Genomic DNA, 121,815 nt, shown 5'->3' with positions numbered 1-121,815 from the left:
CCCTCGATTACTGCTTGAGAGGTGTCTACATGGAGGTCCAAGTCAAAGAGATCATCAGATGTGTCAGAGCAGAGAAAACACCAGCAGTGCAGCTCTAGACCAGGACAGGAGCTGAAAAACCCTGATGTTGCAGTGGAATAAAACCTCTGATGGAGCTACATGAATATGTCACTATAAATCACTATGATACCATGAAGATTAAAGTGACATGATAGCTTGTGTTGTTAGCAGGATAATGTGGTGATTAAACATACCTGTAAATTTCAGCTGTATTCCAGGAATACCCACCCATTTCTCTGTGCGTGTTTGGATTCTGTAGCAGTACTGGTGTTCATCCTCCTTCAACACATTAGTCAATCAGAGGGAGAAGTGTTACTAGACCCTTCCTGAATACTCAGGAAGATCAAGCAGAGAAACTGGTTCTACATACTTAACTGGGTCTATATACCAAAAGGCTTCTGTCACTGTAAGATGGTCTGGGTGTGTATAAGAGCCATTCCTAAACACAGTGGACCCTTTTAAAGCACATATTGTCTCTTTGCTGTATTTCATAGTCCATTTGTTTCCAGAAGCCCCTGTAAAATATGATCCATATAAGAGATCACAGGTTAACTTAACTTACTAACTTACTGCTTCTCTGTCCTTGCAGCCCTCTACTCCTAAAAGAACACTGACCTATGTGAGGAAAAACCACGAACCACAAAGCACTCAGTGAGCACTGCAGTGGTGGAGAGGGGCATGTGGGGGGATTTGGCAACCAATGGAAATGGACTTCATTGAATGTGAACAATGCATTCAGTTATGAAAAGATGATGCATTAATGTAATCATGTTGAGGCATCATTGAGCAGTTTCTTTTTAAAAGGTGTGATTGGGTCCAGACTTACCCAGAGTGATGAACAGAGTGATGAGAGTAAGAGTTAGAGGAGTTCTGTGTGACATCATTAAAAAAACCTGCGCAGACACACAATAGCACACAACACAGCTGAGTTCACCACATTTCTGCTTCTGTTTAACTAACTGGTGAACATTATTGTTACTAAAATATAAAACAATCTTGTCAGTCATGGATACAAAAATAGTATTTCATTTACCTGTTATCACATGTTTTAGCTCGGTGTAATTTTATTTTAGTTGTAGAGAAATATTTTTTAAACAATGTTGTTACAAATGTTTTTCAGACATGCATGTACAAATACTAAATGAAAAAGATGCAGCTGTAAGGCCCGATTGTAAAAAAAATATATAAATTATTTTTAAAAGTGATTCTTTAACATTTATAAAAACTTATAAATAGCTTTGATGACATTTATTTGATATATATATCTAAATAAAATGATCAATATATTGGGTTGTATTACCATTTACTGTAAGTGTTATGCGCGAGTTCCATCTGTGTCATATGTGTTTAATGTTAATAAACATCCTGCCCTGCGCCCTGTGGCACTCGGGCCAGCTACGTTACAGCATGTGTATGTATGCCACGCAGAGGATTGTACTGTACATGGACATCACTGGACCCAATTCTTATTTTTGTCCTTATTTTTCACTTCTCTAGTAACACGTTTAACAGCTTTGGATGTTTCTACAGTTCATGTATGAACTGTCTACAAGATTCCAAGAGCAAGCCTGTCACGTAATGAATAAACCGGCAATATTACTGCAAAACTGAGTTGAGTCTGACTCGCGTCTCCTCCACATGCGTCACAGGCTTCTCGCTACCAGTTCCAAAACTTCCCGCTAATCGGGGTTGGAGTGTAACTTAAATAGGACTAACTCTAAATCATTACACCACACACATCAGATCATGCTTCAAAGCCTGTAAAAGCATCAAAACATGCTTAAAGGATTGTAGCCACTATGATGTTACAATTATGAACTGGATTACAAAAACAACTTTGAGGTATATTGAATGTATATTTTCAGTAAAGATCAAGTTATTTCCTTTGTCTGTAAAGGTAATTTGATTTATTGTGTGTACCTCACTGGTAGCGTGTTGTACTCAGGAGAGCTGGAATAAGAATCCAAAGCTGTGTACATGTCATCAGGAAGACACAATTTTGAGGCAAGACAGACCATGTTAGTATCAGTACCTTGGACAGCAGCCTCACTCCTGCGCTAAGCTTTTCTGCATCACACATACAATTTAATACACTGCCATCTAGAGGAAGAGATTTGTAATTACAGGCACACGATCAGGATCAACAGACTCTTTCCTGGTTTGTAAGATTCACATGGTTCATCTAAAAGAAACAGATACAATTTATACAGCAAATTATAAAGTATTCTGGACATTGGTAACAATGCATGAATAGTTTCTTTCACGTAAATTATAATTAATGTAGCTTCTTCACTGGTATATTAGATTGAAGACAAGGTAGAAGTACATCAGTTATAAACGAAAGCAAACAATCAGCACTTGCACAGGTGAATTTTTAAAGCAACATAAGGCAGCTCTTAATTTTAGTTAAGACAAACGGTATAAATTATATGTGCATGTATAACAAGTACTGGAAAAAAATGTTTAAGAATGCCAGAATTCCCGCTGGGGTCACGATCTCCCTGCTTACCGATCTCATGTCTTTGTTTTTGTAGCTTCAGAGATGCTTCGAGTTTTATACAGACTGTGTTACTGACGATTCATGTTCAGTAATACCCCTGTGGGGTGGAGAAGCGCTGTAAAAAGATTTGGAGAAGTAAAAGCTGAGTTCGTTGTATTCACTTCTTTCTACTGTGTCCATTTCTTTTTTCATTAAATATCAAGTTTATTAGGCGAACCCTGGTGAAGCTCAGTTGGTGACAGCGGTGTTTATTCACTTTCTTTGGGACAAATGAACGAAAGTGTGCGGGTTGAGAGTAGTTTAGCTTACTCGGTATAGTTAACTTGGCTCCAATGGGAAAGGAAACCAATGCGCCATCACATGTGGAAAAGAAGAGATCAGATTGTTCTCTGTAGTCCAACTTTAGTGGCAGGTACAGCGAGTGCGACCTCATGGACTCTGCTTTATATTTCTGGAAGGCGATAAAAACGCAGCATTTTATTATTCACCAAGTTTCATTATAGTAAAAACGTAATTCAGTGTGAGCGTGGTGATTAATAAATTTATGAACAAGATCAATGTGATTGTCACGGTTGGCCGGTCATACGCCAGAGAGAACTCACCTATTTTAGATAGGGGCCGTCCTACACCCCTACCTCGTTCTCATCAATTACACAAACTGTCTTCGCTATTAAATCTACAGCTCTACGGCTACCTGCTGACGTTGGGTACTGCAAGTAAAATACGGTTTGGCGGCTCTCTGCTCCGCTCTGGACTGCAGCCGACTACTCTGGTTGGCCACCAAGTCGAGACGCATGTTACCTCTAACAAGAATGTTGAATTGCGTGGAGTCCCAAGGATGTTCGGACCGGCTCCAATAACTGAACTCATGTTACGCTTCCAACAGGAACAAGGCAAAAGGTAGAATGCAAAATGCAGGAGGCTGTTTATTTCATGAGGAAACACGAAAGGTAAAACAAACAGAGAAAAAGGGGTGCTAAGGGTAATCTAACACAGCTGAAGTACACAAAAAAAAGAAGGGAAAAAAAAAGCAATGACGACGACAGTAAAACAAGAATAAGGCAAACCTGACAGAAAGACGTCCCTTACCACAATTACCAACACTTAGAAGGCAAACCTAACAGAAAGACGTCCCTTACCACAATTACCAACACGTAGAAGGCAAACCTGACAGAAAGACGTCCCTTACCACAATTACCAACACGTAGAAGGCAAACCTGACAGAAAGACGTCCCTTACCACAATTACCAACACGTAGAAGGCAAACCTAACAGAAAGACGTCCCTTACCACAATTACCAACGCGTAGAAGACAAACCCACAGGGCTTAAATATCCAAGACAATCAGACACTAAACAGATAGAGGTGAACATGGGAACAGCGGAAACTAAAACAAGGAGTGGAATAGGGGAACAGACGGGGGCGGAGAAAACGAAACTAAGGCATGGATCCAGGCAGCGCAGGAAGACCGGGAAACGGTGACATCAGGGACGTGAGGAGGGTGGCCATTCGTGACAAACAAACGCTGCATAACCGCTGATGTATATTGTCACAGGACGTTTGAATCGTGATTATGATTTGTTCTTCCAAGCTCCCGAAAAACTGGATATTTGGATATAGTTCTTCATCTATACTTTCATGCTATACTTTCTCTTTCTCATCAGAAAACGTTTCAGTTTTATTTTATTTAAAAGCGTATTTCTGTGAGGGTAGCGACGTCACAGAGGAAGCGGGAGGCAAGGTCGAGCTAAAGAGCTCTTTATTCTCCATGGTCACATGAAAACACTCACAAAATGGACAAAAAACAAGTATACTTCATATAAGGACCTTGGAGAAGCGATGCACGGGATGAGTCTCCCGTCTAGTGCAGCGCCTTCTCCAAGAAAAATATGAAATGCGAATTAAAATCTCCAAGTGGTCCATTGTCGTCTCTGCTGTTGTATTATGGCTATTGTATTGTGTAACATTTAATTTTGCTTTTAGTGTTAATTCCGTCAAATATATTATATAAACCCATCTAAGTGTTATTGTTTTCCTCAGTGTTCAGAAATTGTGCAAGGCGAATCCAAATCGTCAAAAGTGCTCTCATAGCACGTCTAGCCGACGTCGGCACGATGTGTACGGTTTGCTTCTGGGAAACGTAATACAGAGTTCGTTTGCTAATTGGGAAGACCTCTTATCAACGTCGTTTTTGGATCAAGTGACATGTCCAGCCAACCTTATACCAATACTCTTCCCACACTCTGAGCACTGATACGGCTTCTCTCTGTACGAATGCGATGGTGTCGCTGGAGATCATCCCGTCTACTAAAACTCTTTCCACACTCTTCTTTTCCGAGACTTTCTGCGATTGTCCGTGAGGTGTGTTGGTGTGGACAGTAACAGCGAACATTTGTGGCGTATTGAAGATTTTTTTAGGAGCCAAATTCTCATGTTTAATTTCTCCTGATTTCAGCAATCTGACATAGTCCTCATGATGGCACTCACGCACGCGCACACACACACACACACACACACACACACACAGACACACACAGACAGTGCAGTGATCAATAAACAGAAAGGTTTTCTCCATGAATGTGCAGCCATGGCACTTGCTGCATGTGAAGATTGAGGCTCTCAGTGGCTTGAACTACAGGAATAACACTGTACTGTTTCATGACATGTCATGTGTGTGTGTGTGTGTGTGTGTGTGTGTGTGTGTGTGTGTGCGCGCATTTGTGGAAAAAGGAGAGAACAGTGCAGTAAAACAGAATGCACTAAAATTAATACACTAAAAATAACATCATTAAATACACCACAGACAGTTCCCAAGTTTAAAACCTCAAAGCTGTTTCTTCTGAGTTTATTTTTCTCTGTTAGATAAAGATAAAGAAACCAGGAACAAGAAAATAATGTGATGACAAAGAAAGACTTACAAAGGACTAACAAGAAATTGGTGTGGAACATCACTGCTCCCTCTGTACAGAACACTCAACCAATGATGAACACCCTGTGTTAGCCACAGACTATGCTTTGAAACACCAGTCACTCTTACTCCAGCTACTATATATTTACACACACACACACACACACACACACACACACACACACACACACACACACACACACACACAGAGATAGATAGATAGATAGATAGATAGATAGATAGATAGATAGATAGATAGATAGATAGATAGATAGATAGATAGATAGAGAAAGCGAAAGAGAGAGAGAGAGAGAGAGAGAGAGAGAGGCCTCTGATAGAATATTTTCACTGATTCTAGCCTTGAGCGCTTCTGAAATGAGATTGATGGTTTTATTCCAGTTGGAGCCACACCTCCCAGCATTTGTGTCTCTGCCACAAGTGCCCCAGTCACCACTGGGACAACCTTTTTGATAACACACACAGATTTGAAGTTGTTCAGATTATATTTCTTGCATATGTTTCTATACATGGTCTCTGCCACTTGGTCAGGTCTCTTAATATTTGCTTTCAGTGCAGGCATCTTGTGTTAGTGTTACTCTCAGAGACTCCTTTGTACAGTCTGCATCTTGTGTGGTGTAAGGCACCCCTGTTACAATTAACATAATGCTTAGTTCTTGTATTTTTACTACCATGATCAGTGACACAGTACTGTCTTTCAGTCCTACCTTTTCCAGACATTGGTCAGATTGTCTTGTCAGCCACTTCTGCTACCTGTCAGTGTTGAATTCCATGTAGGTAATCCTGCCATGACACCTCCACTATTTTCACGGTAACTATGTCCCCCTTCTGACTGGGACATGCCCTCATCAGCCCATCCTTGGGGTCCTGTGTTTGGATGTAGTCTTTGATATTTCGTGTCACATTCTGAACAGTGGTGTTGAGCCTTCTGTCTGGTGTACAGTCTTTGGTTGTTAGCTCTTGGGTGATGATGAAGAAGATTTTGGTGAGTGGTTTGGTAGACTACAGAGTCTACTCCCCCTTCACTTTCAAGTTCCTTGTCTAGTTAGATTGCCCTACAGTGATATGACCACTGGTGCTAAGAGGCCTGGGTCAAGTCAACTATTCCATTACAGTGCTGCAACATTTCATGGAAAATAATCTGTAATAATTATATTACACTGAGTGTGGTTTGCCATTTACTATCAATGTGTTTCATCACCTTTAAGTTTTGAGATTTAGAATTTATATTAGAAATGAAGAGTTCTACTGGAATTCAACACAGTGCTTGTATGATCCAACATTATTTTCCAAACCCTTTGTGAACTTTTGAGCAAAATAGTGAGGCATGAGTGAAAGGTAACTAATAGACAAAACAGGAGTTAACTGAGGGGAACATGTTACATAAAGCAAAAAGATTTCAAAAGGGAAAAAGGATTAAGTAGTCCTTGTGACTTGCTAGATTTTTAATTAGAATAGAGAATAGTCAGTGTGAAACATTGGAGATGCCTGTGGGCACACGCATTTTAAAGCTCATTTTTGAACGATTTGTACTTGTTCATTTTAACACTATGCATCTTAAATTGTACACATAGCACAATGATCATTCAGGATTCAAAGTGAAGTAGACAATTGGGAAAAGACATCCATTCACATCTATGCTTATTTGTCCATCATTTAGTTACATTTGAGCTCATCTAATACAGAAGAACATGTTAAAAAAACATAAAACGCCATTGATTTTTTTGGTGTATAATGTGTCTATTGATGCTGGAGATTCAGTTTCACTCACTCTACATTTCCTGATTCACCAGGGTCTTGCGTAATAAACTGAAGTTTTGAGCACATACATGAAATGACTAAACAGCTACATAATGTTTTACAGTAGGTGTCCTAGACTTCTCCTTAGTGTCCCAAAACCTCTCTAAATGCACTCAAAGTCATCAATCACTATACATCAAGTCTGCATGTTTCTTTTTTTGCTAAAACATCACAGTAAGTTACTTTAGTAAGTTCCACAACAATATGAGCTACATAGCATCATTGTTGGCATCATTGCTAATACTGTAAATGCTGTAATACTGTAAAGGAATAGTATACTTTCTCATTTATACTCACAATTTGTAGCAGGATTACGATTTTTTCAAGCAGTGAATGGTAACATCCAGTGATTTGCTATGAAAACATCGAAGCTACTTCATGCTAGCAGCACGCAAGCAACTCCACATAAACTTCAGCTAAAATAAGCATCTTCCTTTCCATGATGTCCAAAACTATTGGCGATCAAATCATTCTTACGGTTGTACGAGTTTCGCCAAACAGCCTCAAACCCATGCGCTATGCTATCTGCTAACAACACTGAAGCACTGACAGTAGAAAGTGCGCGGACCTTTAAACATTAAACGGATGACTAAATAAGGCAAGCGAGGGGTCTACGTTTTCGCCTGAGCGTCCTCTATTTGATAAAACAAATGCCAATCACACCGCTTGCCCTGGAAACATTTGGTGAGAATTGCTGTCACTCCAAGACAATGGCGCTGCAATGGCCAATAGAAATCAATATAAAATGGAAAAAAAGGGGGGGGGGGTCTAATGCTCTATCCATTAATACTTTTACGTCAGTAACGTGCAGTTAGAGTTAAACAAAGGCTGCGTAGTTTGGGTTTGCTTACGAAGGAACTGAACGCGTGTTTTTACGCAAAGAAGTGAGCACGGAATTAAAGAACTTTATTAACACTCTGTATACCATTTAACCATCTAAACATCTCACACAGTTGTTTTGATGGTAATTTAACTTTCTATGACAAAAGAACTTATCTTAAAGCGGAAGAATGTTTTAAAAGGCCACATTGTGGAAATTTACCCGAGCGTGGGATTTGTGGCGATCTGATGCATGTAGACGGCTGCAAATCGGTAAGCAGGTACTTGTATTAGTCCTAAGAAATGTTATGTTGATCAATGTACTGTACTTTAAGAATATTCGATGTTATCAATCATTTATTTGAGTATGCCAGTTTGGGCTTGCTAGGGAGCGTTAGCGCATAAGGGGCTTAAATAAAGAGAGTGAAACAATATATGTAATATGTGTGATGATCAGTAAGTGGGTGATTGGAAACGTGATTGGGTGCTACGATTGGTTGAAGAACAGGTGAGTGACGGACTGGAGGTGTCTGATTGGCTGGGTGACAAAGAGTGTGTGTGTGTGTGTGTGTGTGTGTGTGTGTGTGTGTGTGTGTGTGTGTGTGTGTGTGTGTGTGTGTGTGTGTGTGTGTGTGTGTGTGTGTGTGTTTGGCTGGCTTGGTATCAACATTCTTCATCTTTTGGGTGGGATGAGAATAGAGCTCCTAGAACAGACCTGAACAACAAGCTCTCACTACATACAGTTTGGCCACTTCAGTCTTCTACACTGCTTAGGACATAACAAAACTGTTATTAATACAATGTGTACTTGATTTATGACAGTGTAAATACATGTGTATGTAATACTGAGATGAGGTGTTAAAATAGTTGAAGTTGTTTTTATTTTGTTAAAGTTGGTAGAATTATTTTGTGTTTTTATTCTTATCTCATCTGCTTTCACCTTTTTCATTTACAGTCTGGACAAGGATTCCTCTAAATCCTTTTGTGATTCGATCCAGAATAAATAGCCCTCAAGGAATAAAACTGAATTGAAATGAGATGACAAGAGCCAAACCTCCTCAGTAATACAGTTGTGTCATCAGATCAGTCTGACTGATATTTGAAACAATGTAAACAGAAGCAGAAATGTGATGCACTCAGCTGTGTTGTGTGCTGTTGTGTGTCTGTGCAGGTTTGTTTAATGATGACACTCAGAACTCCTCTTCTAACTCTCACTCTCATCACTCTGTTCATGTCTCTGGGTAAGACTGCAGTCTTCATCAAAATTGTATTTTTCTTTGTAAAATTTCCAAAACTGTTGAAACCCGCACAAATTCTGATAACAGAAAATTCTGATATCTAGTATAACGATTTTCTGACACAGTGTTCCCATTTAATGAAGTTAATTTACATTGGTTACCAAAGCCCCCACATCCCCCTCACCACTGCTACAGAGCTTGCTGAGTGCTTTGCGGTTTTTCTCAAGTTTAGGGCAGTCTTAGATTAAGAGCACACTGTGGTAAGATTAAAATTCACAACCCCACTATAACTACAAAGTGGAGATATATTTTTGTTTGTTTTCTCTTTACTCAACCTCATATATTATGTGACTGAGCGTTAAGTTGTTCAGAGTCACTAGTGTCCACTTCTCCCCAAGCTCCTCCCCCACCCTGCTACAAGCTCTTCTCACTTTGTGGTTTAGATCAGAATCAGCTCAGAGTTCTACAGTAGCTGCTGGAGTTAGAGAGGAGAGAAGTGAAGCTGTAAGAGAACTCCCACTCTCTTATGGGGCCCAGACTCCTCTAATGACCTCTTTCATGCATCATATGTTTCAGGGATTTTTGGAACAGAATGGAGTGTGAAGTACAAACAAACTGAAATATGTGCTTTAAAGGGGTCCACAGTGTTTATCAATGGCACTTACACAAAGCCAGCAAAGTTTAATGTGAAAGAGGAATTTTGGGTCACAGAGAATTTCAATGGACATGAGGACAAGCCTGTATATTGCAGACCCACTAATGCCTCAGGCAGAGTCCAGTGTTATGTAGATAAACAGCAACACTTCTCCCTCAAACTGATTAATATAACGAAGGAGGATGAACATGACTATCGCTTCAGAATCAAAACAAATGTAGCCAATGAAAAATGGCTGGGAGATCCTGTTAAGATCAGTGTCACAGGTGGGTTAAATCTTTAAGTCCCAGTTTTCTAACTGTGATGTCCCTTTACCCAGAGAAATTTGAGTCTTGAAGTTCATTAATGCCTATTTTTAACTATGATGCACATTCTCACTTCATGCAAAGGCATTTGAGTTTAATTAAGCTGATTATTGAGAGTTGTGAAACTGATTAAGGGTTACTCTGATATATTAGTTGTACTATGCAATTTGTTTCTCTCTTATTTTTTAACAAATTCAAGACAGTTTCATGACAGCAGAATTATTTTCTTAATTGCTTGAAGTTTTTCTGGATGATTTAAAGGCTGTCTAATTGTGATGGACTTCCATTCGTTTGGTTTGATGATTTTCTCATTGTCTTAGAGCTCCTTGTGAACACTCTTCTTGAAGCAATAGAGAGAGAAGCAGCAGTTCTGACGTGTACAACCACCTGCAGTCTGACTGACAGTCCAACATTCATCTGGTACAAAAATGGACGTCGTTTATCCTCCAATACAAACCCACTCCACCTGCGGCCAGTCAGCAGTGAGGATGCAGGCAGTTATAGGTGTGCTGTAAGAGGATATGAACATCTCCCCTCTCCTGCTCAAACTCTCACAGTCAGAGGTGAGTTTACAATGTTGGTTTCATTATATGATTATCTGATTATTGCTAAGTTCATTTCATTGCCAATTTCAGCTCATTTCTCAGTTAAAATGTAAAAAATACAATGAGGTAGTAGTCTTATTAGAATTATATATATATATATATTATTTACTTTGAGTACATGAGGCATTTCATTACTATAAAATGCATTATCCTCATGGTGTTATTGTCTGATTTAAGGTGAAGACATTAGTAATGGTGGGACAACTATACAACATCTCCAAAATCAGCTCTTAGAACAGTAGAGGATACAAGTCCATTAATGAACCTGGATATAAACACTACGCAGCTGTAACCCTACATGTCTTTGCACCACTAGTTGATGCAGATCATGCCTGTAGTCTGTAGTCTGTAGCCTGTAGTTGGTGTCCATCAGTCCCTCTGGTGAAATAGTGGAGGACAGTTCAGTGACTCTGACCTGCAGCAGTGATGCCAACCCACCTGTGCAGAACTATAACTGGTTTAAAGAAGGAGGAACCTCACCTGTAGGATCTGGACAGACTTACAACATCACCATCAGCTCTAATAGCAGCGGCTGGTACTACCGTGTAGCTCAGAATGAACATGGGATGCTGAAATCAGCTTCAATAGATGTCACATTAAAGGGTGAGACAGATGGACAGTTATGTTTCATTTTTCATTCATCAGTTCATTTACTTATTCCTTTGCTAATCAAATTACAAAAGCCCTATATTGTGTTTATGAACAATAGTGTGTGTATGTCTGTTTCTCTCAGCAGGTCACTTCTACATTTTGCCTGTAACTGTTGGAGTCAGCCTCTGTGGGATTGTACTTCCTCTCTCAATAGTTTTATTTGTGAAGAGAAAAAGATTAAGAAGGTAAAGTGAAAGATGTTAATATAAATTACATGAATAAACGATAACTTTATAGTACCTTATTTCAGTTCCTTTCCAAAAGCACTTTATTAATATGGAAAATCTTTAAAATATGACTAATATCATAAATACAATTATATGAATAATAATGTTTATTCTCTGTTTTCTGTTTGGATGAACACTGACATTTGGGGATTTTTGAGCTCAGAGGCAAGAGGCAAAAGAGAAATACAGATGAATCTGATTATGGGGTGAGCTATCACAGAAATCCAGATATATTTGTCAATAAGGAGTCTTAACCCTGCTAAAGAGTTCATAGAATTCATGTCATGACAAATCAGAGGCTTGTAATGACAGTGTCAGTCTTAGTTCTGTATCTTTAGCATTTGAACTATAGAATCTTGATAGCACTCTAGAATCTTTTTTGAGATGGGATGTGTAAAGCTCTTGTCATTTTTACTGAATTCTGGATGAATACTACGAGACACAGCTTTCTTACATTACCATGACTATGTAGAATCCAGAGGAATATATTATTAAGTTTAGATATGGCAAAATATACAGGGTTTTTTTTGCTTTTCTTTCAGTTTGTTAAGCAATATGAAGATGTGTGTGTGTGTGTTTGTGTGTGTGTGTGTGTGTATTTTGTTATTCCAAATGTCCTTGTGATCTGATATTCTTTCCTCTGTTTCCTTTTATAGGCCTTAAGGATACATCACTAAGAGAATCATCACTGAGAAATCAAACTTGCAGCTGTATCCCAATGCAGTCAGAAGAGTGAGAGATATAGAGGGGAAGAGAGATGCATGATCACATGTAGAGTACACAAGTATTGTTTCCTTTAAAAGAAAAGCTTTTCAGTGTTTTACATTAATAATTAATGCAAAAAAATGTTGCAGCCTTGAATTTTTTTTGGAATGTTGGAAAATAACCTTGTTCCTATTTTGACAATCTAAATAATTAATACATCTAAATAAAAATATAAATAATTTATTTGTTCATTCAATTTTTACCTAGTCCATTAATTTTAATCTAGTTAAAATACTTGAATGCAGTTTCCTCAAAAGCATCATGATGTTTATATTTTGTTCAAGACGTGTACTCAGGGATTCTCACTCTAGCAATCTGGACTACAATGAAAATAGAACAAAATAATGTAAGGTGATCTTGAATTCAGGTGATGATGCATGCCAACGGCCTGCTGGGTGAGCAACCATACTCTCATGATGGGCCCGTGTGCAGAACAGTTAGCTCGTGGAACAGGTAAACAAGAAAAGTAAATAACCAAAAGGCAGGGAGTCGAACCCCAGCCATTTTGTTGCGAGGTGAACGAGCTCCTGTTAGACTGCAGCGGCCATAAAACAACCTGTGCGTATATCGCTCTTCACAGGAATGGAGGACTAGAGGGAAAGAAAAACTAAACACCACACCGAGCTTTGGAAAATGGAGAACCAAGCACACCATGGGAAGGATGGCAGCCCCAATGCCCTGGGGAAAACCAAACTAAAACTTCCTAAACAAAACCAGAGAACAAGGAGTTGTAATGGCTAAGGGGAGCTTTGGAAGAGAGACAGATTTGAGAAGGAAAACTGGAGAAGGGACAGAACATGTAAAAACACAAACACCCTCACAACAGAAGGGCTTACAGACCTCAATACTTAAAGTTACCAGCTAGGCACTTGGCTCAGAACTTTGGCAAAGACCCAGAACTGAGTGACTGGCTCACTGGGCTTATATAGACCTAGCCCAGCTGTTGGGCGTTAAGCCTGATTAGTGGTGTGCCTGACTGGAGATCTCCCACTGGTGGTCAGAGGGGACCTCGGCCTGGCACCGATCCTTACAAATAAGGTTACGAAACAACAAAAACTCCATCATGTAGGGATTAGATCCACACTACCAGCACCTAAAAGACTGACAAAAAATAATTCCTTTAATTAAACTCTTTATCATGAACTTCTTAGCTAATAGCTGTTGTTAAACATCATGGCACCAAAATATATGACAGCTTAATGAAAGCGTTACATTGTTTGATTATATAATATAAACTATTACTAAATGAATTTCACAGTTAAAATGTAAAACACACAATGAAACACGAAAGAGTCACTAAATCTTCAACATGTATAGATGTCAGACCCTCGCTGGTACACAGGCAGCCCTTACAGACCACATCCACCAATCACTGCACACATTCACTTCCCCAATCCAAATCACCTGTTTACTTGAATAATCACCTAGACCTAGACCTCATTTATCTCCAGCCTATTTAAACCCCACAGGTGCCTGAGTTCAGTGCTTTGTACTTATGGTCCCTTGTCACAAGTTAAAGGCTCTGCTTAGTAAGTTACTTTGAAAATGTATTTTCTGTCTTTGGTTGCATTTGGGAATTAAACAATTATGCTCCTCACTTGCACCTTGCTCTTGTTTCATGATGTCACAATAGAATATCTTTAATTTGAGACATTTTATTATCAAATTCGTTCTTTACATGGTATTATTTATGCCTGATTTAAGGTGAAAACATTAGTAATGGTAGCACAACCATACATCATCTCCATCTCCAAAATCAGCTCTTAGAAATGTGGATGATGCAAGTTCAAATACAAGTCAGTTAATGAACGTTTATATAGACACTACACAGCTGTAACTACATGGTTTTGTATCACTGGTTGATGATTACCATAACTGTAGTCTCCCTGTTCCTCCTTTCAGGCAGAATATGTTATATTCATTTCTTCACATTCCCTCCTTTTGTGGGTATTAGATCCTCCAAATAATGTCTTTTTATACATCTGTGAAATAGTGAAGTGACTCTGACTTGCAACAATGCCACCCCACCTGTGCAGAACTACACCAGATATAAAGAAGGAGGAACCTCACCTGTAGGATCTGGACAGAGTTACATCATCAACAGCTCCAGGATCTGGTTCTGCTGTGTGGCTCAGTATGAACATAGGATACTGAAATCAGCTTCAGCACATGCCACTTTAAAGGGTGACACACACAGGCAGTTATGTTTTAATTGTTGACATTCATTCATCAGTCGACATTCATTTACTCACATTCATTCATATTTACAAACTATAATTGCTATACTGTATATGTGTCTGTGTTTCTCACCAGGCCACTTCAACATATTGCCTATAGTTGTTGGAGTCGGCCTCTGTGGGATTGTAGTTCCTCTCAATAGTTTTATTGAAGAAGCGGGAAAGTTTAAGAAGGTAAAATTAAGTGAAATGTATTATGTTAAATTACACTTTGTTACGATCTCGTCGAGGCTCCAGGCCATAATGGGAAGTGTGACCCAAAAAAAAAAAAAAGTCTAAACAAGTCTGTAGTGGAAATGAAATCAGATTCCAACAGACCAAAGTAGTTCAATGACAGCCAGTGTAGTGTACAGGAGACAGTGTGACACTACTATAACATCAGGAGTGACCCAGGCCAAAGTAAGAAATAAATCCACACTAGAAAAAAAAAAGCCACTCACTAAATCTACACAAAAGAAAATACACACAAAACTACATTTACTCCCTAAGTGGAAAACCGATCAAACCACACCCCAAAACAAAATGGCAGTCACTCCCTACTTACCAGTGACCACTCAACAAAAGGAAAAAGTTGAATATATACAAATGTACAACTGCAGACTAACTATTAGAGCAGACAAGAGTAAAGTGAAAACTGGAAACAAAGTCATACACCAGGTCAACTATCATGAACTCTCTCACACACACACACACACACACACACTGTTTCTGTTTTGTATGTTAATTCTCTGCTTCACAGAATGTAAAAAGTGAATTTTTGAATTTATTAGATTATTATAAATAATGCTGCACCTAATCTATCAATAGGATCATTGAAGTAATAAGCACACTTTTCTACTCAAACAAAGTCTACCCACGAGCATCTTTCTGCTGAACCATCAGTGTGGACATGTGGGTTTCTTCAATCAGTTTTGTGTTCCACATTTGTAGTTCTCAGAAAACCTTGCGGTTTAATGAATACTGGAAATATACAGTACACAGCTTTCTTAGTATTAGGCTACTTTACATTGTCATAACTATATAGAATCTGCAGGAATAGATTATTATTAATTTTAGATAACACAAAAATGTGATTTTATTTTCATTTTGTTATGACATTTGAATGAGCGTGCATGTGTGTGTGTCCATTGTTATTCCAAATATCCTTGTATTCTGATATTTTTTCCTGTGTGTCCTTTTATAGGCCTTGAGGAAACACCACTAAGAGAATCATCCCTGAGAAATATCAAACTTGCAGCTATGGCCCAATTGTAACGTTTACTGCAGTAACGTTTACTAGGCGAGAAGCAAAATGCCAACGCAGGAGGCTTTTAATGAAAAAAGGAAACAAAACATGAGAGGCTAACAAACAGAGACACGGGAAAACACTGAGACAAATTAACACACGAACTAAGCAAACAGCAAAACAATGACAAGGTCAGTGACAGTGACAACAACTAGAAACTTAACCGAACATGCCAAAATAACTGACAAACTGGAAGACAAAACAAAGCCAGGGCTTAAATAACCAAGACTTATAAACTAACCAGACACAGGCGAACATCATTACAGGTGGAGATACAGACCAGAGAGCGGAACAGATTAAAACAAAACAAGCACTGGGAAAGAGGAACAGGTAAAAGGAATGACAGGCATGGAGAAAACGAAACTAAGGAACGGAACACTCAGGAAGTAAAGGAAAACAAAGACACGACAGGGAAATCATGTAAACAGGGATGCCAGAAGGGGGCCCATACGTGACACCAGTGCAGTCAAAAGAGTGAGAAATAGAGAGGGGAAGAATACATTTAACATGTAGTTTCCTTCAGCAGAAAAGCTTTTCAGTGTTTTACATTAATGATTAATACTCAGAAAATGTTAAAATAAAAGCGTCCTTTGCATTTTTATTGCAAGGATGAAAATTAACCTTCTTATTACTTTGCTAATCTAAATAATTAAATGAACCTCATGCGAATAAAAAATAGTCACTACTATTTTAATACTATATTCATTCATTCATTCATTCATTCATTCATTCACTCATCCCTTCATTCATTCATTCATTTAGTCCATTTATTTTAATGCAGTTTCCTCAAAAGCATCGTAATGAAATCTAAGGGCATTTTCTCAGTTTTTGAATATTTTATTAAAAAGCTGCAAACGAGTAGCTCTGCACACTCCTCTTTCTGTCATACACTAACATCCTTGTTTATGTGTGTAAGTCCATTCAGATTGGTTGGTCAGTCCTGATGTAACATGACGCTATCAAAATTTTATTTAGTTCTAGAGTGGGAATCTCTGAGAACACGTCCTTTTGGGGGGAACTACATCTGAGTGTTTTAACTGGCACAGTGTATATATGATGTTAAGTATTTGGTTGGTCAGTTCTTAGTGAGGAATCTGGTTGCATCCAGATTGTGAACCTCAGGCACCTGAAGAGAGCATCTGAGCAGCAGTGAGACACAGAGTCAGTTTGTAGTTAGATAGCATGTGTAATTTATAGACTACCTGTGTTTGACAAGAGGAGCAAGCATAGGGAAAAAAGAGGAAGAACAATAACAAAGGCAAATGTGGTCTTTGGCAAGCAAAGCAGGCATCAAATGAAGAAGTTACATGGTAGCAGAATATGTGGACTTAGGTCAGCATTATTTCTTATACTTGCAAGCATGCATAGAGAGAAAACAGATATATTTTATTCTTACTTTGCTTTATTCTTACTCTTTTATTCTTATTCTTAATATTCTTTTATTCTTTATTCTTTATTTTTATTCTTACTTTGCTTTACATTTTACTCTTACTTTTAGAGAGAAAACAGATACATTTTATTCTTACTTTGCTGCCTTTTACTGTAGCAGAATAACAACAGAGAATAAAAAGGCAAAAAATTCCAGTCAAGGCCAGTTTATCTGGAGAAATTTCCTGGTCTGACCACACCTTTTACATGTGGCAAATATTCATTTCTCCTGGAAGTGATATGCAGATTATTTACAAAAATATGAAATCACCTTTGCCATTGGTTAAATCAGTTACATTTAGCTGACACTTTTATACAAAGTGACTTACAATTATGACTGAGTACAACTTGCGGGTTAAGGGATTTACTCAGGAGCCCCAGCAGTGTCAACCTGGCAGCGGTGGGGCTTAAACCAGCAACCTTCTGTTTACAAATGAAGTACCTGAACCACTGAGCTACCACTGTCCAATCATCCTTTGTTAGTAGTAATAACAAGCCAAGTTAATTAGAAACATGAGGTATTGAGTACACAGCTATCTAACAGGAGCCAGGAGCCAGTCCAAACAGGAGCCAGTCCAAATGCCCGTAGTTTACATCGAACAACTCTGACATCCTCGTGTTGTTAAGTGAAATGACACTGATGGTGTGGTGACAGTGTGACTTTCCCAGGAACAGCAGAATGGGGGATGGAGTTCTAGCAGAAGGGTGACTCCATATGCGGATATGAACCATTTAACAACAGGTACATTGGGGTGTTTTTCCATCTGCTGGACAGGGAGAGGCACACCACACAGTACTGGTGCTGTGTCACATTTACAGCTATTTCCAGGGACAATGCACACACGATGTTTCCTTTGCACCATAGGAGGCCCTTCAGTCTGAACATCAGCATAATAAGATTCACCATGGATTACCTGCATACAGACATACAACAAAACACACATAGAGACAATAGTACACCATAACTGGGGGCCTCTTTAATCTACTAGCATATATCAACTGAGGCTGAGCATCAGTTAGTACAGCTGTTTGGATTATCACAATAACAGTAGCGGATTGTGTGTAGTGAGCCTCAACAAATCTCCTAGGAAGCAAACATTCGATTAGCACTTTGCCATCTGGTGAGAATTTCAAGGAGTGCTACAATCAGAGATAATTGTGTGTAAATTACCAGCTAGCATGGGGCTTGGTTGGCCCTTTACCCACAACATGGGAAATGGTCTTCCCATCAAAACTTTGAAAGGAGACATTTTCATGACTGAGGCCAGTAGAGGATGTGAAACAACCAGTCGATCATAGATATATACGCACAGATATTTGCAGAGCTGCTGAGTGACTCTTGATGTGAATGCTGGGCCCTTATCACTGTTATTAGAAGGCAGTATTCCATACATAGGTATTATATCTCTTGCCACAACTCTTACTATTGTTCTCACATTTTCCTTTGCACTCAGGAATACCTCAGGCCATTTAGAAAATTGATCAATCATCCTAAGAGTATTTTTCTGCTGTATTAGCTAGTAAAGCTCTGCTTTGTTGCTTATGGTTGGGGTGTCATATCCTGTTACTTTGATAACTGCTAAATGACTGGGAAGCTTGCAGTCAGGCTGCAATGAGAGTGGAATGTGATATGATCTTTCCCTCTACTGCCCTAAACCAGTTCTGTGGCCAAATCCATCAGAAATCATGGGAGACACCACATGCATGTCGACTGTGTGTGTGTACATAGTGAGGGGCTTATCCTTGAACAGATGAATAACATGCATGAATAAGAGCAAACCACTGTGTTCCTCCAGTGTCCAAGCTGAATTTAGGAGAGACAGCGTTTGATGCAGCATGAAGGCTGAAGAGCCCTGCAGAGAAGAGTGTTTAACAGTCAAACTACGAGTTCATGTCAAAATGTTTCATAGCCACTACACCTCTGAGCTGTCATGTTGTGTGGCTGCTGTGTTTAACACCTTGGTGATCTGATGACTAGTATTTTCTGAGCAGCAGCAGCAGCAACCACAGAGTGTGAGCACACAGGAAGACAATTGTTTTATTCCTAAATGTAAGTGCAAAAATGGGCTGTGTCTACATGCACAGGGATGCTAGTGAAATCAGAACAAACATCAACCATGATGGTTGGTGTGTGTGTGTGTGTGTGTGTGTGTGTGTGTGTGTGTGTAATTATATTTATTATAGAAGAGACGTCCAGTACAAGCGAGGGATGACAAGATCATTGACCTTTCTAAAATCTTGTGTGAAATGCCACCTCCTCTAATCTGGTTGCAAACTGGATTGATTAGAGTATTATAAAGGGGCACAATCGGTGTCAGAACTCCTCTGACAGCAGAAAGTCCATGATGTTGACACTGTCCTCCTTTTCAGGCAAGAGCAGGTATTGCCTACATGACATGGGGGGTGTAGGTGCAAGCTAGACCCTGTACCCACTTGATCTTGGTATTCAACTCACAGAGAAGGCAGAACTGACTGCAGGTGTAAGTAGAATCACAAATAGAAAGATCATTAACCAGAAAGGTCATTATATTATGACCCATGATTATCATGCTTAATTTAGACATTATGTCACAACCCAGAAGATTAAAATGTAAATTGGAAATGAACACAAATGGATGGTGAAAGCGTATTCCACAGTCACTGACACATGTAACACACTGAGGGAAGGTTTTGTGGGCAGGAGATGGGCAGCCCATTAACTCCAACAGAACTAATGGATGCTCCACACAAGACCCTTGTATTTTGTTCTATTGTTGCACGACCTGAGCCAATGGAACCCTGTTTTTTTTTTTGCATGTTTGTGTTTTTTACAAGGGTAAATATGCAAGCCAGACTCTTTATCCATTGCTGGAAATGCTCCTGTTTTTAATGTAACTAGCAGGTCAGAGTGTCTTTCAATAAGCCATCAGCTATATGCTAATAAGTCCATGATAAGGAGATTAGAGTAATTGGTTTTTGTACCTGATTTAGAGGTGTCAGTCTTATAGGTGCTGGTGGTGTGGATCTAATCCCTACATGATGGAGTTTTTGTTGTTTCGTAACCTTATTTGTAAGGATCGGTGCCAGGCCGAGGTCCCCTCTGACCACCAGTGGGAGGTCTCGAGTCAGGCACACCACTAATCAGGCTAAACGCCCAACAGCTGGGCTAGGTCTATATAAGGCCAGTGAGCCAGTCACTCAGTGCTGGGTCTTTGCCAAAGTTCTGAGCCAAGTGCCTAGCTAGTAACTTTGGGTATTGAGGTCTGTAAGCGCTTCTGTTGTGAGGGTGTTTGTGTTTTTACATGTTCTGTCCCTTCTCCAGTTTTCCTTCTCAAATCTGTCTCTCTTCCAAAGCTCCCCTTAGCCATTACAACTCCTTGTTCTCTGGTTTTGTTTAGGAAGTTTTAGTTTGGTTTTCCCCAGGGCATTGGGGCTGCCATGCTTCCCATGGTGTGCTTGGTTCTCCATTTTCTAAAGCTCGGTGTGGTGTTTAGTTTTTCTTTCCCTCTAGTCCTGCATTCCTGTGAAGAGCGATATACGCACAGGTTGTTTTATGCCTGCTGCAGTCTAGCAGGAGCTCGTTCACCTCGCAACAAAATGGCTGGGGTTCGACTCCCTGCCTTTTGGTTATTTACTTTTCTTGTTTACCTGTTCCACGAGCTAACTGTTCTGCACACGGGCCCATCATGAGAGTGTGGTTGCTCACCCAGCAGGCCGTTGGCATCATCACCTGAATTCAAGATCACCTTACATTATTTTGTTCTATTTTCATTGTAGTCCAGATTGCTAGAGTGAGAATCCCTGAGTACACTTCTTGAACAAAATATAAACATCATGATGCTTTTGAGGAAACTGCATTCAAGTATTTTAACTAGATTAAAATTAATGGACTAGATAAAAATTGAATGAACAAAAATTATTTAGATTTTTATTTAGATGTATTAATTATTTAGATTGTCAAAATAGGAACAAGGTTATTTTCCAACATTCCAAAAAAAATGAAAGGCTGCAACATTTTTTGCATTAATTATTAATGTAAAACACTGAAAAGCTTTTCTTTTAAAGGAAACAATACTTGTGTACTTTACATGTGATCATGCATCTCTCTTCCCCTCTATAGCTCTCACTCTTCTGACTGCACTGGGATACAGCTGCAAGTTTGATTTCTCAGTGATGATTCTCTTAATGTTGTTTTCTTAAGGCCTATAAAAGGAAACACAGGAAAGAATATCAGATCACAAGGACATTTGGAATAACAAAATACACACACATCTTCATATTGCTTAACAAACTGAAAGAAAAGCAAAAAAAAACCTGTATATTTTGCCATATCTAAACTTAATAATATATTCCTCTGGATTCTACATAGTCATGGTAATGTAAGAAAGCTGTGTCTCGTAGTATTCATCCAGAATTCAGTAAAAATGACAAGAGCTTTACACATCCCATCTCAAAAAAGATTCTAGAGTGCTATCAAGATTCTATAGTTCAAATGCTAAAGATACAGAACTAAGACTGACACTGTCATTACAAGCCTCTGATTTGTCATGACATGAATTCTATGAACTCTTTAGCAGGGTTAAGACTCTTATTGACAAATATATCTGGATTTCTGTGATAGCTCACCCCATAATCAGATTCATCTTGCCTCTGAGCTCAAAAATCCCCAAATGTCAGTGTTCATCCAAACAGAAAACAGAGAATAAACATTATTATTCATATAATTGTATTTATGATATTAGTCATATTTTAAAGATTTTCCATATTAATAAAGTGCTTTTGGAAAGGAACTGAAATAAGGTACTATAAAGTTATCGTTTATTCATGTAATTTATATTAACATCTTTCACTTTACCTTCTTAAACTTTTTCTCTTCACAAATAAAACTATTGACAGAGGAAGTACAATCCCACAGAGGCTGACTCCAACAGTTACAGGCAAAATGTAGGTGACCTGCTGAGAGAAACAGACATACACACACTATTGTTCATAAACACAATATAGGGCTTTTGTAATTTGATTAGCAAAGGAATAAGTAAATGAACTGATGAATGAAAAATGAAACATAACTGTCTGTCTGTCTCACCCTTTAAAGTGACATCTATTGAAGCTGATTTCAGCATCCCATGATCATTCTGAGCTACACGGTAGTACCAGCCGCTGCTATTAGAGCTGATGGTGATGTTGTAAGTGTCCAGATCCTACAGGTGAGGTTCCTCCTTCTTTAAACCAGTTATAGTTCTGCACAGGTGGGTTGGCATCACTGCTGCAGGTCAGAGTCACTGAACTGTCCTCCACTATTTCACCAGAGGGACTGATGGACACCAACTACAGGCTACAGACTACAGACTACAGGCATGATCTGCATCAACTAGTGGTGCAAAGACATGTAGGGTTACAGCTGCGTAGTGTTTATATCCAGGTTCATTAATGGACTTGTATCCTCTACTGTTCTAAGAGCTGATTTTGGAGATGTTGTATAGTTGTCCCACCATTACTAATGTCTTCACCTTAAATCAGACAATAACACCATGAGGATAATGCATTTTATAGTAATGAAATGCCTCATGTACTCAAAGTAAATAATATATATATATATAATTCTAATAAGACTACTACCTCATTGTATTTTTTACATTTTAACTGAGAAATGAGCTGAAATTGGCAATGAAATGAACTTAGCAATAATCAGATAATCATATAATGAAACCAACATTGTAAACTCACCTCTGACTGTGAGAGTTTGAGCAGGAGAGGGGAGATGTTCATATCCTCTTACAGCACACCTATAACTGCCTGCATCCTTACTGCTGACTGGCCGCAGGTGGAGTGGGTTTGTATTGGAGGATAAACGACGTCCATTTTTGTACCAGATGAATGTTGGACTGTCAGTCAGACTGCAGGTGGTTGTACACGTCAGAACTGCTGCTTCTCTCTCTATTGCTTCAAGAAGAGTGTTCACAAGGAGCTCTAAGACAATGAGAAAATCATCAAACCAAACGAATGGAAGTCCATCACAATTAGACAGCCTTTAAATCATCCAGAAAAACTTCAAGCAATTAAGAAAATAATTCTGCTGTCATGAAACTGTCTTGAATTTGTTAAAAAATAAGAGAGAAACAAATTGCATAGTACAACTAATATATCAGAGTAAGCCTTAATCAGTTTAACAACTCTCAATAATCAGCTTAATTAAACTCAAATGCCTTTGCATGAAGTGAGAATGTGCATCATAGTTAAAAATAGGCATTAATGAACTTCAAGACTCAAATTTCTCTGGGTAAAGGACACTATGCCTCATAGTTAGAAAATGGGGAATTAAAGATTTAACCCACCTGTGACACTGATCTTAACAGGATCTCCCAGCCATTTTTGTTTGGCTACATTTGTTATGATTCTGAAGCAATAGTCATGTTCATCATCCTTCGTTACATTAATCAGTTTGAGGGAGAACTTTTGCTGTTTATCTACATAACACTGCACCCCTCCTGAGTCATTAGTTGGTCTGCAATATACAGGCTTGTTCTCATTTGCGTTGAAATCCTCTGTGACCCAAAATTCCTTTCACTCCCAGCTCTGCTGGCTTTGTGTAAGTGCCATTGATAAACACTGTGGACCCCTTTAAAGCACATATTTCAGTTTATTTGTACTTCACACTCCATTCTGTTCCATCAACCCCTGAAACATATGATGCATGCAAGAGGTCATTAGAGGAGTCTGGGACCCATAAGAGAGTGGGAGTTCTCTTACAGCTTCACTTCTCTTCTCTCTAACTCCAGCAGGTACTGCAGAACACTGAGCTGATTCTGAGCTAAACCACAAAGTGAGAAGAGCTTGTAGCAGGGTGGGGGAGGAGCTTGGGAGAAGTGGACACTAGTGACTCTGAACAACTTAACGCTCAGTCACATAATATTTGAGGTTGAGTCAAGAGAAAAACAAACAAAAATATATCTGCACTTTGTAGTTATAGTGGGGTTGTGAATTTTAATCTTACCACAGTGTGTTCTTAATCTAAGACTGCCCTAAACTTGAGAAAAACCGCAAAGCACTCAGCAAGCTCTGTAGCAGTGGTGAGGGGGATGTGGGGGCTTTGGTAACCAATGTAAATTAACTTCATTAAATGGGAACACTGTGTCAGAAAATCTTTATACTAGATATCAGAATTTTCTGTTATCAGAATCTGTGCGGGTTTCAACAGTTTTGGAAATTTTACAAAGAAAAATACAATTTTGATGAAGACTGCAGTCTTACCCAGAGACATGAACAGAGTGATGAGAGTGAGAGTTAGAAGAGGAGTTCTGAGTGACATCATTAAACAAACCTGCACAGACACACAACAGCACACAACACAGCTGAGTTCATCACATTTCTGCTTCTGTTTACACTGTTTCAAATATCAGTCAGACTGATCTGATGACACAACTGTATTACTGAGGAGGTTTGGCTCTTGTCATCTCATTTCAATTCAGTTTTATTCCTTGAGGGCTATTTATTCTGGATCGAATCACAAAAGGATTTAGAGGAATCCTTGTCCAGACTGCAAATGAAAAAGGTGAAAGCAGATGAGATAAGAATAAAAACACAAAATAATTCTACCACCTTTAACAAAATAAAAACAACTTCAACTATTTTAACACCTCATCTCAGTATTACATACAAATGTATTTACACTGTCATAAATCAAGTACACATTGTATTAATAACAGTTTTGTTATGTCCTAAGCAGTGTAGAAGACTGAAGTGGCCAAACTGTATGTAGTGAGAGCTTGTTGTTCAGGTCTGTTCTAGGAGGTCTATTCTCATCCCACACAAAAGATGAAGAATGTTGACACCCAGCCAGCCAAACACACACACGCACGCACGCGCACACACACACACACACACACACACACACACACACACACACACACGCGCGCATACGCACGCGCGCACGCGCACACTCTTTGTCACCCAGCCAATCAGACACCTCCAGTCCGTCACTCACCTGTTCTTCAACCAATCGTAGCACCCAATCACGTTTCCAATCACCCACTTACTGATCATCACACATATTACATATATTGTTTCACTCTCTTTATTTAAGCCCCTTATGCGCTAACGCTCCCTAGCAAGCCCAAACTAGCATACTCAAATAAATGATTGATAACATCGAATATTCTTAAAGTACAGTACATTGATCAACATAACATTTCTTAGGACTAATACAAGTACCTGCTTACCGATTTGCAGCCGTCTACATGCATCGCCACAAATCCCACGCTCGGGTAAATTTCCACAATGTGGCCTTTTAAAACATTCTTCCGCTTTAAGATAAGTTCTTTTGTCATAGAAAGTTAAATTACCATCAAAACAACTGTGTGAGGTGTTTAGATGGTTAAATGGTATACAGAGTGTTAGTAAAGTTCTTTAATTCCGTGCTCACTTCTTTGCGTAAAAACACACGTTCAGTTCCTTCGTAAGCAAACCCAAACTACGCAGCCTTTGTTTAACTCTAACTGCACGTTACTGACGTAAAAGTATTAATGGATAGAGCATTAGACCCCCCCCCTTTTTTTTTTCCATTTTATATTGATTTCTATTGGCCATTGCAGCGCCATTGTCTTGGAGTGACAGCAATTCTCACCAAATGTTTCCAGGGCAAGCGGTGTGATTGGCAGTTGTTTTATCAAATAGAGGACGCTTAGACGAAAACGTAGACCCCTCGCTTGCCTTATTTAGTCATCCGTTTAATGTTTAAAGGTCTGCGCACTGTGTACTGTCAATGCTTCAGTGTTGTTAGCAGATAGCATAGCGCATGGGTTTGAGGCTGTTTGGCGAAACTCGTACAACCATAAGAATGATTTGATCGCCAATACGTTTGGACATCATGGAAAGGAAGATGTTTATTTTAGCTGAAGTTTATGTGGAGTTGTTTGCGTGCTGCTAGCATGAACTAGCTTCGATGTTTTCATAGCAAATCACTGGATGTTACCATTCACTGCTTGAAAAAATCGTAATCCTGCTACAAATTGTAAGTATAAATGAGAAAGTATACTGTTGCTTTACAGTATTACAGTATTTACAGTATTAGCAATGATGCCAACAATGATGCTATGTAGCTCATATTGTTGTGGAACTTACTAAAGTAACTTACTGTGATGTTTTAGCAAAAAAAGAAACATGCAGACTTGATGTATAGTGATTGATGACTTTGAGTGCATTTAGAGAGGTTTTGGGACACTAAGGAGAAGTCTAGGACACCTACTGTAAAACATTATGTAGCTATTTAGTCATTTCATGTATGTGCTCAAAACTTCAGTTTATTACGCAAGACCCTGGTGAATCAGGAAATGTAGAGTTTGAGTGAAACTGGATCTCCAGCATCAATAGACACATTATACACCCAAAAAAATCAAAGGCATGTTATGTTTTTTTAACATGTTCTTCTGTATTAGATGAGCTCAAATGTAACTAAATGATGGACAAATACGCCTGCATGTGAATGGATGTCTTCTCCCAATTGTCTACTTCACTTTGAATCCTGAATGATCATTGTGCTATGTGTACAATTTCAGACGCATAGTGTTAAAATGAACAAGTACAAATCGTTCAAAAATGAGCTTTAAAATGCTTGTGCGCACAGGCAGCTCCAGTCAATGTTTCACACTGACTATTCTCTATTCTAATTAAAAATCTAGCAAGCCACAAGGACTACTTAATCCTTTTTCCCTTTTGAAATCTTTTTGCTTTATGTAACATGTTCCCCTCAGTTAACTCCTGTTTTGTCTATTAGTTACCTTTCACTCATGCCTCACTATTTTGCTCAAAAGTTCACAAAGGGTTTGGAAAATAATGTTGGATCATACAAGCACTGTGTTGAATTCCAGTAGAACTCTTCATTCCTAATATAAATTCTAAATCTCAAAACCTAAAGGTGATGAAACACCTTGATAGTAAATAGCTAAACCACACTCAGTGTAATAGAATTATTACAGATTATTTTCCATGAAGTGTTGCAGCACTATAATGGAGGAGTTGGCTTGACCCAGGACTCTAAGCACCAGAGGTCATATCACTGTAGGACAATCTGACTAGACAGGGAACTTGAAAGAGAAGGAAGAGAAAACTCTATAGTCTACCAAACCACTCACCAAAATCTTCTTCATCATCACCCAAGAGCTAACAACCAAAGACTGTACACCAGACAGATGGCTCAACACCACTGTTCAGGATGTGACATGAAATATCCATGATTACATCCTAACACTGGCCCCGATTGATGGGTTGATGAGGGCATGTCCCAGTCAGAAGCGGGACATAGTTACTGTGAAAACAGTGGCGCTGTCATGGCAGGATTACCTACATGGAATTCAACACTGACAGGTAGAAGAAGTGGCTGACAAGACAATCTGACCAATGTCTGGAAAAGGTAGGACTGAAGGACAGTACTGTGTCACTGATCATGGCAGTAAAAATACAAGAACTAAGCACTAGGTTAATTGTAATAGGGGTGCATTACACCACACAAGATGCAGACTGTACAAAGGAGCCTCTGAAAGTAACACTAATACAAGATTCCTGCAGGGAAAGCAAGTATTAAGAGACCTGACCAAGTGGCAGAGACCATGTATAGAAACATATGCAAGACATATAATCTGAACAACTTCAAATCTGTGTGTGTTAACAAAAAGGTTGTCCCAGTGGTGATTGGGGCTCTTGTGGAAGAGACACCAATGCTGGAAGGTGTGGCTCCAACTGGAATAAAACCATCAATCTCATTTCAGAAGCGCTCAAGGCTAGAATCAGTGAAAATACTCTGTCAGAGGCCTCTCTCTCTCACTTTCTCTATCTATCTATCTATCTATCTATCTATCTATCTATCTATCTATCTATCTATCTATCTATCTATCTATCTATCTATCTGTGTGTGTGTGTGTGTGTAGTAGCTGGAGTAAGAGTGGCTGGTGTTTCAAAGCATAGTCTGTGGCTAACGCAGGGTGTTCATCATTGGTTAAGTGTTCTGTACAGAGGGAGCAGTGATGTTCCACACCAATTTCTTGTTAGCCCTTTGTAAGTCTTTCTTTGTCATCACATTATTTTCTTGTTCCTGGTTTCTTTTTCTTTGTTCCTAATGTAAATTTTTCATTACTAATTCACAGATGGGTCTGACTGCTGGTTCCCTGAAATTGGTCTATCATAATAACTCCTGGACTGTCCTAATTAAGACTCCTCTCTGTCACTCACTCACACACTCTTCTCACATTCATTTTTCCCTGACACAGTCTTGACACATTTTTTGCTTGTGTTTTCATTCCTTTCACTCACACACTCTCTCCATCAGGAACACAAACACACCACACAAACATAACACCAGTGAAATCCAAAACCAACTCTAAGTCCTTTACAACTACATGTGGATGAGAGTTCATGAAGAGTGGTAATGTTTTCTTGACTTTTCACTATGTACTAAAAGCACAGACTACAGGGAAATTTAACAAACAAATGTCAGTTAATAAAGAGCTCTTCTTACCTCACTGTACCAAGTCTCATCAGCACTGTGGGAACAGAGGAAAATAAACTTAGAAGAAACAGCTTTGAGGTTTTAAACTTGTGAACTGTCTGTGGTGTATTTAATGATGTTAATTTTAGTGTATTAAAATTCTCTTCCTGTTTTACTGCACTGTTCTCTCCTTTTTCAACAAATGTGCGCGCACACACACACACGACATGTCATGAAACAGTACAGTGTTATTCCTGTAGTTCAGGCCACTGAGAGCCTCAATCTTCACATGCAGCAAGTGAAGATCTGGAAATCATCCCATCTACTAAAACTCTTTCCACACTCTTCTTTTCCGAGACTTTCTGCGATTGTCTGTGAGGTGTGTTGGTGTGGACAGTAACAGTGGACGTTTGTGGAGTATTGAAGCTTTTTTAGGTGCCAGATTCTCATATTTAATTTCTCCTGATTTCAGCAATCTGACATAGTCCTCATGATGGCATCTCCTGATGTGTTTGTGGAGTTAAATTTGAACTGTATGGGAAAGTGGACACACACAGCAGAAGACTTGCAAATGGATATCATTCATTCCTAGAGAGAAAAAAGGCATTATAATTTCGGTGTGAGATGCAACATAATTATGGTAAACAACTGTCGGGTGGCTGTTGTGGTGGAACTTTGAATAAAGAGCAAGTCAGACGTGATTAAAAGAGTAATTTAATAAAGAAAATAAGACATACAAAAACACAGCTGTGTGAGAGCAAATGCTCTAAAGCGAAAGCTCTAAAGGGGTAGACTGATTCTGTTCCTTAAATCTAAACTTCAATTCCCGGAAGGGCTGTCCTGTCATCCTGTTTACCCGTTTCCTGCTCCTTATCGCGCTAAACACTTTTGCACATACCAGGATGCTCTGTTCCACCAGGACAAACACAGTTTGCTAGTTCCTCTTTATCAGCATTAGTCGCACGACACATGCAAGATCACGAAGCAACTGATTCAGCAGTCATTTTGTTTACACAATATACAAAGAGAGAATGTGCAGACTAAACTATTCATATAGGATTACATAGAGAAAGGATTAACATGATTATATATGAATCACATGATAATACATGATCGAATAATAATTTCCATCACACTGTACATCATGTAAACAATATTAATACTTAAAGCAAAATATCATCACAAAATAAATACTTAAACAAAATTTGACTTATATTGTAATTCAGTATATTTTCAATGCACTTTATCTGGGAGACCCATGAACTACACAGCTTTTCTGGATCAAAAACCGCAAACTTTCATCGTGCGTTTGTTATTTTAACAAGGAGGAATGTTGAGCTAAATCAGGTGTATCATTGTAGGGCAAACACTGACCTGGTACATTTTAGTTTAAAAACTCAAGTAAGATTCAAGATTAACTCAGTGAAATTAAAAAAGGTGTTTGGACTTAACCTTGTGCAGAGCACTTTTTGAGCCTTATGTAGCCAAACATGACGCCGACATCTTTGGCGTACTCATCTCCGTACCACATCAGGAGCTCCTGTCCTGCTTTGATGGGTAGACAGCCATGGTAGAGAACCCCCCATGATACTAGAAGGTCAACAAATTCTGCTCTTCATCATTACGAGCACAGTTTATATACCTAAAAACAGAGACAGACAGGCACACACACACACACACACACACACACACACACACACACACACACACACACAGAGGGAGAGAGAGAGAGGATGAATAACTGGCAGTTTTTTAATCAAATAATAGACTATAAAATTCATTATTCATCACATATGGCCAACAACCCACGAGCTGCAGATTCAGTGCTGCATTCTCCACCTCATCCAATTAGAGTGAGTCGCTCTCTTAGCATCTATGTACTTAATACACTGATTGCAAAAACCAAATTACATTTAAAGGGGCTATATAAGAAATCATACTGTGTTCAGTGTGAATACTGTTCTACAGTAGGACTCAACATTTAAAGCAAACTAGGTCTGTTGCCCCAGAGAACAGTACTGAAATACAGTTAATAAAATGTGTTTGTAAAAATATAATAGAGCACTTGTGGCACTTGAAGGAAGCTGAGAAACAGGAGCTTTGTTGACAAATGATATGTATTGCATGGGACCAAAGAACTGAAAACAAACAATAAAAATGCTCATTTTTGTTTCTGTAAAATATATTGATTTTGATGTATGATATTTTTCAAATGAGCTTCTGAATGACTTGAATGTTCCAACTGGAACAGTTTGACATTTTTTAAACTCTCCCAAGCCAGCATCAGGAATACTGGTCTTCTGAATCTTCAGACCGGATGGAAGTGTTTGTCTGGTTTGATCTTTGACCCCCAGAGAAACAGGGGTATCTGGGATAATGAGAGGGGAATGTAAACCTCACACTGCACTCATCAGTGTCTGGAAGGACAGGAGACAAGAAAGGAAAGAAATGATAACCAGTATGATACTGAGTGTGAGTGCCTGGATGGTGGTAGCTCAATGGTTAATGTACTTGACTAATAATCAGACGTTTGCCAGTTCAATCTTGTACTGTTAGGCCCCTGAGCAAGACCCTCAGTTGTATTGTCATAATTGTATGTTGTTTTGGATAAAAGCATCAGCTAAATGCTTACCGATTTTCAGTCATCTACGTGCAACCGTTCAACAGAAATCCCACGCTGAGTACGCGGTGTTGTGGGGGGTTTGGTAAAACAGCATTTGTCCTTTTTTAAATGGCCTTTTAAAACATGCTTCTGGTATAAGATCATTTCAAATTGTGTCTTAGAAAATACAATTAGCATCCGCATGACATGTCTAAACAGCAATGAATCTCTTCTTAAGCAATTCATTAATTATCCCGCTAGAGGGTGATAGAGTGTTTTCTTGAACGGGAATATTTCATTGCCATGGCCCTGACTACGCATGCTGCCCAACTGCACCCTGCTCATATTAAGTCTTAAAACCGGACCAGTCAGATGAAGAGTAGGGATAACGGTAGATTTATTTTAATTTTTTAAGTGAAAAATAATTTGTATTTATTTGCGATTGTCAAGTGTGTTATACTGCTTATCTACCAGTATGGCTCAATGCTCAGTGTAACTAGACGAACAGAAGGGGGCGCTGATTCCAAAATCCTAAAATCATGCATTGAATCTTGAAAACTAAGTTCAGTCTTCACAGTGTAAAATGTTGAAATAAAATCGAATATAAAAAAAAAAATGTTGTAGTGGTCAGAGCTAAGTTATGTGTACAGTTATGTCTGTAGAGGTTAATTCTCTTTCATCGCCTTCTTGCTGATGTGGTAAATACATATTTCTAAAGATATTTGTCTTTAGTTTAAAGTAAGTTTTAGCCAGAAAGGGCATGCATACCCTCTCAACGGCGGGATCTTGCAGATAAATGTGTTAACCACATCTAGCTTTTCACTTCTGTGCTGCGTCTGTTCTCATCATTTGATATTTGAACATGGTGATCAGTCTCATTATAGAACAGTAAGACTCTTTCTTTAGTTCAGATACGTTTTAATGCAGCATGATTAGAGATTAACAGAATAGAAATGAACAGAACAGAGATTAACAGAAGAGAGATTAAAAGAATAGAGATTTACAGGTGATTTCTTAGAATTTGATTATGCCTAATCATGAACTAATTTGGAGTATAAAATTTTATGTAAAAGTGCACGTAGACCAAGGTCAATTCCAGTATTCCAGTGCTATTGTAAGGAAAAATTCCATATTTTCCTTAACTTGTCCTGCTGATCTCACCGTCTGCCTCGCCTGGTCTGGTTGTCCTTCCTCATGGCCCTGGGGCATGTTTCTCAGAATGAGTGACACTGGACGAGTAAAAGCAAATAAATTAATCTGTTAAACCTTTATAGCTGGATTTGGTCTGATCAGAAAATAATAAAGGACAAATAATTTGTGAATGTTACAACAGAATTACAAATAATATCATTCACAGTCTACTATGCATTGTCTACCTTTATTCTACTAGAAAGCAAAGGCTTCCAAACAACTGGTTAATTACTGATCACATGACTTCCTCTGTTCACACATAAGTATGATGACTTTAAAATTAGACCAGCTCATGTCACACATGTCAGCAGCTGCCAAACACTTTGCAAAGTCTGCGTGTCACTGTGCAACATAATCAGAGATACAAGATACATTTAATTAGACACAAACATATTTAAGGATGTTTTCTTAAATGTTATTACCTTCATATTTTACTCTTGTGTGGCTGAGCAGTAAAAATCTTTAAAGAGGTGGTTTGTGCTTTAACCCTTGTGTTGTCTTAAGGGTCAAAAATGACCCACTACCACATTTAACTGTAGAGAAAACCCCCTTAATGATCTTTTTTCAACATGAAATTTAAATTTCCATGAAAGCTGTACACCTCCAGGATACAAAGATTGTCTTAGGGTCATTTTTGACCCATCAGTTATAAAATCATTTAAATTCCACAAAAACAACAAAATCACACACACACACACACACACACACACACACACACACACACACACACACACACACACACACACACACAATGAGAAATTGAAATTATCTGCTACTGATAGAACTCTAAAAACTACAACTTTCTTGTGCATGTGCATGTCCCCTCTATGACCCCACAAATCTCTCAAGTTCAAAGACTAAATAAAATCAAATTCAGATTAAATAAATTGAATTTCAGACCAAATAAACATTTCTTGAAAGCATTGTTTACTAAAGGGGAATGCAGTGAAAGGCTATAAAAGGTGCGGCAGGTAACAGTACTCCCAGTTCTCTCTTTGCTGAAGACATGAGTGCACGCTTCAGTGCCCAACAGGTCATAGATCTGATTTTTTCAGACGTCCAGGAATAACAAGAGATCAATGATTTAGAAGAGGTATCTGAAGAAGAAGATGGATGGGGAGGAATACAACCCGGAGCACGATGAATCATCTTCAGATGAAGAAGAAATCCCCCAAGCTAACAGAGAGACATTTTTGTTAAAAAATGGCAAAATAACATGGTCCCTGTTACCATATGACATACATGGCAGGGAGGCAACTCAAAATGTCATAAGGATGACCCCAGGGTCCACAAGATAGGCAGTTGGCCATGACATCACTTCAGCATTCTCTGCATGTATATCACACCAGTCATCGAAAAAAATCCGCCTGGAAATGACAAATTTGGAAGGTTTCTCTATATATGGGGACATCTGGAAAATAATGTATGTTATTGACCTGCGAGCTTACATAGGGCTGCTAATTTTAGCAGGTGGTTTTTAGCTCACGAGGTGAGGCTACATCTAGTCTCTGGGATGCAGAGAGTAGAAGGGTGATTTTCAGTGCCACAATGCCACTGAAAGTGTTTCACACTTTTTCACGAATGCTAGGAGAAAAATGGGAGATTGATATGTTGTAGTTGAATTTCTCACTGTAGGGTGCATAAGAAAATATCACTATGTTGCCAAAAAATGTTGATGACTGTAATTGTTTCCTTTCAATACAAGACATTAAAAACTACTTTCTGCACATTTCCGCTACTTTCTGAAGCTATAGAATTGCCATCTCTTACTAAAATGTTAATGTTAACACCTATGCAGAACCTTAAGCAAAAATGATGATAATACATCTCTACTTTAGTGTACGAAAAATAATATAACAGGTGTGCTGTAATAAAAACGAGTGGTGGCCATTGATTAAATGCAGTCTTTCTGCAATATGAAAAGAGAAAACTCAAATATTCATAGACAGACTTGCATGAAGGTTGTTTCTTCAAGCAAAGTAGACTGGGGGTTTAAAACTCAATTCAGCTATTTTATTTTAGGGGTTTAGTAAAGGCGGGTCATTTTTGACCCTTAGGACACGGGGTGTATACATAATATTAAGACAACACGAGGGTTAAATGAACTGAGGCAGCAGATGTTCTGCTGCTTCTGTGTCTCCTAAGTGGACGCTAAAAGCCACAGAAGAGTCAAATACACTTTACAGAAGGAGCAGTAAACATTTAGTGAGAGCTCAGTGACCCTGGGGCTGAACCTTTACTGTTCCTTAATCAACATTGTACTTCATTTGACCTTTACTGTTCCTTAAACAAAGTGTACTACATTTCAAGAGAGCCCTGATAATCCTCACTCAAACTATCATTACCTACCACCTCTGTACTTTAACAATCCACTTCAGGCAGTTAAAAACAGACATATGTGTTCAACCCAGCAATGCAGTTCAGGGAATCCTTAATTCATGTATATATCATATATACATGTCCATGTCCAGTGTGAGGTTAGTTAATGTGAAAATGTCACTTTCCGGTGCAAGAAAAAATGAAATTAACTATCTGGATAGTTTTGTATTTTGGATATTGTCTCTTGGATGTATATTTGCTTTTGGTCTGCTTCTCCAGTGTTGACCATTGCCTGAACTGCTTTCTCTGTGAAATCATCTGTATAGTAATTTTTGCTCTGTACTAGTTTTTAATTTTTGTCTGTTTTTTCATTTATGCAGTGGATTTCCCATATTGTCAGTAAACCTATTTTTGTTAAACTCATCTGCACACATCTGATTAGTCATGTTGCCTTACATTGATCTTTATCCTAGCAATGGTTTCTACAATGTGATTTTAAACCACGGTGCTTTATATCTGGGCTGTTGAGTGCATTCTTTTAAAGTAAGACCAATGATCAACCTACTGGTCTACAACTGCTGTTACCTGATACATGTACACAAGATGTATAGAGAAACAGCTCTAAATCTACTTTTATTCCACTATTCAGTTGTCTGCCACACTGTTCTCATAATGAAAGTCTTCATTTTATGGTTGTGGACATCACCTTATTGAAAAGCAAATATAAATATCTTTATGTGCATTGAAATAATATGAACTGCAAAAAATATTGCCAACTAAAGGCAAATTATGACTATTATGTTCTTCTGTAAAAACACAGGCTCCTCTAATGATGTCACTAATAATTAATTTTCTGTCTCTGATCTTTCTGCACATGATTCCAGCACATACAGTTACATCACCGCAACTACACAACTTCATATGTATTCTTGAACAAACTCATTTAATCAGTGGTGGTGTAATATACTTTAGCACAAATGTGAACTTCGTTCTAACGAAAAGGCCCCATGTTTCCTGTGCACAGTCACTCATTTCTGCTAACCCCTCCCCCACACTGCTACAAGTCTAACAGAGCTCTTCTCACTTTGTGGTTTAGCGCAGTATAAAGATTTTCTGACACACTGTTCCCATTTAATGAAGTTAATTTACATTGGTTACCAAAGCCCCCACATCCCCCACACCACTGCTACAGAGCTTGCTGAGTGTTTTGTGGTTTTTCTCAAGTTTAGGGCAGTCTTAGATTAAGAGCACACTGTAGTAAGATTAAAATTCACAACCCCACTATAACTACAAAGTGCAGATATATTTTTGTTTGTTTTTCTCTTTACTCAACCTCATATATTATGTGACTGAGCGTTAAGTTGTTCAGAGTCACTAGTGTCCACTTCTCCCAAGCTCGTCCCCCACCCTGCTACAAGCTTTTCTCACTTTGTGGTTTAGCTCAGAATCAGCTCAGAGTTCTGCAGTAGCTGCTGGAGTTAGAGAGGAGAGAAGTGAAGCTGTAAGAGAACTCCCACTCTCTTATGGGGCCCAAACTCTGCTAATGACCTCTTTCATGCATCATATGTTTCAGAATCTTTTGTGAGTGATTTGAATGTGAATTATAACCAGCAGATAACATGTTCCTTAAAGGAATCCATGGAATTTATGAGCGGCACGTACACATAGCCAACATGTCTTTGACTGAAAGAGGAATTCTACATCACACAGTTAAGATTGTGGAGAAGCCTGAACTATGTAAAGGCACTAATGACTGAGACAGGGACCAGTGTTATGTAGATAAACAGTTTAAAACTAAAAGAGCAAAGAAAAGTTTGTAATTCTTGCCATACTGTTATTTTCATCCTCGGTTTATTGGTTTGGTTTGATCACATACATACACACACACACACACACACACACACACACACACACACACACACACACACACACACACACACACACACACACACACACACAGAGTGCAGTGATAGTAATCAATAAACAGAAATGTTTTCTCCATGAATGTGCAGCCATGGCAGTAGCTGCATGTGAAGATTGAGGCCCTGAATCACAGGAATGACACCCACAGAGTACTGTGTGTGTGTGTGTGTTTTTTTCACCTCAGTTTAGACAGAGCACTCTCAAACCATTTCACTGCGAGTTATAATGTGTATGACTATCTATGTGACAAATATACTCTGACGATCCAACATCGACCCTGTCCCGAAGAAACCTCGACCCTCCGACCCCAATGACTACCGCCCTGTTGCCCTCACATCAGTCGTGATGAAGTGCTTTGAAAAGCTAGTCAGAGACTTCATCACATCTTCACTGCCAGCCTCCATGGACCCACTGCAGTTTGCATACCGCCACAACCGCTACACTGATGATGCAATTGCACATCTGCTCCACACCACACTAACCCACCTGGACGAAGGGAGAGGAAATTATGTTAAAATGCTGTTTGTCGACTACAGTTCAGCATTTAACACTATCATCCCCTCCCTACTCACTACTAAGTTGGAGGATCTAGGACTGCATACATCCCTGTGCGACTAGATGTCCAACTTCCTAACAGACAGACCACAATCGGTACGGGTGGGCAACTGTGCCTCATCCACCCTCACACTCAGCACTGGAGCTCCTCAGGGTTGTGTCCTAAGCCCCCTGCTCTACTCACTGCACACTTACGACTGCACAGCCACTTCCAGCTCCACCATCATTGTCAAGTTTGCTGATGACACCGTTGTCATGGGCCTGATCTCGGACAACGATGAGAGGGCCTACCTGGAGGAGATTAAACACCTGGAAAATTGGTGCCAGGAAAATAATCTCCTCCTAAACGTCAATAAGACAAAGGAGCTGATCGTGGATTGCAGCAAGAAGCAGGAGCGGCATTACCAACCTGTGAGGATCAGTGGAACCATGGTGGAGAGAGTAGATAGTTTCAGGTACCTTGGTGTTCACATCTCACAGGACCTGTCCTGGTCCTGCCATACCAACTCCCTGGCAAAGAAGGCTCGTCAGCGTCTTTACCACCTCAGACGCCTAAGAGACTTCAGACTGCCCTCCAAGGTACTGCGAACTTGTACACCTGCACTATCGAGAGCAGCCTCACGGGGAACATCACAGTCTAGTTTGAGAATAGCACCAAGCAGGACAGACAAGCACTCCAAAGGGTAGTGCGTTCCGCAGAGCACATCACTCACACAGAACTTCCTGACCTGCAGACCATCTACTACAAGCGGTGCCAGACCAAGGCCAGGAGGATTGTGAAGGACCCCACCCATCCCAACAATAGACTGTTCTCTCTGTTGAGGTCAGGGAGGTGCTTTCGCTCCCTGAAGACCAAGACAGAGAGACTGAAGAGGAGCTTCTTCCCACAGGCCATTCGGGCCCTGAATCAGGGAAAGTGATAAACTGTGGGGACCACCACCACCATGTATCATAACTGTATATATATATATATATATATATATATATATATATATATTATATTACCACCATGTAACATAAAAACTGTAAATATGCCATTTTACAAAATGGATCTGTACATTCTGTACATTGTGTACATATATATATACACACAACCATATACATTGTACATTGCGTATATAATCATAATATACATATATTGTACATACATTGTTAATATATTTTTGTACATATATAGAATATATATTTCTCTATGCACCCGTTTTCTTTTTCCTCAGTTTGGACAGAGCACCCTCAACCATTTCACTGTGAGTTATACTGTGTATGTATGTGACAAATAAACCAAACTTGAACTCGAACTTGAACTTTTGTGCATGTGTGTGTGTTTCTTTGTGCATGCGTGTGTGTGTCTGAGTCTGTACCAAGGAAATAACAATCACAGAGCAATCTATGGTCTGTGTGTGTTTGTGTGGGTGTATATACATTTGTTTGTGTGTGTGTGTGGTTGTGTGTGTGTGTGTGTGTGTGGGTGGGTGTGCGCATGCATTTGTTGAAAAAGGAGAGAACAGTGCAGTAAAAGAGGAAGAGAATTTTAATATACTAAAAATAACATCATTAAATACATCACAGACAGTTCACATGGTTAAAACCTCAAAGCTGTTTCTTCTGAGTTTATTTTCCTCTGTTGCCACAGTGCTGATGAGACTTTGCACAGTGAGGTAAGAAGAGCTCTTTATTAACTTACATTTGTTTGTTAAATTTCCCCGTAGTCTGTGCTTTTAGTAAATAGCATAAAGGTCAAGAGAACATTACCACTCTTCATGAACTCTCATCCACATATAGTTGTAGAGGACGTGGAGTTGGTTTTGGATTTCAGTGGTGTTATGTTTATGTGGTGTGTTTGTGTTCCTGATGGAGAGACTGTGTAAATCAAAGGAATAAAAAAGCAAGCAAAAAATGAGTGTGAATGTGAGAAGTGCGTGTGAGCGAGTGACAGAGAGGAGTCTTAATTAGGACAGTCCAGGAGTTATTATGATAGTCCATTTTCAGGAAACCAGCAGTCAGACCCATCTGTGAATTAGAAATGAAAAATTTACATTAGGAACAAAGATAAAAAAACCAGGAACAAGAAAATAATGTGGTGACAAAAAAAGACTTACAAAGGGCTAACAAGAAATTGGTGTGGAACATCACTGCTCCCTCTGTACAGAACACTCAACCAATGATGATTTATATATATATATATATATATATATATATATATATATATATATATATATATATATATATAGAGAGAGAGAGAGAGAGAGAGAGAGAGAGTGGCCTGGGAGTGTGACAGAGTATTTTTACTGATTCTAGCCTTGAGCTCTTCTGAAATTAGATTGGTGCTTTTATTCCTGTTGGAGCTACAACTCCCAGCATTGGTGTCTCTGCCACAAGTGCCCCAGTCACCACTGGGAAAACCTTTTTGATAACACACACAGATTTGAAGTTGTTCAGATTATCTGTCTTGCATATGTTTCTATACATGGTCTCTGCCACTTGGTCAGGTCTCTTAATATTTGCGTTCCCTGCAAGTGTCTTGTGTTCCTGTTAGTCTCAGATGCTCCTTTGTATAGTCTGCATCTTGTGTGGTGTAATGCACCCCTGTTACAATTAACATAATGCTTAGTTCTTGTATTTTTACTACCATGATCAGTGACTCTGTACTGTCCTTCAGTCATGCCTTTTCCAGACATTGGTAAGATTGTCTTGTCAGCCACTTCTGATACCTGTCAGTGTTAAATTCCATGTAGGTAATCCTGCCATGACACCTCCACTGTTTTCACGGTAACTATGTCCCCCTTCTGACTGGGACATGCCCTCATCAGCCCATCCTTGGGATCCCGTGTTTGGATGTAGTCATGGATATCTCATGTCACATCCTGAACAGTGGTGTTGAGCCTTCTGTCTGGTGTGCAGTCTTTGTTTGATATATCTTGGGTGATAATGAAGAAGATTTTGGTGAATGGTTTGGTAGGCTATAGAGTTTACTCCCCCTACTCTTTCAAGTTCCTTGTCTAGTCAGATTGCTCTACAGTGATATGACCTCTGGTGCTAAGATTCCTGGGTCAAGTCAACTCCTCCATTAAAGTGCTGCAACATTTCATGGGAAAAAATATGCAATAATTCTATTTCACTGAGTGTGATTTAGCTATTTACGATCAATTTGTTTGATCACCTTCAAGTTTTGAGATTTAGAATCTATATTATGAATTAAGATTTCTACTGGAATTCAACACATAGTGCCTGTAAGTTCCAACATTATTTTTCAAACCCTTTGTGACCTTCTGAGGAAAGTAGTGAGGCATGAGTGAAAGGTAACAAAATGTACATTTAATGAAGTAACTAATAGACAAAGCAGGAGTTAACTGAGGGGAACATGAAACAAATATCTAAAAGATTTCAAAAGGGCAAAAGGATTAAGTATTTGTTGTGGCTGGCTAGATTTTTATTTGGAATAGAGGAGGTCAGTGTGAAACATTGACTGGAGATGCCTTAAATGAAGAGAATGAAACAAGGTTCATATATGTGTGATGACCAGTCAGTGAGTGATTGGATTGGAATAGAGGAGGTCAGTGTGAAACATTGACTGGTGATGCCTTAAATGAAGAGAATGTAACAAGGTTCATATATGTGTGATGACCAGTCAGTGAGTGATTGGAAACGTGGAAGTGATTTGGTGGTCCAGTTGGTTGAAGGACAGGTGATTGACAGATTGGAGGTGTCTGATTGGCTGGGTGTCAAAGAGTGGTTATGAGTGGGTGATTGTGTGTGTGTGTGTGTGTGTGTGTGTGTGTGTGTGTGTGTGTGTGTGTGTGTGTGTGTGTGTGTGTGTGTGTGTGTGTGTGTGTGTTTGGCTGGCTGGGTGTCAACATTCTTCATCTTTTGGGTGGGATGAGAATAGACCTCCTAGAACAGACCTGAACAACAAGCTCTCACTACATACATATTGGCCACTTCAGTCTTCTACACTGCTTAGGACATAACAAAATTGTTATTAATACAATATGTATCTGATTTATGACTGTTTAAATACATTTGTATGTAATGCTGAGATGAGGTGTTTAAATAGTTGAAGTGGTTTTTATTTTGTTAAAGTTGGTAGAATGGTTGTGTTTTTATTCTTATCACAATGGCTTTCAAATTGTACATTTAGAGTCTGGACAAGGATTCCTATAAATCCTTTTTGTGAATCAAAACTGAACTGAAATGAGAGGACAAGAGCCAAACCTCCTCAGTAATACAGATGTGTCATCAGATCATTCTGACTGATATTTGAAACAGTGTAAACAGAAGCAGAAATGTGATGAACTCAGCTGTGTTGTGTGCTGTTGTGTGTCTGTGCAGGTTTGTTTAATGATGTCACTCAGAACTCCTCTTCTAACTCTCACTCTCATCACTCTGTTCATGTCTCTGGGTAAGACTGCAATCTTCATCAAAAGTTTATTATATAAAGATTAATAAGTTAAAATATAAAGATTTTCTGACACAGTGTTCCCATTTAATGAAGTTAATTTACATTGGTTACCAAAGCCCCCACATCTCCCACACCACTGCTACAGAGCTTGCTGAGTGCTTTGTGGTTTTTCTCAAGTTTAGGGCAGTCTTAGATTAAGAGCACACTGTGGTAAGATTAAAATTCACAACCCCACTATAACTACAAAGTGCAGATATATTTTTGTTTGTTTTTCTTTTTATTCAACCTCATATATTATGTGACTGAGCGTTAAGTTGTTCAGAGTCACTAGTGTCCACTTCTCCCCAAGCTCCTCCCCCACCCTGCTACAAGCTCTTCTCACTTTGTGGTTTAGCTCAGAATCAGCTCAGAGTTCTGCAGTACCTGCTGGAGTTAGAGAGGAGAGAAGTGAAGCTGTAAGATAACTCCCACTCTCTTATGGGCCCAGACTCCTCTAATGACCTCTTTCATGCATCATATGTTTCAGGGGTTGATGGAACAGAATGGAGTGTGAAGTACAACCCAACTGAAATATGTGTTTTAAAAGGGTCCACAGTGTTTATTAATGGCACTTTTACATACCCAAAAGATCATGAAGTGACAGATACATTTTGGGTCATAGACCCAGTTAAGGATGTGGAATCAGTTGATCTTTATAAAAGAACAGAGTTTTCAGGCAGAATTCATTATCTGGGTGATAAACAGCAAAACTTCTCCTTCAGACTGAGTAATGTGACAAACGATGATCAACACATGTACTGCTTCAGAGTTTCAGTAAACACACCAGTCAAAACAGACAAATATCTCTACTATCCTGGAGTTCAACTTCACATTACAGGTGAGAGAAATCAATGCTACTGTTCTCTGATAAAAACTACATCTCAGTTTAGACAGTCTGGATCAGTAGGCAAAATTCAGAGAAGTTCAAACTACAAATTTGTTCATTAACTTCTTGCATGCTAAAGAACTGCAAGTGTTTCAGCAAATGACTGAAATTGGTCTTTTCAAGAGCCTATTTTCAATTAAAAGCTGCAATGTATATATTGAGCATCTTGGGAAAGAACAATGAACTACAAACATCCAGCCAATAGCATCTCAAACCCAAAGTTTCATGTACCTTTATTACAACACAAGAATAGAAGGTTTAAACTGTAGCTAGTAGTTACTTACCATCGAAAACAAGGCAAGGGAAAGAAAGAAATTCCACACGCTGCTCCTCCTGAGTCTTTATGTCTGTAATTGGTGTAATGTTGTCCTTCTCTAGCAATCTGGGAGACTGTAGTGAGACAGTAAAAGAGAGATCAATAAACATTAATCAGTTCATTTATATGATATTACTCCTCTTGTTTATTTATTTAATCATTTATTTATTTATTTTGATTGTATAAGAGCTCCATGTGAACACTCCTCCTGAAGTGACAGAGAGAGAAGCAGCAGTTCTGAACTGTACAACCACCTGCAGTCTGACCGACAGTCCAACATTCATCTGGTACAAAAATGGACGTCCTTTATCCTCCAGTACAAACCCACTCCACCTGCGGCCAGTCAGCAGTGAGGATGCAGGCAGTTATATGTGTGCTGTAAGAGGATCTGAACATCTCCCCTCTCCTGCTCAATCTCTCATGGTCAGATGTGAGTTTACAATGTTGGTTTCATTATATGATTATCTGATTATTGCTAAGTTTATTTCATTGCCAAGTTCAGTTCATTTCTCAGTTAAAATGCAAAAAATACAATGAATTAGTAAAGTCTTATTAGAATTATATATATATATATATATATATATATATATATATATATATATATATATATATATATATATATATATATATATATATATATATATATATTCTTTACTTTGAGTACATGAGACATTTCATTACTATAAAATGCATTCTCCACATGGTGTTATTGCCTGATTTAAGGTGAAGACATTAGTAATGGTGGGACAACTATACAACATCTCCAGAATCAGCTCTTAGAACAGTAGAGGATACAAGTCCATTAATGAACCTGGATATATGCCTGGTTGATGCAGATCATGCCTGTAGTCTCCTTGCTCCTCCTTTCAGACAGAAGACGTCATATTCATTTCTTCACATTCTCTCATTTTGTGGGTGTTAGATCCTCCAAAGAATGTCTTGGTGTCCATCAGGCCCTCTAGTGAAATAGTGGGGCACAGTTCAGTGACTCTGACCTGCAGCAGTGATGCCAACCCACCTGTGCAGAACTACGCCTGGTTTAAAGAAGGAGGAACCTCATCTGTAGGATCTGGACAGACATACAACATCACCATCAGCTCTAATAGCAGCGGCTGGTATTACTGTGTAGCTCAGAATGAACACGGGATGCTGAAATCAGCTTCCATAGATGCCACTTTAAAGGGTGAGACAGACGGACAGTTATGTTTCATTTTTCATTCATCAGTTCATTAACTTATGCATTTGCTATTCACATTATGAAAGCCCTATATTATGTGTATGAACAAAAGTGTGCATGTCTGTTTCTCTCAGCAGGTCACTTCTACATTTTGCCTATAGCTGTTGGAGTCGGCCTCTTTGGGATTGTATTTCCTCTCTCAATAGTTTTATTTATGAAGAGAGAAAGTTTAAGAAGGTAAAGTGAAAGATGTTAATATAAGTTACATGTATAAATGATAACTTTATAGTACCTCATTTCTGTTCCTTTCCAAAAGCACTTTATTAATATGGGAAATCTTGAAAATATGACTAATATCATAAATGCAATATTATGAATACTAATGTGTATTCTCTGTTTTCTGTTTGGATGAACACTGACATTTGGGTTTTTTTGAGCTCAGAGGCAAGAGGCAAAAGAGAAATACAGATGAATCTGATTATGGGGTGAGCTATCACAGAAATCCAGATATATTTGTCAATAAGGAGTCTTAACCCTGCTAAAGAGTTCATAGAATTCATGTCATGACAAATCAGAGCCTTTTAATGACAGCGTCAGTCTTAGTTCTGTATCTTTAGCATTTGTTTATGTCAGAGTGAGAGCTCCATCTGAGATGCAGACTGTCAACAACAAAATAACATTAGTGGAAAAACTCCAATGGAACCTTAACCATAAAGCTATTCAGTGTTTATCATTAAACTGCACATCATTAACTCTGTGCTTCACAGAACGCCGGCCTCAACCCCTGTCATACCTGCGACACTTCCACATCCAGCTCTCCTGTGTATGAGAATACTGCAGTGAGTTCATCATATCAGTTACATCACAGTTATAGAACTCTAGTTATAAAACTCAGTTAGAACTCTAGAATCTTGATAGCACTCTAGAATCTTTTTTGAGATGGGATGTGTAAAGCTCTTGTCATTTTTACTGAATACTGGAGGAATACTACGATACACAGCTTTCTTACAATCCCATAATTATATAGAATCCACAGGAATAGATTATTAAATTTAGATATGCCAAAACATGCATTGTTTTGTTGTGTTTTTTCAATTTGTTAAGCCATATGAAGATGTTTGTGTGTGTGTGTGCGTGTGTGTTTGTGTATGTGTGTCTGTGTGTGTCTGTGTGTATTTTGTTATTCCAAATGTCCTTGTGATCTGATATTCTTTCCTGTGTTTCCTTTTATAGGACTTAAGGAAACATTACTAAGAGAATCATCACTGAGAAATTAAACTTGCAGCTGTATCCCAATGCAGTCAAAAGAGTGAGAGATAGAGGGGAAGAGAGATGGATGATTACATGTAGACAAGAGTGTTCAGTTAATCAACAGTAAAAAATGTAATCAACTGCAAAAAATGTTGCAGCCTTTCTTTTTTTTTTTTGTACTGATGGAAAATAACCTTGTTCTTATTCTGAAAATCGAATTAATTAATAAATCTAAATTAAAATCTAAATGTTTTATTATTTGTTAATTACATTTTTATCTAGTCCATTAATTTTAATCCAGTTAAAATATTTGAATGTGGTTTCCTCAAAAGCATCATGATGTTTATATCTTGTTCAGTACATGTACTCAGGGATTCTCACTCTAGCAATCTGAACTACAATGAAAATAGAACAAAATAATGTAAAGTGAGCTCGAACCCACGTCAGCTAGATGATGACACCGACAGCCTACTGGGTGAGCATCCACACTTTAATGGTTGGCCCTTGTGCAGAACAGTTAGATCGTGGAACAAGTAAACAAGAAAAGTAAATAACCAAAAGGTGAGGAGTGAACCTCAGCCATTTTGTTACGATGTGAACGAGCTCCTGCTAGACAGTTGTGGCCATAAAACAATCTGCGCATATATCGCTCTTCAAAGGAATGGAGGACAACAACACTAGAGGGAAAGAAAAACTAAACACCATGCCGAGTGTGGGAAAAGGGAGAACCAAGGATGGCAGCCCCGATGCCCTGGGGAAAATCAAACTAAAACTTCCCAAACGAAACCAGAAAACAGGAGCTGTAATAGCTAAGGGGAGGCTTAGGAGAGAGACAGATTTGAGGGGGAAAACTGCAGAAGGCAGGAGACGTGTAAAAACACAGACACCCTCGCAGCGCAGAAGTGAGGTGTCACACAAGGGCTCACAGAACTCAATACCCAGAACTTGGCTCAGAACTTTGGCAAAGACCCAGCACTGAGTGACTGGCTCACTGGGCTTATATAGACTTAGCCCAGCTCTTGGCCGTTAAGCCTGATTAGTGTTGTGCCTGACTCGAGACCTCCCTCTGGTGGTTGGAAGGAGCCTCGGCCTGGCACCGAACCTTACAAATAAGGTTACAAAACAACAAAAACTCCATCATGTAGGGATTAGATCCACACTACCAGCACCTATAAGACTGACAAAAAATAATTCCTTTAAACTCTTTATCATGGACTTATTAGCTAATAGCTGTTGTTAAACATCATGGCACCAAAATATATGACAGCTTAATGAAAGCTTTACATTGTTTGATTATATAATATAAACTATTACTAAATGAATTTCACAGTTAAAATGTAAAACACACAATGAAACACGAAAGAGTCACTAAATCTTCAACATGTATAGATGTCAGACCCTCGCTGGTACACAGGCAGCCCTTACAGACCACATCCACCAATCACTGCACACATTCACTTCCCCAATCCAAATCACCTGTTTACTTGAATAATCACCTAGACCTAGACTTCATTTATCTGCACCCTATTTAAACCCCACAGGTGCCTGAGTTCAGTGCTTTGTACTTATGGTCCCTTGTCACAAGTTAAAGGCTCTGCTTAGTAATTTACTTTGAAAATGTATTTTCTGTCTTTGGTTGCATTTGGGAATTAAACAATTATGCTCCTCACTTGCACCTTGCTCTTGTTTCATGATGTCACAATAGAATATCTTTAATTTGAGACATTTTATTATCAAATTCGTTCTTTACATGGTGTTATTTATGCCTGATTTAAGGTGAAAACATTAGTAATGGAAGCACAACCATACATCATCTCCATCTCCAAAATCAGTTCTTAGAAATGTGGATGATGCAAGTTCAAATACAAGTCAGCTAATGAATGTTTATATAGACACTACACAGCTGTAACTACATGGTTTTGTATCACTGGTTGATGTTTACCATAACTGTAGTCTGCCTGTTCCTCCTTTCAGGCAGAATATGCTATATTCATTTCTTCACATTCTCTCCTTTTCTGGGTATTAGATCCTCCAAATAATGTCTTTTTATCCATCTGTGAAATAGTGAAGTGACTCTGACTTGCAACAATGCCACCCCACCTGTGCAGAACTACACCAGATATAAAGAAGGAGGAACCTCACCTGTAGGATCTGGACAGAATTACATCATCAACAGCTCCAGGATCTGGTTCTGCTGTGTGGTTCAGTATGAACATAGGATACTGAAATCAGCTTCAGCACATGCCACTTTAAAGGGTGACACACACAGGCAGTTATGTTTTAATTGTTGACATTCATTCATCAGTCGACATTCATTTACTCACATTCATTCATATTTACAAACTATAATTGCTATACTGTATATGTGTCTGTGTTTCTCACCAGGCCACTTCAACATATTGCCTATAATTGTTGGAGTCGGCCTCTGTGGGATTGTAGTTCCTCTCAATAGTTTTATTGAAGAAGCGGGAAAGTTTAAGAAGGTAAAATTAAGTGAAATGTATTATGTTAAATTACACTTTGTTACGATCTCGTCGAGGCTCCAGGCCATAATGGGAAGTGTGACCCAAATAAAAAAAAAAAGTCTAAACAAGTCTGTAGTGGAAATTAAATCAGATTCCAACAGACCAAAGTAGTTCAATGACAGCTAGTGTAGTGTACAGGAGACAGTGTGACACTACTATAACATCAGGAGTGACCCAGGCCAAAGTAAGAAATAAATCCACACTGGAAAAAAAAAAGCCACTCACTAAATCTACACAAAAGAAAATACACACAAAACTACATTTACTCCCTAAGTGGAAAACTGATCAAACCACACCCCAAAACAAAATGGCAGTCACTCCCTACTTACCAGTGACCACTCAACAAAGGGAAAAAGTTGAATATATACAAATGTACAACTGCAGACTAACTATTAGAGCAGACAAGAGTAAAGTGAAAACTGGAAACAAAGTCATACACCAGGTCAACTATCATGAACTCTCTCCCACACACACACACACACACACACACACACACACACACACACATACATACACACACACTGTTTCTGATTTGTATGTTAATTCTCTGCTTCACAGAATGTAAAAAGTGAATTTTTGAATTTATTAGATTATTATAAATAATGCTGCACCTAATCTATCAATAGGATCACTGAAGTAATAAGCACACTTTTCTACTCAAACAAAGTCTACCCACGAGCATCTTTCTGCTGAACCATCAGTGTGGACATGTGGGTTTCTTCAATCAGTTTTGTGTTCCACATTTGTAGTTCTCAGAAAACCTTTTAATGAATACTGGAAATATACAGTACACAGCTTTCTTAGTATTAGGCTACTTTACATTGTCATAACTATACAGAATCTGCAGGAATAGATTATTATTAATTTTAGATAACACAAAAATGTGATTTTATTTTCATTTTGTTATGACATTTGAATGAGCGTGCATGTGTGTGTGTGTCCATTGTTATTCCAAATATCCTTGTATTCTGATATTTTTTCCTGTGTGTCCTTTTATAGGCCATGAGGAAACAACACTAAGAGAATCATCCCTGAGAAATATCAAACTTGCAGCTATGGCCCAATTGTAACGTTTACTGCAGTAACGTTTACTAGGCCAGAAGCAAAATGCCAACGCAGGAGGCTTTTAATGAACAAAGGAAACAAAACATGAGAGGCTAACAAACAGAGACACGGGAAAACACTGAGACAAATTAACACACGAACTAAGCAAACAGCAAAACAATGACAAGGTCAGTGACAGTGACAACAACTAGAAACTTAACCGAACATGCCAAAATAACCGACAAACTGGAAGACAAAACAAAGCCAGGGCTTAAATAACCAAGACTTATAAACTAACCAGACACAGGCGAACATCATTACAGGTGGAGATACAGACCAGAGAGCGGAACAGATTAAACCAAAACAAGCACTGGGAAAGAGGAACAGGTAAAAGGAATGACAGGCATGGAGAAAACGAAATTAAGGAACGGAACAACCAGGAAGTAAAGGAAAACAAAGACATGACAGGGAAATCATGTAAACAAGGATGCCAGAAGGGGGCCCATACGTGACACCAGTGCAGTCAAAAGAGTGAGAAATAGAGAGGGGAAGAATAAATTTAACATGTAGTTTCCTTCAGCAGAAAAGCTTTTCAGTGTTTTACATTAATGATTAATACTCAGAAAATGTTAAAATAAAAGCGTCCTTTGCATTTTTATTGCAAGGATGAAAAATAACCTTCTTATTATTTTGCTAATCTAAATAATTAAATGAACCTCATGCGAATAAAAAATAGTCACTACTATTTTAATACTATATTCATTCATTCATTCATTCACTCATCCCTTCATTCATTCATTCATTTAGTCCATTTATTTTAATGCAGTTTCCTCCAAAGCATCGTAATGAAATCTAAGGGCATTTTCTCAGTTTTTGAATATTTTAATAAAAAGCTGCAAACGAGTAGCTCTGCACACTCCTCTTTCTGTCATACTCTAACATCCCTGTTTATGTGTGTAAGTCCATTCAGATTGGTTGGTCAGTCCTGACGTAACATGACGCTGTCAAAATTTAATTTAGTTCTAGAGTGGGGTATATATGATGTTAAGTATTTGGTTGGTCAGTTCTTAGTGAGGAATCTGGTTGCATCCAGATTGTGAACCTCAGGCACCTGAAGAGAGCGTCTGAGCAGCAGTGAGACACAGAGTCAGTTTGTAGTTAGATAGCATGTGTAATTTATAGACTACCTGTGTTTGACAAGAAGAGCAAGCACAGGGAAAAAAGAGGAAGAACAATAACAAAGGCAAATGTGGTTTTTGGCAAGCAAAGCAGGCATCAAATGAAGAAGTTACATGGTAGCAGAATATGTGGACTTAGCTCAGCATTATTTCTTATCCTTGCAAGCATGCATAGAGAGGAAACAGATGCATTTTATTCTTACTTTGCTGTCTTTTACTGTAGCAGAATAACAACAGAGAATAAAAAGGCAAAAAATTCCAGTCAAGGCCAGTTTATCTGGAGAAATTTCCTGGTCTGACCACACCTTTTACATGTGGCAAATATTCATTTCTCCTGGAAGTGATATGCAGATTATTTACAAAAATATGAAATCACCTTTGCCATTGGTTAAATCAGTTACATTTAGCTGACACTTTTATACAAAGTGACTTACAATTATGACTGAGTACAACTTGAGGGTTAAGGGATTTACTCAGGAGCCCCAGCAGTGTCAACTTGGCAGCGGTGGGGCTTAAACCAGCAACCTTCTGTTTACAAAGGAAGTACCTGAACCACTGAGCTACCACTGCCCAATCATCCTTTGTTAGTAGTAATAACAAGCCAAGTTAATTAGAAACATGAGGTATTGAGTACACAGCTATCTAACAGGAGCCAGGAGCCAGTCCAAACAGGAGCCAGTCCAAACGCCCGTAGTTTAATTCGAACAACTCTGACATCCTCATGTTGTTAAGTGAAATGACACTGATGGTGTGGTGACAGTGTGACTTTCCCAGGAACAGCAGAATGGGGGATGGAGTTCTAGCAGAAGGGTGACTCCATATGCGCATATGACCCATTTAACAACAGGTACATTGGGGTGTTTTTCCATCTGCTGGACAGGGAGAGGCACACCACATAGTACTGGTGCTGTGTCACATTTACAGCTATTTCCAGGGACAAGGCACACACGATGTTCCCTTTGCACCATAGGAGGCCCTTCACTCTGAACTTCAGCATAATAAGATTCACCATGGATTACCTGCATACAGACATACAACAAAACACACATAGGGACAATAGTACACCCTAACTGGGGGCCTCTTTAATCTACTAGCATATATCAACTGAGGCTGAGTATCAGTCAGTACAGCTGTTTGGATTATCACAATAGCAGTAGTGGATTGTGTGTAGTGAGCCTCAACAAATCTCCTAGGAAGCAAACATTCGATTATGAAACTGTCATGAAACTGTCTTGAATTTGTTAAAAAATAAGAGAGAAACAAATTGTGTAGTACAATTAATATATCAGAGTAACCCTTAATCAATTTAACAACTCTCAGTAATCATCTTAATTAAACTCAAATGCATTTACATGAAGTGAGAATGTGAATCATAGATAAAAATAGGCATTAATGAACTTTAATGAATGAACATTAATAAATAACAGTAGCGGATTGTGTGTAGTGAGCCTCAACAAATCTCCTAGGAAGCAAACATTCGATTAGCACTTTGCCATCTGGTGAGAATTTCAAGGAGTGCTACAGTACAATCAGAGATAATTGTGTGTAAATTACCAGCTAGCATGGGGCCTGGTTGGCCCTTTACCCACAACATGGGAAATGGTCTTCCCATCAAAACTTTGAAAGGAGACATTTTCATGACAGCGGGCAGTAGAGGATGTGAAACCTCCAATCGATCATAGATATATACGCACAGATATTTGCAGAGCTGCTGAGTGACTCTTGATGTGAATGCTGGGCTCTTATCACTGTTGTTAGAATGCAGTATTCCATACATAGGTATTATATCTCTTGCCACAACTCTTACTATTGTTCTCACATTTTCCTTTGCACTCAGGAATACCTCAGGCCATTTAGAAAATTGATCAATCATCCTAAGAGTATTTTTCTGCTGTATCAGCTAGTAAGGCTCTGCTTTGTTGCTTATGGTTGGGGTGTCATATCCTGTTACTTTGATAACTGCTAAATGACTGGGAAGCTTGCAGTCAGGCTGCAATGAGAGTGGAATGTGATATGATCTTTCCCTCTACTGCCCAAAACCGGTTCTTTGGCCAAATCCATCAGAAATCATGGGAGACACCACATGCATGTCGACTGTGTGTGTACATAGTGAGGGGCTTATCCTTGAACAGATGAATAACATGCATGAATAAGAGCAAACCACTGTGTTCCTCCAGTGTCCAAGCTGAATTCAGGAGAGAAAGCGTTTGATGCAGCATGAAGGCTGAAGAGCCCTGCAGAGAAGAGTGTTTAACAGTCAAACTACGAGTTCATGTCAAAATGTTTCATAGCCACTACACCTCTGAGCTGTCATGTTGTGTGGCTGCTGTGTTTAACTCCTTGGTGATCTGATGACTAGTATTTTCTGAGCAGCAGCAGCAGCAACCACAGAGTGTGAGCACACAGGAAGACCTGGTACTATAAGTTCCAATAGGAATCCCCCAGGTCTGTAAGCCCCATCAACATAGTCCGAGTCCATGCTAGTGCAAGACAGTTTTTTTATTCCTAAATGTAAGTGCAAAAATGGGCTGTGTCTACATGCACAGGGATGCTAGTGAAAGCAGAACAAACATCAACCATGATGGTTGGTGTGTGTGTGTGTGTGTGTGTGTGTGTGTGTGTGTGTGTGTGTGTAATTATATTTATTATACAAGAGACGTCCAGTACAAGCGAGGGATGACAAGATCATTGACCTTTCTCAAATCTTGTGTGAAATGCCACCTCCTCCAATCTGGTTTGCAAACTGGATTGATTAGAGTATTATAAGAGGGCACAATAGGTGTCAGAACTCCTCTGACAGCAGAAAGTCCATGATGTTGACACTGTCCTCCTTTTCAGGCAAGAGCAGGTATTGCCTACATGACATGGGGGGTGTAGGTGCCAGCTAGACCCTGTACCCACTTGATCTTGGTATTCAACTCACAGAGAAGGCAGAACTGACTGCAGGTGTAAGTAGAATCACAAATAGAAAGATCATTAACCAGAGAGGTCATTATATTATGACCCATGATTATCATGTTTAATTTAGACATTATGTCACAACCCAGAAGATTAAAATGTAAATTGGAAATGATCACAAATGGATGGTGAAAGCGTATTCCACAGTCGCTGACACATGTAACACACTGAGGGAAGGTTTTGTGGGCAGGAGATGGGCAGCCCATTAACTCCAACAGAACTAATGGATGTTCCACACAAGACCCTTGTATTTTGTTCTATTGTTGCAAGACCTGAGCCAATGGAACCCTGTTTTTTTTTTTTGCATGTTTGTGTTTTTTACAAGGGTAAATATGCAAGCCAGACTCTTTCTCCATTGCTGGAAATGCTCCTTTTTTTAATGTAAGTAGCAGGTCAGAGTGTCTTTCAATAAGCCATCAGCTATTAACTAATAACTCCATGATAAGGAGATTAGAGTAATTGGTTTTTGTACCTGACATAGAGGTGTCAGTCTTATAGGTGCTGGTGGTGTGGATCTAATCCCTACATGATGGAGTTTTTGTTGTTTCGTAACCTTATTTGTAAGGATCGGTGCCAGGCCGAGGTCCCCTCCGACCACCAGTGGGAGGTCTCGAGTCAGGCACACCACTAATCAGGCTAAACGCCCAACAGCTGGGCTAGGTCTATATAAGGCCAGTGAGCCAGTCACTCAGTGCTGGGTCTTTGCCAAAGTTCTGAGCCAAGTGCCTAGCTGGTACCTTTGAGTATTGAGGTCTGTAAGCCCTTCTGTTGTGAGGGTGTTTGTGTTTTTACATGTTCTGTCCCTTCTCCAGTTTTCCTTCTCAAATCTGTCTCTCTTCCAAAGCTCCCCTTAGCCATTACAACTCCTTGTTCTCTGGTTTTGTTTAGGAAGTTTTAGTTTGGTTTTCCCCAGGGCATTGGGGCTGCCATCCTTCCCATGGTGTGCTTGGTTCTCCATTTTCCAAAGCTCGGTGTGGTGTTTAGTTTTTCATTCCCTCTAGTCCTCCATTCCTGTGAAGAGCGATATACGCACAGGTTGTTTTATGGCCGCTGCAGTCTAGCAGGAGCTCGTTCACCTCGCAACAAAATGGCTGGGGTTCGACTCCCTGCCTTTTGGTTATTTACTTTTCTTGTTTACCTGTTCCACGAGCTAACTGTTCTGCACACGGGCCCATCATGAGAGTGTGGTTGCTCACCCAGCAGGCCGTTGGCATCATCACCTGAGTTCAAGATCACCTTACATTATTTTGTTCTATTTTCATTGTAGTCCAGATTGCTAGAGTGAGAATCCCTTAGTACACATCGTGAACAAGATATAAACATCATGATGCTTTTGAGGAAACTGCATTCAAGTATTTTAACTAGATTAAAATTAATGGACTAGATAAAAATTGAATGAACAAAAATTATTTAGATTTTTATTTAGATGTATTAATTATTTAGATTGTCAAAATACGAACAAGGTTATTTTCCAACATTCCAAAAAAAATGAAAGGCTGCAATATTTTTTGCATTAATTATTAATGTAAAACACTGAAAAGCTTTTCTTTTGAAGGAAACAATACTTGTGTACTCTACATGTGGTCATGCATCTCTCTTCCCCTCTATATCTCTCACTCTTTTGACTGCATTGGGATACAGCTGCAAGTTTGATTTCTCAGTGATGAATCTCTTAGTGATGTTTCCTTAAGGCCTATAAAAGGAAACACAGGAAAGAATATCAGATCACAAGGACATTTGGAATAACAAAATACACACAGACACACACACACACACACACACACACACACACACACACACAAACATCTTCATATGGCTTAACAAATTGAAAGAAAAGGAAAAAAAACCCTGCTTGCTTTGGCATATCTAAATTTAATAATATATTCCTCTGGATTCTACATAGTCATGGTAATGTAAGAAAGCTGTGTCTCGTAGTATTCATCCAGAATTCAGTAAAAATGACAAGAGCTTTACACATCCCATCTCAAAAAAGATTCTAGAGTGCTATCAAGATTCTTGAGTTCTAACTGAGTTCTATAACTGTGATGTAACTGATATGATGAACTCACTGCAGTATCTCATACACAGGAGAGCTGGATGTGGAGGTGTCACAGGTAGGACAGGGCTTGAGGCTGGCGTTTTATGAAGCACAGAGTTAATGATGTGCAGTTTAATGAGAAACACTGATTAGCTTAATAGTTAAGGTTCCACTGGAGTTTTTCCACTAATGTTATTTTGTTGTTGACAGTTTGCATCTCAGATGGAGCTCTCACTCTGACATAAAGAAATGCTAAATATACAGAACTAAGACTGACACTGTCATTTCAAGGTTCTGATTTGTCATGACATGAATTCTATGAACTCTTTAGCAGGGTTAAGACTCCTTATTGACAAATATATCTGGATTTCTGTGATAGCTCACCCCATAATCAGATTCATCTCTATTTCTCTTTTGCCTCTTGCCTCTGAGCTCAAAAATCCCCAAATGTCAGTGTTCATCCAAACAGAAAACAGAGAATAAACATTATTATTCATATAATTGTATTTATGATATTAGTCATATTTTAAAGAAAGGAACTGAAATAAGGTACTATAAAGTTATCGTTTATTCATGTAATTTATATTAACATCTTTCACTTTACCTTCTTAAACTTTCTCTCTTCACAAATAAAACTATTGAGAGAGGAAGTACAATCCCACAGAGGCCCACTCCAACAGTTACAGGCAAAATGTAGAAGTGACCTGCTGAGAGAAACAGACATACACACACTATTGTTCATAAACACAATATAGGGCTTTTGTAATTTGATTAGCAAAGGAATAAGTAAATGAACTGATGAATGAAAAATGAAACATAACTGTCTGTCTGTCTCACCCTTTAAAGTGACATCTATTGAAGCTGATTTCAGCATCCCATGTTCATTCTGAGCTACACGGTAGTACCAGCCGCTGCTATTAGAGCTGATGGTGATGTTGTAAGTCTGTCCAGATCCTACAGGTGAGGTTCCTCCTTCTTTAAACCAGTTATAGTTCTGCACAGGTGGGTTGGCATCACTGCTGCAGGTCAGAGTCACTGAACTGTCCTCCACTATTTCACCAGAGGGACTGATGGACACCAACTACAGGCTACAGACTACAGACTACAGGCATGATCTGCATCAATCAGTGGTGCAAAGACATGTAGGGTTACAGCTGCGTAGTGTTTATATCCAGGTTCATTAATGGACTTGTATTCTCTACTGTTCTAAGAGCTGATTTTGGAGATGTTGTATAGTTGTCCCACCATTACTAATGTCTTCATCTTAAATCAGACAATAACACCATGAGGCTAATGCATTTTATAGTAATGAAATGCCTCATGTACTCAAAGTAAAGAATATATATATAATTCTAATAAGACTACTACCTCATTGTATTTACATTTTAATTGAGAAATGAGCTGAAATTGGCAATGAAATGAACTTAGCAATAATCAGATAATCATATAATGAAACCAACATTGTAAACTTACCTCTGACTGTGAGAGTTTGAGCAGGAGAGGGGAGATGTTCATATCCTCTTACAGTGGGTTTGCATTGGAGGATAAAGGACGTCCATTTTTGTACCAGATGAATGTTGGACTGTCAGTCAGACTGCAGGTGGTTGTACATGTCAGAACTGCTGCTTCTCTCTCTATTACTTCAAGAAAAGTGTTCACAAGGAGCTCTAAGACAATGAGGGAATCATCAAACCAAACGAATGGAAGTACATCACAATTAGACAGCCTTTAAATCATCCAGAAAAACTTCAAGCGATTAAGAAAATTATTCTGCTGTCATGAAATTGTCTTGAATTTGTTAAAAAATAAAAGCAAAACAAATTGTATAGTACAACTAATATATCAAAGTAACCCTTAATCAGTTTAACCACTCTCAGTAATCAGCTTAATTAAACTCAAACTCCTTTACATGAAGTGAGAATGTGCATCATAGTTAAAAATAGGCATTAATGAACTTCAAGACTCAAATTTCTCTGGGTAAAGGGACATTATGCATCACAGTTAGAAAACTGGGACTTAAAGATTTAACCCACCTGTGACACTGATCTTAACAGGATCTCCCAGCCATTTTTGATCACTTACATTTGTTTTGATTCTGAAGTGATAGGCATGTTCATCCTCCTTCGTTACATTGATCAGTTTGAGGGAGAAGTGTTGCTGTTTATCTACATAACACTGGACCCTTCCTGAGTCAGTAGTCGGTCTGCAATATACAGGCTTGTCTTCTTGTGGATTGAAATCCACTTTGACCCAAAATTCCTCGTTCACATCAAGCCCTGCTGGGTATGTGTAACTGCCATTGATGAACACCATGGACCCCTTTAAAACACATATTTTAGTTGGGTTGTACGTCACACTCCATTCTGTTCCAAAAGCCCCTGAAACATATGATGCATGAAAGAGGTCATTAGAAGAGTCTGGGCCCCATAAGAGAGTGGGAGTTATCTTACAGCTTCACTTCTCTCCTCTCTAACTCCAACAGATACTGCAGAACTCTGAGCTGATTCTGAGCTAAAGCACAAAGTGAGAAGAGCTTGTAGCAGGGTGGGGGAGGAGCTTGGGGAGAAGTGGACACTAGTGACTCTGAACAACTTAACGCTCAGTCACATAATATATGAGGATGAGTAAAGAGAAAAACAAACAAAAATATATCTGCACTTTGTAGTTATAGTGGGGTTGTGAATTTTAATCTTACCACAGTGTGCTCTTAATCTAAGACTGCCCTAAACTTGAGAAAAACCACAAAGCCCTCAGCAAGCTCTGTAGCAGTGGTGTGGGGGATGTGGGGGGATTTGGTAACCAGTGTATCCCTACTCTTCAATTTATGGGTCCGTTTTTCAGACCAAATGTAAACAGGATGTAGATGGGCAGCCTGCGTTATCAGGGAGATGATAATCAAACGTTCTTCTCTTGAAGAATGCATTCTTGCACCCTCCGGTGGGAAAATAATTAATTGCTTAAACTTATTGGCAGAACAGTTTCACTGCTGTTTAAATGTGAGTGCAGAGAGTTTAATTGAAATTTCTCATTATCTAACCCCCCGCCCCACCAATTTTCAGAAAATTAGGAGCAATTCAGAATATAAGGATCAATAAGTCATGATCAGTCATGTCAGTTCCACTACTGTAATAAAATCAAATGAAACTACGCAACTGAAGCGGGCTGACACAATATGTTTCAAAGTAGTTTTGAGCAGGCTGTCATTACAAGTGTCTCTAACAGTTGGATGGTTCTAATGGATGCATCCCAACTGCATAGAACCAGTCATTTTTGTGTATGGTTTGGAAGGACACTATTGTCCCATAATGCATTGCAAAATGGAAAGGGAGGAGCTATTCTAATAAATCTACTCACATCATTTTAAAAAATGGTAGACAATGGCAAGTTTAGTATTGATGGTGGCTGATGTTATTGATGGTGGCTGATGTTTAAATGTGACTTTACTTTTACTTTAGTAAAATTATTAATAAATATAATAAATCCAATTACTTTTACAAACAAAGCAAAGAACTTCATATTTACTGAAAATATATATTCGATATAACTGAAAACATGGTTGTTTTTGTAATTCAATTCATAATTGTAGCATCATAGTGGCTATAGTTTTGGCTTTTAAGCACAATTTAATGTGACTGCAAGTGTGTGTGTGTGTGTGTGTGTGTGTGTGTGTGTGTGTGTGTGTGTGTGTGTGTGTGTGTGAATCAGTTGCTTAGGGATGGAACCCACCCTGAATGATTAACTGAAGGCCAAACACTCCTGATCCTGAAGAGCCCCCAGAAAGGAAACAATTCCATCCAAGTACCAGCTGATAAAACGCCAATAACATGAGTTAACATCAAGTGACTACTAAGGAAAATTATTAGTAAATAATTAGTAGTAAATAATTAATAAAATTATCAACAAGAGCGACCTCCTCTACATGGATGATATCAAGCTGTATGCCAGAAGTGAAAGAGACATTGACTCACTAATTCATCTCAGGATATACAGCAGCGACATCGGAATGTCATACAGATCTGATAAGTGTGGACGTATGAGTGAGGCCAGTCCTGAGAAGTCAGCTGAATGGGAGGAACAAGATCTGAGCTATGAACACCGACGATCTACCAGTCATCAGACACCCCGCTGGCATAATTAGCTGGCCTAATGAGGAGATAAAAGCCACCGACATCAAGACAAGGAAACCCCTCACAATGCACAGAGGGATTCAGTCCAAATCCATCACTCTGAAACTATACACTAAGGGGAAAGAGGCTGAGGACTAGTGAGTGTCAGAGCCACTATCCAAGATGAAACAACCAAAATCCAGGACACCAGGATGTTGGCCCCAAGTGAAGAAGTGCTTAGTGAGTACCTCAGACAGCAGAAACAGACATGTTGACATTTTACAAAGAAAAGCCACGTATGTAAGTAATGTAGTGCAAGAAATAACAAGGACAACAAAACTTTAACAACTTTCAGATTTATGTTCTATAAAGTCTTCCAACTGCCAAACCAGTTTTTGTCCAGCAGATGGCGAAATAACCCTGTGCTTATAAACCCCCTAAGGGTGAGCGTGTGTGTGCCTGTGTGTACATCTGTGTGTGCATGTGTATGTGTGTGTGTGTGTGTGTGTGTGTGTGTGTGTGTGTGTTTGGGTGTGTCTCACCACGTCTCTGCTTTCACACATTTCAGTCAGGAGCTGTAGCAGGACTGCAGGAGGCTGTCAATGATGACAATGATGAAGATTACTCATCTTGTTATCTGTCGCTTTCTCTCAGGTAAGTTGTTCCTCCCTTCTGAAGCTTACAGTGTTTGAAGGAAAGCAGTGGGTGACAAAATTGACAAATTTACATCCTTGTGCATTGTAACCTTGTTTGACAACAACAAGATACAAAACATCTGGGGTTACAATCATTGAATATTAAAGAGAGTCAATCACATTTAAGTGTACTCATAAGTGGGTTCAAGATAACAGGAAGTACTTCTGTAAGGATCCTTGTCAAAGAGCTGAGGACGTCCTTGTTGACTCAGATAAGCCATCCAATGTGAGATACAGCCTGATGGATGAAGGGACAGACTTCACTGTGAGTATCACTTGACTGGAGAGGGCAGACTCTGGTAAATACTGGTGTGAGGTGGACAGAATGTTTAGGGACACATTTAATGATGTCATCCTTAAAGTTCTGGATGGTAAGCTTTTAAAATTAAAAGAGTAAAAGAAGACGTGTGTTTCTTTTGACAGTTTGGCAGCTTCATCTCACTGTCTCACTGTGTGTCCTGTTGATGACGTCTGTGGTTTGGATTCTTATGTTTTTGTCCTTACATTACAAGGGTAAGACTTTCTGTAGAATCACACACATTTGCTTGGACATCTAGACTGCAGGCACATTTTTATAGATTTCAGTCTGTTTGATCTTAATGACACATTCATTCATCACATTTTATTATGTAATGTGGTCTTCACATTTCTATACTTTATGTGTTTGTGTGCGCATTACTCTCTAGCCTTGACCTAAGAGACACAGTTTAGCTCTTCAGTTTGATAATCCCGAGGCTTCTTCCTTATACCCCATGTGTGGTCTAGACCTGTGTACTGTGAAGCTGATTTTAGACAATATATTTTGTTAAATTCACTGTATAAAACAAAAATGAATGAAAACAGAATATCTGAATCTTTTTCATTGACCTGTTTTCTTTTATCCAGTATGTACCCACCCCCTTTTAGAGCCTTTGGTGATGTCCTGGTGTCATCCAGGAAGAGGACAGATGAGTGACGAGGGGGTTAGCCAATAACATATTCAAGTCATAAAAAAAACATCATGATATATGAAGAATGTTATTATGTCTTCATTTAGTTTATAAATAATTGGCTTTGTGAAATACTGATCCCCAAGTGAAGTCTCTAACCCTAGTGTGTTAAGAAGTTTTCTCTGTTATCTGTCCACAGTTTGAGGTGTCTGACTATGAGGGGGATCAATTTGGAAACCAGAACTCAGTGAGCCAGAATCAGACTCCAGAAGCTAACACTGAGCTAGACAATGAGAATATGCCCACTGGTACCACAGACTATGAGAATGTTCACACTGGTACCACAGACTATGAGAAACTTTTCACTGCTATGAGATTTTATGTACAAAATATATATACATTACAGTGATGACTGATTGACTGAAGCACAGCTTTATCTCAGGACCAGCTGTTATACATTATATATTATATCTGTTATACACATACACAAAAAAACCTTTAGCTGCAAATGAAGTAGCTGGCGTGCTCTTCATCATATCTTGGTGCGGATAGTTGTTTGTGTTGCACAGTTGTGTTTCTGCTGTGCACCAGATGGGCCTGATGTATGGCTGGACAATGTTGTGAGATCATTGTGGTGATTATAAGTGAAAGGACATCAGGTCGGGCCGCCGGAGAGATTCTACACCCAGAGATTCCACCTTCCTCTACAACTTCAGTCAACTTCAGTGAACACATGAGTGTGGTGAGACAAAGAAACCCAAGTCAAAGTTCACTATAATACCAGGTTGCAAACCTGGTAAGACACATGCACACAAAAAAACAACCCCCCCCCCAAAAAAAAACAAAAAACAAAAAACAAAAACAGATTACTTTCATAAAAGGTCAGGGCATCTTTCATTTATTCATGCAAATCTTAAAATAATTTTCAAATAATCATGTTTAATTACATCGGTATTAGGTAAGGAAATAAATTTTTTTATTTCTATAACAGAAACAGCAATATGGCAAATCCTCAAAATTAGATATTTGTGTTATTAAAATTATATATTTGTGTTATTCCAAAATCCTGACTGAAAAATGTGGAATTTTACATCTTGACCCAGATCCATGCAATAAAATATGGTAGTCATACCTTCAGCCATTTCACCCAACAATCTCTCTCTCTCTCTCACACACACACACACACACACACACACACACACACACACACACACACACACACACACACACACACACACACATATATTTTTCCTGTAGACTGTGTTTTATGGTTTATTGCTTTTTATTGCTATGGTCTCTGTATTGTTTTCTCAAAGTCTGCAAGAAGAATGAGAGTACAAATGAAAGTGTGCTAGAGCAGAATTTAAACACACACATACATACCAAACACTAATCCATACACAGACACACATGGACACACACACACACACACACACACACACACACTGGCAGCCATGCATTTAAATAGTTCAATAATACTCCTCACTAATACACTTCATTCTAGCACCTAAGTAACTTAAGTAACTTCATACTGATATAGCACTTGTCAGTCATTCTGTTTGTCAGTTTTAATGGTATAATCATACAGTTACAGTTATGGTTTATAAACATATAGTTATAATAATGGAGAAACTCAGCAGGATCTAATTCTTAGTAATGTACACTGTCACTGCCAATGATTGTATCTGTCATGCACTATTTATCAGCCACGATCTAACTCAGCTCTTAACAGCTCAACCCTACACAGGATGGCTGCAGCACTGGGTATGGCCACTGGGGGGCAGCCTATTTTGATCACAGCGGTGATGCTCATATGGTAGTGGCATGTTCATATGCAAAACACAGCAGTATCAGTGTCACTGCTGGACTTTTAGTGGCCTGCCACCTAAAAGAATATCAAGTTCATTCATATAGTCAGTAAATGACCATAGATAGATGATGGTTAGACATTTGTGCTTGGCAACAGAAGATCTGTTTTTGTATACCTATATTGTGTCTCTAATAAATAAGGTTTTTCGTAGAAGCATAAAGTGAGCTAATTCTTGACAGTGTTGTATGCAATGTGAGAAAGATCTGCATTATAGTAATCCCTCTCTTTAGTAACCAAACATGACATGTTCCAAATAAACCATCAATGTGTGGAATTAAATAGGTTCTGGGTGGTGTTATCCAGTTTACTCACTTCCTCAGTTTTCTCAAGTATAATAAAACCTTTTCAAGTGGAATGAAACAGCTTGAACTTACTGTGATGTTCTCATACACAGGACAGGTGGTTGTGTTCAAATCATCAGGACAGGGGTGAACAGTCTGTGTAAAGGTGGCAATAAAACGCACATATGAAAGTAAAGCATTCACAGCAAACACTCTTGTCTAGAATTACATGTTTGTTGGAACCACACAACAAATGTTGCCTGGAAATCAAAACTACCACCTCAGTGTTTTTAACACCTCACACTACCTGTGCTACCAGGTGAGCTACAAGAGCCACAACAACCAAGACTAATTTTGTTTTTGAAGATACTTACAGCAAGTACATCATATAAATTATCAGAGGGTCTGACTTTCAACTCAAGAGCGGTGTATGCATCATCCGTAGAATCAGGGTCAGCATTCTGCAGAGAAGACGCAGGTAGGAAACAGGAAGCAGAAGCAGGCCTTGATGTAGGCATTACAGTGGCTTTATGAAGAGGCAGTGAAGATTTACAATGAAGATCTCCATTGGAGATCCCTCACTATGCAGAGTCAGAACCTTGGATAGCGCTCTCTCTCGACAACCTGGCGCCGTTCCACTCCCTCTCCTTTTAGAGTCACTGTGGTATTTCTTTCTCTTACTCCTATTCCTCCTGCTCATAGAACACAAACTATCAAATATTGCCAGCACAGACATAATTAATTGCTGAAACCTGTTCTACTCAAGGAAGTTGGTCACAAATTTCTTCACCTCATCCAGAATGCCAGCACAAGAAGAGCAGAGAGCCCACACACTGTTACTCCGACAGCTATATTAAGAATGATGGAAGAGCCTACTGAGAGATCCAGACATGCACACACACACGTACACATGCACGTATGCATAACAGCAATAACAAAATATATTAACAAAAATCAAATCATTGAATCAAGTCTATGGAAATTTCATATCACAACTATCATATCATGTCTCTTGTATCATGACTATTGTGGCGAGGATAAGCAGGATGCGGGGACGAGGCACGATGAAACATGCTTTTATTTTTAAAAACATGCAAAACATAAGACAAAGCTCTAAGGCTATGCACATCTCAAACACCAACACACATATTACGACACACGAGACATATATACATCGAAGACGATTACACATAGCACGGAACAGGTGGACAACATGAGAGGGCGTGGCAAGACAGAAGAACACACACACACACCAAGAAACTTGGGGAGGGGGCGGGGCTATAACATGACAACTATCAGGTCTACCCTGTAAAGCAAATAAATATATATAAACTGTCCTACACACTTTCATTCATTAACTGCATTATTAGGACATTTCTGATTTATCTGATTGTTACCTTTTATTAAGACAGACACAGTAGATGAATTCTGAGCTCCATGATGGTTCTGAGCTGCACAATAGTAGAATCCACTCTGTAGAACTCTGTAATTCTGTCCAGATCCTACAGGTGAGGTTCTTCCTTCTTTAAACCAGTTGAAGTTCTGCACAGATGGGTTGGCATCACTGTTGCAGATCAGAGTCACTGAACTACCCTCCAGTATTTCACCAGAGGGAGTGATGGACACTGATACATTCTTTGGAGGATCTAAAAACCAGGAAACAATGGCATGATTTAATCATCAGAGGAGGTATTTTCTTTACTGTACCTTTACAAAACACAGAATTTCAAATTGTACAACGTAAACATTAACTTACACATAACATTCAGTATTACAGATGAGTATTTTGATCCATGTTCATTACTGGACTTGCACTTGTATTCTCCACTGTCCTGAAAGCTGATATTAGGAATAATGTGTGTGCTTTCTTTTCCTAATAATATTTTCTCCTTAAACCAGTTATAGTTCTGCACAGGTGGGTTGGCATCACTGCTGCAGGTCAGAGTCACTGAACTTCCCTCCAGTATTTCACCAGAGGGAGTGATGGACACTGATACATTCTTTGGAGGATCTAAAAACCAGGAAACAATGGCATGGTTTAATCATCAGAGAATGTATTTTCTTTATTGTACCTTTAAAAAACAAAATAATTTCAAATTGTACAAGATAAACAATAACTTACACATAACATTCAGTATTACAGATGAGTATTTTGATCCATGTTCATTACTGGACTTGCACTTGTATTCCCCACTGTCCTCAGAGCTGATATTAGGAATAATGTGTGTGCTTTCTTTTCCTAATAATTTTTTCTCCTTGAACCAGGTGTAGTTTTGTACAGGTGGGTTGGCATCACTGCTGCAGGTCAGAGTCACTGAACTGCCCTCCACTATTTCACCAGAGGGACTGATGGACACTGATACATTCTTTGGAGGATCTAAAAACCAGGAAACAATGGCATGATTTAATCATCAGAGAATGTATTTTCTTTACTGTAACTTTACAAAACACAGAATTTCAAACTGTACAAAGTAAACATTAACTTACACATAACATTCAGTATTAGAGATGAGTATTTTGATCCATGTTCATTACTGGACTTGCACTTGTATTCTCCACTGTCCTCAGAGCTGATATTAGGAATAATGTGTGTGCTTTCTTTTCCTAATAATGTTTTCTCTTTGAACCAGTTGTAGTTCTGCACAGGTGGGTTGGCATCACTGCTGCAGGTCAGAGTCACTGAACTGCCCTCCACTATTTCACCAGAGGGACTGATGGACACTGATACATTCTTTGGAGGATCTAAAAACCAGGAAACAATGGCATGATTTAATCATCAGAGAATGTATTTTCTTTACTGTAACTTTACAAAACACAGAATTTCAAACTGTACAAAGTAAACATTAACTTACACATAACATTCAGTATTAGAGATGAGTATTTTGATCCATGTTCATTACTGGACTTGCACTTGTATTCTCCACTGTCCTCAGAGCTGATATTAGGAATAATGTGTGTGCTTTCTTTTCCTAATAATGTTTTCTCTTTGAACCAGTTGTAGTTCTGCACAGGTGGGTTGGCATCACTGCTGCAGGTCAGAGTCACTGAACTGCCCTCCACTATTTCACCAGAGGGACTGATGGACACTGACACATTCTGTGGAGGATCTATTAGCAGACATTATTGCTTTAAATGTAATATTTATCTTTTATTATGCAGGTAATAAAATTATTTCACTGGCAGTGCAAGATCTTAGGATGTTTATTCAGTAATTCATTTGTTTCACATTTGATTTTATGTAAATATTGGAAGTATTGTATGAAAGCAAAATGAAACTATGTAAACTTACATCTGACCGTGAGAGTTTGAGCAGGAGAGGGGAGATGTTCATATCCTCTTACAGCACACATATAACTGCCTGCATCCTCACTGCTGACTGGCTGCAGGTGGAGTGGGTTTGTACTGGATGATAAACGACGTCCATTTTTGTACCAGATGAATGTTGGACTGTCAGTCAAACTGCAGCTGGTTGTACACGTCAGAACTGCTGCTTCTCTCTCTATTACTTCAAGAAGAGTTTTAACAAGGAGCTCTAAGACAATGAGAGAATCATCAAACGAAACAACTGGAAGTCCATCACAATTTAAATCATACAGGGAAACTTCAAGCAATTAAGAAAATTATTCTGCTGTGATGAAACTGTCTTGCATTTTATTTAAAGAAAAGAGAGAAACAAAGTGTGTAATACAAATTGAGTAGTACAGCTAATATATCAGAGTAACCCTTATTCAGTTTAACAACTCTCAATAATCAGCTTAATTAAACTCAAATGCCTTTGCATGAAGTGAGAATGTGCATCATAGTTAAAAATAGGCATTAATAAACTTCAATACTCATATTCCTCTGAGTAAAGGACACTATGCATCACAATTAGAAAATGGGGAATTCAATATGTAACCTACCTGTGACAGTGATCTTGACAAGATCTCCCAGCCATTTTTGATTGGCTACATTTGTTTTGATTCTGAAGCGATAGTCATGTTCATCCTCCTTCGTTACATTAATCAGTTTGAGGGAGAAATGTTGCTGTTTATCTACATAACACTGCACTCTGCCTGAGTCCTTAGTGGGTCTGCAATATACAGGTGTGTCCTGTTCTCTATCGAATGGCTCTTTAACCCAAAATTCCTCTTTGACTTCCAGCCCTGCTGGGTATGTGTAACTGTCATTGATAAACACTGTGGACCCCTTTAAAGCACATATTTCAGTTTCTTTGTACTTCACACTCCATTCTGTTCCAAAAGCCGCTGAAACATATAATGCATGCAAGAGGTCAATAGAAGAGTCTGGGCCCCATAAGAGAGTGGGAGTTATCTTACAGCTTCAATTCTCTCCTCTCTGACTCCAGCAGGTACTGCAGAACTCTGAGTTGATTCTGATCTAAACCACAAAGTGAGAAGAGCTTGTAGCAGGGTGGGGGAGGAGCTTGGGAGAAGTGGACACTAGTGATTCTGAACAACTTAACGCTCAGTCACATAATATATGAGGTTGAATAAAGAGAAAAACAAACAAAAATATATCTGCACTTTGTAGTTATAGTGGGGTTGTGAATTTTAATCTTACCACAGTGTGCTCTTAATCTAAGACTGCCCTAAACTTGAGAAAAACCACAAAGCACTCAGCAAGCTCTGTAGCAGTGGTGTGGGAGATGTGGGGGCTTTGGTAACCAATGTAAATTAACTTCATTAAATGGGAACACTGTGTCAGAAAATCTTTATATTTTAACTTATTAATCTTTATATAATAAACTTTTGATGAAGATTGCAATCTTACCCAGAGACATGAACAGAGTGATGAGAGTGAGAGTTAGAAGAGGAGTTCTGAGTGACATCATTAAACAAACCTGCACAGACACACAACAGCACACAACACAGCTGAGTTCATCACATTTCTGCTTCTGTTTACACTGTTTCAAATATCAGTCAGACTGATCTGATGACAACTGTATTACTGAGGACGTTTGGCTCTTGTCATCTCATTTCAATTGAGTTTTATTCCTTGAGGGCTATTTACTCTGGATTGAATCACAAAAGGATTTATAGGAATCCTTGTCCAGACTGTAAATGAAAAAGGTGAAAGCAATTGTGATAAGAATAAAAACACAAAATCATTCTACCAAGTTTAACAAAATAAAAACAACTTCAACTATTTTAACACCTCATCTCAGCATTACATACAAATGTATTTACACAGTAACAAATCAGATACATATTGTATTAATAACAGTTTTGTTATGTCCTAAGCAGTGTAGAAGACTGAAGTGGCCTGTATGTAGTGAGAGCTTGTTGTTCAGGTCTGTTCTAGGAGCTCTATTCTCATATGGTGTCATGTTGGAGAGGAGACCTGCATCAGAAGAGCGGAGTGTATGTGTGGGGCTGTATGAGTGTAGGAGTTCAGCTAGGTAGGGAGGTGCAAGACCATGTAGAGCACTGAGTGTAAGTGGGTGGCATGATTGACAGCTGTCAATCAATCAAAAACAAGCTATAAATCTTTTTGATGGACGGTGTATACAAAACCCCCTCCCCCCCACTATGTACTTTCATTGCATCAGAATGATAAATCACTTTATTAGCAAAGTAGGACTGGACACTAGAATTTATCTTGGTCTCAATGAATATTTTCACAACAGAGTTAAGTAACAAGACCATGTGTTGTAACCACAAACTACTTTAGCCATCCTATTTGAAAATATTTTTTAAAATGTAAAGAAACAGTAGTCCATCACAGAATCATAGAACAACCATGCACGGTCCCAGATGATGGTAATGCCTGACATTAGAATAACAGAATTGTCAATGGTAATTTTCTACTGGTACTGCAAATTAGTTGATAATTAGACAATCATTTTCTAGGAAATTAAACCAAAATCTCTATTCTGTTAATCTACATTCTGTTAATCTTTATTGATGTTGCATTAATACTGTTGTGACCTAAAGAAAGAGTCTTACCGTTCTGTGACAAGACTGATCACCAGTGTTCAAATATCAAATGATAAGAACAGAGGCAGCACAAAGCTAAAAAGCTAGATGTGGTTAACACATTTATTTCCTTCCTCTTTTAGGGAGTGCTTGACCTTCCTGGCTAAAGCAGCTTTGTTGCATGCTCATGTGGTTTTTAAACAGGTGTTGAGAAAGAAGGCCATGGCAAACAGGCAGCAAAATATGTTCCAGTGAGTTTTTATTTATAGCTTGTGATAATGCAAAATAAGAAATATGCATATTTGTGAAAAGTGAATTTCAAAAATATTAAATGTAGTCACCTGCTGCCATCCTCCGTCAGCCTTGAGCTGTCATCAAAGTACAAATAAAGCTAAAGACAACCTCAGTCTATGACACTGCAACACCCCAGACCTCCAGAAAGAAGCACTGAGCCAAAGTGAGAATGTGAATAACACTTTAGACAAGCTCAAAGAAATAGCTCGTGTGTGTCACATTATATACAAGCAAAGGACTACATTTTACTTACAAAAAAAAACAAAAAACAAAACTTCACTGTTATCCCTACTCTTCAATTCATGGGTCTGTTTTTCAGACCAAATGAGAACAGGATGTAAATGGGCAGCCTGCATTATGAGGGAGATGATAATCAAACATTCTGCTCTAGAGGAATGCATCCTTGCACCCTCTGGTGGGAAAATAATTAATTGCTTAAACTTACTGGCAGAACAGTTTCACTGCTGTTTAAATGTCAGTACTGAGAGTTTAATTGAAATTTCTCATTATCTAACCCCCCGCCCCACCAATTTTCAGAAAATTAGGAGCAATTCAGAATATAAGGATCAGTAAGTCATGATCAGTCATGTTAGTTCCACTACTGTAATAAAATCAAATCAAATTACGCAACTGAAGCTTGCTGACACACTATGTTTCAAAATAGTTTTGTGCAGGCTGTCATTACAAGTGTCTCTAACAGTTGGATGGTTCTAATGGATGCATCCCAATTGCATACTTAGAAGCAGTCATTTCTGTGTATGGTTTGTATGGACAATATTGTCCCATAATGCAATGCAAAATGGAAAGGGAGGAGCTATTCAACTGAATCTAGTCACATCATTTGAAAAAAATGGTAGACACTGACAAGTTTAGTAGTGATGGTGGCTGATGAATGTTTAAATGTGACTTAGATTACTTTTACTTTACTAAAATTATTAATATATATATAATAAATCCAATTACCTTTACAAACAAAGCAAAGAACTTGATATTGATTGAAAATATATAACTAAATACATGGTTGTTTTTGTAATCCAATTCATAATTGTAGCATCATAGTGGCTATAGTTTTGGCTTTTAAGCACAATTTAATGTGACTGCAAGTGTGTGTGTGTGTGTTTGTCTGTTTGTGTGTGTGAATCAGCTGCTTAGGGATGGAACCCACCCTGAATGATTAACTGAAGGCCAGACACTCCTGATCCTGAAGAGCCCCCAGAAAGGGAGCAATTCCATCCAAGTACCAACTGATAACATGCCAATAACATGAGTTACCATCAAGTGACTACTAAGGAGATGCCCTGTCTCTCATGCTGTTCTACATAGGACTCAGCCCCCTTAGCAAAATTATCAACAAGAGCGACCTCCTCTACATGGATGATATCAAGCTGTATGCCAGAAGTGAAAGAGACATTGACTCACTAATTCATCTCAGGATATACAGCAGCGACATCGGAATGTCATACAGATCTGATAAGTGTGGACGTATGAGTGAGGCCAGTCCTGAGAAGTCAGCTGAATGGGAGGAACAAGATCTGAGCTATGAACACTGATGATCTACCAGTCATCAGACACCCCGCTGGCATAATTAGCTGGCCTAATGAGGAGATAAAAGCCACTGACATCAAAACAAGGAAACTCCTCACAATGCACAGAGGGTTTCAGTCCAAATCCATCACTCTGAGACTATACACTAAGGGGAAAGAGGCTGAGGACTAGTGAGTGTCAGAGCCACTATCCAAGATGAAACAAACAAGATCCAGGACACCAGGATGTTGGCCTCAAGTGAAGAAGTGCTTCGTGAGTACCTCAGACAGCAGAAACAGACATGTTGACATTTTACAAAGAAAAGCCACGTATGTAAGTAATGTAGTGCAAGAAATAACAAGGACAACAAAACTTTAACAACTTTCAGATTTATGTTCTATAAAGTCTTCGAACTGCCAAACCAGTTTTTGTCCAGCAGATGGCGAAATAAACCTGTGCTTATAAACCCCCTAAGGGTGAATATGTGTGTGTGTGTGTGTGTGTGTGTGTGTGTGTGTGTGTGTCTATGTATGGGTGGGTTGATGGGTGTGGGTGTGGTTTTTATGATGTGTGGAGAGTTTGAAAACTGATAAGATGCTTCTCATCACATCTCATCATGTCTCATCATGTCTCACAATGGCTCTGCTTTCACACATTTCAGTCAGGAGCTGTAGCAGGTCTGCAGGAGGTTGTCAGAGTTCTGGGGACAAAGTTGTCAAATAAATATTATAAACAATGATGAAGATTATTCATCTTGGTATCTGTCTCTTTCTCTCAGGTAAGTTGTTCCTCCCCTTCAGAAGCTTACAGTGTTTGAAGGAAAGCAGTGGGTGGCAAAATTTACAAAGTTACATCCTTGTGCATTGTAACCTTGTTTGACAGCAATAAGATACAAAACATCTGGCATTTGGATATTATTGGATATTAAAGAGAGACAATCACATTTAAGTGTATTCATAAGTGGGCTCAAGGTAATAGGAGGTCGTCAACTCAGATAAGCCATCCAATGGGAAATACAGCCTGATGGATGAAGGGACAGACTTCACTGTGACTATCACTCGACTGGAGAGGGCGGACTCTGGTAAATACTGGTGTGGGGTGGACATAATCTTTGTTAACACATAATGATGTCATCCTTAAAGTTTTAGATGGTAAGCTTTTAACATTATAGAGATCATTTAGTTTATAAAGATGAAACTACCATTTTAACAATGGCTGATGATACAAACCCTGATAAATAATTACAGAAGTGTCTTTTCATACTTCTCCTCTCTCTCTCTCTCTAGGACAGCACCACAAACCTTTGCTACGTCAACCTCTCAGTCTCCTTCTCCAACCACAATCAGTTTTGTGAGAAACATTTCAATATCTGTCACCACCAATGCTACAGGTACACCCACACACAAACATACACATGCTGTATTCTGTAAATAACCATTCAACTAGTAAATTTCTCTGGACTGACGTTTCATCTCTTAGTTTCTGTTCACATTAGTATATCAGGTATATGATGACCAAAACTCTAGTAAGAATGTTCTACTATTTTATTTTCCCAGTTTAAGAACATTCAGAACCCCAAAACTCATATTCACAACCTCCCACACATGCACTTACAGACACATAATGTAATGTAAAACAACAGGCCTCAGATGTGGTTTTTGTCACCATGGTTACAGAGTAAAAACAAAACAAAACAAACGAACAAAAAAAACATGTAGAATATGTCAAAGTCATTCTTTCAACTGCCTCAGAGGACAACCTGCTATGGTTTTGTTCAGGAAGCTGTGTGAAGAAAGAGGTAGTAGGCCTGTGTATTGTGTGCATGGAGGTTGCACTGCAAGACTCATTAACACATTCAGTTTCATTCTGTTGTGGAACAGAAAAAAAACACTGAAAACAGTGACTAAGGAAAAAAAGTAAAAGAAGACATATGTTTCTTTTGACAGTTTGGCAGCTTCATCTCACTGTCTCACTGTGTGTTGTTGATGACGTCTGTGGTTTGGATGCTTGTTTTTGTCCTTACATTACAAGGGTAAGACTGTCAGTAAAATCACACACATTTGCTTGGACATCTAGACTGCAGGCACATTTTTATAGATTTCTTATACCCTAAGTCTGTATGATCTTAATGACACATTAATTTATTACATTCTATTATGTAATGTGGTTTTCACATTTCTATACTTCATGTGTTTGTGTGAGCATTACTCTCTAGCCTTGACCCAAGAGACACAGTTTAGCTCTTCAGGTTGGTAATCCTGAGGTAACTTTCTTACACCCCATGTGTGGTCTAGACCTGTGTACTGTAAAGCTGATTTTAGACAATATATTTTGTTAAATTCACTGTATAAAATAAAAAAAAAATGAATGAAAACAGAATATCTGAATCTTTTTCATTGACCTGTTTTCTTTTATCCAGTATGTACCCACCCCCTTTTAGAGCCTTTGGTGATGTCTTGGTGTCATCCAGGAAGAAGACAGGTGAGTGATGAGGGGATTAGCCAATAACAGATTCATTTCATAAAAAATATCATGATATATGAAGAATGTTATTATGTCTTCATTTAGTTTATAAATAATTGGCTTTGAGAAATACTGATCCCCAAATGAAGTTTCTAACCCTAGTGTTTTAAAAAGTTCTCTGTTATCTGTCCACAGTTTGTTTGACTATAAGGGGGATCAATTTGGAAACCAGAACTCAGTGAGCCAGAATCAGACTCCAGAAGCTGACACTGAGCTAGATGATGAGAACATTCATACTGGTACCACAGGCTATGAGAAACAACTCTACAACTTCAGTCAACAGTGAACACATGAGAGTGGCGAGACAATGACACCCAAATCGAAGTTCAGTATAATCCCAGGTCATAAGCCTAAAAAAACTTACATAGACATACATGCACAAAAAAAAAAGAAAACAGATTACTTTCATAAAAGGTCAGGGCATCTTACATTTATTCATGCAAATCTAAAAATCTTCAAATAACCATGTTTAATTACATCGGTATGAGGTAAGGAAATACATTTTAAAATTTCTACAACCGAAACAGCAATATGGCAAATCCTCAAAATGAGATATTTGTGTTATTAAAATTAGATATTTGTGTTATTCCAAAGTCCTGACTGAAAAATGTGGAATTTTACATTTTGACCCAGATCCAGGCAATAAAATATGGTTGTCATACCTTCAGCCATTTCACCCAACAATCTCTCTCTCTCTCTCTCACACACACAGGCACACAGACACATACATACGTTTCCTGTAGACATACGTTTCCTGTAGACTATTACTATGGCGATGGTCTCTGTATTGTTTTCTCAGTGTCTGCAAGAAGAATGAGAGTACAAATGAAAGTGTGCTGCAGCAGAATTTGAACACACATACAAACCACATACTGATGCATACATAAACACATACAAATCACACAATGATGCATACATAGACACACATACAAACATGGACACGCATACACACACTGGCAGTCATGCATTTAAATAGATCAATAATCCTCCTCACTAATACACTACATTCTAGCACATTTTTTCCTAAGTAACTTCATACTAATATAGCAACTGCCAGTCATTCTGTTTGTCAGTTCTAATGGTATAACTATATAGTTATAGTTATGGTTTATAAATATATAGTTATAATAATGGAGAAACTAATGGATTCTTACTCATGTGTACTGTCACTGCCAGTGATTGTACCTGTCATGCATAATTTATCAGCCACCATCTAAGTCGCCTCTTAACAGCTCATGACTCATCACAGGACAGCTGCAGCACTGGGTATGGCCACTGGGGGGAGCCTATTCTGAACACATCGGGATGCTCATATGGTAGTGGCTTGATCATATGCAAATATTCTATATTGTCCTGTATGAATGTGACCAGTGTGTAAGTATATATAGATATGTATATGTGTATGAATGTGTGCATGTATGTCCAGTGACGGTTGTTGCTCTGTCTTGGTCTTAACCTACCCTACATAACGTGCAGTCGCACAGGTGGCTGCAGATTCTGATGAGAATATGCTGTGTGCACATTGGCTGCTGCTTCTCATCTGTTTGCGAGTCATTGCAAAAGCTGATATCTGTCTGTAAAGTATCCTTGAGTTGGAGATAGGTGCTAGGTAAATAATAATAATAATAATAATAATAATAAAAAATTAACAGCATCATTAGCATATTTGACTTATCTGTTCATTACCTTTTATTATGACAGACACAGTAGATTAATTCTCAGCTCCATGAGGATTCTGAGCTACACACTAGTAGAATCCATTCTGTAGAACTTTGTAAGTCTGTCCAGATCCTACAGATAAAGTTCCTCCTTCTATAAACCAGGTGTGTAGTTCTACACAGGTGGGTTGGCATCACTGCTGCAGGTCAGAGTCACTGAACTGTCCTCCACTATTTCATCAGTTACTTACACAAAACATTTAGTGTTACTGAATGAGACCCATGTCTATGGTCATTACTGGATTGGCATGTGTATTCTCCACTGTCTTCAGCATAATACAGTCTGGCATAGCCAGTGACTCCTAGGAATAGGCTAGGTGACAACCAAGAATACGTTGGTGACTACTGGAAAGACAGTTGACGGCACGGAAAGATGGCACACGGGACAAGAAGGGTTAGCAACCCAGCCTGTATCTTTAGTGAGAAAGGACCCCACCAAGTTACAGAAAGCCCTGAAGAGAGATACCCCCAGGAGATCCTGAGATGGGGGGGAATGAGATCTCTAATCAAACTGATAAATGGTTAACAACTCATGCAAACGGACTGGCCACGAGTGTAACATGCATTTGCGGAAAGCTGCGCAAGAACCAACATGGCCTCAGAATTCATCAGGCCAGAATGAAATGTTTGGTGCAGGAGACCAAGGTGCAACGCACAAGTCCTGAACCTGGTGAGACACAGGAAGAGCCCGGCCAGGAGTCACCCCACAGAGCCAAGTCCCTCCATGCTCCTGTGTCTCCTATTCCAAGCAGAGTAGTTCCACAGCAGCGGATAAAGTGGCCCCCAGCCAGTAACCAGAGTGTGTGGCTGCAGTTTAACAAGGACGTGTCCAACATCATTCAAGCTATGGCCAAAGGAGATGCAGACACTCGACTTCAAATAATGACTACCATACAACAAGCCCACCACCTATAGCATGAATCGCAGGGCCAGAAAACTACATCAACTGTGCCAGGAGCTTCGAACCCTCAAGAAACAGTACAAGAAATCTAATAAGAAGAAGCAGGCATTAGAAGAACTGCAAAATTTTCTGAGGAAGAAACTGATGACCATATGCAGAGCAGACTGGTATAGGAGGTGGGGAAGAGAGAGAGCCAGGAAGCAAGCCACCTTCATTGCCAATCCCTTTGAGAAGGTAAAAAATCTGCTTGGAGGCAAACACAGTGGCTACCTAGAGTATTCAAGAGAGGAAGTAAATTGTTTCCTCCTGAGCACCCTGAGAGATCTGTTGAGGGAGCAAGAGCTTGAGCCCAACAAAGCTCTCATCAGCCCTGCCCCCCAACAACAGAGTTCGAACTGAGGGAGCCGATTCTGAAGGAGGTGGAGGAAGTGATTAAGAGAGGTCACTCAGCATCCACTCTAGGCCCCAGCAGTGTACCCTACCTGGTCTATAAGTGTTGTCCTGAACTTCTCCGGCACTTATGGAGGATCTTGAAGATGATATGGCGAAGGGGGAGAGTCACTGACCAGTGGAGGTGTGCTGAGAGTTGGATCCCAAAAGAGGAGAACTCGAGAAACATCAACCCGTTTCATTCAATTTCATTATTTAGTGTGGAAGGGACGGCGTTTTTTAGTCTCATGAAGACTGACCAAGTTTCTCCTCAAGAACAACTTTATTGACACCTCAGTACACAAAGGTGGGATTCCTGGATGTTTGGAGCACACAGGGGTAGTTAAACAGCTCATCAGAGAGGCTCAAGAGAGCAAAGGTGACCTAGTTGTGTTGTGGTTGGACCTGACCAATGTTTATGGGTCCATACCACAAGCTGGTCGAGCTAGCACTTCACTGCCACCATGTTCCCAGTAAGATCAAGGATCTGATCCGAGATTACTACAATAATTTCAGGATGTGGGTCACTTCTGGGTCAGTAACATCAGACTGGCATCGTATTGGGAAAGGAATAATAATCTCTTTGCCCTTGCCATGAACATAAACTTTAGGTATAGTCCTAAAGGTAATTTGATTTAGCTTTTAATAAATAAATGACTTGCATCTGACCGTGAGAGTTTGAGCAGGAGAGGGGAGATGTTCATATCCTGTTACAGCAAACCTATAACTGCCTGCATCCAAACCTATAACTGCCTGCATCCTCACTGCTGACTGGCTGCAGGTGGAGTGGGTTTGTACTGGAGGATAAAGGATGTCCATTTTTGTACCAGATGAATGTTGGACTGTCAGACTGCAGGTGGTTGTACATATCAGAACAGTGGTGTGTCCCTCTATTACTGCTTGAGAGGTGTCTACATGGAGGTCCAAGTCAAAGAGATCATCAGATGTGTCAAAGCAGAGAAAACACCAGCAGTGCAGCTCTAGACCAGGACAGGAGCTGAAAAACCCTGATGTTGCAGTGGAATAAAACCTCTGATGGAGCTACATGAATATGTCACTATAAATCACTATGATACCATGAAGATTAAAGTGACATGATAGCTTGTGTTGTTAGCAGGATAATGTGGTGATTAAACGTACCTGTAAATTTCAGCTGTATTCCAGGAATACCCACCCATTTCTCTGTGCGTGTTTGGATTCTGTAGCAGTAATGGTGTTCATCCTCCTTCAACACATTAGTCAATCAGAGGGAGAAGTGTTACTAGACCCTTCCTGAATACTCAGGAAGATCAAGCAGAGAAACTGGTTCCACATACTTAACTGGGTCTATATACCAAAAGGCTTCTGTCACTGTAAGATGGTCTGGGTGTGTATAAGAGCCATTCTTAAACACAGTGGACCCTTTTAAAGCACATATTGTCTCTTTGCTGTATTTCATAGTCCATTTGTTTCCAGAAGCCCCTGTAAAATATGATCCATATAAGAGATCACAGGTTAACGTAACTTACTAACTTACTGCTTCTCTGTTCTTGCAGCCCTCTACTCCTAAAAGAACACTGACCTAAATGTGAGAAAAACCACGAACCACAAAGCACTCAGTGAGCACTGCAGTGGTGGAGAGGGGCATGTGGGGGGATTTGGCAACCAATGGAAATGGACTTCATTGAATGTGAACAATGCATTCAGTTATGAAAAGATGATGCATTAATGTAATCATGTTGAGGCATCATTGAGCAGTTTCTTTTTAAAAGGTGTGATTGGGTCCAGACTTACCGAGAGTGATGAACAGAGTGATGAGAGTAAGAGATAGAGGAGGAGTTCTGTGTGACATCATTAAAAAACCCTGCGCAGACACACAATAGCACACAACACAGCTGAGTTCACCACATTTCTGCTTCTGTTTAACTGACTGGTGAACATTATTGTTACTAAAATATAAAACAATCTTGTCAGTCATGGATACAAAAATAGTATTTCATTTACCTGTTATCACATGTTTTAGCTCGGTGTAATTTTATTTTAGTTGTAGAGAAATATTTTTTAAACAATGTTGTTACAAATGTTTTTCAGACATGCATGTACAAATACTAAATGAAAAAGATGCAGGTGTAAGGCCCGATTGTAAAAAAATATATACATTATTTTTAAAAGTGATTCTTTAACATTTATAAAAACTTATAAATAGCTTTGATGACATTTATTTGATATATATATATATATACATATATCTAAATAAAATTATCAATATATATTGGGTTGTATTACCATTTACTGTAAGTGTTATGCGCGAGTTCCATCTGTCATATGTGTTTAATGTTAATAAACATCCGGCCCTGCGCCCTGTGGCACTCGGGCCAGCTACATTACAGCATGTGTATGTATGCCACGCAGAGGAGGTTTTTTGGATTGTACTGTACATGGACATCACTGGACCAAATTCTTATTTTTGTCCTTATTTTTTACTTCTCTAGTAACACGTTTATCAGCTTTGGATGTTTCTACAGTTCATGTATGAACTGTCTACAAGATTCCAAGAGCAAGCCTGTCACGTAATGAATAAACCGGCAATATTACTGCAAAACTGAGTTGAGTCTGACTCGCGTCTCCTCCACATGCGTCACAGGCTTCTCGCTACCAGTTCCAAAACTTCCCGCTAATCGGGGTTGGAGTGTAACTTAAATAGGACTAACTCCAAAGCTTTACACCACACACATCAGATCATGCTTCAAAGCCTGTAAAAGCATCAAAACATGCTTAAAGGATTGTAGCCATTATGATGTTACAATTATGAACTGGATTACAAAAACAACTTTGAGGTATATTGAATGTATATTTTCAGTAAATATCAAGTTATTTCCTTTGTCTGTAAAGGTAATTTGATTTATTGTGTGTACCTCACTGGTAGCGTGTTGTACTCAGGAGAGCTGGAATAAGAATCCAAGGCTGTGTACATGTCATCAGGAAGACACAATTTTGAGGCAAGACAGACCATGTTAGTATCAGTACCTTGGACAGCAGCCTCACTCCTGCCCTAAGCTTTTCTGCATCACACATACCATTTAATACACTGCCATCTAGAGGAAGAGATTTGTAATTACAGGCACACGATCAGGATCAACAGACTCTTTCCTGATTTGTAAGATTCACATGGTTCATCTAAAAGAAACATAAAAAAATTATACAGCAAATTACAAAGTATTCTGGAAATTGGTAACAATGCAGGAATAGTGTCTTTCACGTAAATTATAATTAATGTAGCTTCTTCACTGGTATATTAGATTGAAGACAAGGTAGAAGTACATCAGTTATAAACGAAAGCAAACAATCAGCACTTACACAGGTAAAATTTTAAAGCAACATAAGGCATCTCTTAATTTTAATTAAGACAAATGGTATAAATGATATGTGCATGTGCAACAAGTACTGGAAAAAAAAATGTTTAAGAATGCCAGAATTCCCGCTGGGGTCACGATCTCCCTGCTTACCGATCTCATGTCTTTGTTTTTGTAGCTTCAGAGATGCTTCGAGTTTTATACAGACTGTGTTACTGACGATTCATGTTCAGTAATGTCCCTGTGGGGTGGAGAAGCGCTGTAAAAAGATTTGGAGAAGTAAAAGCTGAGTTCATTGTATTCACTTCTTTCTACTGTGTCCATTTCTTTTTTCATTAAATATCAAGTTTATTAGGCGAACCCTGGTGAAGCTCAGTTGGTGACAGCGGTGTTTATTCACTTTCTTTGGGACAAATGAACGAAAGTGTGCGGGTTGAGAGTAGTTTAGCTTACTCGGTATAGTTAACTTGGCTCCAATGGGAAAGGAAACCAATGCGCCATCACATGTGGAAAAGAAGAGATCAGATTGTTCTCTGTAGTCCAACTTTAGTGGCAGGTACAGCGAGTGCGACCTCATGGACTCTGCTTTATATTTCTGGAAGGCGATAAAAACGCAGTATTTTATTATTCACCAAGTTTCATTATAGTAAAAACATAATTCAGTGTGAGCGTGGTGATTAATAAATTTATGAACAAGATCAATGTGATTGTCACGGTTGGCCTGTCATACGCCAGCGAGAACTCACCTATTTTAGATAGGGGCCGTCCTACACCCCTACCTCGTTCTCATCAATTACACAAAGTGTCTTCGCTATTAAACCTACAGCTCTACGGCTACCTGCTGACGTTGGGTACTGCAAGTAAAATACGGTTTGGCGGCTCTCTGCTCCGCTCTCGACTGCAGCCGACTACTCTGGTTGGCCACCAAGTCGAGACGCATGTTACCTCTAACAAAAATGTTGAATTGCGTGGAGTCCCAAGGAGGTTCGGACCGGCTCCAATAACTGAACTCATGTTACGCTCCCAACAGGAACAAGGCAAAAGGTAGAATGCAAAATGCAGGAGGCTGTTTATTTCATGAGGAAACACGAAAGGTAAAACAAACAGAGAATAAGGGGTGCTAAGGGTAATCTAACACAGCTGAAGTACACAAAAAAAAGAAAAGGAAAAAAAAAAAAAAGCAATGACGACGACAGTAAAACAAGAATAAGGCAAACCTGACAGAAAGACGTCCCTTACCACAATTACCAACACGTAGAAGGCAAACCTGACAGAAAGACGTCCCTTACCACAATTACCAACACGTAGAAGGCAAACCTAACAGAAAGACGTCCCTTACCACAATTACCAACGCGTAGAAGACAAACCCACAGGGCTTAAATAACCAAGACAATCAGACACTAAACAGATAGAGGTGAACATGGGAACAGCGGAAAGTAAAACAAGGAGTGGAATAGGGGAACAGACGGGGGCGGAGAAAACGAAACTAAGGCATGGATCCAGGCAGCGCAGGAAGACCGGGAAACGGTGACATCAGGGACGTGAGGAGGGTGGCCATTCGTGACAAACAAACGCTGCATAACCGCTGATGTATATTGTCACAGGACGTTTGAATCGTGATTATGATTTGTTCTTCCAAGCTCCCGAAAAACGATATTTGGATATAGTTCTTCATCTATACTTTCATGCTATACTTTCTCATCAGAAAACGTTTCAGTTTTATTTTATTTAAAAGCTTATTTCTGTGAGGGTAGCGACGTCACAGAGGAAGCGGGAGGCAAGGTCGAGCTAAAGAGCTCTTTATTCTCCATGGTCACATGAAAACACTCACAAAATGGACAAAAAACAAGTATACTTAATATAAGGACCTTGGAGAAGCGATGCACGGGATGAGTCTCTAGTGCAGCGCCTTCTCCAAGAAAAATATGAAATGCAAATTAAAATCTCCAAGTGGTCCATTGTCGTCGCTGCTGTTGTATTATGGCTATTGTATTGTGTAACATTTAATTTTGCTTTTAGTGTTAATTCCGTCAAATATATTATATAAACCCAGCTAAGTGTTATTGTTTTCCTCAGTGTTCAGAAATTGTGCAAGGCGAATCCAAATCGTCAAAAGTGCTCTCATAGCACGTCTAGCCGACGTCGGCACGATGTGTACGGTTTGCTTCTGGGAAACGTAATACAGAGTTCGTTTGCTAATTGGGAAGACCTCTTATCAACGTCGTTTTTTGGATCAAGTGACATGTCCAGCCAACCTTATACCAATACTCTTCCCACACTCTGAGCACTAATACGGCTTCTCTCTGTACGAATGCGATGGTGTCGCTGGAGATCATCCCGTCTACTAAAACTCTTTCCACACTCTTCTTTTCCGAGACTTTCTGCGATTGTCTGTGAGGTGTGTTGGTGTGGACAGTAACAGCGAACGTTTGTGGCGTATTGAAGATATTTTTAGGAGCCCAAATTCTCATGTTTAATTTCTCCTGATTTCAGCAATCTGACATAGTCCTCATGATGGCACGCACACACACACAGACAGTGCAGTGATCAATAAACAGAAAGGTTTTCTCCATGAATGTGCAGCCATGGCACTTGCTGCATGTGAAGGTTGAGGCTCTCAGTGGCCTGAACTACAGGAATAACACTGTACTGTTTCATGACATGCCATGTGTGTGTGTGCGCGCATTTGTGGAAAAAGGAGAGAACAGTGCAGTAAAACAGAATGCACTAAAATTAATACACTAAAAATAACATCATTAAATACACCACAGACAGTTCCCAAGTTTAAAACCTCAAAGCTGTTTCTTCTGAGTTTATTTTTCTCTGTTAGATAAAGATAAAGAAACCAGGAACAAGAAAATAATGTGATGACAAAGAAAGACTTACAAAGGCCTAACAAGAAATTGGTGTGGAACATCACTGCTCCCTCTGTATAGAACACTCAACCAATGATGAACACCCTGTGTTAGCCACAGACTATGCTTTGAAACACCAGCCACTCTTACTCCAGCTACTATATATTTACACACACACACACACACACACACACACACACAGACATACATATATATATATATACATACATTTTATATATATATATATATATGGAGAGAGAGAGAGAGAGAGATAGATAGATAGATAGATAGATAGATAGATAGATAGATAGATAGATAGATAGATAGAGAGAGAGAGAGAGAGAGAGGCCTCTGATAGAATATTTTCACTGATTCTAGCCTTGAGCTCTTCTGAAATGAGATTGATGGTTTTATTCCAGTTGGAGCCACACCTCCCAGCATTTGTGTCTCGGCCACAAGTGCCCCAGTCACCACTGGGACAACCTTTTTGATAACACACACAGATTTGAAGTTGTTCAGATTATATGTCTTGCATATGTTTCTATACATGGTCTCTGCCACTTGGTCAGGTCTCTTAATATTTGCTTTCCCTGCAGGCATCTTGTGTTAGTGTTACTCTCAGAGACTCCTTTGTACAGTCTGCATCTTGTGTGGTGTAAGGCACCCCTGTTACAATTAACATAATGCTTAGTTCTTGTATTTTTACTACCATGATCAGTGACACAGTACTGTCTTTCAGTCCTACCTTTTCCAGACATTGGTAAGATTGTCTTGTCAGCCACTTCTGCTACCTGTCAGTGTTGAATTCCATGTAGGTAATCCTGCCATGACACCTCCACTATTTTCACGGTAACTATGTCCCCCTTCTGACTGGGACATGCCCTCATCAGCCCATCCTTGGGGTCCTGTGTTTGGATGTAGTCTTGGATATTTCGTGTCACATCCTGAAAAGTGGTGTTGAGCCTTCTGTCTGGTGTACAGTCTTTGGTTGTTAGCTCTTGGGTGATGATGAAGAAGATTTTGGTGAGTGGTTTGGTAGACTATAGAGTCTACTCCCCCTTCACTTTCAAGTTCCTTGTCTAGTTAGATTGCCCTACAGTGATATGACCACTGGTGCTAAGAGGCCTGGGTCAAGTCAACTATTCCATTACAGTGCTATAACATTTCATGGAAAATAATCTGTAATAATTCTATTACACTGAGTGTGGTTTGCCATTTACTATCAATGTGTTTCATCACCTTTAAGTTTTGAGATTTAGAATTTATATTAGAAATGAAGAGTTCTACTGGAATTCAACACATACTGCTTGTATGATCCAACATTATTTTCCAAACCCTTTGTGAACTTTTGAGCAAAATAGTGAGGCATGAGTGAAAGGTAACTAATAGGCAAAACAGGAGTTAACTGAGGGGAACATGTTACATAAAGCAAAAAGATTTCAAAAGAGAAAAAGGATTAAGTAGTCCTTGTGGCTTGCTAGATTTTTAATTAGAATAGAGAATAGTCAGTGTGAAACATTGACTGGAGCTGCCTGTGCGCACAAGCATTTTAAAGCTCATTTTTGAACGATTTGTACTTGTTCATTTTAACACTATGCGTCTGAAATTGTACACATAGCACAATGATCATTCAGGATTCAAAGTGAAGTAGACAATTGGGAGAAGACATCCATTCACATGCAGGCGCATTTGTCCATCATTTACTTCCATTTGAGCTCATCTAATACAGAAGAACATGTCAAAAAAACATAACATGCCTTTGATTTTTTTGGGTGTATAATGTGTCTATTGATGCTGGAGATTCAGTTTCACTCATACTCTACATTTCCTGATTCACCAGGGTCTTGCGTAATAAACTGAAGTTTTGAGCACATACATGAAATGACTAAATAGCTACATAATGTTTTACAGTAGGTGTCCTAGACTTCTCCTTAGTGTCCCAAAACCTCTCTAAATGCACACAAAGTTATCAATCACTATACATCAAGACTGCATGTTTCTTTTTGCTAAAACATCACAGTAAGTTACTTTAGTAAGTTCCACAACAATATGAGCTACATAGCTTCATTGTTGGCATCATTAGGGGAACATACTGTAGCTAATACTGTAAATGCTGGGGAAAATACTGTAAATGCTGTAATACTGTAAAGCAATAGTATACTTTCTCATTTATACTTACAATTTGTAGCAGGATTACGATTTTTCCAGCAGTGAATGGAAACATCCAGTGATTTGCTATGCACACATCGAAGTTAGTCCATGCTAGCAGCACCCAAACAACTCCACATAAACTTCAGCTAAAATAAGCATCTTCCTTTCGATGATGTCCAAAACTATTGGCGATCAAATTATTCTTATGGTTGTACGAGTTTCGCCAAACAGCTTCAAACCCATGCGCTATGCTATCTGCTAACAACACTAAAGCACTGACAGTACACAGTGTGCAGACCTTTAAACGTTAAACGGATGACTAAATAAGGCAAGAGAGGGGTCTTCGTTTTCGTCAAAGCGTCCTCTATTTGATAAAACAACTGCCAATCACAACACTTGCCCTGGAAACATTTGTGAAGTGCATGTTAGTCATGCCCTCTCCTTCCCCCTTCACACATAGGTGAGAATTGCTGTCACTCCAAGACAATGGCGCTGCAATGGGCCAATAGAAATCAATATAAAATAGAAAGGGGGAGGGGTTATTGATCCATTCAGGAACACTTTTACGTCAGTAACGTGCATTTAGAGTTAAACAAAGGCTGCGTAGTTTGGGTTTGCTTACGAAGGAACTGAACGCGTGTTTTTACGCAAAGAAGTGAGCACGGAATTAAAGAACGTTACTAACACTCTGTATACCATTTAACCATCTAAACACCTCACACAGTTGTTTTGATGGTAATTTAACTTTCTATGACAAAAGAGCTTATCTTAAAGCGGAATAATGTTTTAAAAGGATAGGCACGTTGCTGTGGAAATTTACCCGAAAAATACGGTGTCTTCAGCGTGGGATTTGTGGCGATCTGATGCATGTAGACGGCTGAAAATCGGTAAGCAGGTACTTGTATTAGACCTAAGAAATGTTATGTTGATCAATGTACTGTACTTTAAGAATATTCGATGTTATCAATCATTTATTTGAGTATGCTAGTTTGGGCTTGCTAGGGAGCGTTAGCGCATAAGGGTTTTAAATAAAGAGAGTGAAACAATATATGTAATATGTGTGATGATCAGTAAGTGGGTGATTGGAAACGTGGAAGTGATTGGGTGGTACGATTGGTTGAAGGACAGGTGAGTGACGGACTGGAGGTGTCTGGGTGGGTGACAAAGACGCGCGTGTGGGTGACGCGCGTGTGTGCGCGCGTGTTTGGCTGGCTGAGTGTCAACATTCTTCATCTTTTAGGTGGGATCAGAATAGACCTCTTAGAACAGACAACAAGCTCTCACTACATACATATTAGCCACTTCAGTCTTCTACACTGCTTAGGACATAACAAAACTGTTATTAATACAATATTTATCTGATTTATGACTGTGTAAATATATTTGTATGTACTGCTGAGATGAGGTGTTAAAATAGTTGAATTTGTTTTTATTTTGTTAAAGTTGGTAGAATGGTTATGTGTTTTTTATTCATATCACAATTGCTTTCACCTTTTTCATTTGCAGTCTGGACAAGGATTCCTATAAATCCTTTTGTGATTCAATCCAGAGTAAATAGCCCTCAAGGAATAAAACTGAATTGAAATGAGATGACAAGAGCCAAACCTCCTCAGTAATACAGTTGTGTCATCAGATGAGTCTGACTAATATTTGAAACAGTGTAAACAGAAACAGAAATGTGATGAACTCAGCTGTGTTGTGTGCTGTTGTGTGTCTGTGCAGGTTTGTTTAATGATGTCACTCAGAACTCCTCTTCTAACTCTCACTCTCATCACTCTGTTCATGTCTCTGGGTAAGACTGCAATCTTCATCAAAAGTTTATTTTTCTTTGTAAAATTTCCAAAACTGTTAAAACCTGCACAAATATTAGGAAAATTATCATATCTAGTATAAAGATTTTCTGACACAGTGTTCCCATTTAATGAAGTTAATTTACATTGGTTACCAAAGCCCCCCACATTCCCCACACCACTGCTACAGAGCTTGCTGAGGGCTTTGTGGTTTTTGTCAAGTTTAGGGCAGTCTTAGATTAAGAGCACACTGTAGTAAGATTAAAATTCACAACCCCACTATAACTAAAAAGTGCAGATATATTTTTGTTTGTTTTTCTCTTTACTCAACCTCATATATTATGTGACTGAGCGTTAAGTTGTTCAGAGTCACTAGTGTCCACTTCTCCCCAAGCTCCTCCCCCACCCTGCTACAAGCTCTTCTCACTTTGTGGTTTAGCTCAGAATCAGCTCAGAGTTCTACAGTAGCTGCTGGAGTTAGAGAGGAGAGAAGTGAAGCTGTAAGAGAACTCCCACTCTCTTATGGGGCCCAGACTCCTCTAATGACCTCTTTCATGCATCATATGTTTCAGGGGGTTTTGGAACAGAATGGAGTGTGAAGTACAACCCAACTAAAATATGTGTTTTAAAGGGGTCCACAATGTTTATCAATGGCAGTTACACATACCCAGCAGGGCTTGATGTGAAAGAGGAATTTTGGGTCACAGAGCATTTCAATTCACAAGAGGACAAGCCTGTATATTGCAGACCCACTAATGACTCAGGAAGGGTCCAGTGTTATGTAGATAAACAGCAACACTTCTCCCTCAAACTGATTAATGTAATGAAGGAGGATGAACATGCCTATCACTTCAGAATCAAAACAAATGTAAGTGATCAAAAATGGCTGGGAGATCCTGTTAAGATCAGTGTCACAGGTGGGTTAAATCTTTATTTCCTCATTTTCTAACTATGATGCATAGTGTCCCTTTACTCAGAGGAATTTGAGTCTTGAAGTTCATTAATGCCTATTTTTATCTATGATTCACATTCTCACTTCATGTAAATGCATTTGAGTTTAATTAAGATCATTACTGAGAGTTGTTAAATTGATTAAGGGTTACTCTGATATATTAGTTGTACTACACAATTTGTTTCTCTCTTATTTTTTAACAAATTCAAGACAGTTTCATGACAGCAGAATCATTTTCTTAATTGCTTGAAGTTTTTCTGGATGATTTAAAGGCTGTCTAATTGTGATGGACTTCCATTTGTTTCATTTGATGATTCTCTCATTGTCTTAGAGCTCCTTGTTGTAACCTGCAGCAGTGATGCCAACCCACCTTTCAAAGTTTTGATGGGAAGACCCTTTCCCATGTTTTGGGTAAAGGGCCAACCAGGCCCCATGGTAACTGGTAATTTACATACAATTATCTCTGATTATACTGCAGCACTCCTTGAAATTCTCACCAGATGGCAAAGTGCTAATCGAATGTTTGCTTCCTAGGAGATTTGTTGAGGCTCACTACACACAATCCACTACTGTTATTGTGATAATCCAAACAGCTGTACTAACTGATGCTCAGCCTCAGTTGATATATGATAGTAGATTAAAGAGGCCCCCAGTTAGGGTGTACTATTGTCTCTATGTGTGTTTTGTTGTATGTCTGTATGCAGGTAATCCATGGTGAATCTTATTATGCTGATGTTCAGACTGAAGGGCCTCCTATGGTGCAAAGGGAACACTGTGTGTGCCTTGTCCCTGGAAATAGCTGTTAATGTGACACAGCACCAGTACTGTGTGGTGTGCCTCTCGCTGTCCAGCAGATGGAAAAACACCCCAATCTACCTAACTGCTGTTAAATGGGTCATATCCGTATAGGGAGTCACCCTTCTGCTAGAACGCCATCCCCCATTCTGCTGTTCCTGGAAAAGTCACACTGTTACCACATGTTGTGGAATTTTGAACAAACAGCAATTCAGACGTGATTAAGAGAGTAATTTAATAAGAAAAAGAATAAAATAAATGTTTGGCTCTCCTCAGGTAGGGAGCCCCGAGTATACAAAACCGTAGCTAGTTATACTACTCCTGTGCTGTCTTTAACCAATCATCTTTTCTTAAGCAGCTCTTCTTTCCTTTGTTGCTGTGGCTATAAGCCAATCAGCTCTCGGCTTGGTTTTTTCCACAAACCAACCCAAACTGACTCCAAACAGTGTGGGTTGTGTGTCAAGTTGACCTTGATGTTAACAGTTCCTGATACATGTTCAACTTAATCAGCAACAGGCGGATACAAATGTGCAAACAGCATTATTAATTTACGAGCAAAAGGATCAGTGTGATTTTATATGAATCACATAATACATAGTTTCGTATCATTTTCCATCACATTTCCCCCCTTTGATTCTTATACAATCATTTGTTAATTATCAGAGAATACAGTGTGCAGGTACAGGGTGTTATCCTCATCCAGGTCCTCTTTAGTGACCTGAATAAGTTGGTATCTGGTATCCATATTCATGCGAATAGTACTAAGCATACATTGACATAACAAGGGTCCACAACATATAATTAAGGCAAGTAGTAAAATGGATGGGAGAATCATAATTACAATACTTTTCCACATTGAGAATAGAGATCCCTGTTTCCAGTCCCAAGGTCTCACTCCGGCTTTTTCAGCACGAAGTTGGTCAGCAATCTTACTCATGTGGTCCAAGGCCATGGAGATATTACCTCCAGGTGCATCACTGGGCGGTATGTACGTGCAACAATAGTCGCCTATCATCGAGCACACTCCCCCTTCCTTAGCGAGGAGCATGTCCAAGGCCATGCGGTTTTGTGTCGTCAGTAGTACTTGGAATGGTCCTCTCCACCTGGGTTGGCTCCACCGCTTCCTCCTGAAGTCCTTAATCAGCACCCAATCGCCTGGCTGATGTGTATGGAGGGGCTTGTCCATCACCTCAGGAAGGACTGCCTTCACCTGCTTAGACACATGGAAAAGAGATTTGTGCAGAGACACAATACTGCAAAAGCGATTCATTGATCAGGTTAGTATCCCAGTCGGGCGGACCTATCCCCGTGTTGGGAGGCCATCCAAACACTATCTCAAAAGCTGATAAGCCTGTTCCTGCCTGCGACCTGGTTTGACATTGCCACAGGACGAGGGGAAGGCATTTTACCCAATTCATGCCTGTTTCCTGCGTTAATTTAGCTAGACCTCCTTTAATAGTGCCGTTTGTCCGTTCTACTGCCCCTGCACTAGCAGGGTGATAGCTGCAGTGTTTTCTCATATCCACCCCTAGGTATTTAGTCAGAGCCTTTAGCCCTTCATGTACGAAGGGTGTCCCATTGTCACTGGACACTCGTTGTGGTAAACCCCATCTGGGAATTATTTCTCTCAGTAGCGCTTTTGCTACTGCATCACTATCTTGTTTTCCCTGTTGGGAAGGCCTCCACCCACTTACTGAACACACATATACACACACACATGTATGTACCTCTTCCCTTTGGCTGGTGTTAGTTCTACAAAATCTATTTGCCAATGTTGAAATGGCTCACTAGGCGGCGGGTGTCCGGCGGGTGCGTGTTTGGTATGATTGTCTCCGTGTGGTGTGTTTTGTGCACATCCCAAGCATCGGGAACAAAAATTTTTTTTGGGTGTGTTTATTCCTGGTACATACCAATGTCTTGTTATGCTCTCCACTATCCCCCCTTTGCTCATGTGACTTCTCCCATGAGCAATCTCAATTGGTCCTTTCATATAAGAAGTGGGGGAGACGTGGTTTGTTCAAATGATTTATTGGGATCTGGAATGCCTAAAGCAGGCATGACCTGTAATAACTGCTTCAGTGCTGTAAAGGCCGCTTCAGCTTCTGGCGCCCATTCTAACTGAGAGGAATTCGATCCCTTGGGCCGTATTATATTTCTGAGTGGCCCTTCATGCTCTGCATAAGATGGTATGAATGTTCTACAATAGGAACACATGCCTAAGAAGGACAGCAGTTGTTTTTTCGTCGTGGGTCTTGGTATAGTCAAGATGGCATTCACTCGGTCTTTAGTCAGCATGCGCGTTTGTTCAGTGATGTCATGTCCTAAAAAATGCACTTGCTGCTTACAAAACTGTAATTTGGATTTGGATGCCTTGTGGCCTTTCCCTGCTAAATGATGTAGCAGTGCCACCGTGGCTTGTTTACACGCTTCTCGTGTTTTCCCACAAATCAAAAGATCGTCAACGTACTGCAGCAAGGCTGTTCCTTCGAGGAGCTCTAAAGCTTCTAGGCTTCAGTGTAAGGCGGCATTGTAAATGGTTGGTGATTCACAATACCCCTGACACAGTCTTGTAAATATGTATGGCTTTCCTTCAAAAGTGAAAGCAAACCAAAATTGGCTATCCTTGTGCACAGGTACGCTAAAGAAAGCGTTGGCCAAATCAACTACACTGAACCACTTACTGTCTGGTGGGATCTGAGAGAGAATGGTGTGCGGGTTTGGAACTTCTGGGGCTCTAGGGTGTACTGCCGCGTTGACAGCCTGCAAATCCTGCACAAATCTCCATTCATCTCTCCCTGGTTTCTTAACTGGGAAGATTGGAGTACGTACCGGTGAATCTGGGCATGGTATGATAACTCCTGCTTGTTTTAATGATTGGAACACAGGCCTGATGCCCTCCACTGCCTCTGGTTTTAGAGGGTATTGGTGATGGCGTGGTCTGTAATCAGATTTTGGGGTGATGTGGACAGGCTCACATCCTTTTATTAAACCCACATCATTTTTTCCCTGTGCCCATAATCCTGCAGGAACTGTTTTCAGTTCCTCTTCCTGCTCCTCTGAGAGGGTAACAGAGGCTGCCATAATTACCATATTTGGACTCACAAGCTCGACCCCCCCTTTTGCAATTTAGCCTATACGGGGCTGGCATTTTCCACACTTCTATGCTCGGGCTGTACATAATTTCATACTGGGGTTCTTTTATCCAATCAGTTGCGCTCAACACGCGTTTGGTCCATAACCCTACTCTCTGCCAGTCTGGGTCAGCATGTGCGCTAGCCAGCGACACATGAGGTGCTGCCTGTGAGATCGAATATAAAGATTTCTGTTTATCTGAGAGCTGCACCACTCCCGCAGCCCACTCGCAGTCCCACGCTATGGCTGTGATAATCAGACTGTCACTGCCCCCCAAGTCAAATTTTTGTTCAAAATCAACGTCACATCCCTCATTGACCTTCATTGTACAGTGAATAGAGTCACTTTGTTTAACTGTCAGCTCACCAGGTAGCGTGTTAGTAACTTCAGTCATAAAATGTGTTAGTACTTCCCCAGCAGTGCACTGCAATTCATACACGTACAAAGGGACTCCTGCCTCTAGCTGGACTCCCTGTGTAGGTGTTTCCCACATAACAAATAACCCCTCTGGGTTGCTGCTAATTGTGCACCCAAGTTTACACATTAAATCTCTAGCTAACAAATTAATTGGACAGGTTTCTGACACCAAAAAGCTGTGTTTGAATTGGCTGTTTCCTAAACTATATTGGAGAGGCTCGGACATCCTTTCATCAATGGGATGACCTCCCACTCCAATTACTGTTATCCCATATCCTGGTCTCATGCTACATTCTGTTAATCCTTCTTTTAACACTGAGTGGGTGGCACCACTGTCAACCAAAAACCTAACATTTTTTCCCTCTACTTTCACAGTTATCTCGGGGAGGCCTCTTGGCCCTTTACTAATTTGTTGCAATAGTTGGTAATTTAAATTTGTTACTTCCCTTTTGTCGTCTTCTCTCAGTGGTCTGTCGCTGTCCTGCCTCTCCACCGCCCGTCAGTCTAGCTTGACTTCCTTAATTGTAGGATCAAAATTACCGAAATCTTCTTCGTTCTCCCCCTCAGGACAGTCTTTTGCAAAGTGTCCAAACTTCCCACAATTGTAGCACTCTTTCCCTTCAAGTCCCTTTCCTCAGCTTCTTCCTCTCCCTCGTCCGCGTCCACGACCTCTTCCTCTGTCCCCTACTGTCTGGAGCATGGTCAGCATCGCCTGATGAGTGGTGTCGGCGCGCTGGCGCTCCCGTTTAGCGTCCTTCTTACCCAGGATGGTTTCATGATGCTTGGCGTGTTCTTCAATAGTCGACAAAGGGGCTCTACTGTAGCCGATGCAGTTTTTTCTGATAAGGTCGCTAATGTCCTTTCTCATGTTCATAAGGAAGCTGTTTCTCAGATGAGCTTCCCATGCCCCCACTTCTCCGGGGCCCACTGCACGTTGTGCTGGCGCGTCAATTCCACAATGGTCAGTGTGGACGCGTGTCAAGCGGACGAGGAAATCTGCGACGGGCTCATCGTCTCTTTGCTTGCATGCTGCTATCACATCAGTGTTAACAGTTGTTGGGTATGCTGCTTCCACTCTTTCGATGAGTCCTCTTATCTCTCTGTATGCGCTGTTTAGGTCAGGTTGGCCTTGGGGCGGTGCATTCCACTCAGGCAGATGGAGACAGATGTCTCCATTCACCCAGTTTCTGTCAATGCGGTTATACTGCAGTCCGAGTCGAATCATCAGCAACCGTCTCAATTCAGCCTGAGTTGGTCTGCAGGACTGCACGAATGCCATCAGTTCTTGTCCAAAGCATCGTCCGCCGATATCACCTGGCTTGCTCAGGCCGTCGGCCGCTTTCATGATGTCGTCTGCAGTCCAGTGACGGTGGACCATAATCACTCCCTCAGGTCCAGATACCTCCACCATCGGGAACTGCGGGGCATAGCCTCTGTCAGGCCCTGCGGATGGCTTTATAGTGGCGTGACTTCGAGTGTGATGAGCCACTGGTGAGGTTATTGCCTCCAGTTGCCTTCTTGGTTCGTCAAGACAGCTTTGATGTTAGCGATGAAGTCCCTGGTTCGGGATAAGGAGGTGGGTTTCCTGATGCTTGTGGTTGTTGAATCAGCTGGGGGCTCTCGGCGGGGCGGCATTGAGGTCAGGATCAGCTAAGGAAACACACTGAGACACTTCATTATTACCTTTTCTATGCCCTACCTGCTGCTTCCCTCCACCTATTTTTATTTATTTATTTTTTTTTATAAGGGTAAAGGGCGATAAACAAATAAAATAAACAAACAAATAAACCCAAATATGATAGAAACAAACAAATAAACTCTTTTCTCTTTCTCCCTTTTTTTTTTATGAGGGTAAAGGGCGTGCTAATATTTTTATTTAAAATTTTCCCTTTTTTTTTTTTTTTTTCTTCTGTTAATCACGTCTCCGACGTTGCTTTAATTTAGTTCTGCTCCAGCAATCCGTGCTGGTTCACTGAGTCCACTCCTTTCCCTGCGGGGTGTTCTGTCGGCCCGGGCCTATTTCTTACACTAGTACGTCTACTCAGTGTGCCTATTCTCTTAGGCTGGCGGAGTCCCAGACTCCGGAGTCCTCTTGACCCTATTTTTAAGCCCTAGTATCTCATATACTATGCTACTTTACAGACCCACCCCAGGGTAGACTCAGGCAGATCACTACGTCACTTTCTTCTAGGATTGAATTACTGAACTTCACCACTTACTTTCTGTTCGTTGGATCAGGCGGAGTACACCACCGGAGTCTAGCGGGACGTCACTCCCTGGTTAGGTACTTTCCCGTATTCTTGTGGGTTTCCCTCTTTCTCCAGCTCAGTTTTCTCTCTGAGGAGCGTCCTCGAAGTTTAGTCACCGCTGCTCCGCGTGGTGCCTCTCGCTGATCCTGCCGACTACGCCAATTTCTGTTGTGGAATTTTGAACAAACAGCAAGTCAGACGTGATTAAGAGAGTAATTTAATAAGAAAAAGAATAAAATAAATGTTTGGCTCTCCTCAGGTAGGGAGCCCCGAGTATACAAAACCGTGGCTAGTTATACTACTCCTGTGCTGTCTTTAACCAATCATCTTTTCTTAAGCAGCTCTTCTTTCCTTTGTTGCTGTGGCTATAAGCCAATCAGCTCTCGGCTTGGTTTTTTCCACAAACCAACCCAAACTGACTCCAAACAGTGTGGGTTGTGTGTCAAGTTGACCTTGATGTTAACAGTTCCTGATACATGTTCAACTTAATCAGCAACAGACGGATACAAATGTGCAAACAGCATTATTAATTTACGAGCAAAAGGATCAGTGTGATTTTATATGAATCACATAATACATAGTTTCGTATCATTTTCCATCACACCACACCATCAGTGTCATTTCACTTAACAACACGAGGACGTCATAGTTGTTCAATGTACAACTACGGGCATTTGGACTGACTCCTATTTGGACTGGCTCCTGGCTCCTGTTAGATAGCTATGTACTCGATACCTCATGTTTGTAATTAACCCAGCTTGTTATTACTACTAATAGAAAATGATTGGGCGGTGGTTAAGGTACTTGACTTGTAATCGGAAGGTTTAAGCCCCACTGTTGGGGCCCCTGAGCAAGTTCTTAACATTCAATTGGTCAAGTTGTACTCAATCATAATTGTAAGTAGCTTTGGATAAAAGCGTCAGGTAAATGCTTTACGCAAAGGTGAGTTAATATTTTTGTAAATAATCTGCATATCACTTCCAGGAGAAATGAATATTTGCCACATGTAAAAGGTGTGGTCAGACCAAGAAATTTCTCCAGATAAACTGGCCTTGACTGGACTTTTTTGCCTTTTTATTCTCTGTTGTTATTCTGCTACAGTAAAAGACAGCAATGTAAGAATAATATGTATGTTTTCTCTCTATGCATGCTTGCAAGTATAAGAAATAATGCTGAGCTAAGTCCACATATTCTGCTATCATGTAACTTCTTCATTTGATGCCTGCTTTGCTTGCCAAAGACCACATTTGCCTTTGTTATTGTTCTTCCTCTTTTTTCCCTGTGCTTGCTCTTCTTGTCAAACACAGGTAGTCTATAAATTACACATACTATCTAACTACAAACTGACTCTGTGTCTCACTGCTGCTCAGACGCTCTCTTCAGAAGGTTATTTTTGATCCTTGCAATAAAAATGCAAAGGACACTTTTATTTTAACATTTTCTGAGTATTAATCATTAATGTAAAACACTGAAAAGCTTTTCTGCTGAAGGAAACTACATGTTAAATTTATTCTTCCCCTCTCTATTTCTCACTCTTTTGACTGCACTGGTGTCACGTATGGGCCCCCTTCTGGCATCCCTGTTTACATGATTTCCCTGTCGTGTCTTTGTTTTCCTTTACTTCCTGGTTCTTCAGTTTCGTTTTCTCCATGCCTGTCATTCCTTTTACCTGTTCCTCTTTTCCAGTCCTTGTTTTGGTTTCATTCTGTTCTGCTCACCTGTAATTATGCTATATATATATATATATATATATATATATAATATGGTGGTCTGCAAATCACAAATGCATAAGAATTTGAACAAGCCAAATCATTTGAAAAGTTATAATCAGTTACACAGCAAACGGTAAAAAAAAAAACCCAAAAAAACGGAAAAGCAGAGCAATAGAGGGCAGACAAATGCTGAGTAGACATTTATACTGAGTGTTAGAGATGTATGTCAGAATTACAGTACAGAGACGAACAACTGAGTAGAACAGATCTGCAATACAATAACAAACACAACACAGAGATATAAGTGGGAAACACTGACCAGAGAATGCAGACCAAAATATTGTACAGGATGATTACAACAACCAGACAAGATATCATAGAGAAACTCAATGACCAGCGATGAAACATGGACAACACAGGCCTTAAATACACAGGCTAACAAGAGGATAATAAGAAACACCTGAAACTAATAAGGGGCGGAGAAAAACGAAACAAGAAACTAAACCTCGAAATAAAAACAAAGACATGAGGCAGGTTGCCAAGGGTATCGCTATGCTAGCATAGGGGAAGCATGACATGGGAGTATTACATTAGTGGAGCCTTCTAACTGTACAGAGAAATGCAGATTACATCAGCTAAGATATAAGAGGAGGCATATCCTAGCAATTTCCCACACAACCTCCTGAAAGCATCAAAACTGGATTGTGAAGTTCAGGGGGTGCTGAGTGTCAAGCTGTATGCTGATCAGGTTCACAGTTTACATTTGTGACAGACTACAATTCAAGCAATTGAGGATTAAGTGCCTTGCTCAGGGGCCTAACAGTGGCAGCTTGGCGATGTTGGGGCTTGAACCAGCAAACTTTTTTTCATTGTGGTATTAAGTGGATGCCAGTTATATTTGACGCAGCACTCTTGAACTCAAATAAGCTCCTGCACCCTAGAGCTGCTATTTTCAGAACCTTGGACAGTACTCCTACTTTATACATATGCAGTAAAATTACCCATGCTTATCTTACACTGCCATCTAGAGAAATGGTTTTGTAATTACCTGCTTTCTGTTTTACATTCTTTAACCCACATGGATGTAACCCATCTTTCATGCAAGTGACATCAACTTATATTTGCTAACTGAACTGAGGTCTGCATTTGATCTGATTCAGCTGAGGTCTGCATTTGATCTTATTCAGATGAGGTCTGCATTTGATCTGATTCAGATGAGGTCTGCATGTTATGAGCTGTGTTTTGCCTCTGTCAAAGTGGGGATTAGCAATTACAGTGAATATATTTTCATTTTCTTTTTGTGTGGAAGGAAAGTATAATGTTCACAAATAATGACCAATGAAGTTGTAAATAATGAGAGGCTTATCCTTGAACAGATTACATATATGAATAAGAGCAAACCACTGTGTTCCTCTAGTATCCAAGCTGAATTCAGGAGAGACAGAGATCGATGCAGCATGAAGGCTGAAGAGCCCTGCAGAGAAGAGTGTTTAACAGTCAAACTACTAGTTCATGTCAAAATGTTTCACAGACGCTACACCTCTGAGCTGTCATGTTGCGTGGCTGATGTGTTCAACACCTTGGTGATCTGATGACTAGTATTTTCTCAGCAGCAGCCACAGAGTGTGAGCACACAGGAAGACCTGGTGCCATAAGTTCCAATAGGATTCCCACAGGTCTGAAAACCCCATCAACCTAGTCCGAGTTAAGTGCAGGATAATTGTTTATTTCTGAATATAAAAGCAAAAAATGGGCTGTGTCTGCCTGCACAGGGATATTAAAGAAGGCAGAGCAAAGATCAACCGTGGTTTAGAGTGTGTGTGTGTCTGAAATTATATTTTTTATACTAGAGACATCCGTTTCAAAGGGTGATATCTAATTTAGACATTATGTCGCAACCCAGAAGATTAAATTGTGAGTTGGGAATGATCTCAAATTGATGGTGAAAATGTATTCCACAGTCACTGACACATGTAACACACTGAGGGAAGGTTTTGTGGGAAGGAGATGTGCAGCCCATTAACTCCCACAGAACTAATGGATGCTGCAGACAAGACCCTCATATTTTGTCCCAGTGTTGAAAGACCTGAGCCAATGGAACCCTGTTTTTTTTTGCTTGTTTGATTTTTTGCAAGGGTAAATATGCAAGTCAGATTCTTTTTCCAATGCTTCCTGTTTTTAATTTAACTAGCAGGTCAGAGTGTCTTTCATTAAGCCATCATATATTTTGGTGCCATAATGTTTAACAACAGCTATTAGCTAATAAGTCCATGATAAAGAGTTTAAAGTAATTGTTTTTTGTGTCAGTCTTACAGGTGCTGGTGGTGTGGATCTAGTCCCTACATTATGGAGTTTTTGTTGTTTTGTAACCTTATTTGTAAGGGTCGGTGCCAGGCCGAGGCCTCCTCCGACCACTAGAGGGAGGTCTCGAGTCAGGCACGCCACTAATTAGGCTTAACGCCCAAAAGCTGGGCTAGGTCTATATAAGCCCAGTGACCCAGTGCTGGGTCTTTGCCAAAGTTCTGAGCCAAGTTCTGGGTATTGAGGTCTGTGAGTCCTTGTGTGACACCTCACTTCTGTGCTGCGAGGGTGTCTGTGTTTTTACGTCTCCTCCCTTCTCCAGTTTTCCCCCTCAAATCTGTCTCTCTCCTAAGCCTCCCCTTAGCCATTACAGCTGCTCCCTGTTTTTTGGTTTTGTTTGGGAAGTTTTAGTTTGATTATCCCCAGGGCATCAGGGCTGCCATCCTTCCTGTGGTGTCCTTGGTTATCCCTTTTCCCACGCTCGGCGTGGTTGCTCACCCAGTAGGCTGTCGGTGTCATCACCTGGGTTCGAGCTCATCTTACATTATTTTGTTCTATTTTCATTGTAGTTCAGATTGCTAGAGTGAGAATCCCTGAGTACACATACTGAACAAGATATAAACATCATGATGCTTTTGAGGAAACTGCATTCAAGTATTTTAACTGGATTAAAATTAATGGACTAGATAAAAATTGAATTAACAAATAATAAATTACTTAGATTTATTAATGATTTATATTTCCAGAATAAGACCAAGGTTATTTTCCATCAGTACAAAAAAAAAAAAAAAAAAAGAAAGGCTGCAACATTTTTTTGCAGTAATCACTGAAAATCTTCATATGGCTTAACAAATTGAAAGAAAAGAAAACAAAAAACCCTGCTTGTTTTGGCATATCTAAATTTAATAATTTATTCCTGTGGATTCTACATAGTTATGGTAATGTAAGAAAGCTGTGTATCGTAGTATTCGTCCAGTATTCAGTAAAAATGACAAGAGCTTTACACATCCCATCTTAAAAAAGATTCTAGAGTACTATCAAGATTCTAGAGTTGTAACCGAGTTCTATAACTGTGATGTAACTGATATGATGAACTCACTGCAGTATTCTCATAAATAGGAGAGCTGGATGTGGAAGTGTCACAGGTATGACAGGGCTTGAGGCCGGCATTCTGTGAAGCACAGAGTTAATGATGTGCAGTTTAATGAGAAACACTGAATAGCTTAATAGCTAAGGTTTCACTGGAGTTTTTCCACTAATGTTATTTTGTTGTTGACAGTCTGCATCTCAGATGGAGCTCTCACTCTGACATAAACAAATGCTAAAGATACAGAACTAAGACTGACACTGTCATTTCAAGGCTCTGATTTGTCATGACATGAATTATATGAACTCTTTAGCAGGTTTAAGACTCCTTATTGACAAATATATCTGGATTTCTGTGATAGCTCACCCCATAATCAGATTCATCTGTATTTCTCTTTTGCCTCTTGCCTCTGAGCTCAAAAATCCCCAAATGTCAGTGTTCATCCAAACAGAAAACAGAGAATAAACATTAATATTCATAATATTGCATTTATGATATTAGTCATATTTTCAAGATTTCCCATATTAATAAAGTGCTTTTGGAAAGGAACAGAAATAAGGTACTATAAAGTTATCATTTATACATGTAACTTATATTAACATCTTTCACTTTACCTTCTTAAACTTTCTCTCTTCATAAATAAAACTATTGAGAGCGGAAATACAATCCCACAGAGGCCGACTCCAAGAGCTACAGGCAAAATGTAGAAGTGATCTGCTGAGAGAAACAGACATATGCACACTATTGTTCCTACACACAATATAGGGCTTTCATAATGTGATTAGCAAATGAATACGTTAATGAACTGATGAATGAAAAATGAAACAACTGTCTGTCTGTCTCACCCTTTAAAGTGACATGTATTGAAGCTGATTTCAGCATCCCGTGTTTATTCTGAGCTACACAGTAGTACCAGGTGCTGCTATTGGAGCTGATGGTGATGTTGTAAGTCTCTCCAGATCCTACAGGTGAGGTTACTCCTTCTTTAAACCAGGTGTAGTTCTGCACAGGTGGGTTGGCATCACTGCTGCAGCTAAGAGTCACAGAACTGTTCTCCACTATTTCACCAGAGGGACTGATGGACACTGATACATTCTTTGGAGGATCTAAAAACCAGGAAATAATGGAATTATTTAATCACCAGAGGAGGTATTTTCTTTATTGTACCTTTACAAAACACAGGATTTCAAATGTTTTATATATATATATATATATATATATATATATAATTCTAATAAGACTTTACTACCTCATTGTATTTTTTAGATTTTAACTGAGAAATGAACTGAACTTGGCAATCAAATGAACTTAGCAATAATCAGATAATCATACTCACATCTGACAGTGAGAGTTTGAGCAGGAGAGGGGAGATGTTCATATCCTCTTACAGCACACATATAACTGCCTGCATCCTCACTGCTGACTGGTCGCAGGTGGAGTGGGTTTGTATTGGACGATAAAGGACGTCCATTTTTGTACCAGATGAATGTTGGACTGTCAGTCAGACTGCAGCTGGTTGCACACGTCAGAACTGCTGCTTCTCTCTCTATTACTTCAAGAAGAGTGTTCACAAGGAGCTCTAAGACAATGAGAGAATCATCAAACCAAACGAATGGAAATCGATCACAATTAGACTTTATAATCATCCAGAAAAACTTCAAGCAATTAAGAAAATTATTCTGCTGTCATGAAACTGTCTTGAATTTGTTAAAAAATAAGAGAAACAAATTGTGTAGTACAACTAGTATATCAGAGTAACCCTTAATCAGTTTAACAACTCTCAATAATCAGCTTAATTAAACTCAAACACCTTTACATGAAGTGAGAATGTGCATCATAGTTAAAAATAGGCATTAATGAACTTCAAGACTCAAATTTCTCTGGGTAAAGGGACATCACAGTTAGAAAACTGGGACTTAAAGATTTAACCCACCTGTGACACTGGTCTTAACAGGATCTCCCAGCCATTTTTCATTGGCTACATTTGTTTTGATTCTGAAGCGATAGTCATGTTCATCCTCCTTCGTTACATTAATCAGTTTGAGGGAGAAGTGTTGCTGTTTATCTACATAACACTGGACTCTGCCTGAGGCATTAGTGGGTCTGCAATATACAGGCTTGTCCTCATGTCCATTGAAATTCTCTGTGACCCAAAATTCCTCTTTCACATTAAACTTTGCTGGCTTTGTGTAAGTGCCATTGATAAACACTGTGGACCCCTTTAAAGCACATATTTCAGTTTCTTTGTACTTCACACTCCATTCTGTTCCAAAAATCCCTGAAACATATGATGCATGAAAGAGGTCATTAGAGGAGTCTGGGCCCCATAAGAGAGTGGGAGTTATCTTACAGCTTCACTTCTCTCCTCTCTAACTCCAGCAGCTAATGCACAACTCTGAGCTGATTCTGAGCTAAACCACAAAGTGAAAAGAGCTTGTTGCAGGGTGGGGGAGGAGCTTGGGAGAAGTGGACACTAGTGACTCTGAACAACTTAACGCTCAGTCACATAATATATGAGGTTGAGTAAAGAGAAAAACAAACAAAAATATATCTGCACTTTGTAGTTATAGTGGGGTTGTGAATTTTAATCTTACCACAGTGTGCTCTTAATCTAAGACTGCCCTAAACTTGACAAAAACCACAAAGCACTCAGTAAGCTCTGTAGCAGTGGTGTGGGGGATGTGGGGGCTTTGGTAAACAATGTAAATTAACTTCATTAAATGGGAACAGTGTGTCAGAAAATCTTTATACTAGATATGAGAATTTTCCTAATATTTGTGCAGGTTTCAACAGTTTTGGAAATTTTACAAAGAAAAATACAATTTTGATGAAGACTGCAGTCTTACCCAGAGACATGAACAGAGAGATGAGAGTGAGAGTTAGAAGAGGAGTTCTGAGTGACATCATTAAACAAACCTGCACAGACACACAACAGCACACAACACAGCTGAGTTCATCACATTTCTCCACCTGTTTACATTATTTCAAACAACTGCATTACTGAGGAGATTTGGCTCTTGTCATCTCATTTCAATTCAGTTTTATTTCTTGAGGGCTATTTAGTCTAGATTGAATCACAAAAGGATTTAGAGGAATCCTTGTCCAGACTGTAAATGAACAATTTGAAAGCAATTGTGATAAGAATAAAAACACAAAACCATTCTACCAACTTTAACAAAATAAAAACAAATTCAACTATTTTAACACCTCATCTCAGCAGTACATACAAATGTATTTAAACAGTCATAAATCAGATACATATTGTATTAATAAAAGTTTTTTTTATGTCCTAAGCAGTGTAGAAGACTGAAGTGGCCAAACTGTAAGTAGTGAGAGCTTGTTGTTCAGGTCTGTTCTAGGAGGTCTATTCTCATCCCACCCAAAAGATGAAGAATGGTGTCACCCAGTCAAACATGTGCACACACACACACCCACACCCACACCTCACACTGACACACACACACACACACACAAACACACCTCACACTCACTACACACACACACACACTCACCCACTCATAACCACTCTTTGACACCCAGCCAATCAGACAACTCCAATCTGTCAGTCACCTGTCCTTCAACCAATTGGACCACCCAATCACTTCCATGTTGTTTCCAATCACCCACTGACTGGTCATCACACATATATGTACTTTGTTTCAATCGCTTTATTTAAGCGCACAGGCATCTCCAGTCAATGTTTCACAGTGACCTTCTCTATTCCAAAAAAAATCTAGCAAACCACAATGAATATTTTATCCTTTTGCCCTTTTGAAATCTTTTTGATTTATGTTCCATGTTCCCTTCAGTTAACTCCTGCTTTGTCTATTAGTTACTTCATTAAATGTACATTTTATTACTTTTCAGTCATGCCTCACTACTTTCCTCAAAAGGTCACAAAGGGTTTGAAAAATAATGTTGGAACTTACAGGCACTATGTGTTGAATTCCAGTAGAACTCTTCATTCCTAATATAAATTCTAAATCTCAAAACTTAAAGGTGAGCAAACACATTGATCGTAAAAAGCTAAATCACACTCAGTGTATTGCAGATTTTTTCCCATGAAATGTTGCAGCACTGTAATGGAGGAGTTGACTTGACCCAGGACTCTTAGCACCAGAGGTCATATCACTGCAGGGCAATCTGACTAGACAAGGAACTTGAAAGAGAAGGGAGAGTAAACTCTATAGTCTACCAAACCACTCACCAAAATCTTCTTCATTATCACCCAAGATCTAACAACCAAAGACTGTACACCAGACAGAAGGCTCAACACCACTGTTCAGGATGTGACACAAAATATCCATGAATACATCTTAGCACCGGACCCCAAGGATGAGCTGATGAGGGTGTTACCCAGTCAGAAAGGGGACATGGTTACCATGGACACAGAAGAGGGGTCAGGTCAGGATTACCTACATGGAATTTAACACTGACAGGTAGCAGAAGTGGCTGACAAGACAATCTTACCAATGTCTGGAAAAGGCAGGACTGAAGGACAGTACAGAGTCACTGATCATGGTAGTAAGAATACAAGAACTAAGCACTAGGTTAATTGTAACAGGGGTGCATTACACCACACAAGATGCAGACTGTACAAAGGAGCCTCTGAGAGTAGCAGCAGCACAAGATGCCTGCAGGGAAAGCAAATATTAAGAGACCTGACCAAGTGGCAGAGACCATGTATAGAAACATATGCAAGACATATAATCTGAACAACTTCAAATCTGTGTGTTAACAAAAAGGTTGTCCCAGTGGTGACTGGGGCTCTTGCGGCAGAGACACCAATGCTGGGGGGTGTGGCTCCAACAGGAATAAAACCATATATATATATATATATATATATATATATATATATATATATATATTATTTATATATATACACATTTTTTGCTTGCTTTTTCATTCCTTTCACTCACACACTCTCTCCATCAGGAACACAAACACACCACATAAACATAACACCACTGAAATCCAAAACCAACTCCAAGTCCTCTAGTACTATATGTGGATGAGAGTTCATGAAGAGTGGTAATGTTCTCTTGACCTTTATGCTATTTACTAAAAGCACAGACTACGGGGAAATTTAACAAACAAATGTAAGTTAATAAAGAGCTCTTCTTACCTCACTGTGCAAACTCTCATCAGCAGTGTGGGAACAGAGGAAAATAAACTCAGAAGAAACAGCTTTGAGGTTTTAAACTTGTGAACTGTCTGTGGTGTATTTAATTCCTTGTTGCAGACTCAGACACACACACACACTCACTCACAGTACTCTGTGGGTGTTATTCCTGTGTTTCAGGGCCTCAATCTTCACGTGCAGCAACTGCCATGCCTGCACGTGGAGAAAACATTTATTTCATTGATTTATATCACTGCACTGTGTGTGTGTGTGTGTGTGTGTGTGTGTGTGTGTGTGTGTGTGTGTGTGAGTGTGTGTGTGATTTTGTGGTTTTTGTGGAATGTAAATGATTTTATAACTGGCAGGTCAAAAATGACATTTAGACAATCTTTGTACCCTGGAGGTGTACAGGTTTCATGGCAATTTAAATTTCATGTTGAAAAAGGATCATTAAGGGGGTTTTCTCGGCAGTTAAATGTGATGGTGGGTCATTTTTGACCCTTAAGACAACACAAGGGTTAAACCACAAACCACCTCTTTAAAGATTTTTACTGCTCAGCCACACAAGAGTAAAATATGAATGTAATAACATTTAAGAAAACATCCTTAAATATGTATGTGTCTAAATGTATCTTGTAACTCTGATTATGTTGCACAGTGACACGCAGACTTTGCAAAATGTTTTGCAACTGCTGTCACTAATAATTAATTTTCTTTCTCTGATCTTTCTGCACACAATTCCAGCACATACAGTTACATCACTGCAACTACACAACTTCATATGTATTCTTGAACAAACTCATTTAATCAGTGGTGGTGTAATATACTTTAGCACAAATGTGAACTTCGTTCTGACGAAAAGGCCCCAAGTTTCCTGTGCACAGTCACTCATGTCTGCTAGCCCCTCCGCCACACTGCTACAAGTCTAACAGAGCTCTTCTCACTTTGTGGTTTAGCTCAGAATCAGCTCAGTGTTCTGCAGTAGCTGCTGGAGTTAGAGAGGAGAGAAGTGAAGCTGTAAGAGAACTCCCACTCTCTTATGGGGCCCAGACTCCTCTAATGACCTCTTTCATGCATCATATGTTTCAGGAGCTTTTGTGAGTGATTTAAATGTGAATTATAACCAGCACATAACTACCTTAAAGGAATCCATGGAATTTATGAGCGGCACGTACACATAGCCAACATGTCTTTGACTGAAAGAGGAATTCTGCATCACACAGTTAAGATTGTGGAGAAGCCTGAACAATGTAAAGGCACTAATGATTCAGGCAGGGACCAGTGTTATGTAGATAAACAGTTTAAAACTAAAGGAGCAAAGAAAAGTTTGTAATTCTTTCCATACTGTTATTTTCATCCTCCGTTTATTATATGTATATACACACACACACACACACACACAAAATGAGAAATTGAAATCTGATACTGATAGAACTCTAAAAACTATAACTTTCTTGTGCATGTGTATATCCCCTCTATGACCTCACAAATTTATTGTGCATACACATTATTGTGCTGCTCACATGTGTGACATGAGCTGGTCTAATTTTAAAGTCATCATACTTATGTGTGAACAGAGGAAGTCATGTGATCAGAAATTAACCAGTTGTTTGGAAACCTTTGCTTTGTAATAGAATAAAAGTACACAATGCATAGTAGACTGTGAATAATATTATTTGTATTTCTGTTGTAACATTGACAAATTATTTGTCCTTTATTATTTTCTGATCAGACCAAATCCAGCTATAAAGGTTTAACTAAGATTCATTTATTTGCTTTTACTCGTCCAGTGTCACTCATTCTGAGAAATGTGCCCCAGGGCCCTGAGCAAGGACAACCAGACCAGGCGAGGCAGATGGTGAGATCAGCAGGACAAGTTAAGGAAAATATGGAATTTTTCCTTACAGTAGCACAGGAATACTGGAATTGACCTTGGTCTATGTGCACTTTTACATAAAACAAGGATGAAGTAACAAGGTACAGCCATGTATTTTAACAAAAAAACAAACAAAAAAACACTTTCACCATCCTTTTTAAAGATGAAAATGTTTAAATAAACAGCAGTTCATCATTGCGAAGTAAAGAACACCACTGTATGGGCCTAGATGAAGTTTATGCCTGAGACTAGAATACACAGAATTGTCAATGGTAATTTTATACTGACACTCCAAATTAGTTCATGATTAGACATAATCAAATTCTAAGAAATCACCTGTAAATCTCTATTCTTTTAATCTCTCTTCTGTTAATCTCTGTTCTGTTCATTTCTATTCTGTTAATCTCTATTCATGCTCAATTAAAACTTATCTGAACTAAACAAAGAGTCTTACTGTTCTATAATGAGACTGATCACCATGTTCAAATATCAAATGATGAGAACAGAGGCAGCACAGAAGTGAAAAGCTAGATGTGGTTAACACATTTATCTGCAAGATCCCGCCGTTGAGATGGTATGCATGCCCTTTCTGGCTAAAACTTACTTTAAACTAAAGACAAATATCTTTAAAAATATGTATTTACCACATCAGCAAGAAGGCGATGATAGAGAATTAACCTCTACAGACATAACTGTACACATAACTTAGCTCTGACCACTACATTTTTTTAATATTCAATTTTAGTTCAACATTTTACACTGTGAAGACTGAACTGCATGATTAAGATTCAATGCATGATTTTACGCTTTTGGAATCAGCGCCCCCTTCTGTTCGTCTAGTTACACCTGCACCACTACAGACCCCGAACTGAAAAAGCACTGAGCCATAATGGTAGATAAGCAGTATAACACACTTGACAATCGCAAATAAATACAAATTATTTTTCACTTACAAAAGAACAATAAATGACCCCACAAATCTCTCAAGTTCAAATAATGAATAAAATCAAATTCAGATGAAATAAACAAAATTTCAGAGCAAATAAACATTTCTTGAAAGCATTGTGTACTAAAGGGGAATGCAGTGAAAGACTATAAAAGGTGCAGCAGGTAACAGTACTCCCAGTTCTCTCTTTGCTGAAGACATGAGTGCACGCTTCAGTGCCCAACAGGTCATAAATCTGATTTTTTCAGACGTCCAGGAATAACAAGAGATCAATGATTTAGAAGAGGTATCTGAAGAAGAAGATGGGGAGGAATACGACCCGGAGCACGATGAATCATCTCCAGATGAAGAAGAAATCCCCCAAGCTAACAGAGAGACATTTTTGTTAAAAAATGGCAAAATAACATGTTCCCTGTTACCATATGACACACATGGCAGGGAGGCAACTCAAAATGTCATAAGGATGACCCCAGGGCCCACAAGATATGCAGTTGCTCATGGCCATGGCATCACTTCAGCATTCTCTGCATGTATATCACACCAGTCATCGAAGAAATCCTCCTGGAAAATGACAAATTTGGAAGGTTTCTCTATATATGGGGACATCTGGAAAATAATGTATGTTATTGACCTGCGAACTTACATAGGGCTGCTAATTTTAGCAGTTGGTTTATTGGTCACGAGGTGAGGCTACAGCTTGTCTCTGGGACGCAGAGAGTAGAAGGGCGATTTTTTGTGCCACAATGCCACTGAAAGTGTTTCACACTGTTTCACGAATGCTAGGAGAAAAATGGGAGATTGATATGTTGCAGTTGAATTTCTCACTGTAGGGTGCATAAGAAAATATCACTATGTTGCCAAAAAATGTTGATGACTGTAATTGTTTCCTTTCAATACAATATATTAAAAACTACTTTCTGCACATTTCTGCTACTTTCGGAAGCTATAGAATTGCCATCTCTTAATAAAATGTTAATGTTTACACCTATGCAGAACATTAAGCAAAAATGATGATAATACATCTCTACTTTAGTGTACGAAAAAGAATATAACTGGTGTGCTGTAATAAAAACGAGTGGTGGCCAATGATTAAATGTAGTCTTTCTGCAATGTGAAAAGAGAAAACTCAAATATTCATAGACAGACTTGCATGAAGGTTGTTTCTTCAATCAAAGTAGATTGGGGCTTTAAAACTCAATTCAGCTATTTTATTTTAGGGGTTTAGTGAAGGCAGATCATTTTTGACCCTTAGGACACGAGGTGTGTACATAATATTAAGACAACACGAGGGTTAAAGGAACTGAGGCTGCAGATGTTCTGCTGCTTCTGTGTCTCCTAAGTGGACGCTAAAAGGCACAGAAGAGTCAAATACACTTTACAGAAGGAGCAGTAAACATTCAGTGAGAGCTCAGTGACCCTGGGGCTGAACCTTTACTGTTCCTTAATCAACATGTACTTCATTTGACTTTTACTGTTCCTTAAACAAAGTGTACTGCATTTCAGCAGAGCCTTGATAATCGTCACTCAAACTATCATTACCTGCCACCTCTGTACTTTAACAATCCACTTCAGGCAGTTAAAAACAGACACATGTGTTCAACCCAGCAATGCAGTTCAGGGAATCCTTAATTCATGTATGTCTCATATATACATGTCCATGTCCAGTGTGAGGTGATTTAATGTGAAAATGTCACTTTCCGATGCAAGAAAAAATGAAATTAACTATCTGGATAGTTTTTCTAGAGTAACGATCCCAGTATGTATTTTGTATATTGTCTCTTGGATGTATATTTGCTTTTGGTCTGCTTCTCCAGTGTTGACCATTGCCTGAACTGCTTTCTCTGTGAAATCATCTGTATAGTAATTTTTGCTCTGTACTAGTTTTTAACTTTTGTCTGTTTTTCATTTATGCAGTGGATTTCCCATATTGTCAGTAAAACTATTTTTGTTAAACTCATCTGCACACATCTGTTTAGTCATGTTGCCTTACATTGATCTTTATCCTAGTAATGGTTTCTACAATGTGATTTTAAACCACGGTGCTTTATATCTGGGCTGTTGAGTGCATTCTTTTAAAGTAAGACAAATGATCAACCTACTGGTCTACAGCTGCTGTTACCTGATACATGTACACAAGATGTATAGAGAAACAGCTCTAAATCTACTTTTATTCCACTATTCAGTTGTCTGCCACACTGTTTTCATAATGAAAGTCTTCATTTTATGGTTGTGGACATCACCTTATTGAAAAGCAAATATAAATATCTTTATGTGCATTGAAATAATATGAACTGCAAAAAATATTGCCAACTAAAGGCAAATTATGACTATTATGTTCTTCTGTAAAAACACAGGCTCCTCTAATGATGTCACTAATAATTAATTTTCTGTCTCTGATCTTTCTGCACATGATTCCAGCACATACAGTTACATCACTGCAACTAAACAACTTCATATGTATTCTTGAACAAACTAATTTAATCAGTGGTGGTGTAATATACTTTAGCACAAATGTGAACTTTGTTCTGATGAAAAGGCCCCATGTTTCCTGTGCACAGTCATTCATTTCTGCTAACCCCTCCGCCACACTGCTACAAGTCTAACAGAGCTCTTCTCACTTTGTGGTTTAGCGCAGAATCAACTCAGTGTTCTGTAGTAGCTGCTGGAGTTAGAGAGGAGAGAAGTGAAGCTGTAAGATAACTCCCACTCTCTTATGGGGCCCAGACTCCTCTAATGACCTCTTTCATGCATCATTTGTTTCAGAATCTTTTGTGAGTGATTTAAATGTGAATTATAACCAGCAGATAGCATGTTCCTTAAAGGAATCCATGGAATTTATGAGCGGCACGTACACATAGCCAACATGTCTTTGACTGAAAGAGGAATTCTATATCACACAGTTAAGATTGTGGAGAAGCCTGAACTATGTAAAGGCACTAATGACTCAGGCAGGGACCAGTGTTATGTAGATAAACAGTTTAAAACTAAAAGAGCAAAGAAAAGTTTGTAATCCTTGCCATACTGTTATTTTCATCCTCGGTTTATTGGTTTGGTTTGATCACATACATACATGCACACACACACACGCACACACACACACACACACACACACACACACACACACACACACACACACACACACACACACACACACACACAGTGCAGTGATAGTAATCAATAAACAGAAATGTTTTCTCCATGAATGTGCAGCCATGGCAATTGCTGCATGTGAAGATTGAGGCCCTGAATCACAGGAATAACACCCACAGAGTACTGTGTGTGTGTGTGTGTTTTTTTCACCTCAGTTTGGACAGAGCACTCTCAAACCATTTCACTGCGAGTTATAATGTGTATGACTATGTATGTGACAAATATACTCTGACGATCCACCATCGTCCCCGTCCCGAAGAAACCTCGACCCTCCGACCCCAATGACTACCGCCCTGTTGCCCTCACATCAGTCGTGATGAAGTACTTTGAAAAGCTAGTCAGAGACTTTATCACATCTTCACTGCCAGCCTCCATGGACCCACTGCAGTTTGCATACCGCCACAACCGCTCCACTGATGATGCAATTGCACATCTGCTCCACACCACACTGACCCACCTGGACGAAGGGAGAGGAAATTATGTTAAAATGCTGTTTGTCGACTACAGTTTAGCATTTAACACTATCATCCCCTCCCTACTCACTACTAAGTTGGAGGATCTAGGACTGCATACATCCCTGTACGACTGGATCTCCAACTTCCTAACAGACAGACCACAATCGGTACGGGTGGGCAACTGTGCCTCATCCACCCTCACACTCAGCACTGGAGCTCCTCAGGGTTGTGTCCTAAGCCCCCTGCTCTACTCACTGTACACTTATGACTGCACAGCCACTTCCAGCTCCACCATCATTGTCAAGTTTGCTGATGACACCGTTGTCATGGGCCTGATCTCGGACAACGATGAGAGGGCCTACCTGGAGGAGATTAAACACCTGGAAAATTGGTGCCAGGAAAATAATCTCCTCCTAAACGTCAGTAAGACAAAGGAGCTGATCGTGGATTGCAGCAAGAAGCAGGAGCAGCACTACCAACCTGTGAGGATCAGTGGAACCACGGTGGAGAGAGTAGATAGTTTCAGGTACCTTGGTGTTCACATCTCACAGGACCTGTCCTGGTCCTGCCATACCAACTCCCTGGCAAAGAAGGCTCGTCAGCGTCTTTACCACCTCAGACGCCTAAGAGACTTCAGACTACCCTCCAAGGTACTGCGAACTTCTACACCTGCACTATCGAGAGCATCCTCACGGGGAACATCACGGTCTGGTTTGAGAATAGCACCAAGCAGGACAGACAAGCACTCCAAAGGGTAATGCGTTCCGCAGAGCGCATCACTCACACGGAACTTCCTGACCTGCAGACCATCTACTACAAGCGGTGCCAGACCAAGGCCAGGAGGATTGTGAAGGACCCCACCCATCCCAATAATAGGCTCTTCTCTCTGTTGAGGTAAGGGAGCCACTTTTGCTCCCTGAAGACCAAGACAGAGAGACTGAAGAGGAGCTTCTTCCCACAGGCCATTCGGGCCCTGAATCAGGGAAACTGATAAACTGTGGGGACCACCACCACCATGTAGCATAACTGTATATATATATATATATATATATATATATATATATATATATATATATATATATATACATAGATATTCTATTACCACCATGTAACATAAAAACTGTAAATATGCCATTTTTCAAAATGGATCTGTACATTCTGTACATTGTGTACATATATATATATATATATATATATATATATATATATATATATATATATATATATACACACACAACCATATACATTGTACATTGCGTATATAATCATAATATACATATATTGTACATACATTGTTAATATATTTTTGTACATATATAGAATATATATTTCTCTATGCGCCCGTTTTCTTTTTCCTCAGTTTGGACAGAGCACCCTCAACTATTTCACTGCGAGTTATACTGTGTATATATGTGACAAATAAACCAAACTTGAACTCGAACTTGAACTTGTGTGCATGTGTGTGTGTTTCTTTGCGCATGCGTGTGTGTGTCTGAGTCTGTACCAAGGAAATAACAATCACAGAGCAATCTATGGTCTGTGTGTGTTTGTGTGGGTGTATATACATTTGTTTGTGTGTGTGTGTGGTTGTGTGTGTGTGTGTGTGTGGGTGTGTGTGCGCATGCATTTGTTGAAAAAGGAGAGAACAGTGCAGTAAAAGAGGAAGAGAATTTAAATACACAAAAAATAACATAATTAAATACATCACAGACAGTTCACATGGTTAAAACCTCAAAGCTGTTTCTTCTGAGTTTATTTTCCTCTGTTCCCACAGTGCTGATGAGACTTTGCACAGTGAGGTAAGAAGAGCTCTTTATTAATTTACATTTGTTTGTTAAATTTCCCCGTAGTCTGTGCTTTTAGTAAATAGCATAAAGGTCAAGAGAACATTACCACTCTTCATGAACTCTCATCCACATATAGTTGTAGAGGACGTGGAGTTGGTTTTGGATTTCAGTGGTGTTATGTTTATGTGGTGTGTTTGTGTTCCTGATGGAGAGACTGTGTAAATCAAAGGAATAAAAAAGCAAGCAAAAAATGAGTGTGAATGTGAGAAGTGCATGTGAGCGAGTGACAGAGAGGACTCTTAATTAGGACAGTCCAGGAGTTATTATGATAGTCCATTTTCAGGAAACCAGCAGTCAGACCCATCTGTGAATTAGAAATGAAAAATTTACATTAGGAACAAAGATAAAAAAAACAGGAACAAGAAAATAATGTGATGGCAAAGAAAGACTTACAAAGGGCTAACAAGAAATTGGTGTGGAACATCACTGCTCCCTCTGTACAGAACACTCAACCAATGATGATTTATATATATATATATATATATATATATATATATATATATATATATATATATACAGAGAGAGAGAGAGAGAGAGAGAGAGAGAGAGAGAGAGTGGCCTGGGAGTGTGACAGAGTATTTTTACTGATTCTAGCCTTGAGCTCTTCTGAAGTTAGATTGGTGCTTTTATTCCTGTTGGAGCTACAACTCCCAGCATTGGTGTCTCTGCCACAAGTGCCCCAGTCACCACTGGGAAAACCTTTTTGATAACACACACAGATTTGAAGTTGTTCAGATTATCTGTCTTGCATATGTTTCTATACATGGTCTCTGCCACTTGGTCAGGTCTCTTAATATTTGCTTTCCCTGCAAGTGTCTTGTGTTCCTGTTAGTCTCAGATGCTCCTTTGTATAGTCTGCATCTTGTGTGGTGTAATGCACCCCTGTTACAATTAACATAATGCTTAGTTCTTGTATTTTTACTACCATGATCAGTGACTCTGTACTGTCCTTCAGTCATGCCTTTTCCAGACATTGGTAAGATTGTCTTGTCAGCCACTTCTGCTACCTGTCAGTGTTAAATTCCATGTAGGTAATCCTGCCATGACACCTCCACTGTTTTCACGGTAACTGTGTCCCCCTTCTGACAGGGACATGCCCTCATCAGCCCATCCTTGGGATCCCGTGTTTGGATGTAGTCATGGATATCTCATGTCACATCCTGAACAGTGGTGTTGAGCCTTCTGTCTGGTGTGCAGTCTTTGTTTGTTATATCTTGGGTGATAATGAAGAAGATTTTGGTGAGTGGTTTGGTAGGCTATAGAGTTTACTCCACCTACTCTTTCAAGTTCCTTGTCTAGTCAGATTGCCCTGCAGTGATATGACCTCTGGTGCTAAGATTCCTGGGTCAAGCCAACTCCTCCATTAAAGTGCTGCAACATTTCATGGGAAAAAATTTGCAATAATTCTATTACACTGAGTGTGATTTAGCTATTTACAATCAATTTGTTTGATCACCTTCAAGTTTTGAGATTTAGAATCTATATTATAAATTAACAGTTCTACTGGAATTCAACACATAGTGCCTGTAAGTTCCAACATTATTTTTCAAACCCTTTGTGACCTTCTGAGGAAAGTAGTGAGGAATGAGTGAAAGGTAACAAAATGTACATTTAATGAAGTAACTAATAGACAAAGCAGGAGTTAACTGAGGGGAACATGAAACAAAAATCAAAAAGATTTCAAAAGGGCAAAAGGATTAAGTATTTGTTGTGGCTGGCTAGATTTTTATTTGGAATAGAGGAAGTCAGTGTGAAACATTGACTGGAGATGCCTTAAATGAAGAGAATGAAACAAGGTTCATATATATGTGATGACCAGTCAGTGAGTGATTGGATTGGAATAGAGGAGGTCAGTGTGAAACATTGACTGGTGATGCCTTAAATGAAGAGAATGTAACAAGGTTCATATATGTGTGATGACCAGTCAGTGAGTGATTGGAAACGTAGAAGTGATTTGGTGGTCCAGTTGGTTGAAGGACAGGTGATTGACAGATTGGAGGTGTCTGATTGGCTGGTTGTCAAAGGGTGATTGTGTGTGTGTGTGTGTGTGTGTGTGTGTGTGTGTGTGTGTGTGTGTGTGTGTGTGTGTGTTTGTGTGTGTGTGTGTGTGTGTGTGTGTGTGTGTGTGTGTGTGTGTGTGTGTGTGTGTGTGTGTTTGGCTGGCTGGGTGTCAACATTCTTCATCTTTTGGGTGGGATGAGAATAGACCTCCTAGAACAGACCTGAACAACAAGCTCTCACTACATACATATTGGCCACTTCAGTCTTCTACACTGCTTAGGACATAACAAAACTGTTATTAATACAATATCTATCTGATTTATGACTGTTTAAATAAATTTGTATGTAATGCTGAGATGAGGTGTTAAAATAGTTGAAGTTGTTTTTATTTTGTTAAAGTTGGTAGAATGGTTGTGTTTTTATTCTTATCACAATGGCTTTCAAATTGTACATTTACAGTCTGGACAAGGATTCCTATAAATCCTTTTTGTGAATCAATCTAGACTAAATAGCCCTCAAGAAATAAAACTGAACTGAAATGAGATGACAAGAGCCAAACCTCCTCAGTAATACAGTTGTGTCATCAGATCAGTCTGACTGATATTTGAAACAGTTTAAACAGAAGCAGAAATGTGATGCACTCAGCTGTGTTGTGTGCTGTTGTGTGTCTGTGCAGGTTTGTTTAATGATGTCACTCAGAACTCCTCTTCTAACTCTCACTCTCATTACTCTGTTCATGTCTCTGGGTAGGACTGCAGTCTTCATCAAAATTGTATTTTTCTTTGTAAAATTTCCAAAACTGTTGAAACCTGCAAAAATATTAGGAAAATTCTGATATCTAGTATAAAGATTTTCTGACACACTGTTCCCATTTAATGAAGTTAATTTACATTGGTTACCAAAGCCCCCACATCCCCCACACCACTGCTACAGAGCTTGCTGAGTGCTTTGTGGTTTTTCTCAAGTTTAGGGCAGTCTTAGATTAAGAGCACACTGTGGTAAGATTAAAATTCACAACCCCACTATAACTACAAAGTGCAGAAATATTTTTGTTTGTTTTTCTCTTGACTCAACCTCAAATATTATGTGACTGAGCGTTAAGTTGTTCAGAGTCACTAGTGTCCACTTCTCCCCAAGCTCCTCCCCCACCCTGCTACAAGCTCTTCTCACATTGTGGTTTAGCTCAGAATCAGCTCAGAGTTCTGCAGTACCTGCTGGAGTTAGAGAGGAGAGAAGTGAAGCTGTAAGAGAACTCCCACTCTCTTATGGGGCCCAGAATCTTCTAATGACCTCTTGCATGTATTATATGTTTTAGGGGTTTTTGGAACAGAATGGAGTGTGAAGTACAACCCAACTAAAATATGTGTTTTAAAGGGGTCCACAGTGTTTATCAATGGCAGTTACGCATACCCAGCAGGGCTGGAAGTCAAAGAGGAATTTTGGGTTAAAGAGCCATTCGATAGAGAACAGGACACACCTGTATATTGCAAACCCACTAAGGACTCAGGCACAGTCCAGTGTTATGTCGATAAACAGCAAAAGTTCTCCCTCAAACTGATTAATGTAACGAAGGAGGATGACTATTACTTCAGAATTAAAACAAATGTAATCGAACAAAAATGGCTGGGAGATCCTGTTAAGATCAGTGTCACAGGTGGTTTAAATCTTTAATTTCCTATTTTCTAACTGTGATGCATAGTGTCCTTTACTAAGAGGAATTTGAGTCTTGAAGTTCATTAATGCCTATTTTTAACTATGATGCACATTCTCACTTCATGTAAAGGCGTTTGAGTTTAATTAAGCTGATTATTGAGACTTGTTAAACTAATTAAGGGTTACTCTGATATATTAGTTGTACTATGCAATTTGTTTCTCTCTTATTTTTTAACAAATTCAAGACAGTTTCATGACAGCAGAATTATTTTCTTAATTGCTTGAAGTTTTCTGGATGATTTAAAGGCTGTCTAATTGTGATGGACTTCCATTTGTTTGGTTTGAGGATTATCTAATTGTCTTAGAGCTCCTTGTGAACACTTTTCTTGAAGTAATAGAGAGAGAAGCAGCAATTCTGACGTGTACAACCACCTGCAGTCTGACTGACAGTCCAACATTCATCTGGTACAAAAATGGACGTCCTTTATCGTCCAATACAAACCCACTCCACCTGCGGCCAGTCAGCAGTGAGGATGCAGGCAGTTATATGTGTGCTGTAAGAGGATATGAACATCTCCCCTCTCCTGCTCAAACTCTCACTGTCAGATGTGAGTTTACAATGTTGGTTTCATTATATGATTATCTGATTATTGCTAAGTTCATTTCATTGCCAAGTTCAGTTCATTTCTCAGTTAAAATGCAAAAAATACAATGAATTAGTAAAGTCTTATTAGAATTATATATATATATATATATATATATATATATATATATATATATATATATATATATATATATATATATATATATATATTCTTTACTTTGAGTACATGAGACATTTCATTACTATAAAATGCATTCTCCACATGGTGTTATTGCCTGAATTAAGGTGAAGATATTAGTAATGGTGGGACAACTATACAACATCTCCAGAATCAGCTCTTAGAACAGTAGCGGATACAAGTCCATTAATGAACCTGGATATATTCCTGGTTGATGCAGATCATGCCTGTAGTCTCCTTGCTCCTCCTTTCAGACAGAAGACGTCATATTCATTTCTTCACATTCTCTCATTTTGTGGGTGTTAGATCCTCCAAAGAATGTCTTGGTGTCCATCAGTCCCTCTGGTGAAATAGTGGAGGGCAGTTCAGTGACTCTGACCTGCAGCAGTGATGCCAACCCACCTGTGCAGAACTACGCCTGGTTTAAAGAAGGAGGAACCTCACCTGTAGGATCTGGACAGACATACAACATCACCATCAGCTCTAATAGCAGCGGCTGGTATTACTGTGTAGCTCAGAATGAACACGGGATGCTGAAATCAGCTTCCATAGATGCCACTTTAAAGGGTGAGACAGTCAGACAGTTATGTTTCATTTTTCATTCATCAGTTCATTCACTTATGCATTTGCTATTCACATTATGAAAGCCCTATATTGTGTGTATGAACAATAATGTGCATATGTCTGTTTCTCTCAGCAGGTCACTTCTACATTTTGCCTATAGCTGTTGGAGTCGGCCTCTTTGGGTTTGTATTTCCTCTCTCAATAGTTTTATTTATGAAGAGAGAAAGTTTAAGAAGGTAAAGTGAAAGATGTTAATATAAGTTACATGTATAAATGATAACTTTATAGTACCTCATTTCTGTTCCTTTCCAAAAGCACTTTATTAATATGGGAAATCTTAAAAATATGACTAATATCATAAATGCAATATTATGAATACTAATGTTTATTCTCTGTTTTCTGTTTGGATGAACACTGACATTTGGGTTTTTTTGAGCTCAGAGGCAAGAGGCAAAAGAGAAATACAGATGAATCTGATTATGGGGTGAGCTATCACAGAAATCCAGATATATTTGTCAATAAGGAGTCTTAACCCTGCTAAAGAGTTCATGGAATTCATGTCATGACAAATCAGAACCTTGAAATGACAGTGTCAGTCTTAGTTCTGTATATTTAGCATTTCTTTATGTCAGAGTGAGAGCTCCATCTGAGATGCAAACTGTCAACAACAAAATAACATTAGTGGAAAAACTCCAATGGAACCTTAACCATAAAGCTATTCAGTGTTTATCATTAAACTGCACATCATTAACTCTGTGCTTCACAGAACGCCGGCCTCAACCCCTGTCATACCTGTGACACTTCCACATCCAGCTCTCCTGTGTATGAGAATACTGCAGTGAGTTCATCATATCAGTCATCATATCTTGATAGCACTCTAGAATCTTTTTTGAGATGGGATGTGTAAAGCTCTTGTCATTTTTACTGAATACTGGATGAATACTACGATACACAGCTTTCTTACATTACCATAATTATATAGAATCCACAGGAATAGATTATTAAATTTAGATATGCCAAAACATGCATTGTTTTGTTGTGTTTTTTCAATTTGTTAAGCAATATGAAGATGTTTGTGTGTGTGTGTGTGTGTGTGTGTGTGCGTGTGTGTGTGTGTGTGTGTGTGTGTGTGTGTCTGTGTGTATTTTGTTATTCCAAATGTCCTTGTGATCTGATATTCTTTCCTGTGTTTCCTTTTATAGGACTTAAGGAAACATCACTAAGAGAATCATCACTGAGAAATTAAACTTGCAGCTGTATCCCAATGCAGTCAAAAGAGTGAGAGATATAGAGGGGAAGAGAGATGCATGATCACATGTAGAGAAGAGTGTTCAGTTAATCAACAGTAAAAAATGTAATCCACTGCAAAAAATGTTGCAGCCTTTCATTTTTTTTTTTTTTGTACTGATGGAAAATAACCTTGTTCTTATTCTGAAAATCGAATTAATTAATAAATCTAAATTAAAATCTAAATGGTGTATTATTTGTTAATTAAATTTTTATCTAGTCCATTAATTTTAATCCAGTTAAAATGTTTGAATGTGGTTTCCTCAAAAGCATCATTATGTTTATATTTTGTTCAGTACATGTACTCAGGGATTCTCACTCTAGCAATCTGAACTACAATGAAAATAGAAGAAAATAATGTAAAGTGAGCTCGAACCCACGTCAGCTAGATGATGACACCGACAGCCTACTGGGTAAGCAACCACACTATAATGGTGGGCCCTTGTGCAGAACAGTTAGATCGTGGAACAAGTAAACAAGAAAAGTAAATAACCAAAAGGTGAGGAGTGAACCTCAGCCATTTTGTTACGATGTGAACGAGCTCCTGCTAGACAGCTGTGGCCATAAAACAATCTGCGCGTATATCGCTCTTCAAAGGAATGGAGGACAACAACACTAGAGGGAAAGAAAAACTAAACACCATGCCGAGTGTGGGAAAAGGGAGAACCAAGGATGGCAGCCCCAATGCCCTGGGGAAAATCAAACTAAAACTTCCCAAACAAAACCAGAAAACAGGAGCTGTAATGGCTAAGGGGAGGCTTAGGAGAGAGACAGATTTGAGGGGGAAAACTGCAGAAGGCAGGAGACGTGTAAAAACACAGACACCCTCGCAGCACAGAAGTGAGGTGTCACACAAGGGCTCACAGACCTCAATACCCAGAACTTGGCTCAGAACTTTGGCAAAGACCCAGCACTGAGTGACTGGCTCACTGGGCTTATATAGACCTAGCCCAGCTCTTGGCCGTTAAGCCTCATTAGTGTTGTGCCTAACTCGAGACCTCCCACTGGTGGTTGGAAGGAGCCTCGGCCTGGCACCGACCCTTACAAATAAGGTTAAAAAACAACAAAAACTCCATCATGTAGGGATTAGATCCACACTACCAGCACCTATAAGACTGACAAAAAATAATTCCTTTAAACTCTTTATCATGGACTTATTAGCTAATAGCTGTTGTTAAACATCATGGCACCAAAATATATGACAGCTTAATGAAAGCTTTACATTGTTTGATTATATAATATAAACTATTACTAAATGAATTTCACTGTTAAAATGTAAAACACACAATGAAACACGAAAGAGTCACTAAATCTTCAACATGTATAGATGTCAGACCCTCGCTGGTACACAGGCAGCCCTTACAGACCACATCCACCAATCACTGCACACTTTCACTTCCCCAATCCAAATCACCTGTTTACTTGAATAATCACCTAGAACTAGATCTCATTTATCTGCACCCTATTTAAACCCCACAGGTGCCTGAGTTCAGTGCGTTACAATGATGGCCCCTTGTCACAAGTTAAAGGCTCTGCTTAGTAAGTTACTTTGAAAATGTATTTTCTGTCTTTGGTTGCATTTGGGAATTAAACAATTATGCTCCTCACTTGCATCTTGCTCTTGTTTCATGATGTCACAATAGAATATCTTTAATTTGAGACATTTTATTATCAAATTCCTTCTTTACATGGTGTTATTTATGCCTGATTTAAGGTGAAAACATTAGTAATGGTAGCACAACCATACATCATCTCCATCTCCAAAATCAGTTCTTAGAACACTGGATAATGCAAGTTCAAATACAAGTCAGTTAATGAACGTTTATATAGACACTACACAGCTGTAACTACATGGTTTTGTATCACTGGTTGATGTTTACCATAACTGTAGTCTCCCTGTTCCTCCTTTCAGGCAGAATATGCTATATTCATTTCTTCACATTCTCTCCTTTTGTGGGTATTAGATCATCCAAATAATGTCTTTTTATCCATCTGTGAAATAGTGAAGTGACTCTGACTTGCAACAATGCCACCCCACCTGTGCAGAACTACACCAGATATAAAGAAGGAGGAACCTCACCTGTAGGATCTGGACAGAGTTACATCATCAACAGCTCCAGGATCTGGTTCTGCTGTGTGGCTCAGTATGAACATGCAGTACTGAAATCAGCTTCAGCACATGCCACTTTAAAGGGTGACACACACAGGCAGTTATGTTTTAATTGTTGACATTCATTCATCAGTTCGACATTCATTTACTCACATTCATTCATATTTACAAACTATAATTGCTATACTGTATATGTGTCTGTGTTTCTCACCAGGCCACTTCAACATATTGCCTATAGTTGTTGGAGTTGGCCTCTGTGGGATTGTAGTTCCTCTCAATAGTTTTATTGAAGAAGCAGGAAAGTTTAAGAAGGAAAAATTAAGTGAAATGTATTATGTTAAATTACACTTTGTTACGATCTCGTCGAGGATCCAGGCCATAATGGGAAGTGTGGACCCCCCCCCCAAAAAAAAAAAAAAGTCTAAAGAAGTCTGTAGTGGAAATGAAATCAGATTGCAACAGACCAAAGTAGTTCAATGACAGCCAGTGTAGTGTACAGGAGACAGTCTGACACTACTATAACGTCAGGAGTGACCCAGGCCAAAGTAACAAATAAATCCACACTAAAAAAAAAAAGCCACTCACTAAACCTACACAAAAGAAAATACACACAAAACTACATTTACTCCCTAAATGGAAAACCGATCAAACCACATCACAAAACAAAATGGCAGTCACTCCCTACTTACCAGTGACCACTCA

At 39.2% G+C, this 121,815-nt stretch overlaps 1 protein-coding gene and 6 long non-coding RNA genes across 9 annotated transcripts; 2 read left to right on the top strand and 5 right to left on the bottom strand.

Moving 5' to 3' along the window:
* Positions 1-2,654: 2,654 nt before the first annotated feature.
* LOC118242636 lies at positions 2,655-7,825 on the bottom strand. 2 transcript variants are annotated; one of them, XR_004776968.1, is made up of 3 exons: positions 7,583-7,825; positions 2,870-3,011; positions 2,655-2,675 (listed from the first exon to the last, which is right to left on the bottom strand). It is a non-coding gene; the product is annotated as an uncharacterized LOC118242636 (long non-coding RNA). The 2 variants fall into 2 exon arrangements; XR_004776969.1 differs by lacking the exon at positions 7,583-7,825 and adding an exon at positions 3,163-3,384.
* An 18,424-nt stretch (positions 7,826-26,249) lies between these two features.
* LOC118242629 lies at positions 26,250-29,133 on the top strand. The gene is made up of 2 exons (XR_004776957.1): positions 26,250-26,489; positions 28,618-29,133. It is a non-coding gene; the product is annotated as an uncharacterized LOC118242629 (long non-coding RNA).
* A 21,949-nt stretch (positions 29,134-51,082) lies between these two features.
* LOC113568559 (B-cell receptor CD22-like) lies at positions 51,083-101,578 on the bottom strand (the record flags this gene model as incomplete). Its single annotated transcript, XM_035534710.1, has 12 exons — positions 51,083-51,382; positions 56,014-56,063; positions 56,197-56,437; positions 64,867-64,886; positions 64,997-65,251; positions 65,363-65,617; positions 65,728-65,982; positions 66,093-66,347; positions 75,409-75,483; positions 100,244-100,426; positions 100,657-100,899; positions 101,254-101,578. Coding segments are annotated over 12 exons (2,457 nt in total), but the record flags the coding sequence as incomplete, so codon positions are not given.
* Positions 63,900-64,828, bottom strand: LOC118242641. The gene is made up of 3 exons (XR_004776978.1): positions 64,638-64,828; positions 64,031-64,112; positions 63,900-63,932 (listed from the first exon to the last, which is right to left on the bottom strand). It is a non-coding gene; the product is annotated as an uncharacterized LOC118242641 (long non-coding RNA).
* Positions 77,341-78,352, bottom strand: LOC118242639. The gene is made up of 3 exons (XR_004776975.1): positions 78,321-78,352; positions 77,864-78,008; positions 77,341-77,772 (listed from the first exon to the last, which is right to left on the bottom strand). It is a non-coding gene; the product is annotated as an uncharacterized LOC118242639 (long non-coding RNA).
* Positions 78,896-80,649, bottom strand: LOC118242624. 2 transcript variants are annotated; one of them, XR_004776948.1, is made up of 4 exons: positions 80,626-80,649; positions 80,333-80,474; positions 80,033-80,138; positions 78,896-79,490 (listed from the first exon to the last, which is right to left on the bottom strand). It is a non-coding gene; the product is annotated as an uncharacterized LOC118242624 (long non-coding RNA). The 2 variants fall into 2 exon arrangements; XR_004776947.1 differs by lacking the exon at positions 78,896-79,490 and adding an exon at positions 79,682-79,703.
* A 15,981-nt stretch (positions 101,579-117,559) lies between the features above and the next one.
* Positions 117,560-119,123, top strand: LOC118242618. Its single transcript, XR_004776938.1, has 5 exons — positions 117,560-117,719; positions 117,853-117,898; positions 118,158-118,200; positions 118,483-118,554; positions 118,919-119,123. It is a non-coding gene; the product is annotated as an uncharacterized LOC118242618 (long non-coding RNA).
* The last annotated feature ends 2,692 nt before the right edge of the window (positions 119,124-121,815 follow it).

The sequence above is a fragment of the Electrophorus electricus genome, chromosome 16, assembly GCF_013358815.1.
Source record: "Electrophorus electricus isolate fEleEle1 chromosome 16, fEleEle1.pri, whole genome shotgun sequence".
In the NCBI taxonomy this organism is placed as follows: domain Eukaryota; kingdom Metazoa; phylum Chordata; class Actinopteri; order Gymnotiformes; family Gymnotidae; genus Electrophorus; species Electrophorus electricus.
This window is presented reverse-complemented; position numbering and strand designations above follow the sequence as displayed.